Source organism: Hemiscyllium ocellatum, chromosome 16 (assembly GCF_020745735.1).
Source record: "Hemiscyllium ocellatum isolate sHemOce1 chromosome 16, sHemOce1.pat.X.cur, whole genome shotgun sequence".
Classification (NCBI taxonomy): domain Eukaryota; kingdom Metazoa; phylum Chordata; class Chondrichthyes; order Orectolobiformes; family Hemiscylliidae; genus Hemiscyllium; species Hemiscyllium ocellatum.
In genome coordinates, this window is record NC_083416.1 from 71,538,332 (window position 1) to 71,674,744 (window position 136,413).

The 136,413-nt window shown below is 41.9% G+C and overlaps 2 protein-coding genes across 3 annotated transcripts; both read right to left on the bottom strand.

The window, feature by feature from the left end:
• Positions 1–28,707: 28,707 nt before the first annotated feature.
• On the bottom strand, positions 28,708–96,152 carry LOC132823261 (uncharacterized). 2 transcript variants are annotated; one of them, XM_060836913.1, is made up of 17 exons: positions 96,051–96,152; positions 95,853–95,916; positions 93,810–93,917; positions 80,956–81,297; positions 75,795–76,070; positions 72,293–72,634; positions 71,945–72,214; positions 57,531–57,875; positions 54,663–54,935; positions 48,074–48,409; positions 47,726–47,995; positions 42,863–42,979; positions 39,396–39,494; positions 37,847–37,921; positions 35,071–35,127; positions 29,258–29,310; positions 28,708–29,122 (listed from the first exon to the last, which is right to left on the bottom strand). In XM_060836913.1, the coding sequence occupies exons 2-17, from the start codon at positions 95,860–95,862 to the stop codon at positions 29,051–29,053; spliced, it is 3,045 nt and encodes a 1,014-aa protein (XP_060692896.1). In that variant the 5' UTR covers positions 95,863–95,916; positions 96,051–96,152; the 3' UTR covers positions 28,708–29,050. The 2 variants fall into 2 exon arrangements, with proteins under 2 accessions (XP_060692896.1, XP_060692895.1); XM_060836912.1 differs by having other exon boundaries at positions 37,847–37,924.
• A 15,225-nt stretch (positions 96,153–111,377) lies between these two features.
• LOC132823262 (uncharacterized) lies at positions 111,378–124,636 on the bottom strand. The gene is made up of 6 exons (XM_060836914.1): positions 124,297–124,636; positions 121,470–121,742; positions 119,084–119,419; positions 118,736–119,005; positions 117,182–117,291; positions 111,378–114,983 (listed from the first exon to the last, which is right to left on the bottom strand). The coding sequence occupies exons 1-6, from the start codon at positions 124,427–124,429 to the stop codon at positions 114,897–114,899; spliced, it is 1,209 nt and encodes a 402-aa protein (XP_060692897.1). The 5' UTR covers positions 124,430–124,636; the 3' UTR covers positions 111,378–114,896.
• Positions 124,637–136,413: the final 11,777 nt, after the last annotated feature.

Sequence of the window (136,413 nt, forward strand, 5' to 3'; positions counted from 1 at the left end):
GAAGATTTTAAGTGTTCCTCTCAGGGGTGCCCATCCATGATGATTGTCCTTCAATTGGCTGAGCTAGTTCTCACTCAAAACCATTCCTCCTGGAACTAACTCTATTATCTCCAATTCAAAGATGAAGTTATGTGTACTCCCATGGATCCCAGTTCGGTCTGTCTCTTTGTGGGTTTTGTGGAATATTCCTTCTTCCAGTCCTACCCAGGTTCCCGTTCACTGCTCTTTCTCAGTACATCAATAACATCATCAATATTTTTCCCTGCTCTCATCAGGAATTGGAAACATTCATTAGTTTTGCTGTCAATTTCCACACTTCTCTCATCTCCACCCGGTTCATATCTGATTCATCCCTTCCTTGACTGCACTATTTCCATTTTTGGGTATAGGCTAATCACCTATATGTCCACAGGCTCATTGACTCTAATGGTTACCTTAAGTACACCTCCTCTATCCTGTAAAAGTCCAGTTTCATTGTCTCAGTTTTTCCATTTCCATCAAATCTCTTCTCAATTTGTAATCAAAATTTGACTGAGTGCATATTTTTAATAGGGGATGACTAATAAGTAGCAGCTTGTATTTATGCATCTTTAACATCCTAAGACATGCCAAGATACTTCACAGCAATGGTATCAAACAAAATCTGATGACAAGGTGCTAAAGGTGTGGTTTGAAGAATTGACTACAAGCTTAGTCAAAATGATAGGTTTTAGGAAATGTCATAAAAGAGGTAAAGAGTCAGAGAGGTTTAGGGAGGGCTTTTCAGAGCTTAGGGACTGGCTACTGAAGACCTATCTACCAAGTGATGAAAATCAAGGTGAGCAACAAGCCATTATTTGAAGACCACAGAACTTTCAAAGGAATGTACAGTTGGAAAGTGTTATAGGGACAGGGAAGGATGGACTCGTGGAGAAACTTGGACATCAAACAGAAAAGTTTACATTTGAGGCAGTGTCAAATGGAAAGTTAATCTTTATTTGAACAAGGATATGAGCAGCAGAGGTTTGGATGAGGTTAGGTTCAAGGAGGCTAACTGGGAGGAGTTTGGAATACTCAATCCTGGAGCTAATGGTAGCATGGATGATACTTGCAGCAACAAATGAGCAGCGGTATGTGCAGAGACAAATGATGTTTTAAAGGTCAAAACCAACAGTCTTGAGAATGGAGCAGATCTCAGGTCAGAAGCTCAGCAAATCAAGCAAGACTGAAAAATGTGATGCTGGAAAAGCACAGCAGGTCAGGCAGCATCAAAGGAGCAGGAGAATAGCCTGAAACGTCGATTCTCCTGCTCCTTTGATGCTGCCTGACCTGTTGCGCTTTTCCAGCAACACATTTTTCAGTTCTGATCTCCAGCATCTGCAGTCCTCACTTCCTCCTAAATCAAGCAAGATGTTAACATGGCAATTGACCAAGACCAGAAGGCATAGGAGCAGAAATTAGGCCATTCAGCCCATCAAACATGCTCCACCATTCAATCATGGCTGATAGGTTTTCAAACCCATCTTCCCAACTTCTCTCTGTAACCTTTGATCCCCTTAACAATCTAGCTCTGTTTTAAGTATACGCAATGACCTGGCCTCCATAGCCACAGATTCACCACTCTCTGGCTGAAGAAGTTTATCCTTACCTCTGTTCAAAAAGTTGTGATCTTTACTCTAAGGTTGTGCCCTCGTGTCCTCATCTCTCCTGCCAATGGAAACACCTTCCCAATGTTCACTCTGTCCAGACTGTTCAGTATTCTGTAAGTTTCAATTAGATCCCCCCTTGTCCTTCTCAATTCCGTCAAGCACAGTCCCAGAGTTCTCAAGCATTCCTCAAAAGTTAAGACTTTAATTTTGGGATCATTCTTGTGAATCCCCTCTGGACCCGCTCCAGGGCCAGTACATTCATACTGAGAAATGGGGCCAAAATTGCCTACAATACTCTAGATGTACTGTGACCAGAGCCTTATGAAGCCTCAAAAGTACATCCCAGCTTTTATATTCAAGTCCTCTCGAGATGAATGACAACATTGCATTTGCCTTCCTAACTTTGACTCAACCTACAAGATTACCTTAAGAGAAACCTGGACTAGGACTCCCAAGCACCTTTGCATTTCTAATTTCTGAATTTTCTCCCCATTTAGAAAATATTCCATGCATCTATTCTTCCTACCAATGTGCATGACCTCACACTTTTCCACGTTGTATTTTATCTGCCACTATTTTTGCCCACTCTTCTAACCTGTCTGAATCTTTCTGCAGCCTCCCTGCTGCCTCAATACTACTTACCCCTCCATCTATCTTTGTATTAGCTGCATCCAGATCATTAATGTATAAAGTGAAATGTTGTGGCCCCAGCACTGAGCCTAATGAAACACCACTAATTCAGCCTTAATCAATGACTAAGAATGGGATGGGCTTGATGACAAGGTGCTAAAGGTGTGGTTTGAAGAATTGACTACAAGCTTAGTCAAAATGATAGGTTTTAGGAAATGTCATAAAAGAGGTAAAGAGTCAGAGAGGTTTAGGGAGGGCTTTTCAGAGCTTAGGGACTGGCTACTGAAGACCTATCTGCCAAGTGATGAAAATCAAGGTGAGCAACAAGCCATTATTTGAAGACCACAGAACTTTCAAAGGAATGTACAGTTGGAAAGTGTTATAGGGACAGGGAAGGATGGACTCATGGAGAAACTTGGACATCAAACAGAAAAGTTTACATTTGAGGCAGTGTCAGATGGAAAGTTAATCTTTTTTTGAACAAGGATATGAGCAGCAGAGGTTTGGATGAGGTTAGGATCGAGGAGGCTAACTGGGAGGAGTTTGGAATACTCAATCCTGGAGCTAATGGTAGCATGGATGATACTTGCAGCAACAAATGAGCTGCGGTATGTGCAGAGACAAATGATGTTTTAAAGGTCAAAACAGACAGTCTTGAGAATGGAGCAGATCTCAGGTCAGAAGCTCAGCAAATCAAGCAAGACTGAAAAATGTGATGCTGGAAAAGCACAGCAGGTCAGGCAGCATCAAAGGAGCAGGAGAATAGCCTAAAACGTCGATTCTCCTGCTCCTTTGATGCTGCCTGACGTGTTGCGCTTTTCCAGCAACACATTTTTCAGCTCTGATCTCCAGCATCTGCAGTCCTCACTTCCTCCTAAATCAAGAAAGATGTTAACATGGCAATTGACTAAGACCAGAAGGCATAGGAGCAGAAATTAGGCCATTCAGCCCATCAAACATGCTCCACCATTCAATCATGGCTGATAGGTTTTCAAACCCATCTTCCCAACTTCTCTCTGTAACCTTTGATCCCCTTAACAATCTAGCTCTGTTTTAAGTATACACAATGACCTGGCCTCCATAGCCACAGATTCACCACTCTCTGGCTGAAGAAGTTTATCCTTACCTCTGTTCAAAAAGTTGTGATCTTTACTCTAAGGTTGTGCCCTCGTGTCCTCATCTCTCCTGCCAATGGAAACACCTTCCCAATGTTCACTCTGTCCAGACTGTTCAGTATTCTGTAAGTTTCAATTAGATCCCCCCTTGTCCTTCTCAATTCCGTCAAGCACAGTCCCAGAGTTCTCAAGCATTCCTCATATGTTAAGACTTTAATTTTGGGATCATTCTTGTGAATCCCCTCCGGACCCGCTCCAGGGCCAGTACATTCATACTGAGAAATGGGGCCAAAATTGCCTACAATACTCTAGATGTACTGTGACCAGAGCCTTATGAAGCCTCAAAAGTACATCCCAGCTTTTATAATCAAGTCCTCTCGAGATGAATGACAACATTGCATTTGCCTTCCTAACTTTGACTCAACCTACAAGATTACCTTAAGAGAAACCTGGACTAGGACTCCCAAGCACCTTTGCATTTCTAATTTCTGAATTTTCTCCCCATTTAGAAAATATTCCATGCATCTATTCTTCCTACCAATGTGCATGACCTCACACTTTTCCACGTTGTATTTTATCTGCCACTTTTTTTGCCCACTCTCCTAACCTGTCTGAATCTTTCTGCAGCCTCCCTGCTGTCTCAATACTACTTACCCCTCCATCTATCTTTGTATTAGCTGCATCCAGATCATTAATGTATAAAGTGAAATGTTGTGACCCCAGCACTGAGCCTAATGAAACACCGCTAATTCAGCCTTAATCAATGACTAAGAATGGGATGGGCTTCTCACAGAGACTAAAATCAATTTTCAATATTGAGTGGGAGGAAATTTCTGCTTCTCCTGTTCTGGATGTATTTCGAATAACTTGTCAAATCAATATATCTAGGTGTGACCACAAGTTCCATGTGACACCTCCCTTCTTCACATGTTCATCACCCAATGGCAAAATAAAGCGACTTTTCCCCTTTCACTCCTGCAACATCTTAGCTCAACTTTTTCACATGGCAGGGGCCAAATTCCAGTTTTCTCTCATTCTCTGAGGGGGAGGAGTAAATTTCAGAAACTTAAGGTTTGCCACAAGAGTGAGTTGTGAATTTCAGAAAAACATCCAAAGCAATAAAGAGACCATTTAAATAAGTAACTGATAAAAATGACTATTGCAAATAGCCAAGAACAGCAGAGCTAACTAATAAAACTTTCTTTGCTCCTTTTCAGTTCAGAAGCAAAGCTGAACAGAGAGACAGTCGAGGCCCCATGACCTGATCAAAGCAGATAGTGTGGATCAGACTGAAGTCAAAAAGTGTGACGCTGGAAAAGCACAGCTGACCAGGCAGCATTCAAGGAATAGGAGAATCGACGTTTTGGGCATAAGCCCTGCTGTGCTTTTCCAGTGCCACACTTTTCGACTCTGATCTCCAGCATCTGCAGTCCTCACTTTCTCCTTGTTTAGGCTGAAGCTAAGGAATTTGATTTAACTAGAACTGACCTTGGTTGACCTCTGGAAAGGATCAATCTGAGTTGGCCTGAAAAAAAGTTATATAAAAATAGTTGCCTTTTAGCGTGGCTTTTCCTCTTTCAGCCTGTGGTTAGATTTTCCCAGTGGGGGAAGATGACAAGGAAGAGAAGTATGTGTTGGTGGTCTGTATCGCTCAGTTCCGCACACTCATCTCCCTCAATCACTCAGTCATTTCCCTTTACCAACCCCATCAATCCCAATCTCTGACATAGGCCCACTTATATATCACTTCCTCTCATTTGTCCCTAAGGTCTCAACACCATAAGATCTCCCTCAGTCTCCAGTCTCTGATGGCCTGATGGTTGATTCTTCCCCCAGATGGTATTAATGTCCCATCCCAGAGACTCACCATCATGAGTCACATGTCATATTGCACTTCTCCAAGCACCGACTCTCTCACTCCCACATTTGCTGCTATTATGGCCTTCTTCCATACTGCAATAATTCTGTGATTCACTAATTTTCACTAAAAGACTCACACATTCAATTTGAAGTTTCCGTGTTTTTCTCATTTGAATGATAGGAACATAAGAACAGATCCTGTTTCTTTTATTCAACCCCTTTGTACCTGTTCCACCATTCAATGAAATTATGGCTGATATGTGACCTAACTCCCTTTACCAGCCTTTGGCACATAAACCTTAAAAGTTCTGCATATCAAAATTTTATCTCAAAGTTAAAACTAACAGCTGCTCCTGCATCCACTGCCATTTGTGGAACATTTGCCAGTTTTTGATCATCCCAAGAATGAAACACTGCTCCCACAACCATGTCAGTTATTAAGGATCAACATAAATAATTTTCAGCTGGATCAAATGTAGAGAAAGGACTGATTATTAGTTGTCATTAGAACAGGAGTAAGATATTCAGTCAGATGAATCTGTTATTAGATTACTTACTTACAGTGTGGAAACAGGCCCTTTGGCCCAACAAGTCCACACCGATCCTCCAAACAGCAACCCACCCAGACCCATTCCCCTACATTTACCCCTTCACCTAACACCACGGGCAATTTAGCATGGCCAGTTCACCTAACCTGCACATTTTTTTGAACTGTGGGGGGAAACCGGAGCATCCGGAGGAAACCACACAGACACGGGGAGAATGTGCAAACTCCACACAGACAGTTGCGCTGGGAGGCAGCAGTGCTAACCACTGTGCCACCGTGTCACCTAGCACAGTTATACCATGCATTCACATCAAAGCTGGTTGGTATCCTAACTCCATCCGACTCACTCAAACCTTGCCTAACAAAAATCGTGCGATCTTAATTTTGAAGTTTTCAACCATTGATAATTGCTTGTCAGAAACGATCCAGATTTCTGCATTTCGAAATGTGACCTAATGTTACCTCTGATTAGCCTAACTCAATTCTTCACATTAGACTTTCCAGTTCAGACCTCATCCAGTCAATTCATCTGGAGTTTGTGAAGAAACTTCATTTCATCAGCATTTGTCACCTCTTTCCTGTTGCATTTCTTCATTACGCTGAGCTATCAGTGTCTTGGGCAATCAATGTTACCATGGTACTAATTCCCTTTTACTTCCACATACATCAACTTGTCAAACTCGTTTTGAAAGTCTAGAACGACAATATCAATGGCAACACCTCACCCTTTTGGTTTTGCACTGATGAACACAAACAAAGTTTTCCTGTCAGACTTCTCTTTAATAAGTTCATGTTGATTGTCAGTTATTACCACAGAATTTCCGAAGTGAAAATCTGTTTGCTGTGTGCCATGTTGATTCAGATTTTAATGAAGGAAAAGGCTGTTTTTATTGCTTCCTGTTCAGCTATTTAGGCTGAGAGTTGCCGCATAAAATCCCAAATGTCATTTGTCCACTCATAGAGATTTCCTAACGACATTTAGCCCTGGAGCTTGACTTTCAACATCACATCTCTCCACCTCCGTATCAATCCAACTCCTGGCAAAATCCTGTTTCTTTTCCTCTATAACCTCCAACTTGATTAATCCAACATTTTGTCTGCCCATACTCTGCCCTCCACCTCGCCTCAGCCTTCAAAACACTTCTGCCTCTGTCGTAAACTGCATCAAACTTCACGTATCCTTCGCTGCTGGGCTTGTTGTCTGATGTTGGCTCCCTGTCCCCTAACTAATACAAACTTAAAATTGTACTAGATTACAAGTTAGGAGCAGGAGAAAGTGAGGACTGCAGACGCTAGACATCAGAGTCAAGAGTATGGTGCTGGAAAAGCACAGCAGGTCAGGCAGCATCCGAAGAGCAGGAGAATCAATGTTTAGGCACAAGCCCTTCATCAAGTTAGGAGCAGGCCATTCAGCCTATCGGCCTGCTCCTGATCAGCTGATCTCATTGTAATCTCCATTCCACATTCCCATGCACCTCCTGAAAACCTTTTACTGTTGTCATGACCAAGAATCAATCCACATTTGCCTCAGAAAGGCACTGTTCCCACTACCTTTTGGGGATGAGGGTTCTGAAGACCCACGATGCTTTGAGAGAGACAGTCTCTGGGTGGAACATTACAGGGCTCTGAGAAATATGGGCAATGGCGAGATGTGCAGCAGAGTTGGATAAGATTTTTGGTGAGGACCACCTTGATGTTGAGATCACTTTTGCGGCATATTTTACGCTTCTCTCAATTGACAGCTAAGATTCTCACTAGACAGCAGTGAGTTCCCAATTGGTGCTCATTATTGCAATGTTAAATAGCCCAACTCACTACATCAGCATTCTGGATATAATCTTATCAAACAAACTGGACATCAGGAAAAGCCAGTATGGGAACTACAAGCGCAGCTTGCACTAAATGATCTCCATGTTTGACACTGGGTACCAGTATTTCAGAGTTGATAAAATATGGCGCTGAAAAAAGCAGAGCAGGTCAGGCAGCATCAGAGAGTTGACGTTTCAGACTTAGCCCTTATGAAGGGTTAAGCTTGAAACATCAAATTTCTTGCTCCTCAGATGCTGCCTGACCTGCTCTGCTTTTTCCAGTGCCACACTTTATTGACTGACTTAGAGTCATAGAGTCATAGAGCTGTACAGAATGGAAACAGACCCTTTGGTCCAACCCGTCCATGCCGATCAGATATCCCAACCCAATCTAGTCCCACCTGCCAGTGCCCGGCCCATATCCCTCCAAACCCTTCCTATTCATATACCCATCCAAATGCCTCCTAAATGTTGCAATTGTACCAGCCTCCACCACATCCTCTGGCAACTCATTTTATCCACTTACCACACTCTGCGTGAAAAAGTTGCCCCTTAGGTCTCTTTTATACCTTTCCCCTCTCACCCTAAACCTATGCTCTCTAGTTTTGGACTCCCCGATCCCTGGGAAAAGACTTTGTTTATTTATCCTATTCATGCCCCTCATAATCTTGTAAACCTCTATAAGGTCACCCCTCCAGCATCTGCAGTTTTCACTATCTACCAGTATCTCAGGACATTGTCCATAGGAACCAGTCACATGCACCCTATGGCCACAGACATTAGCACCGATATGTGCCAGCTTCATAGCACATCTTTGATCCACTTACAGGAACCGTCTGCACTTCAGTGCTGCACCTCGGACTGCATCAACACCCATCATTATGATGCTGCAGCAACGACATGTGAGTGCTTAAGGACATGTTCCCGGCTCAGGGACTGGACCAGGCTGAATCACCATGCTTTTCTCTCACTCTCGTAATACTCACTCACTCTGATCCGACTTGTTTTGCATTGGCCTTTTTGCACCTTGCAATATCAGGCTCATATTTCTCCTGTCTTGCCTCACTATTTAGCACAAAAGGAAGGAAGCTTGTCATGGTTGTCAGTGGGCATCATTCAAGTTGAAGGAATAGCATTCACTCTGGCATTCCCAGTGGCTGGGACGTGTGAGAAGGTGTCCTATTCCAGTGATTAGAATGTACAATGGGGTCAGAGTTTGAGATGGGTGAGAAGAAGTCGGGAAAACGTTGCAGGCAGTCGTGAACATAAACCTTCTGTAGCTAAGATAGAGTTAGTCTGATCTATCAGAGAGATGTTGATGAACATTTCCCTGACTGAATGGAGAAGTGGACTGACCGGCTGCGACAATGCTGGCCATTCCTCAATATGGCTCAGACTACATTACCAAGAGACAACCTTGGACCCGGTTGGCATGGTCTGATCCGTGAAATCCATTCCCGATCCTGGAGGAAGAGGAAGTCTCTGCAGCACCCAATCCAGCAACAGCTCCAAGTTCTTGCCCACAAACTTGGACACAGCAATTGGCTCCATCACCCAACCATCTGTCACATGCAGGTCAAAGGTCAGGGCAGCTCTGGGCTTAAGCGCTTGTCAAGAGGCACAGAAGTTATTTAAAGATGGTGCCTGCGCCAAGGATGCAGGTAAATTCTGGAATATCCAGAGAGTGCTGAGTTGCTCCTGGAATGGTACACTGTAAGATAGGGTGGAAATCAGATGATACTAGATGTAGGGATGGGAATGGCAATTAATGTCGCAAATTTGGAGAGATTCAATGTGAAATCTTGTTTGGCCTCACTGTAAGATGAGGCGGAAATGGGTACTGCAGATGCTGGAGATTAAAATCAAGATGAGAGTGATGCTGGAAAAGCACAGCAGGTCAGGCAGCATCCGGGGAGCAGGAAAATTGACATTTCAGTCAAAAGCCCTTCATCAGGAATTCCTGACGAAGGACTTTTGCCTGAAACGTCAATTTTCCTGTTCCTTGGATGCTGCCTGACCTGCTGTGCCTTTCCAGCACCACTCTAATCTTGGCTCACTGTGAGATGACTCCACCAAATTTGACATGACTTGGATTTGGACACAAAAAAACACAAGTTTCAGTTCTCTGTCGTAAATGGGGGAACACTTACCTTCTAAGTGGTGACCAATATCAATGTTCTTCCATGGACTTGTCTGTTCCTATCTTTGCCAGATCCTCCTGTGCAAAATCTCTCTAAGCAGTCTTCTTTCAACTGGAGAGTATAATCTTAATAACCCGAATTTGTGCTGAAATGACTGTGTGACTATGAAGCTTTGACTGTAGCATCAATCTTCCCAATTTCCCAACGTCCTTTGCAGCTATCTCGACCCAAATCTCTGGAACTTCTCTCTATAAGCCTCCACCTTTGCTATTCTCGCTTTAACATTCTGCTCAATATATACCTCTGTCTACACGTTTTGTCACAATTCTAACATGTAAACTATCTTCAGTGGCAATGGTTGTTTGTAAGACACTTTGAGACATTTGTCCATTGATACCAAATAAAAATAGGTTTTTGTTATCTTTGTGAAGGAAGTTGAAGTTCTGGGAGTATGTTGTCAATTATTGTATTTTAACAAAAATGCATGTTTCCCGTCTAACTTTCCCATGTAGTCTTGGAATATGGGACCTTAAAATAATGGTCTCACTATGAGCTGCTGCAACCCCCATGACTTATAAGAGGGCTGGAGGATTAGATTAATGAGTGAAAGCTTGTTTTCGCTTCAGCATCAGAGACTGAGAGGTGACTTGGTAGAAGTATATACATTTATGTGGAGATTGAATAGATTGGATAGTTGGTGACTTTTTCCCAGGGTGAAAATGTCAAATACAAGGGGACATGGGGAAGAGTTTAAAGGATTTGTGTGAGGAAAGTTTTTCATATAGAGGGTGATGGGAGCTGGAACTGCTGCCCGAAGCAAAATATAATAGCAGCTTTTAAAGGCATTACGGAAGAACATGCAGGGAATAGAGGGATGTAGACTCTATGCCGGCAGATGGGATGCAGTGAGAATTACATTGTGGTCAGCCAAGTGGCATGTGTCTGTGCTGTACTGTTCTATGTTCAATAAATTTTAAGATTAAATATAAAGAAGTGACTCCTTTGGATTTGAATCTCTGTAATAGATGGTATTAGAAAAGGGGCTATGACTTAATTTTGCTGTGTGTTTAATATTCTTTCAAATAATATTCTGCATTCAGCTATGATTTGGAGATGCCATTGTTGAACTGGGTATAGAAAGTTAAAAATCACAAAACACCAGGGTATAGACCAACAAGTTTCATTGGAAGCACTAGCTTTTGGAGCACTGCTCCTTCATCAGGTGGTTGTGGAGGACACAATTGTAAGACACAGATTTTATAGCAAAAGTTTACAGTGTGATGTAACTGAAATTATATATTGAAAAATACCCTTGATTGTTAAGTCTCTCATCTCTTAGAATGACCATGTTAGTTTCATTTCTTTCATATGGAAATTGCAAAACTTTTTTAGAAAGTTACATTCTCAGTAACAATTGGTGTCAGCCCAGATAATGTGTTGAAGGTGTTAGCCCCTATGTGCTGCTGTCTGTGCCATAATGTTTAGAATGATTCTAATTTTAAAAAAATGAATTAACAGAATCTTACTTGGATCCATGCAGTTTTTGAGCCAAGTACAATGTAACTCTGCAAGTACAAATTCACCCCAGAAATGCATATGCATATGTGCACATGTGGGTTTGTGTATGTGGGGGGGGGGGGGTTTGTGAGTGTCTGTGAGAGAGCGTGTATATGTGTGTGCCTGTGTGAGTGTAAAGGGGTTTAAGTCTGTGAGAGGTTGCATGTGTGAGTGTGGGAGTTGATGTGTCAGTAAGTGTGTGCATGTGTGTAGGAGTGTCTGTGTGTGCGTATAGTGCAATGGGATCACCTGTAGTGTGGCATGATCCCAAGGTCCCGGTTGACGCCATCCCTATGGGAACCGAACTTAGCTATCAGTCTCTGTTCGGCCACTTTTCGCTGCGGCTTTCAGTTGTTGTCCATTTTTGTCTTTACACTGCACTGGGTGACAGAACAAAGTTGATACAGATCAGGAGAAATAATGAACGCGATGTTAACCTATTTGCAGGAGCTGTGAGAGGAGTGAGTTGGATAAAAATGACATTTTCTGATTAGATTGCCTTTGTTTCCAATAAAGAACTCCTACTAGCCTTTAATAGAATTACAATAACAAGAGAGACCTGAAGGAGGTTTACACACGAGGAGATCACAGGTTTTTAGATTACTTACAGTGTGGAAACAGGCCCTTCGGCCCAACAAGTCCACACCGACCCACCGAAGCGCAACCCACCCATACCCCTACATTTACCCCTTACCTAACACTATGGGCAATTTAGCATGGCCAATTCACCTGACCCGCACATCTTTGGACTGTGGGAGGAAACCGGAGCACCCAGAGGAAACCCACACAGACACGGGGAGAACGTGCAAACTCCACACAGTCAGTCGCCTGAGTTGGGAATTGAACCTGGGTCTCAGGCGCTGTGAGGCAGCAGTGCTAACCACTGTGCCACCGTGCCGTCCACAGTAGACTAGGTTCTGACTGTTCTCCGTTTCATATATTCAGCAGAATGGGGTACACTAGATTGAGATCCCCGTCCTTAATTTTATCCCACCTGGTGTTTTTCTGTTGTTAATACACACTGTCAGGGAATTGGTGCTGCTGGGACTGCTGCCCATTCATATTGCCGCAATGCAGAATGACCTGCTAGGCCATAGCAAAGATCAGCTAAGAGTCAATCACGTTGATTTCTGAAACCTAACAAAGCCACAGTATGTACCATAAGCTTTTTATAATTCAAATATTAAACCAAAAGCAAGTTTCATTTCTGGATTTCACATTCAGTTGAGGTGAACATCTATGAGGATATTTTTCAGAAGCAGACACTATCCTGAGCACAAATGAGGTATAATATTAATATTTTTCACAGCTACAATTTGCATCAGAAACATCAAAATACATAGTGGCTTGCAACAAAAATATCTGTGGTGTGATCTTGAAAACACAAAACATGTCAGTTTGAGTCAGCCACAGGTTCTGTCTCAAAATTGGTTTGCCTTGTGGTTAACCATGAGCTGCAAGTTTTGTTTGACAGTTTCTACAGAGCCAGAGTAAAGGAGCACTGACCAAAAGCTCCTTAGGCTGTTAATTAAGTATGTTGACTTGATACAGGGAATGATCTTACTGAGCTGAAAATGTGTTGCTGGAAAAGCGCAGCAGTTCAGGCAGCATTCAAGGAGCAGGAGAATCGACGTTTCAGGTTCCTGAAGAAGGGCTCATGCCCGAAACGTCGATTCTCCTGCTCCTTGGATGCTGCCTGACCTGCTGCGCTTTTCCAGCAACACATTTTCAGCTCTGATCTCCAGCATCTGCAGTCCTCACTTTCTCCTAAATGATCTTACTGATCTTAGTGATATTTAGTGGCCTAAGTATCTAACGAAATCAGCCCGCAGGCCTTACCTCAATATTCAAGGTGAGTTGCTTAGACAAAGCACCTACTATATCTGAGGCAGCCTTTCTTGTAAAACTCAGACATGAGTTAAATCCTCATTGTTTTGCAAATGCAAGTGCTATGCAAATAATGCCTATTTTAAGTCACTGTATCAAATGCCTACATGATGGCGCAATGTCATCTTTCAGACAATCTTGGAACACACGCCTAAACTTCTGTTTCTTTCTCATTTTGAAACTACCTCATCTTAGTCTGTATGATTTGCATAACGTATCACACTTCAAGCAGAAATGAAGCTAACCACTTGCACCAAGGGCGAAAGTATGGTTTTGATGGGTTGTACAAAGACACCATACAAATTGGAGCAAAACCTTTCCACAATCACTACCCATTGTGTGTAGGACTGTTGGTTGGTTGCCCAGCATTTTCAGACTGTAGTGTCCGTCTATCCCCTTCAAGTCTGAGTTTGACTGTAAGATGTCTGAATCTGTGTTACATTCTGAGAAGCAGTGGTGTGGTGGTAATGTTTTTGAACTAGCAATCCTGAAACTCAGGTTAATGTTCTGTGGACGTGGATTTGCAACCCATCATGGCCAATGGTGACATTGAAATTCATTTTAAGAAGTGTAAACACTATGGATTGCCTTTAAAGCACCTATGGTTCACCGATGCTCTCTAGGAAAATAAATTGCCAATTTTTACCTGGTCTGGCCTATATGTGACTCCAGATCTATATATGTGATTTCCTTTTAATTACTCTCTGGGCAATTAGGGATGGACAATAAATGTTATCCCAGTTAGCAATTCCCATGACAATAACAGCAATTTATATTTGTTCTGGTTTTAATATGGGAAAAGATGTCAAAGCACTCTGCAGGGATATAATGCAAAAATTTGAAGTTGAGCCAAACAACAAGATATTGGAAAAGAAGTAGGCACTGAGATGTTAAGTACGAGGATGTAAATGTCTGAGTATCTGGAGGCTAGAAGAAATTGCAGTAAAAGGGAAGTGAGGGGCGAAACGCCATGGAAAGATTACAAAAGAAGAAATATAAAATATTTAGACCGAGTTTATAGGCCAGCAAGGTCAGGGAAACGTAACGTCATTAAAGAAATAGACAGCTGAGTCTTGGATGACTTCAAGGTTGTAGAGAGTAGAATGTGAGTGACCAGCCAGGATTATGCTGGAATAGTTGAGCCCACAAATAACAGCAGTACAAATGAAAACTTAAACTGGAGTGAGGTTACCCAGCTGGAAATAGCCATTTTCTGTGATGTCATACACAAGTGTAAGCTTGGAAGCTAATTTTAATATTGAACGTGAAAGCAAAATTATGAAGATACAGGCTCATTTGCAGACTCCTGCCAGAAAGCATGAAAGAATTGATAGCAAGAAAAGGGAGGCTTGGGGTCAGAATCAAAAAAATATGCCTCATTCTTCCTAATAGTTAATTGGAGAAAATTCCTTAAAGTTGGATGTTGGGTAAACAGTCTGATTATTTCAGAACAGTGGAAGATTAAAATGAGCTGGTGATGAGGGTAGAATTTTTTATTATCAGTCTCGAAGGGGCACAGTGGCTTGCACTGCTGCCTCACATTGCCAGGGACCTGGGTTACCTTGGGTGACTGTCTGTGTGGAGTTTGCACATTCTCCCAGTGTATGCATGGGTTTCCTCCGGGTGCTCCCACAATCCAAAGATGTGCAGTTTAGGTGAATTGGCTGTGCTAAATTGTCCATAGTGTTCAGGGATGTGTGGTTTAGGTTCATTAGCTGGGGTAAATGTTAGTAGAAGGTAGGGGAATTGGTGTGAGTGGGCTACTCTTTGAAGGGTCAGTTTGGATTTTTGGACAGAAGGGCCTGTTTCCACACTGTAGGGATTCTATGAAGTGAAAACTATGCTTTCAGATGATAGTCACTGAGATGTGCAATGGAGACCGGAAACAGAAGATTCATGGAACAAAACCATAGAATCGTTACAACACAGCAGAAGATCATTTGACACGTATCGCAGCTGGCCTTCCTAAAAACTAATTCATGCACAACTGATCTCCAGGAGAGGGTGAGGGAGTGATCTTGAAGGACAATAAGGACAATGAAGATAACAGTGAGGGAGCAGAAAAAGAAAAAGTTGCAAGTGATTCTTTTGTTATGATTTGGTACATAAGAATAGAATGCAGTCCCAGTGGAGAGACACTAGAAGAGGATAGTGTGGTCAAAGGCTGCATACAGGTCAGGAAGACTGAGGAGGAATGGTTTATTTCTATCACGATCACAAATGGGTGTCCTTTAGATAAGAGATGTTTCAATGCTGTGGAACAGGTGGATACCTAACTGGCAAGGGTCATCTTATTTGGCGTTCTACAAACCTAAGCTTCAGATCCACTTAGCCTGGTGTTGCTATGACTTAACTCCTTTTGCACATATTCCACAACTATAAGGCTTTAAGACATAGGACAGGAGTAGCCATTTGGACCATCAAAGCTGCTTGGTCAAAGCTGACTTGATAATCCTGAGAATAAAATAAAGAACAAGAGATGCTGGAGACCTGAAACAAAAATAGAAATTGCTAGAGAAACTCAGAATGTCTGGCAGCCTTCATGGGGAGAAAATGTTAACACTCTTTCTCCCAACAAATGCTGCCAGACCTGCTAAGTTTTTCTGATAATCCTTATCTCTACTTTCGTGTCTTTGCCCCATCATCCTTCATTCCCTTACTGAATAAAACTCTATTTCAGTGGGTACTATACTTAATGACATAGCCTTGACAACCTTCTTCTGTAAAACTTCTTCAGGTTCACTACTATCTGACAGAAGAAATTCCTCCTCACCTCTGTCCTAATTGGGTGGCCTTTTATTCTGAGAATTTATCCTTTGGTCACGGACTCTACCACAAAGGGAAATAATTTCTCTGCCTCGACCCTGTGAAGCTTCTTAAGAAACTTACATGTTTCAATAAGATCATCACTCATTCTTCTCAACTCACGTGAGAATAAGTCCAATCTACTCAACCTAGCCTCATAACACAGTCTGTGCAAAACAGGAACTGGAAATTCCTCTGGACTGCCTCCAATACCAGTTCATTTTTCTTTATAAAAGGGAACTAAAACTGTTCACAATATTCTTGGTGCAGTCTGACTACAGCCTTGTTTAGCTTTTGCAACACTTCACTATTTTTGCATTCCATTCCCTTCAAAATAAAGACCAAATTTCCATTTGCCTTCTCTATTACAGGTTGAATGTGTATGTTAGTTTTTACTGATTTATGCATGAGAACTCCTATCCCTTCAGTACTGTAGCTTTCTGCAGTCTTTCTCCATTTAAACAATATTCAGCTCCTTTGTTCTTCCTTAGCTTCACATTCTCTAACACAATATTCTATCTGCCACGTTTTGCACTCTTGTTTAACCTGCTTGCTTCCCTCTGCAGACTCTTTGGGCCATCTTCACCACTTGCCTTCCCATCTATTTTTGCGTCATCTGCAAACTGTAGTACATGCATTATCCTCATCGATGTTATTAATATACATTGTAAATGATGTAGCCCCGGCACTCCACTAGTTACATGTTGTCATCGAGAAAATGCCACCCTTATCCAAACTTGCCATCTTCTATTAATTAGCCAGCGTTTATCCATGCTAATACAGCATCTCCAACACCTCTTATTTTATTATGTATACTCATGTATAACCTCTTATCAAACATTTTCTGGAATTCCAAATATATTACATTAACTCCTTCCACCATTTATCCATGCTGTTCATCCTCAAAGAATCCTAGGTATGATTTTCTCATGCTGACTTTGCTTGATTATATCATCATTTCTAAATGTTTTGCTACTACATCCTTTATAACATTTACCCAATAGTAAATGATAAGCTATCTGGTCTATAGTTACTTGTTTATTGTCACGTTCCCTTAACAATAAAGGTTTACATTGGAACTTTTCCAATTGAGTGGTTGTTTTCCATAATCTAAGGATCATCAGAAGATTATGGTCAGTGTATCCACTATCTTTTTTCCTTTAGTCACCAAGGAAGCATCCTATCAGATCCCAGTGGCTTATTAAGCCTATTAGAGTCCCAAGTACATTTTATCTAAAAACACTTATTGTATTTATTTTTTCTCCTCATTTTTCCCCTTCATTAGTTAGTATTTTTATAATGTTATCAGTATCTTTTGCTTTGAAGATTGATATTAAGTATTTGTTCAACACCTCTGCTATTTCCTGGCTCGCCATTATTATTCTATCTTCGCCCTATACTGTCCTAGCCTTACACTCTAAGGAACTTTATTCACATTGGCCCCTCTCTTAATAAAAATATTCTTGGTGCCTGTCTTGATACTTCTTGTAAATTTGTCCTTAAAGTATAATTCCTCCCTCCGTAACTATTTTTTGTCACTTTTTTGTCGGGTTTTCAGAATTTCACAATCTTCTGGCTTAGCACTAATATTTGTCACAGGATATGTTTATTTTCTTTAAATTTAATGTTATCCTTTACTTGCCCAGTCAGTTGACTTATCCCCTTCTGAGTATTATTCTTCCTTACTGGGATTTATCTTTGTTTGAACCAGGAACTTTTTTAAAAAATTGCCTGTTATTGTTGTTCATCTGTATTTGCTGCTATACTCTTTTCCCAGTCCACTCCAGCAAACTCTGACCTTATTTAGGCTCAGCGCATCTGCTCTGAGCCAAGATTTCCCCTCTCAAAATGAATTCTGCATTCTACTATGCGATGGTCGCTATTTCCTTAGAGTTGCTTTAACTCTGCGATCTTTTTTATTGAATGCCTACAGTGTGGAGCAGGCCAAATGGCCCATTGAGTCAACACTGACCTTCCAAAAAGCATCCCACATAGACCCACCCATCCCTGGCACACCCACCTAGGCTGCACATCCCTGGACACTATGTGTTATTTAGCATGGCCAATCCAACTAACCTGTACATCTTTGGACGGTGGGAGGAAAGAGCAGAAAAATGTGTTGCTGGAAAAGCGCAGCAGGTCAGGCAGCATCCAAGGAGCAGGAGAATCGATGTTTCGGGCATAAGCCCTTCTTCAGGAATGGGAGGAAACCAGAGCACCCAATAGAAACCCCACACTCACAAGGAAAATTGCAACTCTACATACTCAGTTACCTGAGGGTGGAATTGAACCCTGGCACTGTGAGGCAGCAATGCTAACTACTAAGCCACCCTATTATTTTTAAATCTGTCTCATACATATCACCAGATCCCTGACTGGATCTAAATCAAACTGCCCCAGATATGCTCTATGAACTCTTTTTCATGGCTACCTCTGCCAATCATGATTAATGTATTTCCTTTTACATATGCCTTCATTATCTCCTGATTTATTTTCTGAACTGCCATATTGTGCAGACATGGGGTCTAGCAGGGAAGTATATATAGCGAATTAAGTTACCTTAGAGTGAAGAAATATTGTTAATTCCAGATCAGAAGTGTTTGGATAAAACCATGAATAGGTTACTTAAAGCTGAGTACCTTCAAGCAGATGTATAAAAGCTACAGGAAGAAGTTATCTGAAGTTCCATTCTAAAAGTTGAAACTACAAGTGAACTAAACATGTAATCTATAAGTGGGTTTCGTGTTGTTGAACAGACAGATCTACGGGTGCAGGTATATAATTCCTTGAAAATGGCAGCATAGGTAGAGAGGGTGGTAAAGAAGGTGTTTGACATGCTTGCCTTCATTGTTCAAAGTATTTAGTTCAGGAGTTGGGATGCCATGTCACAGCCGCTTAAGACATTGGTAAGGCCACATTTGGACTACTGTGTACATTTCTGGTCATTCTGCTATAGGAAATATGTTATTAAACAGGAACGGAGGCAAAAAAGATTTACAAGGATGTTATCAAGACTAGAGAGTTGGATTTATAAGGAAAGGTTGGATAGACTGGAATGTCTTTCTCTGCAGCACAGCAGGTTAGGGGATTCCATTATAGAGGGTCATAAAATCATGAAGGGCAGAGATAAGGTGAATAGCCAAGGTTCTGTTTCCCAGGGCAGAAGAGTCCAAAGCTAGAAGGCATAGGTTTAAGATGAGAAGGGGAAGATTTAAAAGGGACCTGGGGGCAACTTTTTCACACAGAGGGTGGTGCATGTATGGAACAAGCAGCCAGAGGAAGTAGTAGAAGCAGGTATGATTACAACATTTAAAAAAGACTTGGACAGGTACTTGAACATGAAAGGCTTAGAGGGATATAGGCCAAATGCAGGCAAATGAGACTTCTTCAGTTTAGGATAACTGATCAGCATGGATGAGTTTGACCTAAAGGTCTGTTTCCGTGCTATATGACTCTATGACTCTTAAAATATTAAATTACTCAGCTAAAGTCACCCAATCCTCTGAGCGAATAAAATTCTCCTCATCTCTGTCCTGAAAGGATGACCTTTAATTTGAGATCACAGCCTCCTAATTCTGGATTCCAAAATAAGAGAAAACATATTTGCCTTATTTATCTTTTCAAGACTATTTAGCATCTTATATGCTTCAATTAAATCATGCTCATATTTCTAACCACCAGTATAAACAAGCCCAGTCAGTCAAACATATCCCCTTAAGGTCTCCACATTTCCCTAGCATCAAAGATACCAGATTTTAACTGATTTGATTCACTCTATATGATATGAAGAACTGCAAAAATGACAGACCCTGACATCACATTGGCAATAGCACTGAAGAGGTGTGAACCAGAACTTGCCATGCCCCTAACCAAGCTGTTCCAAAACAGCATCAATACTGGCACTTACGTGGCATCAATCAATCCTCAATATTGTCAAGCATCTTGAATGCAAGTTGACTTGCGCGTTGCAGGTGGGGACAGGCTTTGGAGAATTAGGATGTGACCTGCTGCAGGATTCCTTACCTCTGCCTTTGTGGGACAGTATATATGTGGCTAGTCCAGTTCAGTTCCCGGTCAATGATAAACCTGAAGATGTTGATTGTCGGTCTTCAACAATGATAATGCTGCTGAATGTCATGGGGAGATAGTTAGACTGTTCCTTTACTGTCAGTCATGGAACTCTGGTAAATCTGGTCCAATTTATCCTTGCTCTATCAATACATTCACATTCATCAGCAAAGTGATCAAAGGGTCATCAGCTGTCAGATCAAGCTAAATAACATACTACCATCATTTGGGAATTTGGGTTTTAAAGTTGAGGTAAATTAGTTTAGCTTCAGAGAACATCTCTGAGACACCTGGACTAGCCAACCCCACCTTCCCATGGCTGAACACTTCAACTCCACCTCCCACTCTATCAAGGATGTGCAGGTCTTGGGCCTCCTCCATTGCCAAACCATTATCATCTGACGCCTAGAGGAAGAACGCCTTATAGTCTGCCTTGGAACCCTGCAACCACACAGGATAAATATGGATTTCAACAGTTTCCTCATTCCCCCTCCCCCCATATTATCCAGTCCTAAGCTTCCAACTCAGAATTGCCCTCCTGACCCGTCCATCACCATTCCCACCTATCCACTCCACCACTCCCCCCCCGACCAATTACCTTCTCCCTCAAATTCATCTACCTTTCTCCCAACCCCACCCTCCCCACCCATTTATGTCTCAGACCCTGGTCCACAAACCTCATTCCTGACAAAGAGCTTATGCCTGAAACATTGATTCTCCTGTTCCTTGGATGCTGCCTGACCTGCTGTGCTTTTCCAGCACCACACTCTCGACTCTGATCTCCAGCATCTGCAGTTCTCACTCTCTGCTAGTAAATTGGTGTGGCTTTGTGAAGCTTTTTATGATGCTGGAAAGTTATTTGGAACAGTAAGTTAAAAAAAGTAAAATATCCATCACTTCCAAAAAAAAAATGTAACTTTGGTTAAGTGGCTATTTGGGGAGTTCATTGATAATTTTTTTCAAAATTGAGGTAATACAGCCAGAAAAATGTGGTCAGAAGCCAAAATCAAATTTCAGTTCAAATCAGCAGAAGCCGAGTTTGGTTTGTGGCAGTACAGGCTTTGAGAATAGGAAATTAGTCTCTAGGCCATCTCACTGGAAGAGTCAGAAATTTTGCAGCTAAGCTTGGAGTGATGCTTCAGTTTGGATAGGATCCATATAATGGATATTTCTGAGGAAAAGGTTGAATCTTTGTTTTTGCTAATTGTGTTAAGAACTTTCAAAACTGTCATGTACATAAAACTTTATTTTGTGTAATTATCTTGTATTACTTTGTTAACAGAACATTGGTCTGCCTGGTATAAACTGTTCAGTAACTAACTATCGAGGTAACTAAACTGCAACAAAAAAAAATCCAGTATGACCATAAAGCAGCATTTAGTCAGTATGATATGCTTTGATGCTCAGTTTTGGTTTTGGCAGGTTCTCAACCACAATGCCATGTTTGGTCTAAACATGCAACAATAGTTGAATTCCAGTAAGTCTCACATTTTGTACACATTGAAGAAAAAGTTCCACCTTCCACATTGCAAGTGACAATCAAATATTCAACAGAGACTTGATAAGTTGTGACATGAACTGAGTGACACAACAAATATTTTCACTGCACAACAGTCAAGAGCAGGTAATGGCCAATCTGCGTCATAGCACTGAGGCTTATTACCACAGTGAAGCTTCATAGAATTGTAGAATCCTGACAGTATGGAAGCAGTCTATTTGGCCCATCAAGTCCTCTGAAGAGCATGCCACCCACACCCACTCTATCCCTGTCACCCTGCATTTCCCATGGCTAGCCCATTTAGACTGCACATCCCTGGACACTACAGAGCAGGTTAACATGGCCAATCCATCTAGCCTGCCCATCTCTGGACTGTGGTAGGAAACCAGAATACCTAGAGGAAACCCACACAGACATGGGGAGAACGTGCAAACTCCAAACAGACTGATGCCCAATGGTGGAATCAAACCTGTTCCTGGCAACCATTGAACCACCAGGTTTAGTGACAGCGTTCACGGAATGTGCCACTTTATGAACCACCATACAATCTGTGGAGTTAATTCCTCTGTTTAAGATTATTGCTTAAATTGTCAAAATGAATTTTCTTGTTGCAGAACCATTGCAAGAGAAGTGCTGAAGAAAATCTTTCCCCTACTTTGTTTTAATGTGACAGAATGTGGAAGTGCCAGTGTTGGACTCGGGTGGACAAAGTCAAAACTCACATGACACCTGGTTGTGATCTGACAGGTTTATTTGAACACACAAGCCTTTGGAGCAAAGCTCTGAAAGCTGGTGTTTTTAAATAAACCTGTTGGACTGTAACCCAGTGTCATGTGATTTTTGACTTAAGGTGATATGTTTAATGAGTCATGAAGTCTGCACTGGGTGATTCAAGATTCACATTTGATCCTGGCAATTTTTCAATAATCATGCAAAATTATTTACAGGAAATCACTCAATTGAAATTTGAATGTTGTCCCATTCATTCTGGAGCCTGACTTGCAGCTTCTGAACTCCAGCTACTCTGCCTTATCTGTGATGTTGACACTTAATGCAATTCAAATACTTTAAGTTGTCCTATGCTGACATTTGTTGTGAAATGCAGTGGAAGAGCAATGGACAATTGGTCCACAATTTTTCATTTTATTAAACTGTTCCATTGTTGTAATTTAGAATTCAATAGAACCCTGACAGCGTGGAAACAGGCCATTTGGTCCAAAAAGTCAACACTGACCCTCTGAAGAGTATCCCACCCAAACCCATCCTACATTTTCACCGAACTAACACATCCCTGAACACTGTGGGCAACTTAGCATGCCCAATTCACCTAACCTGCACATCTTTGGTTTGTGGGAGGAAACAGGAGCACCCGGAAGAAACCCTTGCAGACCCAGGGAGAATGTGCAACCCCCACACAGACAGTCGCCCGAGGCTGGAATTGAACCAGGGCCCCTGGTGCTGTGAGGTAGCAGCGCTAACCACTGACCCACCATGCAATGCAAACTCCTGCAAACTGTGAAAAGGAGCCTAGATGTGGAAATAATCCCTGTCACTACCACTGCAGATATTTTCGAATCAGCCTGTTCAGAGATTTTATTACATACACTGGAGTAGGAGGAACTTGAACCTCAGCCTCCTAGCTCAGAGGTAGGGTCACTACCATTGTGCCGCAACAGCCTCAAAAGTGATTCAACTGTATATTATAATAAACAGTGGTAATTTTTTTCTTCATTCATGGAATGTGTATGTCACTGGCTGGGCCAGTATTTATTGCCCATCCCAGTTGCCCTTGAGAAGATGGTGCCGAGCTGTCTTTTTGAATCGCTGCTGTCCACCTGCACTTGATAGATACAACAATAGTCAAAGTGAAAATGCTAAGAAATTTAGCATTAAAACACATGACAGTATGCTGAAGAGAAAACAGCAACTGGTTTCAGAGATTCAGTCTATTTTCCGATAGAAAACATTTACGCATAATAAAACATGCTTATAATAAAAACACAGAGAATAATATTAGAGAAAAACCTGAAATAAAACAATATAATATTTCCTCAGTATGGTTAGTACTTCAGAACTGATAAACAAGTGAAATTAAACAACTTGCAAAGTTATTGCCTCATTCCAACAAAGTCCTTCAAAATGAATTAAGGTTCTTCAGTTAAAAAACATTCCGCCACTTCCTGTGATGATTGCAGCTAAAGTCTGTTTCACAATGTTTCAAACTGTGCAGTTAGTTGGTCAGAAAAACATGTGATGAACCTTGTGTAATTCATGTCACATCCAGCATCCATTTGGAAAATCCCCACTTAAAAATAAAATAATTAAAGTAAAAAGCAGATAACAATTGCTATTAGTTATTATTGGAATACAGTTGGAGAATACATCATCATAATTTTCACTTACCCACACACAGTAAAATCTTCTAGATCAGGCTCTCGATGTGACATTGGATATACTGGAGGTTGCCACCTCTATTTCGGCAAGTGTTAAGTCTTCTTTCACGATCTCACTGTTTTTGGCTCATTACATATACAAGTGAATTGTTGCAGGGTTGAACAGTAGGACAATCCTTTGGGATTGGTTGTCAGGAGGTACACTTTCCTTCTGGGACCGTCTAGCATCAAAGGACAGGGTCTAGATTATAGTGGTGCTGGAAATGTACAGCAGGTCAGGCAGCATCCGAGGAGCAGGAAAATCGATGTTTCAGGCAAAAGCCCTTAATCAGAAATAAAGGCAGGGTGCCTGCAGAGTGGAGAGATAAATGAGAGGGGGTTGGGGGTGGGGAGAAAGTAGCATAGAGTACAATAGGTGAATGGGAGGGTGGGGATGAAGGTGATAGGTCAGAGAGGAGGGAGGAGTGGATAGGTGGAAAGGAAGATAGGCAGGCCATGAGCTGGAAGGCTGGAGCTGAGGTGAGGTTGGGGAAGGGGAAATGAGGAGCGAGTCTGTTTCACGACATGGTTGAAAAGCTTCAGGGCAGAGGAGGTGACCTGGAGGTTGTAGTGAGAGAGAGAGAGAGACTCACTGAGATTCTTGTAGAGAGAGGAGGAAAACCTCTTCAAGGCAGGCATCCTTGCAAGAGGATTCACAGTAGGGTTAAAATCAAGGTCTGGGTAAAAACAAGGACTGCAGATGTTGGAAACCAGAGTCCAGATTAAAGTGGTACTGGAAAAGCATAGCAGGTCAGACAGCATCCGAGACGCAGGAAAATTGACATTTCGGTCAAATGCCCTTAATCAGGAATAGAGGCAGCGTGCCTGCAGAGTGGAGAGATAAATGAGAGGGTGGTGGGGGTGGGGAGAAATTAGCATAGAGTACAATAGGTGAATGAGGGTGGGGATGGAGGTGATAGGTAAGAGAGGAGGATGGGGGAAGTTATCAAAGAGTACAATGGGTGAATGGGGGTGGGGATGATTTCCCCATCCCCCACCTCACCCCAGCTCCAGCCATCTAGCTCGGCACCACCCTCATGACCTGTCCTACCTGCCTATCTTCCTTTCCCCCTATCCACTCCACCCTTCTCTCTGACCTATCACCTTCAACCCCACCCCCATTCACCTATTGTACTCTATGCTACTTTCTCCCACCCCCACCCACCTCTCATTTATCTCTCCACTCTGCAGGCACCCTGCCTCTATACCTGATGAAGGGCTTTTGCCCGAAATGTCGATTTTCCTGCTTCTCGGATGCTGCATGACCTGCTGTGCTTTTCCAACACCATTCTAATCTAGACTCTGATTTCCAGCATCAAAGGACAGGGTACCATCTTTAAATGCTACACTTTTTACTCACTGCAAGCCTGCAACATCAGGTGGTTTATGCTGGTTTAATTATCCTTCCTCTCCTGGAAATACTTCAGACTCAGAGAGAAACAGGCTCGAAGCTTCATCACTAACTCGCTGGATGTTCTAGTCCAGGCTCCCATCAGAACCAGGTGGCCTGGATTGAAGTGCAGCATAGGTCAGTGCCAGTGGCCTGTTCAAAACATCCAATGTAGGAAGAATCTCCTCTAGTCCACAGGGGAAGTGGTACCATCTCCTCTTTGTTAGATGACACTTATAGAGGCATCATTCAGTCTAACTGCATCATCACTTCGCATTTACATATGGACGTTGTTGGAAAGGTGACAGAAAATGGCTGATGTGTGTGCACATCCAAGTGTCTGGTACATTAGAAAACATACCATTGACAAGAAATGTAGGTGAGTGCAGCATCACAGTGAATGATCAACTTATTCCCAGCAGATCTGCTTCTCAAAGACAGTCTGTGGGTACGGTCTACTGGTAAGAACGCCAGACAGTCAGCGACGCCCACATCCCACAAATGAATAAATAAAAACAACGAGTTCTCCCCCTCCTCTCTCTTCTAGCACTTTGTCCTAATCAGTGTGACCTCTCTTCATTCTCCTGGACATAGACAATTCCAAGACAAAGCTATACAAGGCCATTCATATTTAGAAACAATTGGTTTGTCTAAAGTGGCATTAAATTATCAAAATTTTTAAACACTAGACATGTCTAGAACTTATAGATTGTGGATACAATTAACATAACATGCAAGTAATTAATCAGGTAATCAGTACAGAGGTACCCCAGGCATCTCTCCATCTAACAAAGAGAGACAAGTAATTATTTAGCTTGAAGGGCACCATTCTATTTCAAGCATGGAGCGAGGTGAGGAGACAGTGTTCCATGAACTAATACAGCTGGTACAGCAATTTAATCCATGCTTTTGGTGCTATTCTACATAACATTGTGCCCACCTAATTGACTGAGCTAACTTACCCCACAACATGTATAGCAAAACACACAATGGTCATAGAATTGCAGCAACAGGAAAATAAATAATGCAATATATAGATATAATTAGTTGATCTCTGCTTACAGCACAATAGGGATATGAGTGGTGACCGTTGTGGTGTCAGTAAGGTGTGAGGAGTGGGGATGGCATCCTTCCTACTATTGATTGCATGTTCAGCTTTGGGAGGCTGTGCTGTATGTGAACATGACAGTGCTGGTTTCAAGTTAATTTCATCTGTTGATTGGCACCATGATTAACATATTTCATATTTGCTACCCGCAGACATGAGGTGTGAGTGCACTAATACTTTGGTAAACCTTGTGCCAGAAGTGTGCTATGAATTTCATTTTCATAGTTTAAGAAGTGTCGTGCTGTCCAAAGAAAAATGAATGCTACAAACCTCGATTTTCCTGAGGTATTGTGCTGATTCCAATAGGTCAGAGACTGGCTTCTAAAGACAGATATCGTACCACCTCATACTCTTTGGGCTAAGAATGGGAAATCTGTCATACTAAGAGTGACGATATAAAAATGTAAAGTGTAACTGCTGTGCTTTAAAAACTCAATTTGAAATTAACAAAACCTTGAAGTGATGTTGGAGTTCTTTATCTTGCATGTATTCATTGAGAAGCTGGTTCAAATGTAGGAATAGTAATTGACTAAGGACTGCCAATCAAGTTCATGCATTATAGTTCATTTTCTCCTCATACATTTTATTTTGTGACTCTTCCAATTACTAATAGTTTGAGAGATATTTTGCTCAATTAAGGATCATTACTTTGTCATGGAATTCAGTAGCCTGCTGATCTTTGGTGGCCAGGTCTACAGTTGCCAATATCCTAGACTCTGGAATTCCCTCCTTAAATGTTTCCATCATTCTGTTTCTATTTCTGTTTCTCAATTTGAAATGTCCCTGTATGCCCATTTCTTTGATCAACCTTTCGTTCACTGCTCTAATATCTTGTTTTGTAACAAGATATCTTTTTATTTTGGTAAAAAGGTTTGCTTCTTCGTCTTTCTTTATATCACGCCATGAAACATTTGCAATCTTTATATTTCAAAGGCTCAACAATAATTTTAAAACAGAAGTGTTTCATAACTGGGAGCTGATGGAGGTCAGTGAATATAGGTGAACAGAATTTATTGCACGCTAGTTCATAAGCCGCAGAGATTTCAATGTCCTCAAATTTACAGAGAGGAGAGCTTGAGGGGAGCTAGCCAGGAGTGTTTTGGATTAATCCAGGATAGAGCTGGAGATGACAGAAGTCCCAAAAGGAAACTGTTACATTGACAAAGCCACCACCAGCTCAGCTAATAACAAGCAAAAATGCAACTGTTGTGTTACAGGATTTTTGCTGTTCACTCTAAGGAATTTTGCTTTTCGTACAAAATAGGACATCTTACTGTAAATGTGATTTGTAAAGAATTGACATTAGTGCTTTTGAACAGCACAATGTGATTTATTCTCTATTTTGGATATTTCACTCTTTAAATTGGATGGGACATCAGCTAATCATTTCCATGTTCTGTCTCATATTGCATGAAACTCCAAACAGGGGAAAAACATCTCCTAATTCTCCTATTCCCACCTGAGATATTTCTGTGGGAAATGAAATAGTAGGGGATAGATAAATCTGTGCTACTCCTTAATGTTATGTTGGAGTTTGATAATCTACAATTGACTCATATGGACCTGGAGAATTGTCTAATGGTAGAGTTATGTTAACTCCAGTGTGGCAGGAGGCAACAGCACCATTACTTGTGGTTGAAAGCTTCAATGATCCTTCAAACAACAACATGGGGACGCATCCTTTGGAAGGCATTTAAGTGATGACAAATTTGTCAGAATACCTGAGAAAAGCTTGCCGTGTGTAAAAATACATACATGACAATCTGGATGTAGGTTTGCTAGCTGAGCTGGAAGGTTCATTTTCAGACATTTCGCCACCATACTAGGCAACATCTTCAGTGACCCTCCAGACAAAGAATGGCTTTGTCTAGAGGCTCACTGAAGATGTTACTGAGTATGGTGACAAAACTTCTGAAAATGAACTTTGTAACTCACTGAGCAAACCTACATCCAGAACCTCAACCTGAGCTACAAATCTTCTCAAAACTCGTTAACATTACAAACACGTGATTTGTGAAACTTTCTTAGCCTACAACAGGTGAATAATCTGTTTAGTATTGGTGGCTATTAAAGGATGAATATTCAATCGTGATCCATCTAGATAAAGATTAATTGTTATATTGCATCATTGAGTCACCACGTTTTTTTCTATAATTCTGAAGCATTACTTGAGTTCACAGAAAAACCATGTATTTTTAAAATATATTTTTATTTATTTTTGTAACAAAGCTTTTTCCTGCCTGGCATTTGCTTGAGTTGTTGAAAGGAGAAAGTGAGGTCTGCAGATGCTGGAGATCAGAGCTGAAAATATGTTGCTGGAAAAGCGCAGCAGGTCAGGCAGCATCCAAGGAACAGGAGAAGGAGTGTTGAAATCAAAGTGAAATTATATAATTGTAAATGACTTCTATTGCAAGCAATTTTACTGTTTAAAATCTGTGATGTAATGATTATGTAAAGTCAGAGTGTATACACAAAAAAGAAAGCTTCAATCACTGAGAAGTAAGAAAATCAGTTCCTGAAAAGAAATGTTCCATTTTCCATATCTAAGTCCATGCATCTCCTGTGACTTCTAAAGTTTAATGATCTTGCACTTTTGCTATTTGTGCATAGATAATAATGGAATCACCTTCATTTGAAGCACTCAATTCCTGAAAGAAAGAAAAATTGGCTATTTGTTATAATGGATTATTCATTGAATCTCTTTACATCAGACAGGAATTTTACAAACAATAAATGCTAAAATTTTGGAATATATTTTGACACCCAGGAATCTTTGTACTTACAACTTCTGAAGATTGTTTGCCACTCCATGTTCTCTCTGTTCCCTGTTTGCTCCCTGGAATAATTAAAAACATTACAAGAATAGTATCGGCAGATTGGGATGAAAAAAATGACAACATGAAATCTAAACGTCTTCAACTTATTACTTCTTACTCATGTTGCCAATAGATCAAAATGCCATTAATCAACAGTGACCTCAGGGGTTTGATCTGTATGACTCACATCCATACTAAGAATGACATTTGGAAAATGCACCACGAGGATATCAAAAAAAAATCGTTCCTTCCATCATTGTAAAAGATTGCATGACTCTTTACTGGTTCACTCAGCTGCTGACGGAACTGCATGTTTTTTTAATGAATTGTTAGAGAAAGTGAGGAAGTCATATTTCTATTGAAACATAAGGCCAACATACAAGGATGCTTGTTAATGAGTTATAGAGTCATAACGCACAGAAACAGGGTCCTCGGTTCAACTTGTCCATGCAGACCAGGTTTGCCAAACTAAACTAGTTCCAAACAAACAACAGAAATTCCTGGAAAAGCTCAGTGAGCCTGGCTCTGCCTGTGGACAGAAATCAGAGTCAATGTTTGGGTCAAATGACCCTTCCTCCATCTAGTCCCTTTTGCCTCTATTTGGCCCATGTCCCTCTAAACCTTTCCTGGTCATGCACGTGTTCAAATGTCTTTTAAATGTTGTAACTGTACTTGCATCTATCACTTCCTCTGACAGTTAATTCAACACACAAACCACTCTCTGTGTGCGAAAATGTTGGGCCTCAGGTCCCTTTTACATCTTTCCTCTCTCACCTTAAAAATATACCTCCTAGTTCTGACCCAAGGGAGAAAATCTTTGCTATTCATTTTATTTTGGTCTCTCAGTATTTTATAAACCTCGATAAGCTCACCTCTCAACCTCCTACACCCCAGTGAAAAGAGTCCCAGCCGATCTACTCTCTCTCTGTAACTCAAACCATCCAATCCCAGCAACATCCCAGTAAATCTTTTCTGAACTCTCTCCAATTTAATAATATCCTTCCTATAACAGGGTGACCAGAACTACAGTGTATATACAGCACTCCAAAAGAGTGACATGACATCCCAATTCCTATACTCAATGAAAGCAAGCATGTTTTTTTTCTTCACCATGTAAAAACTTGCAAATACTATGTATCTAGACCCCTAGGTCTCTGTTTGACAACATTACTCAGGGTTCTACCATTATCTGTGTAAGTCTTGCCCTAGGTCACTTTAGCAAAATGCAATATCTCACATTTATCCAAATTAAGCTACAACTGCCACACTGGAGCCCATTGGTCCAGTTGACCAAGATCCCTTTGTAATCTGAGATAACCTTTCTCACCGCCGACCAAGCCACTAATTTTGTTTTCATTCACAAACCTACTGAACGTGACTCCTAAGTTCTCATGCAAATTGTTTATATCAATGACAAACAACAGTAGAAACAGCACTGATCTCTAATAGCAGAACACTGCTGGTCACAGGCCTTAAGTCTGAAAAACAGTCCTCCACTATCACCCTCTGTTTCTCACCATCACGTCAATTGTGTATCTAATTGACAAGCTCTCTCTGAACCCTATGTAATCTAACTTTACTTAGCAGTTTGCCACGTGGAACCTTATTAAAGGCTTTCCTACAGTCCATGTAGAAAATATCATTGCATTACCCTTATTCTTTTTAATTATGTCTTCAACTATCCCTAATCAGTCCTTGTCTCTCCAAAAGCATGTGAATTCTATGTTTCAGAATCCCCTCCAACAACTTACCCACTACTGGTATCAGACTCATAGGTCTGTAGTTCCCAGGTTTCTTCTTAAAGCCTTTCTTAAATGATGACACAGCATTAGCCTTCCTCCAGTCCTCTTGCACCTCACCCATGGCTGTAGATGACACAAATATCTCTGGTGGGGCCCCACAGTTCCTTTCCTAACTTCTGACACTGTCCCAGGGTACATTAGATTACTTACAGTGTGGAAAGAGGCCCTTCGGTCCAACAAGTCCACACTGACCCGCCGAAGCGCCACCCACCCATACCCCTACATTTGCCCCTTACCTAACACTATGGGCAATTCACCTGACCTGCACATCTTTGGACTGTGGGAGGAAACCGGAGCACCCAGAGGAAACCCACGCAGACACAGGGAGAACGTGCAAACTCCACACAGTCAGTCACCTGAGGCGGGAATTGAACCCGGGTCTCTGGCACTGTGAGGCAGCAATCCTAACCACTGAGCCACCGTGCCAGGTTACATTAGATCAGGTTCTGGAGATATATCCATCTTTACAATATTTAAGACCTCCAGCACCCCTCTCTGTAATGTGGACTGTTTGTGACTTCAATACTTATTTCCCCGAGTTCCCTAGCCTCCATTTCTTTCTCCACAGTAAAAATTGAGGCAAAGTATTTACTTAGTAGCTTTCCCATATCTTGTGGTTCCACACATAGACAGCCTTGTTGATCTTTAAGGAGCCCTTTTCTCTTCCTAGTTGCTCTTTTGCTCTTTTTCAACTTGTAAAGTCTCTTTGGATTATCCTTAACCTGAGCTGCCAAGACCAAATCAGGTCCCGTTTTTGCCCGCCTAATTTCCATCTAAAGAATGACCCAACATCACCTTTACTCTTGAAGATATTCCCTTGATCTCTGTTGTTTCTATCTAACACATGCCTCCTTCTTATTCTTCTTCGAACAGAGCGTCAATATCTTTATTCATCTATTGTTCTGTACCATTACCCAGAGATATTTGTGTCATCTACAGCCACGGAGGATGGCTAATGCTAAGAGAAGCATGGGAACTATTGACTTATGAACAAGCCAATAAGACCATAAGACATAGGAGCCAAAATTAGGCCATTCAGCCCATTGAGTCTGCTCTGCCATCCTTTAAGACTGATAAATTTCTCAACCCCATTCTCCCATTTTTCTCCCCATAACCCTTGATCCCCTTGATACTCAAGAACTTCTCTATCTTAGTCTTAAATGTACGCAATGACCTAGCCTCCACAGCCTTCTATGGCAATGAATTCCATAGATTCACCACTTTCTGGCTGAAGAAGTTTTCCCTTATCTCCATTCTAAAATGACTTCCCTTTACTCCAAGGCTTGGGTCCTAGTCTCTCCTACCAATGGAAATATCTTCCCAACATCTACTCTGTCCAGGCCATTCAGTATTCTCTATGTTTCAATTAGATCCCCCCTCATCCTTCTAAACTCCATCGAGTATAAACCCAAAAACTCCTCAAACATTCTTCATATGTTAAGCTATTCATTCCTGGGACCATTCTTGTGAACCTCCTCTGAATATTCTCCAGGACAGTATAGCCTTTCTGTGATATGAGACCTAAAACTGCACACAGTACTCCAAACGTGGTCTGACCAGTGCTTTATAGAGGTTCAGAAGCACATCAGTGGTGAGTAAGTTATTGGAGGGGATTCTGAGAGATAGGATTTACATGTCTCTGGAGAAGCAAAAACTGATTAGGGATAGTGAGGTTCCAATCAGAGCCTTTATCCATTGTTCCCTACTCTTACCCACTTTACTCTTCACTGTAACAAGAACATAATGTCTCTGAACTCTTGTTATCTCATGTTTGAAGGCTTTCCACTTGCCAGTCATCCCTTTATCTGCAAACCAACTCCCCCATTCAATGTTTGAAAGGTTCTGTCTCATACCGTCAAAATTTGCCTTATGCTAATTAAGAACTTTAACTTTTATACAAAGCTGAACCTCTTTAATACTATTTTAAAACTAACAGAATTATGATCACTCGTACTAAAGTATTCCCTCACAAATGCTTCAGTCATTTGTCCTGCCTTATTTCCCAAGAGAAGATCAACGTTTCCTCCTTGTCTAGAAACTGCACCTACATATTGAAAAAGAAAATTTTCTCAAAAACACTTAACAAATTCCTCACCATCCAACCTCTTTACACAATGGCAGTCCCAGTATATATTTGGAAAGCTAAAATTCCATATTATTCTTAGATGTATCTGAGACATCTCTAAGTATTTGCTCCTTAAATTACAGAAATTTCTTGGTCGAATTTTATCCAGTTGAAAAGGTATAACCAATATTATTAATTAAATGTACAATGATGCTTATATTTATCATGATTTACCATCATTTATGGAAGAATGACCAAACACAAACCTAGGATACTTTATGTGGTTATTCTCAGGAAATGACTGACTTTCATTGGTCCCATATTTAGTGGTCATCTCCATGGGCACTGAGAAGATCACTATATACTGGAGCAAGAATATGCTTCGGAGAGTATCAAAAGGTAACACATGGTTTGTTAACACATGATTGAAGCCACAAAGTAACATCAATAGACAATAGACAACAGACAATAGGTGCAGGAGTAGGCCATTCTGCCCTTAGAGCCTGCACCACCATTCATTATGATCATGGCTGATCATCCTCAATCAGTATCCTGTTCCTGCCTTATCTCCATAACCCTTGATTCCACTCTCTTTGAGAGCTCTATCCAACTCCTTCTTAAAAGAATCCAGAGACTGGGCCTCCACTGCCTTCTGGGGCAGAGCATTCCACACAGCCACCACTCTCTGGGTACAGGAGTTTCTCCTCATCTCTGTCCTAAATGGCCTACCACTTATTTTTAAGCTGTGTCCTCTGGTTCGGGACTCATCCATTAGCGGAAACATGTTTCCTGCCTCCAGAGTCTCCAATCTTTTAATAATCTTATACATCTCAATCAGATCCCCTCTCAGTCTTCTAAACTCAAGAGTATACAAGCCCAGTCGCTCCAATCTTTCAGTGTAAGGTAGTCCCACCATTCCAGGAATTGACCTTATGAACCTACGCTGCACTCCCTCAATAGCCAGAATATCTTTCCTCAAATTTGGAGACCAGATCTGCACACATCATTCTCTAATAGTTAATTAAAAAAATACTATTAGCAGCAGGTTCTCTGGCATTCATGTAAACATTGTGCAGTTCAACTTCTCTCTACAGCACAATTAGATTAAAGGCTATATGGAAAAGTGGCTCCCTCTGACCTGATAGACCCAGGTTCAAGTTCCAGACTGTGTAATAACATCACTGAACAGATTGATAAGAAAATATCTGACATGATAAAACTGGAACTCATAACCTTCAGGTTGACAGCCCAGTATCATTGTCATCTGTGTCTGGTTGTTGAGGTGCTTTGTTATGTGCTGTTTCCAGTTCTGCAGTATTCATGTAATTCCTGTTATGATCAGACCTACACTGCAATTCTTTCTACAATTCAATACTAATGGGGGACTGTGCTCAGAGGCCACTGGATGCCTGCTCAAATGGACCAAAGGTTGGTGTCCAAAAGGAAGAAATCGCATTTATATTGTGCATTTTACAACCCTAGAACATTTCAATGTGATAATGATCATTGTTATCTACTTCTAATATTGCTGGAAGGATATGCATTACCTAAGAATATAGCGAGAACCCTCTGTATTCATCAAATTGGGGGTTGGCATGTACACTCAAGAGCTACAGCACTTTGGGATAGTGTCTCCACTGAAAGACAGCAACATGTCTCAATACTGAATTGCTGCGCTCACACTTCTAGTGCGATATTTCAGCGCCAGAGAGAAGAAGTTCCCCAGTAAGTCTCACTCTGACACACATCCAGTATCCTGAAGTGTGAGAACCTGACCAGATTTACTCTGGGATTGCTTGATGCAAACAGCAGGTGATGACAGGTTAACATTGTTTAATATGGTTTACTCTCCAATGTCAATGTTCCTCACCTTAAAGAAGGTAAAAATGAAAACAAAAAATAAGTTTTATTACCTGGTGCAGTTTTTTGAAAATTGATCGAACCATAATGAATATCTTCTTTTTCTATGCCTGCACAGTATAAAAAAGAAATTAAGAATTTTCACCTCTATTTGCTGAATCTGAACATGCTATAGATTTAGTTTAAAGTCACCACAATATTGTAAAATTTTATATTGAATGTGCGAATGAATTCATTTCATTTATAATTGGAGATCTAAAATCCAAACAATCTACGTAGTAAGAGAAGTGAGGTGGTGAAGGTAGGTTAAGAAATTGTAATTGGGGGATGGGAGAGAAGCAGTTTAGGGAACTAATTTGTCATTTCCAAATATACATTAATTTTTGACTCAAACTCACCATAGATACCCATGGTACAATAAAAAGAATTGAAGATGGCAGTAAATGAAAGACTTATGATTTTGTCAAAATCAAAGGTGGACACCAAAGCACTACCCACTCCCACTGTGTTATTTTATGAGCCACACCTCCCAAATACGCTGGTCCAGGACAGTAAAATTCAGCTCAGTGAAGCTCAATGCAATGCTAACATGGTTCATGAGGTCTTACAGAAAGGAAGCATCATCCTTTTCTAAGTGGGGAGAATTGAAATGGTGTGCCATGCTGAGCTAAAAAATGATATTGTCAAAACAGACCATTAAGGGTTAATTATGAAGTATCAATTGAGTATAACAATGAACAATTGAAATAAAGTGGAAGCATATATGAAAATCAGGCCTTATGCAAAAAATATCCTGTTTTGATTGCAGGCAAATACCTGACATTGAGTGTCGGTGGGAATCATCCACTTGTGCATACCATATGAAGCCACCTGGAGATGTATTCAACTCATTTCATGCACAATGGAATGTCTGCAGAAATGCTGGAAGTACTCTGAAACAGTGATAGACTCCATAGCAGAATAGCATTAATATCAGGGATCTTGTCCCTCTTGGGGAGGGGTCTCTCACCATGAGACTGCTGGTTTATGTGAGCGTGAGTTTTCTTGTTGGACTGGGGTTCAAGATTTGGTGATATGGAAACTGAGGTAGATCTCCAAATGCCAGCTGTCACTGAGGAGTCCCCAATGGCAGTGGGCAGTGAGGCTCATGTGTTGATTATGTCTGAATTAGTTCAAGCTAATAGACTGACTCATTAGTTTGCATTTATCTAAATTTTGTTAAGTTGCTTTGTATGAAAGTGCACATGTCTTCTTATATTCACTTTGATCAGATCCTAAAGAACTATTAAGTATTTGAAGCCTAATCATACAAGGTTACACTGAACTCCATACTTGAGGAACTTTTGCATAATCCTGTCTGTATATAAAAACACTGAGGAGAGTGAAATGAGATTTACAAGGATGACATTAGAAATAAGAGGTCATCGCTTTCCCCTAAAACAGGAATGTTGGCTGGAGAGATTAGATTACTTACAGTGCGGAAACAGGCCCTTCAGCCCAACAAGTCCACACCGAGCCTCCGAAGAACAATCCACCCAGACCCATTCCACTACATTTACCCCTTCACCTAATGCTACAGGCAATTTAGCATGGCCAATTCACCTAACCTTCACATTTTTGTGACTGTGGGAGGAAACTGGAGCACCCGGAGGAAACCCATGCAGACACTGGGAGAACGTGCAAACTCCCCAGAGAGTTGCCTGAGGTGGGAATTGAACCTGGTTCTCTAGCACTATAAGGCAGCAGTGCTAACCACTGTGCCACCATACCAAGTGGAGGCACATAAGGCATGTCTTTAAAATTATGAAAGGTTTTGAAAGGTTAGACATATGAAGGGTGCTAGTACAGTTTTAAAAGTCAAGAGGATATGAATTTGGGTGTATGTTTGTTAGATCGCTGACAAGTGTCATTGGGTTCATAACATCATCCAGTTGAATTTCTGGGCTTCACCCAGATGGATTAACTCACTTACCTTAACCCTGTCCCAAATAATATGTAATGTTTTAGAAATATAACACTGCACATAATTGACACTGACATTCATTTGCAAATTATTTGTCCTTTCTTCAGGGAAACTTTCCATCCCTGGAGAGTGTTGAGAGAGATGAAGAGGGAATTGTAATGAGGTTCTCACCCTTCTTTGGAAATGTTGAGCAAGTCATTAAAATCTATAGGTAATTTAAAAAAAATCCAGAGGATGTAGGCATTACTGACTAAGCCAGCATTTCTTAATTGCCCAGAGGGAAATTTAGAGTCAATCCCAATACTGGGAATCCTAAAGGTCATTAGTGATTCAGTGGCCCCAGTGGTGCCATTGTCTTTGTTAGACTCACTTTTAAATAAATTCAAGCATTACCATTTACTATGGTGGGAATTGAACTCATGCCCTCAGAACATTAACCTGGAGTTACAGGATTCAGTGGCACTGTGACAGTACCACGACACCACTTTGCCCCATGGTACTCATTAACTGCTTCTTTAATCAACCATATATCAATATACTGGTTGGTCCAAAAGGTATCTTCATTGAACTACTATTCTACATAATCTTTAACAGACCTTCTAAGGCAAACAAATGATACACACAATGATCAATATTAGCGAATCTAAGTTTGTGTAATTGGTTTGAAGATGCTTACATTGCAACAGTTTTACAAAGTCATATATTGCTAAATAGTGTGAAAATATCTCGGTCTTTATCATTGCAAGTCTGAACTATGTCCTGCCCAAAGTACTAACCAGAAACAGACTTAATACAAAAAAATCTGATGTTTTCTTTTTAATAATGCTGAAACAAATAGAGCCACATATTATGATTCAATTACTTACTGTCGATTTTTGCCTTTTCACCAATAGTTGCATAGTCAGAAAAGTTACTTGTTCCAAGTCCTGATAACTCGGTACCTGCTGAAAAATAAGCTTTGTCTAAATACATCTTCAGTTTGATTGAATTTTTTAAAGTGGTTGTATTCAGGTATTTTTACGATATTGAGATATATTTGAATCATCCAGCAAATGGAATCAGAGTGTCAGGGAAAAAAAGTCTAAACAGTACCCTTATGTTGTTCTGAATCATTCACAATCACTTGTCTTGAGTGGTTTTGAGAATGTGAGAGCATGTGTGCCAAATGTTGTGTGGGCCTTTAGAGGTTGTTAGCTTATGCCTCAGGAAGTGAAAAAACACATAGAGGCAAGGCAGTGTCAGCGCATCAAAAACGGCTATTAACCAAACCAAAAAAGTGCCAAAAGAGAGTCAGTGAACTTGAAACTGTTTCTCTCTTAACAGATGGGGTGGCACAGTGGCTCAGTGGTTAGCACTGCTGCCTCACAGCAGCAGGGTCTCAGGTTTGATTCCAGCCTCGGGCAACTGTCTGCGTGGGTTTCCTCCGGGTGTTCCGGTTTCCTCCCCAAATCCAAAGATGTGCAGGTCAGGTGAATTGGCCATGCTAAATCGCCCATAGTGTTAGGTACATCGTTCAGAGGGAATGGGTCTGGGTGGGTTACTCTTCAGAGCTGAAAAAGGGTCAGTGTGGACTTGTTGGGCTGAAGGGCCTGTTTCCACACTGTAGAGAATCTCAGATACTGCCAAACCTTTTGAGCTTCTCAAACATTTTCACTTTTTTTATTTAAGATTTCTGGCATCCATGTATTTTGTGTTATCAATAGGCCATTACTTAGGGTCTGCAGCAAAATATGAATGGGATTTAACCGAGGGTAGACTATCATCGGGCAATGTTTATAGTTTGAACTTCATTGTAGAATCTGGGTAATACTAAAAGTAGCTGATTAGGCAATTCAGTAGACAGTTTGAAGTATCATTGGACTTGAAACATTAACTCTGTTTCTCTCTCCATAGATACTGTCAGATCTACTGAGTGTCTCCAACACTTTCTGTTTTTACTTCCGTCTGCGTCTTAGTTTGACAAGGACTAACATCCTCATGGGGGAGATTTGCTAATGCTGTTGGAGAAAGTTTAAATTAGATTGACAGAAAACCCTCTCCCAAAACACAATCTCAAAAATAAACAAATTACTCCCAAAGGTTCCCACCAGCAGTTATCTTATTCCTAGATGTTGTTGAGGTAAGCTGTTAATCAGAATCCTGGAGTGGGTTAAATTCCATAGGAGCCTACAACCATGGCTTTAGAGAGTACCCAATTATGAAGATTATAAAGACACAACAACAAATATGAGAAGTTATTTGGACAGTTAATTAAAAAAAAACTGTGTTCCAGAGGATGTTTGGATGTGACCCAATGAATGGAGAACATTTCTGTGCTTGAATTTATCTTTAATTCCAACTAAAACCTACAGTACAGAAGAAGCATCGCTGTGATGATTCATCACAGTACTAGAATTCCTATTGTTTAAATGTTACCTTGCATTTGCTGAGCATCATTAATATTTGAATAAATTTGAGATGAATCTTCTACATTTTTCTCTTGTTGCAAGGGTTTCGATCTTTGACTTTCTGACCCTGTTCATAAAAAGAGTTCACGTCTTAAAATACATTTAGCTTTCTTCCTGAATGTTCATTATAATATATAAAGAAATGAGTTAATGTCAGCATAGTGCTAACAATCGTACTGTGTGCAAGACACATTATAGCAAATTGCAATGATTTCATTGACAGCAACTTATCAAACATGGAATCTCTACCACCTTGATAAACAAGAGCTGCGGACACACTTAACTCTCCATTAGAGTGTCCTTTCTTAAATGTGGGGATTGAAAACTGCACACAGTTTTCCAGGTGGGTTCTCACAAAAACCTATAAATTTTTAGCTAGACTTTTTTATTTCTTCCCTCCAATTCCCTTGGAATAAAGACCAACAGGTTCTCATCTTTCTCATTATTTGCTGGACTTGCAATGCTTTACAAAGTGTGTTAATAAGATTGTGTACAAATCAGATTCCAGCATTTTCCCAATGACTGATGTTAGGCTCAATGCCTTGTACTTCACTGATTTCTCACTTTGTCTTTTCGTGAGAAGACAGGGAATGTTTTCTATCCCCGAATCTAGCTGTCAGTTTGGGAATCTAAGCCCATATGGTACCAAAACCACATGGACTGAAGTGGTTGACAATGACAGCTCACCACCATCACTTCAATTGCACTAGAATGTCAGAGATGCCCTTGTCCCAAGAATTAATAACAGGCCTGCTTATATAACCCTACAACAGAAAACAATGTAATGTGTATCAATATCAATACTTTAAAGGAATATTATAAATCAAAGTGTGACTCTTGCGCCACAGTGGGAGGTATTGACCAGCTGTAATGTAGGCAGTAAGGGTCTCATCCATTAATTGGATAGTTGAGGTGAGCCCAATTGGGCCTGTTAACTATATAACTGGTGAGCTGTTCACTTTCCATGGAATCAAGGAGCTCAGGGATAGAAATCCCATTTCTGAATGAATGCTGCCAGGCAATCAGTTGTTAGCAGCCATGGATAGCTTGACAATGCTACTTAGATAGGGTCACTAATGCACCGAACTGCCAACTGCCTGAGGGAGAGAGATGATAAATGAGGTACAGAGGGATGACTTACCACAAGTTGGGCTTAAGAGGGGAGATGGTTTGTCAGTAGGGCCTGCACATGAATGAACACTGGGTCTTATGATCAAATATTTAATACATTTGCAACAAAAGATCTTGCACTCTCTGAAGGGATTTTTTTGACTTTCCTCTATGGTCAGTCTCTCATTGGAAAGCCATTACTGGTAAGGTGAGGCCCATTAAAAGGCTTCAGTAGGCAGTGGAGTGAAGGCCAGATGTAACCAGAGTAGAAACTCCATGGAACATCAAGAAACAGTTGGAGGCACGGGATACCACAGAGGCAATTGGACATAACAACAGTCCAGTAATATTGGGGGCAGCACAGTGGTTCAGTGGTTAGCACTGTTGCCTTACAACACCAGGGATCCAGGTTTGATTCCCACCTGGGCGACTGTGTGGAGCTTGCACATTCTCCCCGTGTTTGCGTGGGTTTCCTCTGGGTACTCCGGGTTTCCTCCCACAGTACAAAGATGTGTAGGTTAGGTGAATTGACCATACTAAATTACCCATAGTGTTAGGTACATTAGTTATGGGTAAATGTAGGAGAATGGTGCTGGATGGATTACTCTTCAGAGGGTTGGTGTGGACTTATTGGGCCAAATGGCCTGTTTCCACACTGAAGGTAACCTAATCTCATGCTAAAGACTTATGCTCCAGAACCTACTGTTCCTCTTGCCAAGCTCTTCCAATACTGTTACAACACTAGTGTCTACCCAATAATGAAGATAATTGCCCAGGTATTCCCTACACAAAATGCAGAACAAATCCAACCCAATTAATGACTACCCCTCTACTCTCAATCATCAGTAAAGTGGTGGAAAGTGTCATCAACAGTGCTATCAAGCAGCACCTGCTCAGTGACACTCAATTTGGGTTCTGCCAGGTACACTCAGCTCCTGACCTCATTACAATGTTGGTTCAAACATGGACAGATGAGCTGAATTCCAGGGATGAGTGATAGCCCTTGACATCAAGGCTGCATTGGACAGAATATGACCTCAAGGACCCTGAGCAAAACTATAACCAGTGCACATTGGATGCAAACTCTTCACTGGTTGGTATCATACCTGACACACAGGAAGTTGATGGTGGCTGTTGAAGGACAGTCATTCTCAGTGCTGGGACATCTCTTCTGGAGTTCCTCAAGAGTACTGTCCTGAACCCATCCATTTTCAGCTACTTCATCAATGACATTTCCTCCATCAAAAGGTCAGAAATGGGGATATTCACTGAGTGCACAATGTTCGGCACCATTCATGACTCCTCATGCACTGAAGCAGTCCGTGTTCAAATGCAACAACCTGAACAATATCCACTTGAATTGACAAGTGGCAAGTAATGTTTGTACCACACAAAGGTAAGGCAATGACCATCACCAAGGACCATCACAATCTAACCATCACCTCTTGACATTCAATGGTGCTACTATCACTGAATTTCCAACTATCAACAGCCGGGGGGTGGGGGTAGGGTTAACCATTGATCAGAAAAATAACTGGTTGACTACGTAAAGACAGCGGCTGCAAGAATATGCTCGAGGCTAGGAATATGATGATGACACACGTCCTGACTCATCATCTACAAGGCACAAATTAGGAGTGTGATGGAATACTCACCAATTGCCTGGATAGATGCACCTCTGACAACATTCAAGAAGATTGACACCATCCAGTACAAAGCAGTCTGTTTAATTTGCACCACATCCACAAACATTCACTCCTTCCAGCACTGAAGCTCAAAAGCAGCAGTGTGTACCATGTACAAGATGCACTGCAGAAATTTACCTAAGGACCTCAGACAGTACCTTTCAAACCCAAGACCAATTCTGTCTAGAAGCACAAGATAGCACATACATGAGAACACCACCAGCCAGAAGTTTCTCTTCAAGCTACTCTCTATCCTGTCTTGAAAACATGTTGCTGCTCTTCCAATGTTGCTTGGTAAAAATCCTGGAATTCCCTCATTGTGAATCATCCCATAATTGGGAATGTACAGAGGCCTGAATTAGAGTGACACAGATATCTTGAAGGAATGTGCAATTTGAGGAGATTAAGGAGACAAGGAGGGCAGGACCACAATATGATTTAACAATACAAATAGGATATTAAAATCAAAGTGCTAGTTGACTTGGAGATAACACTGAGTCAGGGTTGACTGTGGAATGCTACAAATAAACCCAAATGATTAAATCTTAGAAACAAGATGTAACAGTCAATCTTGAGGTTTGGAAATATGTCTAACATTCTGGTCAGAGTACAAGACCAGAAATTGTTTGCGGGAATTTACCTTGCTTCCGTGTTCCCATGCACTTTCTCAGGCTCAGCACCACTATCAGGAGAATGATGAGAAGAAGAGCCAGACTCCCAAATATAATGACATTGGTGTGGCGAAAAGCAGAAGGTTCTGTCAGAAGGAGAAGAACAGACTTCACAGGTTACTGTTTAAACAAGAAGAAACCAAAGTAAACTACCCAAATGACAAAGTAGATGAAAATTCTGTCTGATATAATCATTCAGCCATACAGACTGACTTCACATAGCAAGGTTGGAATATTGCAGCTTAACTGTTTACAACCCCTCCAGTTAGAGACAGGAAAAGAATGAAATCATTGAAATCTGATGATCCTTCTTCAAAGGAGATGTAGGTAGATGACCAATAAACAAAGGATTTGTTATAAGCTAGGGGAAGCACTACAGCTGTAAGTGAATAACTCTCATTGTCTGGTCTTATCTTTGAATTATGACAATTTGAATGAGAACCGAACTCAGTGGACTACATCTTTACTTGTTAATAGTGGAAAATGAATTGAAATAAAAATAGATAAAGATGTAAAAGTTCACTATCACTCAGTTACACCATCACAAGCCTGACATGAGAGAAAACAAAAGAGAAAGAACAAACATGAAATTGGACAAGTCAGATAATTGTACCTGACCATAACACTGACTGGAACCAATAATCCCTGAGAATATTGCCTCAGTATTAGCTCCATGATGCTATTCGAGTAGAAAGACATTGTTTGCGTTTATGACTATGATATACCTCACAACAAATATTGTCAGAAAAATGGATCATAACCCCAGGTTACCAATGGACATATGAAAATTTAATTTCAAATGCTTTTTTAAAGGAGGATACCTTTGTAATCTCCCCATGCACCAGTGCTATGCACCTGCTGGCTACGTGAGAAACCAACTGGGCAAGCTTAAATCATTGCTGCCACAAGATGAATGTGTGTCTCAAAAACAAGAGGCCAGCACTGCTCATAAATACCAATATTCTGACTGTGACAAGCGATTCTATTTTTATCAATTGGACAAGTTCTAATTCAGCTTTATTAAAGCATCTGAAGCATTATTCCCTTCTAATAACAGTAAAATCAATGTTATTCAGATCCCAAGGATTCAGAATTCCTCTTTTTGAATCAGTTGCCAGATGTAGGGAATTCCGGATGCTTGCAGTCTGGATTATCAGCGACTTTACAGTCAACAGGGTCTATTGATATAATTTCGGCGACTATAAGGAATGCCCGAATGGGAGGCATGGAATGTCATACCTGAGGGTGCCATCAGGACTTTGCTCATTCATGGGATGTGGACAATGCTGGCTTGGCCAGCATTCATTGCCCATCCCTAAATATTCAAAGGGCAGTTAAGAGTTAACAACATCACATGGGTCTGGAGTCACATGTGGACCAAACCCGGTAAGGGCGACTGATTTCCTTCCTTACAGGATATGTGTGAACCAGACAGATTTTTATAAACCTTTCACAGAAGAAAACTATCTGCTGATAATTATATACTCTTCCAGAAATGCACAAAAGAAAGTGATTGAAACCAAACTGGTCTGTGTGTGTTACTGAGCTGGTGTGCTCGTGTGGAATTATGTGCTAGAAGCTCACAACTTAAGGACAACCATTAGACACACCTCTGAATGGCGGAAGTCAAGCAAAATCACACAACACCAGGTTATAGACCAACAAGTTTAATTGGAAGCACTAGCTTTTGGAGTGCTGCTCCTTCATCAGGTGGTTCCAATTAAACCTGTCGGGCTATAAATTGGTGTAGTGTGATTTTTAACTTTGTACACCCCAGTCCAACACCAGCATCTCCAAATCATCAAAAAGTAATTTGGATAAGATCCTGTCAGTTAACTGCACATTCAAGAAACATGAAATCAACTGCTTTAGCACAACATGACTCTTACCGACAGAATCCAAGGGCTGCAATGTTTCACCATCTACTGTTCATGGAACCAAGACACCAATTCATATATCCATTAAACTGTTAATCCTTCATTCACATTTTTAATCTGTGTGTGTGCATGATATTTTATGTCTCTTCTCATATTTGATGACAAATAAACTCATTTTTTATTCAACTCAAGAAAGAAATATTAATTTGGCTCCTTTTAAAACTGAAATACATTTGGAAAAAGGTATGTAACAGGGAGAGGTTGATTTTTACATAAATATTATTCTGATTAACTGAGAAAGGGGCTGAATACAAAGGGGAGCCAGGTTCCTCTTCCTCACCTTGGAGCACAACTATTTGAGAAATATCCCATCTGAAATCTTAACACATCATGGACTTCACAGGATCTAGACATAACTATATTCGTTCATCTTTCAGAAAGGAATGGCACAAGGGCAGATGAACATTACCCTGGGAAGGTGAAGGGGTACAGCAGGAATAATTCAATCCATGCACTATCACCACATTGTAACAAGTTGAAGGGGACTTTCAGTTGATACCTACAGGGATATACCCAACTGTCTTCATATGCAAAAGGTAGGTCAGCAAAAGAGAAAGGGGTAGATTTAGGCATTTAAAAGGTACAAAAAGTAACCCTCTTGTTCAAAATTACTTGTTAAAAATAAATCTGTGCTCAACCTATGAGGAATACTCTGCTAAAGGATTTTGTGACTAAAGATATATATGATGTTGTTCAGGAATCAAGAGCTCACAGAAATCACGGATGACTATGTTTAAACAGAGGCTGGCCTCCTATGCTCATTACTATTCAGGTCAGCAGAAAATGGTATATATATATATCTGTTCTGAGATGGGTCACAGGACCTTGAACTCAGCTTTCTCTGCACGCATGCTGCTCGACCTGCTGAATTTTTCCAGCACTCTCTGCTTTAGCACAAATATTTTATTCATTCGTGGGATGTGGGCATCACTATCAATGCCAGCACTTGTTGCTTTTTCACTTGAAATGAGAGTTTTGTTCTTGGCCATATCGGAGGGCAGCTAAAGGTTAATAAGTGTATGGAGTTTCATAAAGGACATTAATGAAGCAGATAGGAATTTTATACAATCAGTGATATTTTCATGGTTATCATTATGGAAATGAGTTTAACATTCCAGACTTCTTGACTAAAATTAATTTTTTGCATTGCTCCAGTGGATTTTGAAATAAAAACACAGAGTATTGACTAGGCCTCTAAGTTCACAGTCCACTGACATAACTGCTATACTATATACCACACAGTGAAAAGATATGTCAGAGAGTAGGGAATCCTGTGCAGTCAGACTCCAACCTCCACTGCTGGCTGCAATTTGAAGGCAAACCTACTCCAGAATAGGGAACTTCAAAGTACAGCTTGCAGGGATAAAAATAAAAGTTATATTTGTAAATCAAACAGAAAGCAAGTTATTTTTGCTCACTTCCTTTCTCTGCAGTCTGAGATTGCATAGATCCTGAAATGTGGGCCAAATGTTTTTAGTCTTTCTCATTCTGACATTGAAAAGCTTATTGAAAAATTGCCCCCACTCAGCCAGTTGCCCCATAGCTATTGGATGCTTTTTAAGTTATCAATTGGCTATTGGTACCAGTGTGGGGTGGGTATCTCAACATCCAGTGTTATGATTGCCTGGCAGCTCGATGATTCCAACAGTATCTTTTGAAGTGCTGGCCAATGTTGGGACAGAATCCTTATCCAAAGAAGAAGAAGGGATGAGACCAGGAGACGAGTAAGTTGGTAGGGTATGTGGTCAGGAGTTTTGGTCAGTGGAAAAGGCAACTGTGGAATTTCATGACTTTATCTGAAGTCCTGCCTCCCTGCCAATACCCAGCCCATAAGGTAGGGTGGATCAGCACAGAGAATACTGGTGAAACTCAGCGGGTTTGGCAGCATCTAGAGAGAAAGAAGCAGAGTAAACATTTCCAGTCCAGTTTCACTCTTCTCCAGATGTCCAGTTTTCATAGTATTTTGCTTTTCTTCAAATAGGATGGACAGCTAACATATATCCTTACTTATCCAATTAGTCCTCATGCCGTCATTCCTCCACCAATCATTCACCTGTCAATTATCTAATCATTCAATTTCAACCATTTTCAATCATTTTTCAACCATTTAATTGCTACCAACAGTGAATCGTTTCTCAAGCAATCATTATATACCAAACACTTACCAAACAACCAATCCCTGCTAACTGCCTCCAGTTCTAGAAGTGATATTGGAGAGTTATGAATAAGGTATAATGAGCGGTAGAGATAGAATAATGTTGTTGTTTTTATCACTATCCAACAGAGCATAATGGATGCAAGGAAGTCGGCTGAGTTCCAAACTATTGCAAGAAATATCTATTAAAATGGACAGTGGCAACTTAACATTTAGTAGTCACCGTACAGAAATGTGATAGGCTACAAATATTCATCTTCAGCTTTGCTCTATAACTTAGCATGATATTCCTTTGCAGAGCTAAGCAATTTATCTCAGTATTGTGAAATGTAAAAGAACATGTGAAGTAAGATATTATCATTGGGGTGGCTTGGTGGCTCAGTGGTGAGCACTGCTGCCTCATAGCACAAGGGACCTGGGTTTGAATCCTGCCTTGGGTGACTGTCTGTGTGGAGTTTGCACATTCTCTCCATGTCTGCGCGGGCTTCCTCTGGGTGCTCTGGTTTCCTCTCACAATCCAAAGTTGTGCTGGCCAGGTGAATTGACCATGCTAAGTTGCCGATAGTGCTAGGTGCATTAGTCAGGGGTAAACATAGGGTTGGGGAATTGGTCTTTGTTGGTTACTCTTCAGAGCTCAGTGTGGACCTCTTGGGCTGAAGGGCCTGTTTCCATACTGTAGGAAATCTAATCTTGAATGAAGAACCCAAACCGTTCTTAAAAATAAAATCTGAGACACTTACTGTTAAACTCCAGATAATAAGGAATTAAAACCTTGGGTATGCTTTGATGAAACAAAGTACATGTCCAATTCCTTCTGTCTCTGTCAAATTCCTGAATAATCAGCTGTAAATTATCCTCTTCCTGCTTCTGTTCCTTGAATGTTTTTGCTGCAACAATTTTACCACCGCTATCAATCCAAGCAAGTCTCATGGATTCAGTGACATCAGAGACAGAGCAGGTCAGGGTAACAGAGCCTCCCTCAGTCTCTGCATCAGAGGGTTCCGCTGTAACTGTGTAAGCAAGAAAATCGCTTAGATTTTAAACAATGACTCGATCAATGAAAGCATCATCAACATTTTGTCCCCTACCTTTAACTGTGATCAGGTTAATGGTTAAATGATTATTTGATCCCTGAAAACATCTGTAAACTCCTGCATCTTCAAACAGGACAGGCACAATCCGCACACTGAAAAACCTGTCAGTGAAACTGCTCACTGAAGGGACCAATCGACTCCCAAAGTAGGTCCTGTTTATGTTGACAGGCTTTGATTTGTAAGTGAAAGCAATTTCTTGATCTTCATCCTTTAAAGGTGAAGACCAGGTCCATTTAGTTTTTATTATCGTAGAATCGACTTCACAAATCAGCTCGAGTTCACTGCGATCTGTGACTGACCGATAAAGTGTGTATTTTTTATCACGTAAATCTGCAACAGAGAGAAACAGAAGACAACGTGTTAGATTGTTACAGTCACTGATAAACACAGGGGTGGAAATTCAATGAGGCCGAGTACCATACTGTTTCCTTGTGTCATCTGGGAGAACATTACTGGGCTAGTGAGATTGATTAGGATCTGAGTACACTGGCTATTCACCCAGGCTATTTTTGAATTAAGTGATGTGTTGTTGTACAAGGTCTATCTTCCCTCAACACAGTCTCCCTGTCCAAGTGATATCATTTCCACAAGGTCTGGAGGCAACATTTAATTGGTAAAATAAAAGCAAAATGTTGCTGATGCTGGAGATCTGAAGTAAAAATAGAAAGTGCTGGAGTAACTCTGGCAACATTTTTGAAGAGAAAAATGGCATTCACAAACCCAAGTCCAATATGTTTTGTCTTTGGATCTGAATTAGTTGAACTGCTTCAGCAATGAAACATCAAGAAATGTCTCATAATCATTCTCTTTGGATGCTTATTATCTCAATAGGATGTTAGTTCATGGTCTACATAGACAGGTCCATTAAAGTTTGCTCCATCAAAGAGTGAGGTCAAGTTTGAATTATCCTCAGACCTTTAGCCAGTAGAAGAACAAAGAGGAGTTAATTTGTTTAAGACAAGTAGTTGATCAGCTGGTCCTAATCACACATAGATACCAAATGATAGGCATTGACACTGATGCAGGAAATATTAGACAGTTTAACATTTGGTTTGAGGCTGGGAAACTCAAATCAACCCCTGCAACCACCAACACCACAGTCTCCAAACCATGAACACTAAACTATTTACTTAACGTAACCTGGCTACATCCTTACCCACATCCTGCTAGCCCTTGATCAGATCACATGCTCTAATATTGTGATAATATCATGAAGGGATAAAGAAAATTAAAGTATGTCATGAAGGCATTTCCCAGAAAATTATATTGACATTTTGTGTTTCTTGAAGGTATACTGACATACTGACTGTCAGGCGAGGAATGCTGCAGTGACTTACTCAACACCTGATTCCCCAAAGCCTGTCCACCATCTACCAGGCACAAGTTAAGAGTATGATGGAACACTCCCCACTTGTGTGGATGGGTAGGGCTCCATCAACACTCAAGAATCACTCGATAGGAGTGAGAGAGACAGGGTAGTTGTCATGGGGGACTTCAACTATTCAAATATTGACTGGGATCACTACAGTATGAGGTAAAAGCAATGACTGCAGATGCTGGAAACCGGATTCTGCATTAGTGGGGCTGGAAAAACACAGCAATACAGGCAGCATCTGAGGAGCATTAAAGTCGACGTTTCGGGCAAAGTCCTTCATAGGAATACAGGCAGAGAGCCTGAAGGGTGGAGAAGTAAGCTAGAGGAGGGTGGGGGTGGGGAGAAAGTAGCATAGAGTACAATAGGTGAGTGAGGGAGGGGATGAAGGTGATAGGTCAGGGGGGGGGAGAGTGGAGTGGATAGGTCGAAAAGAAGATAGGCAGGTAGGACAAGTCATGGGGACAGTGCTGAGCTTGAAGTTTCCAACTGGGGTGAGGTGGGGGAAGGGGAAATGAGGAAACTATTGAAGTCCACATTGATGCCTTGGGGTTGAAGCGTTCCGAGGCAGAAGATGAGGCGTTCTTCCTCCAGGAGTCTGGTGGTGAGGAAGCGGTGGAGGAGGCCCAGGACCTCCATGTCCTTGGCCGAGGGGGAGGAGGAGTTGAAATGTTGGGCCACAGAGTGGTGTGTTTGATTGGTGTGGGTTTCCCGGAGATGTTCCCTAAAGCGCTCTGCTAGGAGGTGTCCAGTCTCGCCGATGTAGAGAAGACCGCATCAGGAGGAACGGATACAATAAATGATATTAGTGGATGTGCAGGTAAAACGTTGATGGATGTGGAAGGCTCCTTTAGGGCCTTGGATGGAGGTGAGGGAGAAAGTGTGGGCGCAGGTTTTGCAATTCCTGCAATGGCAGGGGAAGGTGCCAGGATGGGAGGGTGGGTTGTAGGGGGGCATGGACCTGACCTGACATGGAGGGAACGGTCTTTGCAGAAGGTGGAAAGGTGTGGGGAGGGAAATATATCCCAGGTGGCGGAGTCTGTTTGGGAGGTGGCAGAAATGTCGGCGGATGATTTGGTTTATGTGAAGGTTGGTAGGGTGGAAGGTGAGCACCAGGGGCATTCTGTCCTTGTTACAGATTGGAGGGGTGGGATCTGAGGGAGGAGGTGCAGGATGTGAACGAGGTGCATTGGAGGGCATCTTTAACCATGTGGGAAGGGAAATTGCGGTCTCTAAAGAAGGAGGCCATCTGGTGTGTTCTGTGGTGGAACTGGTCCTCCTGGGAACAGATACGGCGGAGGCGGAGGAATTGGGAATACAGGTTGGCATTTTTGCAGGAGGTAGGGTGGGAAGAGGTGTAATCCAGGTAGCTGTGGGAGTCGGTGGATTTGTAAAAAATGTCGGTGTCAAGTCGGTCGTCATTAATGGAGACGGAGAGGTCCAGGAAGGGGAGGGAGGTGTCAGAGGTGGTCCAGGTAAATTTAAGGTCAGGGTGGAATGTACTATAGATGGGTCAGTTTTTGTCCAGTGTGTGCAGGAGGGCTTCCTTACACAGTATGTAGACAGGCCAACAAGGGGCGAAGCCACATTAGATTCAGTACTGGGTAACGAGCCTGGCCAGGTGTTAGATTTGGAAGTAGGTGAGCACTTTGGAGACAGCGATCACAATTCTGTCAGGTTTAGTTTAGTGGTGTACTCCACCGAGCAAGAGTTACAGCTGGGGGAAGGGAAATTACGATGCAATTAAGAAAGATTTAGGAAGCATAGAATGGGGAAGGAAACTGCAGGGGATGAGCACATTAAAATTGTGGAGCTTATTCAAGAAAAAGCTCCTGCGTAATCGAGATAAGTATGTACCTGACAGGCAGGGAGGAAGATATAGAATGCGTAAGCCGTGGTTTACTAAGGAAGTGGAATCCCTGGTCAAGAAGGCTTATGTTAGGACAAAATGTAAAAACTCAGTTAGGGCGCTTGAGGGTCACAAGGAAGTCAGGAAAGACCTAAAAGAGAGCTCAGAAGAGCCAGGAGGGGACATGTGAAGTTGTCGGCGGATAGGATCAGGGTTAACCATAAGGCTTTCTGTAGGAATGTCAGGAATAGAAGAATGACCAGAGTTAAATTAGGGCCAATCAAGGATAATAGTGGGAAGTTGTGTGTGGAGTCAGAGGAGATAGGGGAAGCACTAAATAAATATTTTTCGACAGTGTTCACTATAGAAAATGAAAATGTTGGCGAGGAAGATACAGAGATACTTGCATTTAGACTAGAAGAGATTAAGGTTCACAAGGAAGAGGTATTAGAAATACTGCTGAGTATGAAAATCGACAAGTCCCCTGGGCTGGATGCGATCTATCCTAGGATCCTCTGGGAAGGAAGGGAAGAGATTGCTGAGCCTTTGGCCTTCAAATCATCATTGTCTACAGGAATAGTGCCTGAGGACTGGAGGATAGCAAATGTGGTTCCCTCGTTCAAAAGGGGTAGTAGAGGCAACCCTGGTAATTACAGACCAGTGAATCCCACTTCAGTTGTTGGTAAAGTGTTCGAAAAGGTTATAAGAGACAGGATTTATAACCATCTAGAAAAGAATAATCTGATCAGGGACAGTCAGCACGGCTTTCTGAAGGTTCTGAAGGAACAAATCTTATTGAGTTTTTTGACAAAGTGACCAAACAGGTAGATGAGAATACACCAGTTGATGTGGTGTGTATGGATTTTAGCAAATCGTTCGATAAGGTTCCCCACATGTAGGCTATTATACAAAATGTGGAGCAATGGGATTGTGGGAGATATAGCAGTTTGGATCAGTAATTGGCATGCTGAAAGAAAACAGAGGGTTATAGTTGATGGAACATGTTCATCTTGGTGTCCAGTTACTAGCGGTGTACCCGCAAGGGTCGGTGTTGGGTCCACTGCTGTTTGTCATTTTTATAAATGACCTGGATGAGGGCTTAGAAGGGTGGGTTAGTAAATTTGCAGGTGACACTAATGTCGGTGGAGTTGTGGATAGTGACGAAGGATGTAGAAGGTTGCAGAGACACAGATAGGATGCAGAGCTGGGCTGAGAGATGGCAAATGGAGTTTAATGTGGACAAGTGTGAGGTGATACACTTTGGCCGGAGTAATCGGAATGCAAAGAACTAGGCTAATGGTAGGATTCTTGGGAGTGCAGATGAGCAGAAAGATCTCGGTGTCCATGTAGACAGATCCCTGAAAGTTGCCACCCAGATTGACAGGGTTGTTAAGAAGGCATACAGTGTTTTGGCCTTTATTAATAGAGGGATTGAGTTTCTGAACCAGAAGGTTATGCTGCAGCTGTACAAGGCTCTGGTACGGCCACACTTGGAGTATTGTGTACAGTTCTGGTCACTGCATTGTAAGAAGGATGTGGAAGTTTTGGAAAGGGTGCGCAGGAGATTTACTAGGATGTTGCCTGGTATGGAAAAAATGTCTTACGAGGAAAGGCTGAGGGCCTTGAGTCTGTTCTTGTTTGAGAGAAGGTTGAGAGGTGACTTAATCGAGACATACAAGATAATCAGAGGGTTAGATAGGGTGGACAGGGAGAGCCTTTTTCCAAGCATGGAGATGGCAAACACGAGGGAACACAACTTTAAAGTGAGGAGAGATAGGTATAAGACAGATATCAGAGAGCAGTAAGGGTATGGAATGCTTTGCCTGTATCGTCAGTAGATTTGCCAAATTTAAGTGCATTAAAGTCATCATTGGACAGGCAAATGGACGCACATGGAATCGTGTAGGTGGGATGGGCTTCAGATTAGTATGACAGGGCGGTGCAACATCGAAGGCCGAAGGACCTGTACTGCGCTGTAATGTTCTATGTACTTCTACATCCATTCCTTCAACTGCCAATACTCCGTAGCAGCAGTATATATTATCTACGAGATGATTGCAGAAATTCACCAAAGACCTTAAAGAGCACCTTCCAAACCTTTTAAGACTTCCTTCTAGAAGGACAAGGATAGCTGATAGGCGGGAACACCACCAGCTGCAATGTCACCTGAAGAAATGGACCGTTAAACACTGATCAATGTGGCAAGTTGCTTGGTATCCCACATGCCACACTAAGAGCACCATTTTATAACACAGCTGAATTCATTCTCAGGAAGGGTTTACACTTGGTCAGGGTCCAATTAATCTGGGATCATTGTTACAACTACTAACAAACCTGCAGAGGCGTCCTGAAAACCTATAACCATTATGTCTATAGTCTTCATAACTCTCACATTCCTGCCTCACTGTCAGGGATAAATGCTTTTCAAAGCTGGCTGCTCAGAGATAATGTTGATACATTTCTGGGACCAAGTGTACATACAAGGTAACACACCCATCCACCAGAGTCATTGCACCACAGACAATAGGCCTTCTCAGTTTTGAATGCTTGGTTAAATCTCGAGGGGTCTTTCAGAGCAGGTGGAATCTACCAATGTAACCAATACCACACTGGTTCCAACATACATGTGTCTGGCTGTCTCCATGGACAGTTGTGGGTGCTATGGATAAGCAGGATAAATCAAAGAGGTGTTCATGTGGATCAGGGTGATGCCTGTCTGATTGAGTTGGGAGTATGGGCCAACTGATAGTCAAGTCTTCTGATGGGGCATCATTGGATCTTCAGGAGAGTCAACTGCAGCAGGATGCTCAGTGACTGACAGAAATACACTCCCTCACTTTTATCATTAATGATCAACATTAGCAGCAAGGTGACAGGGGAATAAGAGATAAGAGAAAAATAACCAATTTAAATCACAAGGGGTCTTCTCCTTACATCCCTTGGCTATGCCTTCCTTCACTCAGGTACAGTAAATGAACGTCTCTGAGTGTAAGACACACTGAGAACTTTTCGAAGTCACTGGTTCCATTGAAAGAATGTCCCAGAAAAGACCTAAATCTTGTTCAGTGTCAGCGCCTTCAATCAGTTTGTACTTTCAATTGCATTGGCTTTAATTTTATTTGATTGATGGTTTTATTCTTGTTTTATGAACTGATATAAATTGAAATGATTCTAGCAAATTCGCCTGGATAGGTGGCATGAGTTCATAAATTCACCATTTTATTCTATCAATAATCAGAACAGAGTCAAAGATCATATTCTGCATTAGAATCTGACAGTGTTAAAGTGCTCACTCTATTTTGTGGGGAATGGTTTTATCTCAGTGACAATTGACCATCTACTTATGGTAGTTCTGGACTTACTCTGATTCACATCAATGTTTGTTTTTCCAGTGAGAATGATGGAGTTATTTTCCTGTACTTCCCATGTATATAAATTCTGATTTTCGGTTCCAGCATGTCTAATGATGAGATAGACTGTGTTATTCAGTTGGATCTCATCAGTGTTGATCCTCCTGTTTTCCTGAGAAGAGTTTCTCTGTTTCCACTGAAGATTGACAGTGTCTGAGAGTCTGGAGATGGTGCAGCTGAGGGTGATGTCACTTCCCATTACAGGCCACTGTGAATCAATCTCAACTGTAAAACAGAGACATGAAGTTTATACATCTCAGAAATTTGTATTTGTCTCCACATAGAGTCAGATGCTGATAATCATGTTTCATGCTGATCATTCACATTTCCCAATTGTTGTTCACAGTTGATTTCCCTTCACATCCCCCTATTCCTTTTCTACCTGCAGTTTCTTGGCAATATTACCCAAAGACATGGCTTGAAATTAGTTGAGATTCTAAAAGTTTTGCATGTTCTCTATAGTGCTTGTTAGAAACTCAAGATGGCTTTTCTGGGGAAGGTTATTGAGCCACTTGCCAAACAGGCATTAGTGAGGCCATTGTACTGTCTTCAGCTGAAATCAAGACATTGGAGATGGAAGTCCTGCCCAGCAAGAGTGTGTGCTTTTCTCGGATTGGGGTAGCAGTGCTAATGGTTCAGAGTGGTCAGAGGCAAGGGTGTAAGGGGTTTCTTACAGCAAACACCCTCTTGTCTGATATCTATTCCCTTGATCATTGGTACTGGCTGCCATTGATCAATGTAGTGAAACCCAGCCCCAAGGTGACTTCCTGCCCAATGATTGACAACCTTCATGAACACTGCTTGGTGACAGGCCCTTCTGCTTCTGAGTTAAGCCCAGCAGTGTGGAATGAGACCCTTGAATTATCTTGAAGTATTCACTTAAAGGCTGTGTCGGTTGTAATGGGGTCAGCCTGGTGTATGTCACGAACATGAGACCGCGAATTGTCACCATTAATCTGGTCCAATCAGGGAGCCCTCACTGATAGATGACAACAGGAATGTCAGACATCATAGAATCATAGAATTCCTACAATGTGGAAACAGGCCATTTGGCCCAACAAGTCCACATTGACCCTCCGAAGAGTAACTCACCCAGACCCCTTCCCCTAACCTATTACTCTACATTTCCCCTTACGAATGCACCTAACCTATACATCCCTGAACACAACAGGCAATTTCTTCACTTTGACACCTGGCTCTAGGGGAGATGGATCAGAGTCAAGGACTCTTCACATGGAAATAAAAGGTGACATTCTGATAGGACACCAGCCTCTGTGGAATATTTTGAGGCAGCTTGACAAAAAGATCAACCATGGGTCTACCCCACCAGAATGTGATTATGGTGAACGTGAGAATGCAGCAATGTTTGAGTGAGTCACATTGCACCCTATTCAGTGCCTTTCTGTCCCAACGCTCAGTCCTTCCAAGTGTGGAACATTCTATCCATTGGGTCAGCTTCCACATCTCTATTCATGACACTCTGATCAGTATGTCAACCTTCATTCATATTTGCTTCTGTGTTGTCACAATGTTGATATTATCTCTACTCTTTGATCAGATGCAATTTGTTCCAGTTACATAATCAAAAGGCCAAAGTCATCATCATCATCTGCGTTCACATTGAACACTGTACTGATACCTGCAGCTCTGTCTCTCTCCGTGGCAACTTTCTCTTCAATTATATGAAAATGGAGAAAAGATTGAGAACAAAAGCTTATGATAAGAATCAGAATTAATTATCCTCAATCCATCCACTTAATTTAATGACCAGACCATGTTTACTATCTTCTCTTTTTTTAAATGAGTTAGTTATTCTAGTTTTGGTGGTTAAATATTGAGAAGTATAGATTAGATTCCCTAATGTATGGAAATAGACCATTTCTCCCATCAGGTCCACACCAACTCTCTGAACAGTAACCCACCCAGACCCATTCCTCTACCCTATAGTGACCCCTAACTAAGGCACCTAATATTATGGGCAAATTAGCATGATTACCACATCTTTGGATAGTGGAAGGAAACCCAGGCAGACATGGGAAAAATGTACAAACTCCATCGAGACAGTGACCTCAGGCGGGAATCAAACTCAGGTCCCTGGAACTATGAGGCAGTAGTGCTAAACACCGAGCCACTGTGCCACCCGGTATGAAACTGTTTCATTTTTGATTGCTGTACCAAACTCCATTCCCTAACTGCTGACACCATCTCACTCTCCTTGGAATCTTTGAGATTAACTTGGACAGTTTGTAAATTTAGAGTGTGTTTGCCCTGTGATTATAGAGGAAAAGGCTAAGATTGAATATGGGAACAATAAACTACATCATGAGTGATTTAAAAAATCACATGTTGATGAGCTGACTCTGGAGAGCGAGGCAACAATTGAGATCTTGCCCTAACTCTATGCAGCGGAGAGAATGTAAATAACCTGTTATCTTAAATGGGTTGGATTCCAACAAACACTTTTTTGAAAACAGTGGATGCAAAGTCTATGCAGTTGAGCAATATTAGTTTAAGAGATCATTTTATGACTGTGGAGTAAAGAGCACAAAAAGAGATGGAAGAGTGCTAAGTCTAAGTCTATAAGCGATATAGCACATGAATACATTCTTCCCGTTCAAAGACCTTAAACTCCAGCAACTTCACTTTAATAAGATAATTGACCCAGTCTCATCTAAGATTCCCACCACTACAATCGTGAGATTGAGTTTCCAATTCCTATTTGTACTATGACTCAATAGGAATGGATTCCAACAATCTATGAATTTCCATGGATTGACAGAAAATCATTTTATTCAACCCTCTCCACTCCTTCTTACTTACCTTTGATCACAAATAGCTCAATCTGTTTCAGGATCTTCTTAATGGGCTCTGTTTGAGTCCAGCTAAACAATCCACCAAGTTCAAAGCTAGGATTTCTGATTAACAGATTGAGGGTACCATAGTGCTCATACATTCTTCGAGAAATGTCTGGTGTATCATTGTAATCATCACTCCATTTTACAGCCCAATGCTGACCTTCTCTGTGAAAAGTTCCCAATTGTTTTATAGTTTGTTGTCCTGAATGTGGTCTCCATTCCCAGATAATGGAGCTATTTCCAGGATGGTCTGGTCCTTTCAATAAAAAGTACCCTTCCTGATGGAGAAAAAATGCTTCATTGAGGTTTCCTGTAAGGAAAGATGAAAATTGATAAAATGAGCTAATACATTTCAATGTCTATTTGTGTAATTATGAAGCCTACAGAAATTTTTTTTCAGTAAGTTCTTAATTATGATTCAGATATGACACAGCACGAACACACCAGAGTAAGAGACTTTGTAGTTCACAGAACAAAGGTCTTTGTGTTCAAGCTGTATTTAATTTTGTTTTGTGTGATATGGATGTCACAGGAAAGAACAGCACTTGTTGTTTATCTCTAATTGCCCTTGAGCCAAACAGGTTTTTTCTGTCATCTCATAGATATCCCATGAGAGATGGAATGGTTGGAGATCTAATCTTGGGGAATAAAGACGGTCAAGTGATTGAAGCATCAGTGAGCAAGCATTTTGTGGATGGTGACCGTAACTCTGTAAGTTTTAAGGTCATGTTGTGTAGCAAGTGGAACCAAGTGGACTTATTTGACTACGAGGTACTTGAATGGGGTAGTTAAACTGGGCCAATCATCATTTCCTGATGAAGGTTTCTGGCCCGAAATGTTGAATTTCCTGTTCCTTGGATGCTGCCTAACCTGCTGTGCTTTAACCAGCAACACATTTTCAGCTCTGATCTCCAGCATCTGCAGACCTCACTTTTTACCCAATCAGGAAAGGTTTGGCTGACCAATAGAACCAGAGGAACCCCAGGCAGGTACCAGGGCAGGCTGCCCTCGAGGTAGCTGAAAGGTGCTGAGGGCGGTTAGTGAAGCCGGAAGGTGGGTAGGCCATCCTGACCGCTGTCACCCCGGGCAAGTACCGGGGCGGGCTGTCCTAGAGGTAGTCGAAAGCTGTGTCAGGGTGGACCGAGAACTGGAAGGGGCATGGGGTAGACCGAGAGCCGGAAGGTGCGTAGTGGTGGGCTGCCTTAGAGTGGTCGGAAGGTGGGTGGGGTGGGGGCTTGCTGGGTCTGTATTGTCTACACTTTTTATGTAACAGGATTGTCTTATGCATTGTCTTTGGGCGGCACGGTGGCACAGTGGTTAGCACTGCTGCCTCACAGCACCTGTAGACCCGGGTTCAATTCCCAACTCAGGCGACTGACTGTGTGGAGTTTGCACGTTCTCCCCGTGTCTGCGTGGGTTTCCTCCGGGTGCTCCGGTTTCCTCCCACAGTCACAAAGTTGTGCGGGTCAGGTGAATTGGCCAAGCTAAAATTGCCCGTAGTGTTAGGTAAGGGGTAAATGTAGGGGTATGGGTGGGTTGCGCTTCGGCGGGTCGGTGTGGACTTGTTGGGCCGAAGGGCCTGTTTCCACACTGTAAGTCTAATCTAATCTAATAAATGTCATTGTTGCTGTCTTTTCATATGTGAAACTGGGATTTGAAGTTGTCCTCATCTCTCTGTAAACTTGTTGAACAGTAGGGTTTGGGGCCTGGCTTTGCTGTTCCTCTCCCTTGTAAAATTGCTGTTGCATACAGCTGTAAATGTTAACTGTTTTTCTGTCAACTCTTTTCTAATTGTTTAATAAAATTTTAAAAAATAGAACCGGGTATCCCCAGGCAGGTACCGGGGCGGGCTGTCCGAGAGGTGGTCGAAAGCTGTGTCAGTGTGGACCGAGAACTGGGAGGGACATTAGGTGGATCGAGAGCCAGAAGATGCGTAGGAGTGGGCTGCCTTCGAGTGGCCGGAAGGTGGGAGGGGCGGAGCTAGCTGGGTCTGTTTTGTATGCATTTTTTTTGTGTAATTCGATTGTCTTTTTATGTACAAATGTCATTGTTGCTGTCTTGTCATGCTTGAAACTGGGATATGGGGCTTGTCCTCATCTCCCTCTAAACTAGTTGAACGGTCGAGTTTGGGGCCTAGCTTTGCTGCTCCTCTCCCTTGTAAAATTGCTGCTGTATAGAGCTGTAAATGTTAACTGTTTTTTTTCTAAACTGTTTTGCAACGTTTAATAAAGTAATAAAAAAAATAGAACCGGGGAACCCCAGGCAGGTACCGGGCGGCTGTCCTGGGGGCGGCCAAAAGGTGCAAACTATGGGCACTGGACCCAAAGTGTACTCCCCACTGTCACCTCTGTCACCTGTCCTGCCCTATTTCCCAAGAGTTGTGCAGGGGTTTTAAAAATATATGTAATGAGGACCTGGTTGGCCATAGTCAATGTACAAAAAAAAGCCAGGAGATTAGAATCTCCTCAGTTCAGGGGGGAAAAATAATCAGGAAATTTTCACTGTGTCTTGCAACTACACACAAACAAGATGGATGCTGGGGAAATAAGCACTACCGCTGTATGGCAGAAATGTATTGTATTAAGATTAAAGAAAAAAATGGAGATTAGAATCTCTTTTATGCATCTGCACTTCTTTCGTTTTTTTTATTTTGCAATTAAAATTAATGTTTTGTTAAATGGTCACCCATTTCCCATAGAGGTTGATTCTGGTGCAGCTGTATCTGTGTTTGCAGAATCTGTATTTAATAACATTTGTTCGGGACTCCAACTTTTAAGCTTGCGGGAAGCCTCACCCAGACTGAGAACATACCCTGAATATGCAACAGTTTCCCAGGGTATGATGTCAGTTCCAGTCTCCTGTGAGAAGCAAGTGGTGCAGTTACCCCTGATGGTAGTAAAAAGGTTGGGGCTGAGCTTATTGGGGTGGGATTGTTTGAGAAAGATTCACTTTGATTGGCTCAATACTTTTCAATCGGAAAATGGCTACCTCAAGTGAAGTCCAAGTAAAATACCCAGGAATTTTTCAAGAAGTGGTTAGAATTATCAGAGGCCAAGCTACTTTACCTGTTGACTAGGATGCAATTCCAAGATTTTGCAAGGCCTGCTCAGTGCCTTGTGCCTTGCGGGCAAAAGTAGAGGTAGAAATCAGGAGGCTGGAGAGTGAAAGAATCACCAAACCAGTGCAGTTTGCAGAATAAGCATTGTCAGTCACACTGACTGTGAAGCCTAATGACTCGGTTTTCTGTTGTGGGGGATTTTATGCAAATAGTAAACAGCTTTTTGCAGCTGGGTAAATATGTGGTCCCTCACATAGAGGACTTACGTGCAAATTTGATGGGGATGGGGGCTATCGTTTACGAAACTGGACTTGAGCCACATCAATCTGAAATTGCCACTGGATGAGAAGTCCCAGGAGTGAGGTATGCTAAAATTAATACCCACAAGGGTTTATATCAATATGCAAGCCTGCCATTTGAGGTGTCATCAGCCCATGCCCTTTTCCAATGCACCATGGAGAACATTTTACAAGGGTTGCCCCAGGTTGCTATTTATCTGAATGATGTATTAATAACAGGGAAGAACCAACAAAGAGCACTTGGAGAACGTGGACATATTCCTTAAACATTTCTCCCAGGTGGCGTATACCTTGGATGAGAAAAAATGTATGTTCCAGGCACCCCAAGTGTCCTGCCTGATGTACAGAGTCGATAAAAGCAAGGGAAGTGAAAAAGCAGTTATCATCACCTCGGGTGTTGGCAAACCATGAACTGAAGCGACTGGTGGTGCTGACGTGTGATGCCTTCCTGAGGGATATCAGGATAGCGTTGGCTCACCAGTGGCCAAACAGTGAGGAATGCCCAATAGCATGTGCTTCCTTGAGTTTGGCTCATAATGAATACAAGTATGCCCAGAGAGAGGAGGAAACTTTTGCTAAAGCCTTCGCTGTGAAGAGGGTTCACCAGTACCTTTATGGACAGGAAATTGTCATAGTAAGAGATCACAAACTTGTGCTAGAACTACTGAAGGACATGCTGCCAATAGCTTCCGGTAGAGTTCAGCATTGGGCCTTTATAGATAACAGACAATAAACAATAGGTGCAGGAGTAGGCCATTCTGCCCTTCGAGCCTGCACCACCATTCATTATGATCATGGCTGATCGTCCTCAATCAGTATCGCGTTCCTGCCTTATCTCCATAATCCTTGATTCCACTATCTTTGAGAGCTCTATCCAACTCTTTCGTTAACGAATCCAGAGACTGGGCCTCCACTGCCTTCTGGGGCAGAGCATTCCACACAGCCACCACTCTCTGTGTGAAGAAGTTTCTCCTCATCTCTGTCCTAAATGGTCTACCCCGTATTTCTAAGCTGTGTCCTCTGTTTCAGCACTCACCCATCAGCGGAAACATGTTTCCTGCCTCCAGAGTGTCCAATCCTTCAATCATCTTATATGTCTCAATCAGATCCCCTTTCACTCTTCTAAACTCAAGAGTATACAAGCCCAGTCGCTCCACTCTTTCAGTGTAAGGTAATCCCGCCATTCCAGGAATTGACCTCGTGAACCTACGCTGCACTCCTTCAATAGCCAGGATGTCCTTCCTCAGATTTGGAGACCAGAACTGCACACAGTACTCCAGGTGTGGTCTCACCAGGGCCCTGTACAGCTGCAGAAGAACCTCTTTGCTTCTATACTCAATCCCTCTTGCTTTGAAGGCCAGCATGCTATTAGCCTTCTTCACTACCTGCTCTACCTGCATGCTTACCTTCATTGACTGATGTACAAGAACACCCAGATCTCTCTGTACTGCCCCTTTACGTAAATTGATTCCATTTAGGTACTAATCTGCCTTCCTGATCTTGCCACCAAAGTGGATAACCATACATTTATCCACATTAAACAGCATCTGTCATGCATCTGACCACTCACCTAACTTGTCCAGGTCACCCTATAACCTCCTAACATCCCCATCACATTTCACCCTGCCACCCAGCTTAGTATCATCAGCAAATTTGCTAACGTTATTGCTAATACCATCTTCTATATCACTAACACATATTGTAAAAAGCTGCGGTCCCTGTACTGATCCCTGCAGTAACCCACTGGTCACTGCCTGCCATTCCGAAATAGAGCCGTTTATCACTATTCTTTGTTTCCTATCAGCCAACCAACTTTCAGTCCAAGTTAGTACTTTGCCCCCAGTACCATGCGCCTGATTTTGCTCACTAACCTCTTACGTGGGACTTTATCAAAAGCTTTCTGAAAGTCCAGGTACACTACATCTACTGGAACTCCCTTGTCCAACTTCAGAGTTACATCCTCAAAAAATTCCAGAAGATTAGTCAAGCATGTTTTCCCCTTCATAAATCCATGCTGACTCTGACCTATCCTGTTACTACTATCCAGATGTGTCGTAATTTCATCCTTTACAATAGACTCCAGCATCATTCCCACCACTGAGGTCAGACTAACTGGTCTATAATTTCTTGTTTTCTCTCTCCCACCTTTCTTAAAAAGTGGTATAACACGAGCCACCATCCAATCTGCAGGAACTGATCCCGAATCTATCGAACTCTGGAAAATAATCACCAACGCATCCATAATTCCTCGAGCTATCTTCTTCAGTACTCTGGGATGTAGACCATCAAGCCCCGGGGACTTATCAAACGTCAGACCTAACAGTCTCTCCAACACCAATTCCTGACAAATATAAATTCCCTTAAGTTTAGGTCCTTCAGCCACTGTTATCTCAGGGAGATTGCTTGTGTCTTCCCCAGTGAACACAGATCTGAAGTACCAATTCAATTCTTCTGCCATTTCTTTGTTCCCCGTAATATATTCCCCTGTTTCTGTCTTCAAGGGCCCAATTTTAGTCTTAACCATTTTTTTGTCTTTCACATACCTAAAAAAGTTTTTACTATCCTCCTTTATATTATTGGCCAGTTTACCTTCGTACCTCATTTTTTCTCCACTTATTTCCTTCTTAGTAATTCGCTGTTGTTAAAAGCTTCCTCATCCTGCTTTTTCCCACTTATTTTTCCTATGTTATACTTTTTCTCTTTCAACTTTATATGTTTCTTAACATCCCTCATCAGCCACGGCCACCCATACCTCCTTATAGGATCTTTCTTCCTTTTTGGAATGAACTGATCCTGCAACTTCTGCATTATAAACAGAAATATCTGCCATTGTTCCTCCACTGTCATCCCTGCTAAGGTATTGCACCATTGAACTTTGGCCAGCTCCGCCCTCATAGCTCCATAGTTCCCTTTATTTAACAGAAATATTGTCACTTCCAATTGTACCCTCTCCCTCTCAAATTGCAGATTGAAGCTTACTTATGGTCACTACTTCCCAATGGCTCCTTCACTTGAGGTCCCTGACCAATTCTGGTTCGTTGCACAATACCAGTTCCAGATTTGCCTTCTCCCTGGTCGGCTGCAGCACCGGCTGTTCTAAGATTCCATCTCTGAGGTACTCCACAAAGTCTCTTTCTTGAGGTCCAATACCATCCTGATTCTCCCAGTCTACCTGCATGTTGAAATCCCCCATAACAACTGTAGTAACATCTTTGCAACAGGCCAATTGCAGCTCCTGGTTTAGCTTACATCCGACATCCAGACTACTGTTCAGGGGCCTGTCGATAACTCCCAAGAGGGTCTTTTTACCCTTAGTATTTCTCAGCTCTCTCCACACTGACTCTGCATCCCCTGATTCTAGGTTTCCCTGCGCAAGGGACTGAATATCATCCGAACCAACATGGCCACCTCACCCCCTCTGCCCGTCAGTCTGTCCTTACAATAGCACGTGTAGCCTTGAGTATTCATTTCCCAGGGCCTGTCCACTTGAAGCCACGTCTCAGTTATCCCCACAATATCAAATCTGCCAATTTCCAAAAGAGCCTCAAGCTCATGCATCTTATTTCTAATGCTTTGTGCATTCATGTATTGTATTTTTGATTTGTTACTACCCTCACCCTTCTCATCAACTCCTATTCCACTCAACCTTACAGCATGATCCCTTTGAGTTTTCTGCCTCATTGATGCAGTTGTCTTTCTTGACTTCCCTTGTTCTAACTTTCCCTTCAATTTCCTTCTTAAACATCCAGTTTGTCCCATCCCCCCGCAACTTAGTTTAAACGTAGCTGTGTTGCAGTAGCAAGCCTGCCTGCCAGAACGCTGGTCCCTAACCTATTAAGGTGCAAACCGTCCCTCTTGTAGAATTTATGCTTACCACAAAACATACCCCAGTGATGCAAGACTTTAAATCCTTGCTTCCTGCACCAGTTCCCCAGCCACACATTCAAGTCCATTATCTCCCTGTTTCTGGCTTCACCAGCCCGAGGAACTGGAAGCAAACTGGAGCTAACCACCCTGGACATCCTGCTTTTCAGCCTTCTTCCTAGTTCTCTGAAGTCCCTCTGTAGTATGTTCCTCCTCTTCTTCTCGACATCATTTGTGTCGAAATGTACCACATCTCTGGCTCTTCACCTTCGTCCTTGAGGATTTCCTGCACCCTGTCTGTGATGTCTTTAACCTTGGCACCAGGAAGGCAACGCACCATCCTTAACTCCCATCTGCTGCCACAAAACCCCCGGTCAGTTCCTCTCACTATGGAGTCCCCTATTACCACAACTCTGTGCGATGTCTGACTCTTCCGCTCTGCCTCTGCGCCAACATTTGATTGACAGACCTGGCCGCACTCTCGGACTGGCAGTGTCATCTGTCTCTCCTGTTTCCAAAGGATTCAACTTGTTCCTGACAGGTACTTCCCCTGGGGTGTCTTGCACCTGTCTCTTCTCTGCCTTCCTCATCATCTACTCTCTTCTGCTCTCTTCTGGTACGACTGGTGTAATAACCTCACTGAAGGTCTTGTCCAGAAAGATCTCGTTCTCTCGGATGAGCCTAAGGTCCTCGAGTTCTTTCATCAGTGCTGCAATATGCTCTGTCAGTAGCTGAACTTGTACACACTTTCCACACTTATACGAGCCAGACACACCAGAGTCGTTGACCTCCCACATCAAGCACGTAGCGCACTGAACCAGCTTGGCAGTCATGTCTTCACCCTCTTCAACTGTGATGTAATCACTTCACTCAACCTCCTTGTCAAAGACTCCTGAGCTAAAGCCTCACTCTTCAATCCACAGGAACTTCCTTGGACCCTCTTTTTGGGGCAAGTCTGTGGACTTTTAATTTAGGATAGAGGAGGCCCTACATTGTAGGACCTGGAGTCTAGAACACACCCACTCAAATAACAATCACTTACCTTCCCGACCAACTTTGCGCTCCGACTTCACTTTCGACCTTATTCTCAGCATGTATTAATACACATTAGAACACTGTCCAGGAAGCCAATTAGCTACTGAGGATGGCTTGAGGCCGCCTCACACTGACAGATACTCCACCTGTTGCGCCTCCTCTGAAAGAGTCCATTTTGGTTTTAAATTTTCTGGACATGCTTCCAGTCACTGTGGACACCATCTGACTGAGGACATAAAAAGACCCTGTCTTAGCAAAACTGAAACAGCTGGTGGTAATGGGGGAAGAGAAATGCCATCTCAACCAGGTTTGAAATGTTTCAGGACCTAGTGAGACCAGATCACTGTCGAGGATGGCACATTACTGTGGGGAGTAAGAGTGATAGTGTCCTAAATAAAGTTCACTGCCACATACTGTCCAAACTCCACTAGGGTGATCCACGGATTTCCAAGATGAAGTTGCTGGCAAGAAACTATGTCTGGTGGCCAGGTTTGGATGCTGACTTAGTTGCTGTGGTGGGGCAGTGCCAAAATGCAAACATGAACAAAAATTGCAAGTAGCAGCACCTTCACAATCGTGAGAATGGCCAGGTAAACCCTGGACTCAGTTTCATGTTGACGACGATGGCCCTTTCATGGGCTCAATGTTCCTTGTCATTGTGGATACCCTTCAAAGCAGTTGGATGTGCACAATGCTCGTTCAACAAACTCAGGGATGACTGAGGAGCTGTGGCATTTTTCGTGATACTCGGAATTCTGGAGCAAGGAGACATCATTCAGCAACAGGTAGTTCCAATATTTCCGATAGTCTGATGGGATTTGGCACATAAGGAGAGCTCCACACCATCCATCATTCAATGTCCCAGCAGAAACAGCAGTCCAAATATTGAAGCCAGTATTGAAGAAGCAGCCTACAGTGTCAATTGGTACCAAACCGTCCTGATTCCTGTTCAATTATAGGACTATCCTCATGCAACAACAAGGATAGCTCCAGCAGAGTTGCTGATGGGGAGGAGATTATGCAACAAGTTAAATGTGATATTTCCAGACCTGGGCAGCAGCAAGAGGATGAAACAGCAATAGGAATGCTAATGCCAGCCAAATGCCTCCTCTACCCAAGAGAGACAATTTAACTCAGGGAAGGAAGTTTGGTGCTGGAATGATGGAAATGGCCCTGTATGGGCATGAGACGAGGTTGACACAAGCTCAGGTCCCATGCCTGACAAAGTTTGGGTAGGTTGATACAGTCTTGAACGAAGATGTGGATCACCTCAAAGCTGTTAGCTCACAAACAGGGCAGGAGCAAAACATATCTGTCCCCTCAAATCAGCCCAAAAGCAGGTTCTCCCCCTCTGTCGAGTGCTGATGAAATCTCAGAGACTGCAATGGAGGCAGCCTTAATACCATTTCAATTGGAACAAGAGGAAGAGACACTCCTGGGATGTTCCGGATGCAAAAGATGGTCTATGGTCTGATACACGCTACCTGTGTCTAGGTTTGAGGCAGAGGGACTGGACCTGGGGTGAAAGCATCGCAAGAAAATCTACAAGTCAAAGACTAGGCCAACATCTCTGGACTTGGGTTGGGGGGAGAAGCGCAACCTTATTCTCTATAAGGTTCTTGATTGGCCCAACCCCAGTCAGGAAAGCCTTGGCTGACCAATATAACCAGGAGATTAGAATCTCTTCAGTTGAGGACTGACTCCGAGCATGGCCAGTGTACTATGACTTGATGACAGGATACTAGCCTCTGTGCAGTTATTTCATTATGGAAAGGGAAAAGGAACATTCAGAAATTAAGCATCTAAATTGGGGGAAGGTCAATTTCAACATCATTAGACAGTATTTGGTGACATTTACTAGGAGCAACTATGAGCAGGTAATTACTTGGATTTCCTACACCAAATGAACAGCAGAGGATCATGAGGCAGTTCCCCACCACCTTCTCAATGGTGTTATAAAGCAGAGGTAAAACTGAGTAAAAAGTGAGGTCTGCAGATGCTGGAGATCAGAGCTGAAAATGTGTTGCTGGTTAAAGCACAGCAGGTCAGGCAGCATCCAAGGAACAGGAAATTCGACATTTCAGGCAAAAGCCTGATGAAGAGCTTTTGCCCGAAACATTGAATTTCCTGTTCCTTGGATACTGCCTGACCTGCTGCGCTTTAACCAGCAACACATTTTCAGAAGTAAAACTGAGACTGAAACACCCAAAGAGGAGCACCTTTGCCCTATAATCTGTAAAAGGTGTGTGAAAAATGGTGTAACCTGCTCTACAGTAACTTCTAGAGGTTAAAGAAAATAAATTGCTGACACTCACTTTAAAATAAACAAGTAAACTTTATTTATCTAACTCTAACAGTGAACAGATTATCTATACTATGAACAAATCAAATAAATCCCTTCTAACGAATAACTATTTCTGAACAAAGCAAGATTCTAATGGTATGCTGTTCTAATAAATAAAACTCCCACCTATATATAGAAAAACACTAGATTTAGTCTCTCAAAATTACAGCCATGTTATAAATCTTCCAGGAAGTTCAGTGCCTTCTCTGTCGATTCTTCTGTCAGGAATATTAACCAGTTGTGTGCTTGATACCGTTGTTATTTGGCTAAAGTCACTGAGGAACCTTTGACAGCTGACGGTTCTCTCTCTCTCTCTCTCTCTCTCTCGAACGTTGGTGAATGGCAGCTAACTCTGGGGGTGGGGTGGGGGCAGGGGGTGTGGGGGGGCTGGGTGGGAGCGGTGGGTGGAGGTTTGGAGTGGTGGTCTTTGCCCCTGCCCTATGCTTTTTATTCCTTGATGACATATCAATATTCCTTGCAATAGGATTGCTAATATTGTTGTGAAAATCTGGGTGTACTGTACCTTTAAGAGAGTTAAAAGCTAACAGCACCAAGTGTTCTGAATAAGGTAAAAATGTAACACTTGGTTGAAAGTCAGGGTAGCTGGTTGCCTGGAAATGACAAAACAGATTCAAATTAGGCCAATCAGTTTAAATTCTGCTCCCCAAATTACCAAATTCCAATTAAGTTTGAATTATGAATATTGACTATCGTAAATGACAATGACACAATACAATGCTTTGTGGGGGGTATCAGTCCGGGGAAAATTAAATAGTTGAGAGGAGATCTGCCAAGTCAATGACATCTGCAGACTGCCTGGAGAATAGCTCTCTGAATCAATCAGTGACCTGTGAAACAGAAAACTCTCAGAAGACGAACAGAAAACCAAGGAAGAGAAGATTCAACATCTGACTGTTTTTAAAAACTTGAATGTTTGGTAAATCTTAATTGGGCGGTTTTATCGGACTAATATTATAAAAGGGGAAGGTCAAATATAGGTTAGAGGAAGGAGTTTAAATACCTGTTAGTTAATTATTTTCTGCTATAAATACAGTTGTTCTTTATTTGTGCTTTAAATGGTTCTTGGACTCTCAAATTTTCACAGATTGCTGTGGGAGATAAATATTTTCTGTGTTGCTGTTTTAAATTAAGCAGTATATTCTCAAAACCATCAGACTTAAAATTAACAGGCTTTTAGTATCTAAGTATCTGGTTCATACTGACTGACAAATTCAAAAGCCTGTTGCTTGATAAAAACTGCTGCTTGACCTGCTCACTGTACGGCCTTTTGATACAAATGTTTCAATTCAGGTGCTCTTTATGTACTTGCAAACTCTCAAGTTGCTGCTCACAGGCGTCCATTTTAAATCTCGAAGCACAGATAAAGCACATGATCTTTTAAAAGGAGCACGCAAAGCCTTAACCCCTAGTACTTTGCAAACACAAATTCCTAACTTCTGACCTCCTAATCCACAAATACTCCACCCAATTTCACAACAAGGGCAATGAGAGATTGGCATTAAATGCGGGCACATTCCAGCTCATTGACACCAGGCCACGCTCCACAAGCTACAAACTGGACAGTTCTGGTTTCAAATGGATTGAATGGGATCCAGAAGCTCCCACATGCTGCAGCTGTGACACATGTCCTGAAGTATATTTTTTCTCAGTTAATATATCTTTCTTAACTAAATTGTAGTTCCTCCCTTCCCATAACTGCTGCACTCATCAAACTTCCAGCTCAAAGTTTTCCTACTCAAGCAGCACTCAGACAAATATATTTTTAATATCAAAAACAAAAATGATGTAGTTAGAGATTGATAGAGGCAGGTGATCAGAGATGGCCTTTCCTGATTGATTTCATGGGAATAGGGATGTTTTATGAAATGACATTAAGACATAGTTGGGAAATATGAACTGGAGAATTTAAATGAGAGGGGTGAAGATAAAGTGCAAAATGGATGAAATGATCCCAGAACATGCTGAGTTCTGACAGATGTTGAAGTTCCCCAAGGATAAGAAATCATTTGGTGCAAAGTTGAGTGAGGAAAGCAGTAAATACATTGCAGTGAGAACAATTTGATTAGTGTGCAGTAGAGAATGAGGATGACGGGGGAGAGGGGAGGGGGATGGAACAAAGTGGGATATGCAACTGAGAAAATGTATATGAGGAGAAAGGAGACAGATCAAGTCACAAAATCGTGTTGGAATCTGCAACTCAATGGACTAAATGGCCATATTTGGGGCCATAAATGATTCAGAATCAGGGAATCATAAAGTGTAGAAGAGGACCTTTGGTCCATTGGGTCTGCACCAACAGAAACTAACTCTAAACTACACTAGTTCCACTGTCCACACTTGGTCCAGAGCCTTGAATGTTGTGACATTTTTGAAATGTCTCCATAACATAAAAATCAGAAAGGTTTTGGAAAGGACTCTCTAGCCAAATGGAAATAAAATATATTGTCTACTCTTAGCCGGGTTCCCGTGAAGACCATGTTGTTGATCCAATTATCTACAATAAGCACAGCGATGAAAGGCTTATTTCCACAAGTGCACGGACACTGTTGAGGGAGATCTGTTTCATGGTGGTGGGAGCTGAGACACTTGGAGATTATATATGATCAACAGTGGACCAGTGAGTGGAACATATAGAGCACGAGATGTATTAGGCAGGATATTCAAAGGGAGAGCAGGATGGGACTTCTTGTGTTTTTCTTCATAATGAGGCAATGTGAATGTATCAAGGAAACCGCCAGATAATGCCAAGGATGCAGAGAAGGAAATCTAACCCTAACCCTAACCCTAACCTACCAGATCATAAACTCAGGGTAATGGTAGGAAAGCAAAAGGGTCAAAGGGTATGAAGGGTTGGGGGGCGAATTGGGAAAATACAGCACATAAAGTTTGAGAATTGAAATAAGGCAAGGCAATAGGAGAGAGTTGTCTAAAAGAGGTAAAGACTTTGAAATTTTTTGGAAAAAGAGAAAACATGATGCTTGAAAAGAATGCATTTTTTTTAGCTTCATCTGTTAAACAGTTTTTTACAGAAAAGATGGTATCTATTCTGTGAGGTCTCATTCTGTTTGTGTGAGCAGGACAGAGAAAAGGTCAAATTGGTCTTTCTCGCACTCCATATGGTTCATGAAATATTTAAGAAAATTTCAACACATTGACAACAAAACAAATGATAATGATCATTCTATGGTCAGACTGAGTCACTGCAACTTCTTCTGCTCAAACACTGGCCTAGTCTTCAGATATCCTTTCCACAGCCTTTGTTATGATGCTTAATAACTATTGAAAAAATTCCTGGATTATTTTGTCCAAAATCAGAGCCATCTCTGTCTGTTTTACAATATCTCTGCTTTGTTACACATGGTTTTGTGACACAGTGAATTGAAGAGTAGGTTAAGCTCTCAAGGTTTACAACGGTAAGCTGTTTCAAACGTTAGCTTCATGAACAAATTTACCATCTCATGTAGATTATCAGCTTTCACTCCAAATTTTGATGGAACAGAAACTACAAACATTTAACACTCTCTGTCAAATGTTCATCCACTTTCCAAATGCACATTGTTGTAATAAATGACTAATTAACCAATTTGTCTTCCAGACAGTGAGGTGTTATCTCAGGGAAAGTTTCTGACAAACTGCACCATTGTAGAGGCTTATACACAAGATATAAAGGATGGGTTACTACTGCCATTAAGAGCAATAAATGGGAACAATATTTCCTTTGGATTCTATTTGTTAAGAACAAGCCCTGAGTCACTTACCATGGAGTTCCATATAGTACGGGACTGAAACCTGAGGCATGTTTTGATGAAACAAAACACATGTCCACTTCCCACTGCCTCTGTCACCTTTCCCAACAATCAGTCTCAATGATTTATCTTCTTTATTCCTCACAGTAAATGCCTTTTCTTCAACAATATTACCATTGCTATTGACCCAAACAAGTCTCATTGATTCAGTGACATCAGAGACAGAGCAGATCAGGGTAACGGAGTCTCCCACAGTTTCGACATCAGAAGGCTCTACTGTGACTGTGTAAACAAGAAAATAGTTTAGCGTTTAAACAATTGCTTGATCATTGAAAACATCATCAACATTCTGTTCCCTACCTTTAACTGTGATTAATGTAATGGTCACTATTGTATTTGATTGCATTGAACATGTGTAAACTCCTGCATCTTCAAACAGGACTGGGACAATCCTCACATTGAAATTCTTGCCATCAAACCTTGTCGTTGTGGGGACTAGTCGATTCCCAAAGTGAATTCTGTTTATATTGAGGGATTGAGATCTTGAAGCAAATGTTATGATTTTCTCCTCATGTTGAGCATCTGACCTCCAGCTCCAAACAGCAGTATCATAATAATAATAAGAAGAAGAATAACAAATCAGGTTGAGTTCACTGCGATCTGTGCCTGAGCGATAAAGAGTGTAGCTCTGTTGATGTAAATCTATGAGAGAGACAGAGAATCACATGCTGGAACTTTATGCTTGAGCAAGGACAGGGAAAAGGCAAAATAGCAAAAGACTATTGTTGCATTAAATTATTTTCATGTTGATCTTTAAAACATTGCGTTATCAGTTTTTCAAAACAATGAACTATTTAAACTTTAGTTGAGATCAATATGTAGAAAGGTAGACTTTGTCGAAAATCATGAATTTTTTTTTCATTTTAATATGTTTCCTTTTGATGATATAAAGATTTAAGAAGCATCCTGATGGATAAGTTAATAGGAAAAGAACAGAAGGATTCAGACTGAGTGGAGGCAAAAGGTTTTTAACTTAAAAAGATAGTTGTCAGTGTAGTCTTGGTACATTAAAGGGCCTGTCCCTGTGCTGTATGGTTCTTTGTTCTTTGTTCTGAGACATCCAATTCCCAATATTCTGACACTGAGCAACAACATGTAATCCTGCTGCAAGTGATCGCTTCAATTTAACTGCAATTTGAGGTTATTGAAAAGGGCAATGGGATATTCTAGTCTCAGAAATGGTGAGAGGAATATGAGACAGGGTGCACTTAATTGAGCAGTAGGTAAAATGACCAGATTTTCGGCATTGAGATAAACTCCAGTGATGAAGTTCTCGCTCCACGGGTGGTGGGTTGACCATCTCATCTGTAGGTATCGAGGTGTTTATTCGCATTTGATTCAAAGCACAACCACACATTGCAGCCTGGAGCCCGTCCTATAACATTACCCTCCATTGGATACACACCAACCTTCCCCTCAATTGCTTGATGCTTCTAACCATGCCCTCCCGCTGCTGGACACTCTAAACCCTACTCTCCTCTGCCTGCTACCACAAACCTGCTCTCCCCAGCCTACACACCCAATCCTCTCCTCTGATTGTTGTGTTCAACTTTTCCCATCCTCTGACAGTTTCCCACATCCTAGATCTAGCAGACAAAATCCCCTTCCAGCCTCAACGAAAGGCTAAACCCCTATTCTGCCTCAAGTTAGATCTTGGAAAACTCAACCCTCCACACATTCCATCTCTCACCCCCTCAGCCTGCAACCCCAGGATCTCAGCTGTCAGCTCTTGGCCTCACAGAAAACGCTCCTTTGGCATTTTCCTCACTGCCTGTACTGAATGTCCTCACTGCTCACCATGCCTCAAATCACAGACTGTTTCTCACTTACATTGGCTGCTGATAGACTCACTACTAAACTGATCAGTAAAGAAGGGGAAAAAACAACTCAGGTGTGATTGTAGAAGCAGCAGTTTACCATTTCTCTCCATTCCATGTACAGGAGGTGGGGGTGGGGAACCTTTCTCTGATTGTTGAAAAATCTTTTAAGGTACTCCCTCTTGGGCAATTTGAAGCCTCTACGTACTTTGACTTTGACAAGGGACTGTCCTCCAGCCCGTCCATTGGTTCATGGTTTGCCGACAGTCTAGGTTTGGGAAGGTTATGTCCAGGGCAATGTCTAGTCTGAAACCAACTCATGTCAGGTGGTGTAGGATAACATGGAGGAAATAGTTACTGGGAGAGTGTTGTAGGCTGGGATTTGCAAGTTGTAGTTTGGAACCATGTGGGCTTTTGAGATCAGGGAGCAGTTTGCCTTGATCAGGGGAAGATTCAGGCTCAGCATGGGGTTTTTGACACATTGACAGAGAGGGGTCTGGCCAGTTTGTGGACATCAGCTGTGACAAAGATGGGTTCCAGAATAAAGGGGTGAAGAATGAAGGATTACAGCAACATAGTGAGGAAGGAAGTGAATTGAGGAAATCGGGCGGTTGGAAGCAGGAGGTACTCAATTAGCCCAAAGAACTACCTCAATCTCTCCATGTGATCTTCTAATGAACTTCACAATTCTCTATCAAGTTGAAAAGAGCTACATCCAAAGTAGGAGGGTATTTTGTTTTGGAGGGACAGAATTACAATGTGCATTTTTCTGCCAATGGAAGGGGTCCCCAACAGTCAGGAGCCCAATACCTGTACAGCCATGTGCAGCTATCCTCAGTTGTTACATTGCCAGTGCAACAACAGCCTTTAATCCATCATACTCCCACAAGATCAGATGGACTCATGCCTTCAAAATACAGTGTGTCCTGATTGCAAGCTCATGCTGTCACAGATACAGAGGACTCAATGCAGTAATGGAGGCAAATATATCAAGTAACTGCTCCCTTCTTATAAAACAATTGTCACAAAGAGTGCATTCTGGCTGGATAGCTGAAGGAGAAGGAGCGATAAGAGACGAGGGTTAAGAGGGAAAGATGTGGGCAGGTGATAGCTGAGTGGTAATATCAATAGACTATCAGTATTGACACTAAAATAATGAACCAGATTCAATTCCCATCATGGCAAATGGTGAAATTTGAATTCAAATAAAATCAGGAATTACAAATGCAATGATGACCATGAGACCAATGATGTGTACTTGGAGTAGGGAAGGTGGACAGAGGGATGTGGCAGAAGCTGTGGGTGGGGTTTTGGATGAAAAAGAGGATAAATGCTCAATGTAGTATTTTGGAGTAGACAGTAAGCATTTATAATGGAGGCTGGTTAGCTCAGCTGGCTGACCAGCTGATATACATTGCACAGGGATGCAAACAGAGAAGGTGCAGTTCCTGCATTTGCTGAGGTTGCCAAAAGTCTCCATCTTCTCAATTCAACCCCACATTTTAAGCATGGTGACCCTCAGGTTAAACAGTTGCCAGTCATCCCTGTCTAACGAGTAAGTAGGATTATGCTACTTCACCTTCACCTGCATTTGGGTGAAATAAAGAAGAAATAGAGATGACTGAATATGCCGGCATTTGACCAGCTGCAGACAAATAATGATGGGAACAAGGTACTTGTTTATGCTTCCTATTCCCTATCACCTTATCCACACTGAAATTGTGAAAAAAAGTGAGCTAGTTCAGAAACCAAAACATTTGATTTTCACTAATTAAATCTATAATATAAAGTATAAATAGCAAATGTGTTTCAAAGAAAGACAGAAATACAATATGATGAATCAGTGAGACATGTAGTTGGGTGTTTGCTGCAAGTTTGGGTTCTTGGAGTTCTCAGTTGAAGGTACAGCTTCACGTGTTCACATTACATGTAACGGTTTTATAACAGTGATCCTTTAATATTCACAATGAGGAAACAGCACTTACATTCATCAACATAAAAGTCTTGATTCACTTCGAGAACCATGAATCCATTTTCCTGTACTTCACACACATACAGCTTCTCATCCTCCACGGTAACATGTTTGACCATCAGATAGACTGTGTTATTCACTCGTATCTGATCGGTTTTCCCATCTCTCTGCTGAGATAAATCTCTCCGTTTCCATTGGAGACAGACTGTATCTGAGAGTTTGGAGATGGTACAGCTGAGGGTAACATCGCTGCCCACCCTGGGGTAAGGGTACTTGGCATTTGATTCAACTATGGAAAACACATCAGGAATGATTAGTGTAATCAGTGCCAGATACAATCCAATGACGAGCACCTCACTGACTTGTTAATGTGCCCTTCCTGAGCATTTGATTCTTTCCATGCAAACAAGTAAAAACAAATTACATACAGACCATCTTATCAGGGTAATAAGAAAAACAACCTGAGTCCTGCTCCAACAGTGAGACAGAGAGCAGAGGTAATATACTTTAGCCATGAACTCATTGGAGGATATTGGGTCAGGGTAAGTTTCCTTTGGATGGCAGTTGGGGATATCGAGACTACCATTGATAGTGAAGGATGAGGTTGTGATTGAAAGGTAACATCACATCATCAGACATTGAGAAGGCTCCCATTCTATTCTGTGCTGAACACACAAGTTTCCACAGCTGCTGGGTACCTGCACAATAATCCACATCATGGTCATCACAGCCCCACTGGCAACTTCAATCAGTGGCCTCAAAAGATGTTCCTGAGTTTAGTTCCAAGTATTTGCCTCCAGGACGAATGGCCCTTCAGGAAATGCTTGTTCTAATACTGCTCTCTCTCACATGCAGTTCCACTTGACAAATGGCCAGTAATGATCAGATCTTCAAAATGTTCTTTGTAAACAGTAGCATCCATTAGCTCCCAACTTCCAAACACCCTCTACCTCAACCCTGTGAGCCGTGTGAAACTCTGGGACAGGGCTCTGATCACTGACCCTGGTGTGTGAAGTCTGACCTGGATAAGGCAGTGTTAGATCATTGATCTGAGAGAGAAGGTCCAATTCACTTCAATGTAACAACAACTAAAGTAAGGACATACTGAATGTATTATTCTCATCTGGAGGACAAGTATGGAGCCATGCACAGAATTGAATATTATTTCAGCTTGGGGTAGATCACAAAGTTATGTAGATGTCAGCTCATTACATATGTGAGGAGTTTGCAAATCTTGTGAGAGGGTGTTTGCACACTTGATGTCCCTCCCACTGCAGGATCAGTGCATCACTGTTAAACTGGGTTTGGAGAGACTCTCATTCCCTGAAAGGTAGGGATTAGGGAGGATCTCGGAGTGGATCACGCTAATAAAGTACTGACCCAATCAGGCTATCTCCCCCGGGACAGTCAGACATTCACCCTTGACCAGTGAGTGCAAATGTGTTAGGGTAAGAGGGCGTGAATGAAACTTGTGAAGGGGATTCCACTGAATGTGCAATGGGGTCAGGGAGCAACAGTGAGAGCGACAGAGTATGGGCCGTGGTTGGAGGTGGAGGCTGGAGCAGAGTTTAAGTATGAGGAGCAGAGAGAAGATGGTGGGACTTACCTTGGCTGAGCAGAGAGGGGTAATTGACCTTCTTGTGGCACTGCTGGCTATTCTTGACTGTGGATACAGCACGGTTCTGGGTAGCAACCTCAACCATACTGCCAGGCTCTGATACCATGACCTCCTCAGCAGGTTCGCCAGGAAAAGGACATGTCTCCTCTGGACATCCCCATCTCCTGGATCTCCATATCCCCATCAGAGAACCGTGGCACCATTTCCCCCTTCACTAGCAGCTTTGGAATGACTTTCCATCAATGGGCAGGGCAGATTCGGAATGCCAAAACCTGTCTGGGTGCACAGTGGCATTTCAAATGTGGCATAGTGGCAATGTATGCAGGCATGTGGCAGATATCTAGTGAGTGGTGATATCTTTCAGAAAGGGCAGCTGATAGGTGTGGATTAGAATCAGGAGGGAGGGGTGTCTCGTAGTGCAGGTGAGGTACTTACTTTGATGAGTTGAGTAAGATACAGCAAAAAATTACACACAACCTGAAAGTGAAAAAACCTCCACACAAATCGATAAATCTGCCACTGAGCCAAACAAAAATAAGATTCAGCCCCAGGCCCTTTTGGGTATTTAAAGGAACCTACACAGTGACATCTTTTGGATTGGTTTCATGTGACAGTTTCTCACTGAACTGTCAGAACAGACTTTTGTTGATTTTCAGACCTTCCAAAAACCTGTTAGTGAGCGAGTCCATTCTTTTGCTCTCCCTCTGAGAGCGAAAACAAACATCATTCAAGTACTCAGAGAGGCAGAAAGACTTGTTAAAATGTGAAGCTGGATAAGGCACAGCAGGTAAAGCAGCATTTGAGGAGCAGGAGAGGCAATGATTCAGTTCAGGACCCTACATCAGGACCTGAAACATTGTCTCTCCTGCTCCTCCAATGCTGCTTGACTTGCTGTGTTTTTTCCAGCTCCACACTTTATCGACTCTGACTATCCAGCATCTGTAGTCCTCACTATCTCCAAGAAAGAGCTGGGAATGCAAGCCAAGACTTGATTCCAACTGAATGGCTGCTGAATTAAACATCACCAACGTTCACTACAGCAGGATACCATCCCAAAAAAACAAACTAGAATGTGAGTAGATCATCTCATATTCGCTTTGTAGTTTTGGCATTGATCCACAAAGTTTGTGTCTTTTTAACTGATGAATATCATCCATGATATTCTTTTACAATCTTTCTCTTGTCTATTCTGTGAACCCAATTTGTCTGGATTTAAATTGGGCAGATTTTTCATTTGCATCTTTGTAATTATCAATCTCTTCTTGCCATTGTAAGTTTGTTAAAGTAAATCAGATGTTGCTTCCTTGTTCATTCAGGAAACCTGGTGTGAATTTCTCTTATTTTAGATAAGACTAAAGGAGATGGCCTTGTGGGATTATTGCTAGATTATTAATCCAGTGACCCAGGTAATGTCCTGGGGATCCAGGTTTGAATCCTACCATGGCAGATAGTGAAATTTGAATTCAATAACATCTGGAATTAAGATTAGATTACTTACAGTGTGAAAACAGGCCCTTCAGCCCTACAAGTCCACACCAACCCACCGAAGTACAACCCACCCATACCCCTACATTTACCCCACGGGCAATTTAGTGTGGCCAATTCACCTGACCTGCACATCTTTGGACTGTGGGAGGAAACCCACGCAGACACGGGGAGAATGTGCAAACACCACACAGTCTGTCGCCTGAGTCGGGAATTGAACCCGGGCCTCAGGTGCTGTGAGGCAGCAATGATAACCACTGTGCCACCATAGGCCCACATGATGATTGCGAAAATGTTATTGATTCCAGGGAAACCCATCTTGTTCACTCATGCCCTTTTTGGAAGCAATCCTGACATTCTTATCTGGTCTTGAGTATTTAAAATTTGAACTTAGGCTGTTGTCAGAAGCAACAAATATATGGAGGTTTTAATTAACCACAGAATGTTTTTTCAATTTAAAATAACACAACAATATGACTTAAAGTTATAATTTGACAGTGTGAACCTGTACTGCTGCTTTGTTGAATTAGTTGAAATAGAAGATAAAGCAAACAATGGAGTTTTCATAAAATGAATTCTGACACAATAATTGACCATTCGAACTAACCTTGAACTGCTACCATGACATGACGATTTATGTGAAACAAGAACCTTTTTCCAGGAAATATCATTGGATTAGTCTGTTGCCAATCATGTCACCATAATACGGTTGATTGGACTTTTCTTGTAATTAAGACCCCTTTCCCAGGGAATATCATTAGATTATTCTGCTCTCAATCATGTCACCTTATTATACTTGATTGTCTTTTCTTGTAATTAAGACTGTACTGTCTCTCAAAAAAATAAAATGTTTATTGTTCAATTGTAATTGTGCAATTTTGCCACTGAACACAGAAGCTTCAGCCTTCGTGTGCTGAACAGCATTGTGTCAGGATGCCTTACTTTATTAAACTAATGACGTTGCTTCATTATGACTGCATTCAGTTGATTCCTTTGACCAGTCTTGAACCAAGAGGCCCCTTCAAGGGGTCCATATCTTCAGTCTGACCTATGTGTGACTCCAGACCTAAAGCAATATGGTTGACTTCTAACAGCCCTCTAGGTAATTAGGGTTGAACAACAAATGCCAGTGACACACATTCCATGAATGAACAAAAGTAGGGAAATGGTCACAGACCAATGGGAAACATCTTTATGATTAATTTGGTCATCTTTCACAATTGTGATGATCATAATATTGACTTCCAACTTGACTTCCAGTGCACTCTTCCCATCAGCTTGTGGCACTGTAACTGTAGCTGCCTTCTTAAAAATTGAATCTTTAAAAGAAGAGACTTAGGTCAATCACATCATGAAATAGAAGGTGGCCAGTAAGATGACCCACCAGCCAAACCTAAGATCTATCAGTGCTGAGCCATACCACCGAGATCACATTGACTGCAATTGTTTAAGAAGGCAGTTCACTACCACCTTCCCAAGAGCAACTAGGGTTGGGCAAGAAATATTAACCCATCTCCTACACTTACATTAAACATTTAGTCGTTGATGGGAACAGGAGGACAAAATAGATTTCAGGATTACAGCAGGACTGAAAGCAAACATGACAGCTGGAGCAAGACAGGGAATAGGGTGGAACGGGAGCAATGACAGAGTTCCCGATTTTTCAATGATTTCAACACTGTTAGGGGAAATGGCAATAAAGGAATGCCACATCATCTTGTGGATGTGCAAATCACAGAACAGAAACCTATACAACAGTGCCACAGTGAAAATTACCAGAAGTAACTGGTTAGTGTTTTAAAAAAAATCAATACATGCTACAGAGACTGTGACCCATGTACAAACTCACTGTTATATAGATTGATCCAGTTGTTCTAATGTTGAAATTGTCAAGATAGTTTTGCTCATTTTGACGATTTCAAAAGGAACAATGAAGAGAATATATCCCCCTGTGTTTCAGTGAGAAATGCTCTTTGTGCACTGCATGACTAAAACTTATGCAATCCCATCTGAACATATCCAATTGTTTACAATCAGTTTATTGAATCTTTCCAAATGATATTTCACTCACCTTTGATCCCAAAAATGTTGTACCTTTTCAGGATGACTTCATTCGGCCGTGTCTGAAACAGGGTGTACAATCCCGCAAAGTCGAATTTGGGCTCTCTAAGACTCAGATCAAGGGAATGATGATCACAGGACAGTGACCTGTGCCAGTTATTGTTTCTATAGTATTCACTCCGTTTTGCACACCATGACCTCGTCCTTGTTTTCTGAAAATTAACCAGCTGCTGTTTTTCTTGCCCTGAGTGTGGTTCCCATTCCCAGACAAAAGTACCCTCTCCAGGATTGTCTGGCCCTTTTAATGAAATATCACCATGTCCATCTTCAAAATACTTATAAATCAAATTTCCTGTTAGAAAGAGGAATCATAATAGCATTTTAAACCATGGTAGTATTTTAATATCAAATCATAATGCTTTCATCTAATTTATGTCACTATTAATATCATTAATTTAGTTGACTGGAGATAAATTTGTACCAGATGCATCTACAACAGGTTTCCAATCTGTTTTCCCTGGAATAGTGTTTCTGAGTTGGGAGGAGCACAGGCATTTCCTGGGTGCACTCTCCCCCAGTCGAGAATGCAACAGAGACAAATCCACTCTGAAAACTCACCCCCAGTGAATCATCTTCAGAAGCAAGTCCTTTTTTGTGAAAGTTGACAATCCATTTCAATGCATTCAGAAGCTTCCTGTTTGCCATGGGTGACCCCAGGCACACCTTAAGTCTGAAGTTTACTATGATCATTTACCGGACACATTCAAATCATCATCTACAAATATTTGAAGGAGAACTGCAAAATAAAGGTCTGGATGGAATGGGGAGATACTGCCAGGGGAAGAGTGATTGCATTGGAGCTGGGACTTTGATAAACACAGGGAAAAAAATGGCCTCCTCTCCCTCAAGCTCATCAAGAATGGGAGCCTGGGATCAAAGGCTCTGATGATGAGAGGTTGAGGCATGGGGCAAGGTCTGGGTCTGGATGATAATGATCTCAGATATTCTCTATTATTTAGTTCCCTGCACACTCAGAATGTTTTCTAAAGCAGTCAGGTGATTTATTTTTTTTCTAAAATAATAATCAAGGTCAGAGAATCCTTAAGGATCAATGACCTAAATCCATTTTTCTTCAGAGTAAAGGGATAATACTGTTGGGTTTATTATAGATAGTATCGGACACGAAAGACCATTTGCTTTGATTTCTGTTCATAGAACATATGACATAGAACAATACAATGCAGAATAGGTCCTTCGGCCCTCGATGTTGCACCCACCTATGAACTGTTCTCAGATCGTCCCCCTACACTATCCCAAAATCATCCATGTACTTATCTAAGGATTGTTTAAGTCTCCCTAATGTGGCTGAGATGACTACCTTAACAGGTAGGGCATTCCAAACTCTTACCACTCTCTGCGTAAACAACTTGCATCAGACATCTACCATAAATCTATCACCCATCAATTTGTAGTTATGACCTCTCGTACAAACTGACATCATCCTCCTAGGAAAAAGTCTTTCACTGTCTACCCTATACAATCCTCTGATCATCTTGTATGTCTCTATCAAATCCCCTCTTAGCCTTCTTCTTTCCAATGAGAACAGACCCAAATCTCTCAGCCTTTCCTCAAAAAGACAATCCCTCCAGACCAGGCAACATCCTGGTAAATCTCCTCTGCACCGTTTCCAATGCTTCTACATCTTTTCTGGAATGGAACGATCAGAACTATTCACAATATTCCAAATGTGGCTGCACCAGTGTTTTGCATAGTTGCAGCATGATATTGCGGCTCCAGAACTCAATCCCTCTACCAATGAAACCGAATACACCGTATGCCTTCTTCACAGTACTATCCACCTGGGTGGCAACTTTCAGGGATCTATGCACATGGACTCTAAGATCTCTCTGCACATCCACCTACCAAGAATCTTTCCATTGACCAAGTATTCTGCCTTCCTATTATTCTTCCCAAAGTGCATCACCTCACATTTAGCTACATTGAACTCCATTTGCCACCTCTCAGCCCAATTCTGCAGTTTATCCGAGTCCACCTGCATCTTGTAACATTCTTCCAAATTGTCCACTACTCCACCAACTTTCGTGTTGTCTGCAAATTTACTAATCCATCCACCTATGCCTGCGTCTAAGTCATTTATAAAGATGACAAAACAGCAGTGGTCCCAAAACACATCCTTGTGGCACACCACTAGTAACTGGACTCCAGACTGAATATATTCTGTCCAACAGTTTCTTATCCAAACTGCTACATCACCCTCAATTCCATGCGTCTGCATTTTCTCCATCAGCCTACCATGTGGAACCTTATTAAAGGGTTTACTGAAGTCTAACTATACCACATCAACTGCCCTACTCTCATCTACATGCTTGGTCACCTTCTCAAAATATTCAATGAGGTTTGTGAGACATGATCTGCCCTTGGCGAAACCATGTTGACTATCTGAAATCAAATTGTAGCTTGCTAGATGATTATAAATCTTATCTCTCATAATCCTTTCCAAAACCTTTCCTACAACAGAAGTAAGGCTCACTGGGTCATTACCTGGGTCATCTCTACTGCCCTTCTTGAACAAGGGCACATTTGCAATCTTCCAGTCCTCTGGTACTAAACCTGTACACAACGACGACATAAATATCAAAGCCAAACTCTCTGCTATCTCCTCCCTAGCTTCCCAGAGGATCCTCGGATAAATCCCATCCAGCCCAGGGGACTTGTCTACTTCCACTCCTTCTAGAATTGGTAACACCCTTGGAAAAAATGTCAAAACAACAGCAGTTTAAAAGGGAGAAGAGCAGACAAAGGAAGCACATGGTGAGGACAGTGCAGGGGAGGGAGAGAGAGAGAGAGAGAGGAAGAACCTGTACAGTTCCCACCTTTGCTGTTTGAATTCGTGTCTCGCTGGACATCAGAGTGCAACTGGGAAAATTAAAACAGTGAAATTCACAACTAATCTTGGAGGAACTGTTGGGCGAAGTTCACAGCACAGAATCAGTTAAGTACATTGTTGTTTTAAGTGTGCCCAAGATAAAGGCTGCAGTAGTGAGTATAGTGGATTCTTTCTTGATTATATGTTTTTGCAGATAAGTCTATTGATTAAACTTAAAATATAAGCCATAGCTATTAATTTAACCTGGGGCAGTGTTTGTAGAGGAATAAGACGGTGTTATTTTCTGGGTCTGTAGATTGTGAAGGAGCAAAAATGGCCTTTGCAGTGATATATACTTCTTGTCAGATGTTGGAGTTTAAAGAGAGTTTAAGGGTTATTGTGGATTATATCTGCCATAAATGCTGTTGGATGCGAATCTTATCAGATCGAGTGGATCGATTGGAGAGACAGAAGCGATGAGGAATTTGCAACAGCAACAGTATGTGATGGATGGCAGTTATAGGAAGGGGGGAAACCCTTCCTATAGATGGGTTAACTCCAGGAATGGTAAGAGAGGTAGGCTGCTAGTGCAGGAGCCTTTTGTGAATATACCCATTTCAAACAGGTATGCTGTTTTGGAAAATGAAGGGGGTGATGGATTCTCAGGGGATCGTAGCATGAACAGCCAAGTTTCTGGTATTGAGACTGGCTGTAATGCAATGAGGGGTACATCATCTTCCAAGAGATCAATTGTGTTCGGGGATTCTGTAGTCAGAGGTACAGACAGACGTTTCTGTGGCCAGCAGAGAAAAAGCAGAATGGTGTGTTGTTTCCCTGGTGCCCGGATCAAGGATGTCTCAGAGAGGGTGCAGAATGTTCTCACAGGGAAGAGGGGCTAGCAGGAGGTCATTGTCCACATTGGAAACAACAACAATGGAAGGGAAAAGGGTGAGATTCTGAAAGGAGATTACAGAGAGTTAGGCAGAAATTTAAAAAGGAGGTACTCAAGGGTAGTAATATCTGGATTACTCCCTGTGCTACAAGCTTGTGAAGGCAGGAATAGGAGGATAGAGCAGGTGAATGCATGGCTGAGGAGCTGGTATATAGGAAAAGGATTCACGTTTTTGGATCATTGGAATCTCTTTTGGGGTAGAAGTGACCTGTACAAGAAGGACAGATTGCACCTCAATGGGAAGTGGACTAATAGACTGGCATGGAAATTTGCTAGAACTGCTTGGGAGGATTTAAACTCATAAGGTGAGGGGGGCGGGGGGAGTGGGAGATGTACAGCTGAGAACAGAAGTGAGTCAAAGAGTCAGGGCAGGCAGGGACAAGGTAGGACTAATAAATTAAACTGCATTTATTTCAATGCAATGGGCCTAACAGGGAAGGCAGGTGAACTCAGGGCAGGGTTAGGAACATGGGACTGGGATATCATAGCAATTACGGAAGCAAGGCTCAGGGATGGGCAAGACTGGCAGCTTAATGTTCCAGGATACAAATGCAAGAGAGGAGGGGGAGTGGCATTTTTGATGAGGGATAGCATTACAGCTGTGCTGAGGGAGGATATTCCTGGAAAGACATCCAGGGAAGTTATTTGGGTGGAACTGAGAAATAAGAAAGGGATGATCACCTTATTGGGATTGTAATATAGACCACCGAATAATCAGAGGGAAATTGAGAAACAAACTTGTAAGGAGAACTCAGCTATCTGTAAAAATAATAGAGTAGTTATGGTAGGGGATTTTAACTTTCCAAACTTTCCAAATCCGACTGGGACTGCCATAGTGTTAAAGGTTTAGATGGAGAGGAATTTCTTAAGTGTGTACAAGACAATTTTCTGATTCAGTATGTGGATGTATCTACTAGAGAAGGTGCAAAGCTTGACCTACTCTTGGGAAATAAGGCAGGGCAAGTGACTGAGGTGTCAGTGGGGGAGCACTTGGGGCCAGAGACCATAATTCTATTCGTGTTAAAATAGTGGAAAAGGATAGACAATATCTAAAAGTTGAAGTTCTAACTTGGAGAAAGGCCAATTTTGACGGTATTAGGCAAGAACTTTCGAAAGATGATTGGAGGCAGATGTTCGCAGGTAAAGGGACGGCTGGAAAATGGGAAGCCTTCAGAAATGAGATAACAAGAATCCAGAGAAAGTATATTCCTGTCAGGGTGAAAGGGAAGGCTGGTAGGTATAGGGAATGCTGGATGACTAAAGAAATTGAGGGTTTGGTTAAGAAAAAGAAGGAAGCATATGTCAGGTATAGACAGGTATAGATCGAGTGAATGCTTAGAAGAGTATAAAGAAAGTAGGAGTATACTTAAGAGGGAAATCAGGAGAACAAAACGGGGACATGAGATAGTTTTGGCAAATAGAATTAAGGAGAATCCAAAGGGTTTTTACAAATATATTAAGGACAAAAAGGTAACTAGGAAGAGAATGGGACCCCTCAAAGATCAGCAAGGCGGCCTTTGTGTGGAGCCACAGAAAATGGGGGAGATACTAAATGAATATTTTGCATCAGTATTTACTGTGGAAAAGGATATGGAAGATATAGTCTGTTGGGAAATAGATGGTGACATCTTGCAAAATGTCCAGATTACAGAGGAGGAAGTGCTGGATGTCTTGACATGGACAAAAGTGGATAAATCCTCAAGACCTGATCAGGCGTACCCGAGAACTATGTGGGAAGCTAGAGAAGTGATTGCTGGGTCTCCTGCTGCGATATTTGTATAATCAATAGTCACAGGTGAGGTGCCAGAAGACAGGAGGTTGGCAAACGTGGTGCCACTGTTTAAGAAGGGTGGTAAAGATAAGCCAGGGAACTATAGACCAGTGAGCCTGATGTCAGTGGTGGGCAAGTTGTTGGAGGGAATCCTGAGCGACAGGATGTGCATGTATTTAGAAAGGCAAGTAATGATTCGGGATAGTCAATATGGCTTTGTGTGTGGGAAATCATGTCTCACCAACTTGATTGAGCTTTTTTTGAAGAAGTAACAAAGAAGATTGATGAGGGCAGAGCAGTAGATGTGATCTATATGAACTTCAGTAAGGCGTTTGACAAGTTTCCCCAGGGAGACTAATTAGCAAGGTTAGATCTCATGGCTAACAGGGAGAACCAGCTATTTGGATACAGAACTGGCTCAAAGGTAGAAGACAGAGGGAGGTGGTGGAGGGTTGTTTTTCAGACTGCAGGAATGTGAGCAGTGGAGTGCCACAAGGATTGGTGCTGGGTCCTCTACTTTTTGTCATTTAAATAAATGATTTGAATGTGAGCATTAGAGGTACAGTTAGTAAGTTTGCAGATTACACCAAAATTGGAGGCGCAATGGACAGTGAAGAGGGCTACCTCAGATTACAACAGAATCTGGACCAGATGGGCCAATGGGCTGAGAAGTGGCAGATGGAGTTTAATTCAGATAAATGCGAGGAGTTGCATTTTGGGAAAGCAAATGTTAGCTGGACTTATACATTTAATGGTAAGGTCCGAGGAAGTGTTGCTAAACAAAGAGACCTTGGAGTGCAGGTTCATAGCTCCTTGAAAGTAGAGTCGCAGGTAGATAGGATAATGAAAAAGGCATTTGGTATGCTTTCCTTTATTGGTCAGAGTATTGAGTACAGGAGTTGGGAGGTCATGTTGCGGCTGTACAGGACATTGGTTAGGCCACTGTTGGAATATTGCGTGCAATTCTGATCTCCTTCCTATCGGAAAGATGTTGTGAAACGTGAAAGGGTTCAAAAAAGATTTACAAGGATGTTGCCAGGATTGGAGGATCTGAGCTACAGGGAGAGGCTGAACAGGCTGGGGCTGTTTTCCCCAGGAGCGTCAGAGGCTGAGGGGTGATCTTATAGAAGTTTACATAATTATGAGGCGCATGGATAGGAAAAATAGACAAAGTCTTTTCCCTGGGACTGGGGAGTCCAGAACTGGAGGGCATAGGTTTAGGGTGAGAGGAAAAGATATAAAAGAGACCTAAGAGGCAAATTTTTCTCGCAGAGTGTAGTACGTGTATGGAATGAGCTGCCAGAGAATGTAGTGGAGGCTGGTACAATTGTAACATCTAAGAGGCATTTGGATGGGTATATGAAAAGGAAGGGTTTGGAGGGATATGGGTCGGATGCAGGCAGGTGGGACTAGATTGGGTTGGGATATCTGGTTGGCATGGACGGGTTGGACTGAAGGGTCTGTTTCCAGGTTGTACATCTCTATGACTCCATCTATGACCTATGCATAACTAACCTCGATCCTTTCTCGTCTAATATCTCATACCTCATTCTTTTCCTCTACAATACCCTCCTTTTCCTCAGTGAACACTGATGAGAAATGTGTATTTAGCACATCTCCGATCTCTACAGGGTCCACACTCAACTTCCCATTTCTGTCTTTGACTGGCCCTATTCTTAACTCTCTCTTTAAATCCTTCCTAGCTGATCTGTAACTCTCCATCGCCTCATCTGTACCAGCTTGCCTCATCAACACATAAGCCTCTTTCTTCTTCTGAACAAGAGATGCAATTTCTGTAGTAAACCATGGTTCCCTTACCTCCCTGCCTGACAGGGACATATCTATCAAGGACAGGCAATATCTGTTCCTTAAACGAGCTCCACATTTCAATTGTCTGCATCCCCTGCATTTTGCTACCCCATTCTATGCATCCTAATTCTTGCCTAATCGCATCACAATTGCCCTTGCCCCATCAATAACCCTTGACCTGTGGTGTGTACATATCCCTTTCCATCACTAAACAAAATATAATTGAATTATCGTCATTCCCTCCAAAGTGCTCACTTACAACTAAATCAAACACCTGGCCTGGTTCATTACCAAGCACCAGATCCAGTGTGGCCTCCCCTCTTATTGGCCTTTCGACAAGAGGGGAGAACAATTTAGATTGAACAAGACTTATCTGACAAAAGTTAAGTTCAGGAAAAAACAGGATTGAGTTGAGAAACAACTCAGAAGGATATCAAACCAATTTAGGAAACCATTCACTTCAATTATTTAGTTGAAAAAAATTACACACTAGATCGTAGTTCAACAGGTTTATTCGGAAGCACTGGCTTTTGGCGCGCTGCTCCTTCATCATGTAGCTGTGGAGCAAGACCTTAAGACACAGAATTTATAGCAAAAGATTTCAGTGTCTTGTAACTGAAATTATATAGTGAACAAACCTAAATGGCTGTTAACTCTTTCATCTTTTGGAATGGGCTGCAGGTTTCAGCTCATTAACATGTAAATCCCAGAATTTATTTTAAGTCACATTTTCGAGATAACTGAATGTTTTCTAAAAAAAGTCACATCTAAACTCAGACAATGCATTAAAGTCTGAAGTTAGAGTCTGTCTGTATCCCAATCTTGAATCAGTCTGGTTTTTTTTCCAAAGTGGAAATGGATTGATTGCCTTTGGAAATAGAACCAATCTGATTCAAGATTGGGATACAGACAGACACTAACCTGACACCTTTATTACGTTGTCTGAGCTGAGATGTCACTGTTTTTTATAAAACCTCAAGTTATCTCAAGAACATGACTAAAAAAATCTTCTGGGATTTGCACATTAATGAATCAAAACCTGCAACCCATTCGAAAAGATGAAAGACTTAAAACAACAATCTAGGTTTGTTCAGTATATCATCTGAGTTGCATGACACTGTAATATTTTGCTATAAATTCTGTGTCTTAGGATCTTTCGCCAAAGTGACGGAATGAAGGAGCAGCGTTCCAAAGGCTCATGCTTCCAAATGCAGGTAAACCTGTTGGACCAAAATCTGGTGTTGTGTGATTTTTAACTCTGCCCACCCCCAGTCCAACACCTACTCGTCCAAAACCGAGAGATCGGGTCCTGAAGGTAGTCAAACTGAAAAGTATTAGGCTTTCAGATTTGTAGAAAGTTCATGTCAGCAGATTTGTAACCAGCTCAATAAATTGTCTCCACAGTCTACAGCAAAGATAAGTCAAAATTGAAAGAGTTAATCTGATGAACTTGAGTCTCCAGCAAACTGTCTTAGAAAACAGAGTGAAACTATTTTTGCTTTGCGTTTGAGAATCTATTTAAATTTAGAGTAGATTAGATTACTTAAAGTGTGGAAACAGGCCATTTGGCCGAACAAGTCCACACCAGCCCGATGAAGCGCAACCCACCCATACCCCTACATTTACCCCTTACCTAACACTACGAGCAATTTAGCATGGCCAATTCACCTGACCCACACATCTTTGGACTATGGGAGAAAACCGGAGCACCCAGAGGAAACCCACGCAGACATGGGGAGAACGTGCAAACTCCACACAGTTAGTCGCCTGAGTCGGGAATTGAACCCGGGTCTCAGGCGCTGTGAGGCAGCAGTGCTAACCACTGTGCCACCATGCCGCCCACTCTCCACAATTCAATATCTCACATTTTAATTTATTTGTAATTGTGTTCTGTCGCTAATGAAAATTTGCAGACCTGTGTGAATGATGAAGCAGTATATTAACTAAACAAATGCATGATCTATCAAATCAGGATTCATTCAGGAATTTGATTTGTCCAAAGAAACCATTTATTGGCATTGTAACAACATAAATTATTCCCCATTTCTTGGAGTTTTCTTCAATTTATTAACATTGACACGTTGTACATTTTTACATCTGAACTTGCAAACCTTTATGTGCAATGGTTAAATATCAAATGTCATGTGGTATTAGGGCACTTCACATTTAATTTCTTTGTGGACTTGACTTTGAAGGATGTGTTCTCGATTGTATTTTCAGAAGGTCAATAAAACGTGTCAAAGTTTTAATGAATTGTATCGGCAGGGAGTGCATATGTATTCCTTTGTACAGAGAGCAGCTTGAGTATGAGCTAATGTCTAGAATAGTAACTGGTAGGGTTGACCATAGTTTATCCATGGACAGAGTTGATTAACTCCAAGGGAATGATTTGGCAGGAGTAAATTGTAGCTTCTCCAAATAGTCACAGAAAGGTCAAGTGAGACAAGGAAAGAGCAGTTACACGGGAAGGCCCCAGGAATGCTTACTTTACGTGTAAAGACATGAGCAATGGCTAACCAAAGACCAACATTGGTGGAAAAAATAGCACACAGTGATATTTGATTCAAAAATGAGAAATAACTGGGAAAAATGAGCAGATCTGGGAAAGTCAGTGAGGGGAAAGTAGGGTTCATGTTTTGAATCTGATGACTCTTCAGAAACAAGAAGTAGGGTTAAAATAAAGAGTGGATTCAGAAAGACAGGAGGTGAGGAAGCTTCTTGAGGGGTGTGAGTATCTCTGAGTTGTTCCAGTTTACATTCCCTAATGCCTGAAAAGGACAGGAAATATTTCTTGATAGAACACTGTGCGAACTGGAGAATGATGTGGAACTCGGAGGCAGGTCAGCCCTGAAGCAGCATGAGGCAGTACTGTTGGAGAGAGAGTTCAGGAGTGTGCATATCGCAGCACTTGGCACTGAGTGTGGATCTCAGGATGTGATGAAAGCATATGTCTGAAGTCCAGATGGACAATATGTCCCAATTTGTTTTCATCAATCTTCTTTGTCACATCTTCAAAAACCTCAGTCATTTTAGTCAGACACGATTTCCCATGCACAAAGCCACGATGACTATTCCTAATCAGTCCAGACATTCCGACTATATGTAAATCCAGTCCCTCAGAATTCCCTCCAACAACATATGCACCATGACATAAGGCTTACCGTTCTGAAGTTCCTTGGTTTCCATTATCACATTTTTAAAATAATGGCCAATCTCACGTTCACCAACCTCCAGTTTTCTGGCAGCTCATCCATGGCTGTCGATAATACATATAACTCAGCAAGTGGCCCAGCGATCTCCTTCCTCACTTCCCACAAAGTTTGAGGAAATACCTGATCAGATCCTGGGGATCCACTTATCGTTATGCATACTAAAACCTCCAGCACCTCCTCTTCTGTAATATGAACTCTTTTCAAGATATCACAATTTATTTCTGCAAGTTCCCTAGCTTCCATGTCTTTCTCTACAGTAAATACTGATGCAATGAATTTATTTAGTACCTTCCTGATCTCCTGTGATTCCATACGTAAACGGTAATGTTGATCATTGTGGGACCCTAATCTCCCCCAGTTCTCTTTTGCCCTTAATGTTGTGACAGAATCTCTTTGATTTCTCTTTAACGCTATTTGTCAAAAATAATCTCATGTCTTTTTTTGCCCTCCTGATTTCCCTCTTAAGTATATTCCCGCTCTGTTTATACTCCTCTGTGCACTCACTCAATCCCAGTTGTTTATACTTGGTATTTTCCTCCTTTTTCTTGACCAAAGCCTCAATTTCTCTCGTCATCCAACATTCCCTAAACTGAACAGCCTGCCCTTCACACTAACAGGAACATCACTGAACTCTTATTGGATCATTTTTAAAGCCTCCCACTTCCCAACCATCCTTTTACCTGCAAATAGCCCAACCCACATCAATATTTAAAAGTTCCTGTCTGGTAACATCAAAATTGGCTTTTCTCCAATTTAGAATTTTAACTTTTTGATCAGTTCAGAATGTTTCAGAAAATTCAGAATAATGGTAATGTTATGATAAAGAAAAATTATAAGTGGAGGACACATCATTTGTGCTTCATTAAATATGTTAGGGAAAATATTTAACTGAAGGAATGTACATGAATCTATATAAAACTCTGTTATCTCACTTTTTAGGTTAGAATCAATCTAAACATCAGGACATAGACAGAGAACAAAGGGAGCTAAGACCTTCAACATGTTGTCTAACTATCAACGTTGTAAACAGCTAACCTGAGAATGCAACTTTTAAAAAAATGGTTTTGTGATTTACACATAAAGAAGTGAAACTATCACTGCATTCTAACAATCCAGTTTTCAACGTATAATTTCAGTTACATCACACTGCAAATTTTTGCTATAAATTCTGTGTTACGATCGAGCCCTCCACAATCACCTGATGAAGGAGCGTCGCTCTGAAAGCTAGTGTGCTTCCAATTAAACCTGTTGGACTATAACCTGGTGTTGTGTGATTTTTAACTTTGTATACCCCAGTCCAACACCGGCATCTCCAAATCATCAATATACACAGCAGTCTGATGTCAGAAAACAAGCCAGTGTTCCCCTGTGAAGTGAATCAATTCCCAGCTTACCACAACATCATCAGCAATTTGGTTGTCTCTGAGTTCTAAACTTGGCAAAGCCGACTGAAGGACCCACAATATGATATTGACTTGCTGGATGCAAACATTTACAAAACAGTTTTGCTATATTGGATTTTATTTTCAGTATTTTATAATCAGTAATTCATTTCTTCCACATTCCAACCTTGCTTGGTTAAAGGGTGTGTGTTGTGTGTGTCACAAAACATTCCCCTGGATTTTGAATACACCAATAAACCACACTTTGATTAGACTTACAGTGTGGAAACAGGCCCTCCGGCCCAACAAGTCCACACCGACCCGCCGAAGCGCAACCCACCCATACCCCTACATTTACCCCTTACCTAACACTACGGGCAATTTAGCATGGCCAATTCACCTGAGCCGCACATCTTTGGACGGTGGGAGGAAACCGGAGCACCCGGAGGAAACCCATGCAAACTCCACACAGTCAGTCGCCTGAGTCGGGAATTGAACCCGGGTCTACAGGCGCTGTGAGGCAGCAGTGCTAACCACTGTGCCACCGTGCCGCCCACCAAACACTCAACAATCTGCTGAAAGCTATTTTAATTAAGCTTTCAAAATTAGGTTTTGAGACACCTGTTTCCTTCTTGCAAAATGGAAAGGAAATAAGGAAAGTCAACATCAAAAACAATCGTGTTATGGACGGGAGAGCGGGACAGAAATAATAATTTAATCTAGTTCTCTTTCTTGTCTGTCACAAATTACAGGGACCTGCCAAGTGATCTTCCAAACCTGGATTGAAGGATTGGGTTTTTACTTTCCTCCAGATCAGTAAACGTGTAAATTAATGAAAACATACCACTTACTTTCTGTGAACACAGGTGACAGGAGAAGAACAAAGACACTGAGTCTCAAACCAGTCAGCATCGTGCTGTGGAAGAAATTTAGACTCACTTCAGATCCATTTCCTTCCCCTGGAAGAAATACACATGTAGGTACTGAGTTCAACACAGATCAGAACACCTCTGATATGAAACTGACATATATTCCTTCAACTTGTTTAATCCTTCAGAGAGTGAAGGGCACCAAACTGTGGAGAAACAGCTTGCTGAATGATCACAGAATTATCAGCGTGCAGATGCAGGCCATTCGGTCCCTCGTGTCTGCACTGGCTCCTCAAACAAGCATCCTTTTCTCAGCTCATCATTTTAATTTAGAAATATAAATTGTGCAATCAACTTCATTACCCATGGACTCTGCCTTTTCCTGAAAAATTAAAAATTTGTTCATCCTAGTGATGTGTGTAATCTGTCTCTTATCACCAGCCTCACAAACTTTCCAACTCAAAGTAAACAAATTGAATTGGCAAGAATAGAGAAATATCACAACTGACCATGAAAAGAATCACCAAAAAGTGAAGTTGGAAAAGATCACTCCACAAAATATTTGATTCACCCATTGATTCATTTACTTGTCAGAGATGAACAGCTGCTGCTACTATGGGATTGATGTGTGACTTGGGTGAAGCTCATGTGGGGCAGACATTCAGCGTGAGAAGCACTTGTGTCAGGTCATTGAACTTTTTCCTGATTCTACCCAGACTCCCTGCACCTGACAGCCTGCTGCCAGCTCTCACTGTACATTTGGATGAGCTTTCTGACAATTCCTGGCAAGATGATTCCTCACTGCTTTTACAACTCCTGCATCCAGAGCTGCATCCAATAAAGTGACAGTCTTCCCACTGGCTTTGTTGTTGCACGACAGTGGTTTCCCTGTGATCAAACAGTCTCTATCATCCAAGTGGAAGACAGGGTGTTGTGGTAATATCGCTGGGCTCCTAAACAAAAGACCCAGATTAATGCTTTGGGGGGAAGCTTCTATTTTGAACATCTTGTCTGAATGTTATGTGTAACTATTGACTTTTGTCGTGAAATTACACATATTACATATCACACAAAATATAGAGCACAAGCTAAACTATTTAATTTGCGACATCTTTTTAACATTGCCCCAAATCACCATCAGTTTCTCAATGGTCCCTGGCTTCAATTATGGGACTAACATGATGCAGGAGATGGTTATCACAATATCACAGTCTTGGTTAAAAGCAGTTACATCCTTTCGTAGTCTTCACACGCCAAAAATAGTGTTTCATCTAAAACTGCAACAGCAAATATTCATCTATTGCTCCATGTTAATTGGGTGACCAAACCGAGCAGTAGTAAAACATGCTGATCAATTTACTGTTTCCCAAACTTCTGAGGATCCAAATGACTATACAGTCCTTCTGATTATATGTGTTCAAAAATAAAACTTGAACAGTGGTGGTTCTGATATGTTGCTCCAGCTCAGAAGAGATTTTGAAAGTGTAGAAATACCAGACTATCTCACACACTGTGCTGGAATCAATGATCTTTGATAACTCAGTGTGACAACATCAAGCTGCTAAGTGCGATTGCTGTTATTTCCAAGCCAACAGAGAAGGAAACAAATTTCACACAAATACTAAAGACAACTACAATCTGAACTTTTCACTGTTTCATGTACGTTGGAGGAGTTGAGGAAAATAATGAAAGTTTGCCAAGCTCACAGAAAAGATTATCTGTTGTCCATTTTAATTCTGTCTTCTCATACATAGTATTTTGTGATTTTAATCTCTTAATTCATTCCAAGATGCTCATTGAAAAGAACCAGACATCATGGGTTAGTCACACAACTGACTGGACAAGAGGTAGATGTATGAAGGTGAACTAAAGTCAGCGATAGAGCCAGAATGCCACTTGGCAACACAAAGATGCCAAAACCAATTAAAAACCAAAAAAAATTTACATCAACCCAGCAATAAGCATAAATGAGTAAAGTCTGTAAAACTGCAGAAGGCAAACATTTGTTTGTCAGAGATGTCCTACCTTGTGTCATTTGAAGATGGTGGAATGATAAGCACGAGATGCCCTTGTTCAGTCTAACCAGAAACTGTATTGTAAAAATTGACTTGGAAGAGTAAATGTTCAGGAAGTACAAGATCTTTGACCAATTTTATCAGTTACTCAAATCACATTTAAGTTATTTCTTTGTAAAGAATTATGATTTCAGTCAGATTTCCTTACCTTATGGGGTCAACAATTCTATTGAAAAACATCTGGAGACCAAGCAGTAAAGCTCCCAGCACAGAAACACCAACGAACAGAGGCTCTTCGTACTGACACAATTGTTGACGTTTCTCTTGTGAAACCACAGCAAAGGCTAGTTTCCTCTTCCTTTGCAGCTCAGTGTTCTGTCATTACTGAGCTGGCTAATTCTAGCTGAAATACAAAAAAAGGCTCAAAATAGAGAACATACGGTAGTTCAAAATGGGAAGTTAACAAAGTCCAAAGCATTTCATATAGAATAAAGCAGGATTTACTTTTGAGATCTGTTATTTTCTATAAAGTGGAACATTTCTAAGGCACAATTCACAGAAACTTCAGTCTTTTGACAGGATGATTGACAAAGCACAAATGAATATTTGGACATTCCCGCTTCTCTGTAAAATAAGGATACAGTTGGACTCCTGTTCGCCTCGGTCCCACTAATGTTGGCATTATCCCAAATCCCAGGGATAGCATCATTAGCAGGTTTGGACGCTTCAACCACTGCTGCAATGTTAAACTGTGATGTCCCTGATCCACTTCAGGAGCAAGGCTTAGGAGCTGATAGATCCTGAGAATAGAAGTTGGGAGAGAGGAAATCAGGGATAATATAACCAGATTTTGAAGTACATAAATCTGAAAGGCATACATTTACAAAACAATCCTCTGAGCAAAAGTTTGGTTTTAATGTTAAACTGTGATGCTCCTTATCAATTTTTATTGGTTTGAATTCCATGAGAATGTATTATTCCTCACAAGGACTTCTGGAGAAGCTGATTGGTTGGTTTCCAGGCGTCTCCATAAATGATATTCAAAAGAATATCGATTTTTCTGAGCAATTTCCAGTAATTGGAAACAATGTAACAACTGACCAACTCAATTTGATAGACAATGTGAAGTGATGTTCACAATGAATCCAGCCTTTTGGATGTTGCCATTGTCATCTTAGAGCTGAGAGTCAATGATGACATTATGCTGGTGTCACTGAGTTAGTATTCCTGACATGCAGGCTAATGGTTTGTGTTCACATGAGTTCAAATCCCACACCAGCTGTTCATGGAATTACCATTAAGATAATGAAGTGGTAAAACTAAATCAAGTCTCAATAATGATGACTATGGGTGGAATTTTCCAGGCCTGGAGCTTTTCAAAGACCAGGGTGGGGGAACCTAATTGGATGGAATGCAACATTTCAGTTTACAAAAAAGCTTTGACAATCTAAGTGCTTAGAATTTTTCAAAGATGTCAGGTTTCCCATCAATAATCAGCAGGAACCAGATTTTTATTCATTAATATGTTGTGAATATTCATTAACTCCTTCGGTCATTGGAATTATATTTGTGGGTGTCATTTTGTTCTCTTAAAATTGTCAAAAATGTGCTCACAAATAAGCAAGGGCTCCACCTGGCAGGGTATACTGCTTCATTCCAGCTGCCTAGGATAAAGCATTGATCCATTACATGTCTCCTTAAAATCTTGCAGCAAGCTTTTGGGAAGACAGATGGTATGTTGGCCTTTGGTGCAAGAGGATTTGAGTACAGGAGCAGGGATATCTAATTGCAGCTGTTCCCACTTCTTTAAGTGCAGGTTGGATCTCCTTATCTAATAAAGGATATACTGCCATCGAGGATTGCAGTAAAGGTTCACCAGACTTTTTCTAGGACAGCAGGTTTGTCATTTGAAGAGAGGTTGTTACAACTGAGCTTGTATTCACTGGAGTGGAATAAGAAAGAATCCCATTGAAACATATTAACCTCTGAAAAGGCTGAGCAGATTGGGCGCTGGGATAATGTTTTCCCTGTTATCAAGGATTTAGAATGAGGAATCACAGGCTCAAAATCCTGGGCAGGCCAATTCTGATTCAGATGAGGAGATATCCCTTCACAATGAAACCACAGCAAACATTATCACGTAAGGCAATGGAAGCCAAGTCACTGAAAATTGCTTTGATATACATTGCATGATTGATATAATTTCTAATGTTGTTTATAAAGAGGAAAACCAGGCTTCCCAGCCTTATCAAATAATCTGCTGGGCAGGAGTTCACAAACTGTGTTCCAACTACAGATTCTGCTTGACTAGGGAGAGTCATCTTGATTCCTGATGAAGGACTTTTGCCAAAATGTCAATTCTCCGGCTCCTCGGATGCTGCCTGACTGGCTGTGCTTTTCCAGCACCACACTCTCGACTCCAATCTCCAGCATCTGCAGTCCTCTCGTTTGCCTAGGGAGAGCCATTGCCTCTCTCTGCCACTTCCTGCAGGGAGATCTGAAGCCAGTCAGATTGAGGATGAAATGCACATAGTTCATAGTTCCACTAAATTTCCTCACACTGGCTCCTTTCAAATCCCAAATGGGGTCACATATGGCACCTCACAATCAGCAGACGGACGGTGTATTTCTGAGGTCACTGCCAGCAAAGCAGTTCAGTGTGTCCAGTCCACCATGGACCCAACACAGCCAGCACGATGAAGCATTTAATTTGCAACCATCAGGAGGCTGTTTTGGATCTGAAACGTCATTGGCTGCACATGTGTGACACGCAGATGTCCATGGCATTGCCCAGCCCATGCCTTCAATGTCAAGTCTTTCTGTGACCACAGTCTACAATTCCCACAGGTGTGAGACCACGATCCATCAAGCCGTTACAACACTTGGTTCGCTCAGTTGGCTGGACAGCTGGTTTACTATGCAGGGAGAAGCCAACAGCATGGGTTCAATTGAGGTACCAGCCAAGGTTACCATGAAGGTTACCTGCCTTCTCAAGCTCACCTCTTGCCTAATGGTATGGTGACCCTCAGGTCAATCACACCACCAGATGTCTCCCTCTAATAAGAGAGCAGTCCTCTGGGATTACGGCAATATTAGCTTTACATTACTTTTCCAAATTCCACAATGTTCATTACCCTTTGCCTGCTATGCCCATCCTCCCTGCTCCCCTTCCCCAACGTCATCTCGAGAATTGGCTCCAGGGTAGCAAGATGTACCCATGTGTTCTGACAACCTTGCTGGATGATTTGAGGGCTATTTTGCTTCTTCCCCGTTGTGGCGTTGCAGTTTTCATGTGGTCCAAGTACTTATTCAGGGTCACCTTTTCTGCAAGGACTTTGTGCGTCAAAGGACCTGACCTTGTGTCAGCCATGCCTCTTACACATGCAGGTCCTTTCCCGTGCTTTCAACACAAAACTTTGTCAACCCTTCTAGCTGCATGAGGAGTGGTTGAATATCAAACAGGAACCTGGATAGTTTGATCTTGAGTGAAGTTGTAGAATGATTCTTTAAGCCTGTCTTCAAAGTTTGGGCTCCACTTTCTATCTGACCATTGGATGGTGGATGATATAGAGTTGTTCTAACATGCCAAATGCCAATTGACTTTAGGACAAGAAGGCGGTGCTGAGTCCGAGGGTTGGGACTGAGATAAGATGGGGGGAGGGGAAATGAGGAAGCTAGAGAAATCTGCATTCATCCCTTGTGGTTGGAGGGTTCCGAGGTGGAAGATGAGGCACTCTTCCTCCAGGCGTTGTGTTGCCATGGTCTGGCGACGGAGGAGGCCAAGGACCTGCATGTCCTTGGCGGAGTGGGAGGGGGAGTTAAAGTGTTCCGCCACTGGGTGGTTGGTTTGGTTGGTTGATGCGGGTGTCCCAGAGGAACATGAATGCTGATTTCTCCAGCTTCCTCATTTCCCTTCCCCTCCTCCTTCCCCCCCACCGCCCAACACCCCCTTCCACTTCTCAGTCCCAACCCTCGGTCTCAGTACCTCCTTTTTGACCGACAATCTTCTTCCCGACCACTCCGTCCCCACCTCCTTTCCAGCCTATCACCCTCACCTTAACCTCCTTCCACCTATCGCATTCCCAACGCCCCTCTCCCAAGTCCCTCCTCCGTATCTTTTATCTTAACTAGCTTGGCACACCTTGCGCATTCCTGAAGAAGGGCTTATGCCCGAAATGTCGATTCTCCTGCTCCGTGGATGCTGCCTGACATGCTGTGCTTTTCCAGCAACACATTTTTCAACACTACAGGTGACCCCCACTGCACGACACACACACTCTCACACATTCACACACATACACACACACACAGACACTCACACACACACACACACACACACTCACAGATATTCACACACACTCCTACATCCTCACACAAACACACACATAGTCACACAGATGCTCACATACATACACACACACTCACACACATACACACACACTCCTACATCCTCACACACTCACACAGACCCACTGTCGTACACAAGGTCTCTACCATACGTACATACATTCATCCGCAGCACTCACTCACGCACTCACCCTCTCATCAGCTTATATCACATTACACTCACACACATTCTTGACCAAGATTACAAACACGCATATACACACTCTTTCACACCCACACACATGCACACTCACATGCATATACTCACTCTGTCTCTCCTGCATGTGCACACATATGAGTTTATCGGTTGAGTTTGTATTTACAGAATTAGATTTTATTTTGTTCAAAGAAGATAGGCAGGTAGGACAAGTCATGTGTTCGGTGCTGAGCTGGAAGGCTGGAGCTGGGGTGAGGTGGGGAAAGGGGAAATGAGGAAACTGGTGAAATCCACATTGATGCCACGGGGTTGAAGTGTTCCGAGACGGAAGATGAGGCGTTCTTCCTCCAGGCGTTGGGAAGTGAGGGAGCGGCAGTGAAGGAGACCCAGGACCTGCATGTCCTCTGCAGAGTGGGAGGGAGAGTTGAAATGTTGGGCCACAGGGTGGTGGGGTTGATTGGAGCGGGTGTCCCGGAGATGTTCCCTAAAGCGCACATACCCCCAACAACCCACCCTCCCTTCCTGGCACCCTCCCCTACCACTGCAGAAATTGCAAAACCTGTGCTCACACCTCCTCACTCACTTCTATCCAAGGCCCCAAAGAAGCCTTCCACATACATCAAAGATTTATCTGCACATCCACCAATATAATTTACTGCATCCATTGCTCCCGATGCAGTCTCCTCTACATTGGGGAGACTGGACGCCTCCAAGCAGAGTGCTTCAGGGAACATCTCCAGGACACCCGCACTAATCAACCACACCGCCCTGTGGCCCAACATTTCAACTCCCCCTCCCACTTAGCCGAGGATATGCAGGTCCTGGGCCTCCTCCACCACCACACCCTCACCACCCAACACCTGGAGGAAGAACGCCTCATCTTCCACCTCAGAACACTTCAACCCCAGGGCATCACTGTGGACTTCAATCGTTTCCACATTTCCCCGAAGCGTCGATTTTACTGCTCCTTGGATGCTGCCTGAATCGCTGCGCTTTTCCAGCACCACTAATCCAGAATCTGGTTTCCAGCATCTGCAGTCATTGTTTTTACCTGACCTGTACTACCTGCTTATCTTCCTTCCATCTATCCTCTCCACCCTTCTCTCTGATCTATCACCATCATCCCACCCCCATTCACCCATTGTACTCTTTGCCACTTTCCCCCATCCTCCTCTCTGACCTATCACCTTTATCCCCACCCCCTTCACCTACTGTACTCTATGCCACTTCCTCCCGATTCTCACCCCCCTCTCATTTACCTCTCCACTCTGTAAGCATCCTGACTCTATTGCCCGAAATGTCAATTTTCCTGCTCCTCGGATGCTGCCTGACCTGCTGTGCTTTTCCAGCACCACTCTAATCCAGAAACTGAGACTGTCAATCTTGACAAAGTCATTGACATTTGTCTTGTGAAAGTACAGGCTAGGTGGGTTTCCTGTTCCTTTGCAGACCAGGTTCTGGCATCACTGAGTAAAATATACTTGGGCTGGGACAGAGAATTGGCTCAAAGTAGAAAACACATCGCAGTTTGTAGTGGGATTTCATATTTTGTGATGGGGACCATAGTGCTCACTTGATGGGTTGCAATATTATACATCAACGCAAAGTGACCGATAGCAGAGTTCATGGTTGATCAGAGAAATGCAGATATTTACAATGAAAAGCATGTTAACCTATGAATTGACTGGGTTGATGTTTTAGAATTCCAGATCCTCTGCACCTTAAGAGAAAAAAACATTTTTCCTGGTCCCTGTCCCACTGGTGCTGAAGTAATCCCAAGTCTCAAGGACTAGATTTTTGGAAGCTTTGAATATTTGAATCACCCACTGTAATGTTCAACTCCTTTGCTCCTGATCCACTGCAGGAACAAGGCTCAGGAGATAATCGGTCCAGATAAGGAAGGTTGAGAGAGAACAAATCAAGAACAGTGTCGCCAGATTCTGAAGGACTTAACCTTCAAATGCACGATTTGAGAAAATAATCTCCTCAGCAAAAGTTTTTCTTGAATCCCAAGAGTGTTTACTTTAAATGTTCACAGATAGACCATAAAACCATAAGATGTAGGAGCAGAATTAGGTCACTTAGCTCATCAAGACTGCTCTGCCATTCAGTCATGTTTTTCAATCCAACTTTGTTGAGATCCTGAAGCTTATGGATCCACCATGTAGCTCAGCTCAGGTGGTCAAGCCGATGATGTTCTGCCAATGGCTGGATGACAACCATAGAAACAGTTTATAGTCAGGAGTTACTTAAGGCTAAAAGTCTGTTGACTAATGTTGGACAGACAGCTCACTTGGTAGTACTGCAGATCCTGAAGTGTGTTTGGACAGTGGCTCACAGTGAACTGGTGTCAGACAGCAATGAGGAATCCTGGAGTGACCACGTGTCATGAAACAGAGGATACATCCGGTGTGGGGATAGCCGAGGGATAACGTACGTAGAGGTTGTGGCAGAGGCCGCACTCGCTGCCAACCACATGATCCCTGGAGACCTCTCCAGACTATATCTTTATTCAGGTATTCAGCCACAAAGCTTTGATCCTATGGGAAGTATCAGTATGGAGAAGAGTCTCAGAAAGTCATCTTGAAGAAATGCTGGATACTATCACAATATTGACCAATTACCCAGATAGGTGATACACAAACTGAATACAATCAATGCATAGATGTTGAACATGGTATAACTAAACCTGCTGATCACATGCTGAGGGAACAGTTACTGTCCACCAGCTCTCATTCCATGAGCAGTAATGGAGAGTAAAGCTGTTGTTCCGACGTTATGGTCCAGGTCAGACCCCCTCAAAACATTTCAAGAAGGTAGCCCAACTTTTCTAGTTGTTTTGAGCAGGTGTAGAGTGGATATTCCAGGAATGATGCAGTTGGTCAAAATCCTTGGGTTTTAAACAAAGCGGAATTTATTTAGATTACCAAATGAAACACAAAACAACAGAATACAGAATGACTTAACCTACCCAAAATCCCAACAGATTATCGCAACTTAATAATGTTGTTCCAAATACTTGCAACTATCCAATAACCACCAGCTTCATAAAAAGGATAGGATCAAACACAGGGTCTTACAGGAGAGATGGCAGAGAGATTCAGCAGGGAACACCTTCTCCCATGGAGCTGTTTCTTTGACCAGCAGCTTCCAAAAACTGACTGCTTGTTCTGAACAGGCAGGCTGCTAAAACCAAAACAAACCAACCCAGAGGAAAGTGGAACTGGGAGAACGGGCCACTTGCCTTTCATTGGAAAAGTGTTTTTTTTTAAACATAAAAGCCGGAGATCCAAGATGGTGGCAGTCTGAGTGGTTTGCTGGGCTGGGCTCGCTGCCAGACCCCTGGACAGGATGGACTTTACCCCCCCCCCCCACCACCATCCTACCTTTTCAACCACCCCAAGGACAAGGGTACTTGTTTCAGTTAAATGTAGTTTTTTCTTAGCTGTAGTTGCTTTCAGAGGAATAGTTTCTAGATTTCATAGAGTTAGTATCTTTGTACTCATCATACCTCAGATGAGTTCCTTCCTCCTGGGAAATCACAGGCTGTCCTGGATGACCATGGCTAGTGATTTTGTTCAGGTGGTGCACCTGGAATATAAAAGGGAGTCATAGTTAGTGGACATGGTCATTCTCCTGTTAAAAGTAAGAAGGCCTTGTCGAGCCTCAGGAAGGAATGGGTGGATTTTTCCCGGCTGCAAGAGACGCACCTAACTGACAAGGAACATCTGAAACTGCAGCAGAGGGTTTATGATAGGATGTTGTTTTCATCCTTCAGTCCTAAAAGTAGAGGGGTAGCTGTACTGATAAAAAGGAATCTCCCCTTCCAGGAAATGGAGCAGATTAAGGGTCTTCAGGGAAGGTTTATTATTTTGAAAGTCTTCCAGGAAATGGAGCAGATTAAGGGTCTTCAGGGAAGGTTTATTATTTTGAAAGCTCTAATATATGGAGAAGAATACGGTATTTTGAATGCATATTGTCCCCCGGCATACCCTCTTAAATTTCTAATTGATGCAATGACTAAAATACCGAACCTGAGGGTTTGCGGTATGATTATTGGAGATGATTTTAATTGCTTTATAGATCCAGAGATTGACAGGGTTCAAAAGGGCCTGGCAGGTACGCCCACACAGTCTAAACAGTTGGTGGACATATGTGATGAGTTGGGATGAGTGGGTGTGTGGGGATACCTCCACCCTCATGTTCTGTTCCAACCCACATAAATGTCATGTGCAAATTGATATACTTTTTATCCAGCTGATGGTCTGGACAGAATACTTGCATGTAAAATAGGAAAGATAGCTGTTTTGGATCATGCGCCAATATATTTAGATCTTAAAGCTAAGGGTAGTGGAGCAAATGCACATCACTGGCACATGGATTCATTCTTGTAACCAGATAGTAAATCCATTGAATATATTACAAGAGAATTTAGGACCTTTTGGGATATTGATTCAGATTCAATACTTTGGGAGACCACTAAGGCATATTTACGAGGTCTGATTATTTTATTATTGACGACTAAAGAAAGGCAGAGGAAGGAGCAGCAGGAGATGCTGGAGGCCTGGCTGAAGGTAGCTGAGAAAACATATTATAATCAGCCATCATTGGTTAAACTTCAGCAAGTCACAGCTCTCCGGGCTGCCCTCGACTCAATACACACACAAGTGGCTAAAAAAGAGGTCTCCTTTGCCAAGCAAAGACTGTTTGGATTCGGAGATAAGCCTGGTAATTTAATTAGGTGGAAAAAAGTGTCCCAATCTATTATCTGTAAGGGAGAAGGCTGGTAATACTGCCCATGAATTGAAAAAGATCAATGCTAGGTTTAGGGAATATTTGGAAGAGCTATATCGGTTGGAGGGGAGCGAACATTGTACAATGGGAATGCAGTCCTTCTTTGAAAATATGGACCACCCCAATGTGAGTAAGGAGCAGCCTTCCCTTTTGAATGTGGGTCTAACAGTTCAGGAAGTGCAAAAAGCGATAAGACATCTCCAAAATGGCAAAGCACCAGGGCCAGATGGATTCCCAACTGAATTCTATAAGGAACTCATAAACATATTAGTGGAACCACTTCTGGGGATGTACAAATATTCTTATGCACAGGGTTGCCTGCCGTCCACTCTGAGGAAAGCTAATATCGCCCTTATTTTAAAGAAAGGGAAGGACCCTGAAAGACATACTTCATATAGACCACTCTCACTACTGAATGTAGATTTCGAAATTTTATCGAAGGTTTTGGCTGGGAGGTTGGAGAAGGTTTTGCCCCATATTATAAAAGAAAGCCAAGCAGGTGTTGTTAAGGGCTGCAGTTCCTTTAACAATATTAGGAGAGTACTGAATACAATACAGGTATGTCAGTAAAGTTTGATTCCAGGGTTGATGGTATCCTCAGATGCAGAAAAAGCCTTTGATTGGATAGAATGACCGTATCACACGTTTTAGTTTGGGGGGACCCTTTGCCAGATGGATAGCAGTACTGTATAAGGAAACAAAGGTGGGCAATTATTACAAATGGTGTTAAGTCAAATGATTTTAATATTAGAAGAGATAGTCGACAGGGATGTCCTTTGTCACCGCTGCTATTTACCTTGGCGATTGAACCGTTAGCCAAAACTTTCAGAAGGAACTCTGAAATAATAGCATGAAAGGTGGGAATGTGGGGAACATAAGATTATGCTAATGAAGTTGTTTTATTGTTGGCTGATCTAGAGAAGTCTGTTCCCTGAATGATCCAAAGAATTAATTCCTATTGTAATTTCTCAGGTTATAGGATCAATTTCACAAAATTGGAAGCTATGCTGGTGGGGGGCTTAGTTGAGACACCTAACGTGAAGGATAAAAAGCAATTCCCATTAGATGGTCACCAAAGGTTTTCCTATATTTGGGAAATTTTATTACCCCTCCCTTCCACCAGCTGTATAAACAAACCTTGGACAATTATTAAAGAGAATAAAACAAGATTTGCAGTGGTGGGAGGGATTACCACTTTTATGGCTGGGCCAAATAGCCCTGATTAAGGTGAATGTCCTTCCCCAACTGCTATGTCCCATGAGAATGCTCCCATTGTTGTCATCTAGACAAGTATGACGGAGGATTAATGGTTGGCTAGAGTCCTTTATTTGGTGCCATAGGCGAGGCCTAATTAAATTCACCAGATTACAGTTCTTGCAGGCTGTGGGAGGGATGGATCTTCTGGGCATTAAGAACTACCAAATAAGTGCTCTGTTAAGATGTGTTGGTGACTGGGTACAGGGGAATTCGGAATCGATATGGCTTGATATTGAAGCCTCACAGTCAAAATGTCCTCTAATTAATTTATTATTTATGGACAAGATGAAATCCGTGACCCAGCAACTCAATAGTCCAATTATCTAGAATACAGTGAAAGGATAATGATGCAAGACGAGGGCAATTGATTTAAGACTTCGCCATTTACCCCATTGGTAGGTGCCCAAGGATTTAAACCTGGGGAAATGGACACCATCTATAAGACATGGGAGAACATTTGAATTCAATGTTTGGGAGATTTATTCGAGGGAGAGGTCCTGATGTCATTTAGTCAGTTAAGTCAGAAATATTGATTATCCAATCAGGACCTTTTCTGATACTCCACATGAGGGGCTACATACAGAGGAAGACCACACTCCTGACCCAATGTTATAAATCAGATGTGGAGAAAAGAGTACTCCGGTGTATAGGTACTCTTTCACTCAGTACTTTCTATCATTTCCAGAAAGGGCATGCTCTGGGGGATATGGAAGAACTCTGTAAGATGTGGAACTAAGAGTTAGGAGAGGACATTTCACCAGAGATATGGGAAGGTATCTGGGAGAATATCAGGAAAATTTCAGCATGTAACAGAGCACAAGCTATGCAATTGAAGTTCTTACTCAGGGCTCATATGGCACCACAGAGGCTAACTAAGTTTTAGCGTAGAGTGTCACCAGAATGTCCCAAGTGTAAAATTACATTGTTTATGATCATACTGCAAGATCGAAAGATATTGGAGAGCTATTTTAAGGAAGTTAAAGGGCATTCTGGGGATTGAAATTAACATGGTTTCAGTAATTCTTCTTTGGGGGCTACCAAATTTACCCTCGATGGGGGAACATTGGAAGAGACTGTGTAATAGCTGAAAATGTATTACTAGAAAAGCGCAGCAGGTCAGGCAGCATCCAAGGAACAGGAAATTTGACGTTTCGGGTATAAGCCCTTCATCCCTTCGAAACGTCGAATTTTCTGTTCCTTGGATGCTGCCCGACCTGCTGCGCTTTTCCAGCAACACATTTTCAGCTCTGATCTCCAGCATCTGCAGACCACACTTTCTCCTCAGAGACTGTGTAATATCCTTGCCCGTTGCGCAAGGAAGAACATTCTACTAAATAGGATGTCAGAAAACCCACCAGGTCTTCTGGAGTAGTGTGAGCTGGTGATGGAGCATTTCCCCCAAGATTACCTCACAAATTACCTCTTAGGCGGCACGGTGGCACAGTGGTTAGCACTGTTGCCTCACAGCGCCAGGGACCTGGGTTCAATTCCCGCCTCAGGCGACTGACTGTGTGGAGTTTGCACATTCTCCCCGTGTCTGCGTGGGTTTCCTCCGGGTGCTCCGGTTTCCTCCCACAGTCCAAAGATGTGCGGGTCAGGTGAATTGGCCATGCTAAATTGCCCGTAGTGTTAGGTAAGGGGTATATGTAGGGGTATGGGTGGGTTGCGCTTCGGCGGGTCGGTGTGGACTTGTTGGGCCGAAGGGCCTGTTTCCACACTGTAAGTAATCTAATCTAAATATGGTGTACCACAAAACGGAACAGTTTTATAAGACGTGGTGGTCCTTTTTAAATTATATTGAAACTGATTTGTCAGCAATATTGGTCAGGGCTGTGGTATAGCCATGGGAATCTTTATGGGCGCTTGTGGGGCCCTGGGAAGAGGAGACTGGAAGGAAAAGAATACTGATACAGTAGGGGGTACTCCCAGGAATGGGAACCTCAGCGGATGTATGATGAGTAAGATAGGATAAAGCAGTAAGATATTATTTAATTTAAGTAACTTGAATGTAGTTTAAGCTAGTATTTATTCAGTATATTTGTAGTTTGGTTTTAGTTAAGCAGATCAATTTGTTTCGGTAGAATAGTGGGTTGTTTATTAACAATGGTACTGTGTTATGGCATTGTTCTTTATACTGTTTTTTTCTGTTTTGATGGGTTTTTTTCTTTATATATAAATGTTTTGTAAAATATTTTAACATGTTTTTCAATAAAAATATTGATTAAAAAAACTGAAACGCATATTGCCTGAGGCAGTATCTGTTAGGTATAATCAAATTGGCCCTCAAACCCATCCCAACTAGATACCCCAGAGCCTGTGTCTTTACGACCACTCTGAAAAAAACCCCAAGGACAACATAACCTTGTTAAAGGAGCAGCAGCATCTGAGACACAAATCCTTGTGGATATTCAACCGCTGCATAAGAATACTATGTAAACAAGTGAGGACACACTGCAGCAAACCCAGAACTCCAGAAGGAACAACAGGAAACCTATTCAATGGATTTAAATGAAATGGCTAGCCCAATCGCACTATTCCACGATACTTATGCAACAAACCTAAAGAAGAAAATGACCAGACATGATACTGACCATACATCCCTAGGAATCTTGGTGGCCTTCAAACCAGTGATCACCATCCACCAGCCCCTCATAAAGACTCAACACCCATATCCAACAGGGTGATCTTTATCTACAAAAGGTAGAAGACAGAGGGTTGTGGTGGAGGGTTGTTTTTCAGACTGGAGGCCTGTGACCAGTGGAGTGCCACAAGGATCGATGCTGGGTCCTCTATTATTTGTCACTTACATAAATAATTTGGATGTGAGTATAAGAGGTACAATTAGTAAGTTTGCAGATGACACCAAAAGTGGAGGTGTAGTGGACAGCGAAGAAGGTTACCTCAGATTACAACAGGATCTGGACCAGATGGGCCAATGGGCTGAGAAGTGGTAGATGGAGTTTAATTCAGATAAATGCGAGGTGCTGCATTTTGAGAAAGCAAATCTTAGCAGGACTTATACACTTCATGGTCAGGTCCTAGGGAGAGTTGTTGAACAAAGAGACCTTGGAGTGCAGGTTCATAGCTCCTTGAAAGTGGAGTCACAGGTAGATAGGATAGTGAAGAAGGCATTTGGTATGCTTTCCTTTATTGGTCAGAATATTGAGTGCAGGATTTGGGAGGTCATGTTGCAACTGTACAGGACATCAGTTAGGCCACTGTTGGAATATTGTATGCAATTCTGTTCTCCTTCCTATGGGAAAGATGTTGTGAAACTTGAAAGGGTTCAGAAAAGATTTGCAAGGATGTTGCCACGGTTGGAGAATTTGAGCTAAAGGGAGAGGCTGAACAGGCTAGGACTGTTTTCCCTGGAGTGTTGGAGGCTGAGGGGTGACCTTATAGAGGTTTACAAGGTTATGAGAGGCATGGATAGGATAAATAGACAAAGCCTTTTCCCTGGGATCGGGAGCCCAGAACTAGAGGGCATAGGTTTAGGGTGAGACGGGAAAGATATAAAAACGACCAAAGGGGCAACTTTTTCATGCAGAGGGTGGTACATGTACGGAATGAGCTGCCAGAGGATGTGGTGGAGGCTGGTACAATTGCAACATTTAAGAGGCATTTATGAATAATGTAGGGATACGGGTCGGGTGCTGGCTGGTGGGACTAGATTGGGTTTGGATATCTGGTTGGCGTGGACAGGTTGGACTGAAGGGTCTGTTTCCATGCTGTACATCTCTTTGACTCTCTGACTCTAAGATACCCTGCAAGGACTGTGAGAAACACGACATCGGACAAACAGGAAGCAAACTGTCCATATGAGTGCATGAACATCCGCTCACCATTGTCAGACATTACCTGCACTCTCTCATTTCCAACCATACAGACAACTACGGACACAATTTCAACTGGGACAATGTAACCATCCCAGTACAAGCTAAGCAGGAACACGTGAGAGAATTTTTGACACTCTGTCCTGAACTCAACCAATTAACATATTGAACTGGAACTCATATACAAACCACTCAGATACAGAATTGCAAGGACCAAAAACCAGGGACATAAAAATGCAGGATGTGACAGGCCAGCAACACCGTGTCGAAGGTGCACGGATATTGTCACCGAGCAAGGCAACAAAATCTCTGCAGAAAACCACATCAGCTTGGCGAACGAGTCGCCGACTTCATCCACAACCTGAGCTACAAATCTATACAAAAACTTTTTAAAGATCTCTCAATGTCCTTCTTCAAAGGAAACAGCCAGCGTCATTGTTTTCCCCACCAACCACAACATCCAACTAATTCATTTATGAGCACCAACACTACTGCAGCTCCCCACTGCCACCAGTCTGCAGCATCAAGAATGACAGCACATGTGGAAAACAGAGCGCCTCAAATCCATCTCAAATTAGTGACTGCATTTAGAGAATTGTATTTGCATGATTCATGATATCCAAATGCACCAAAATGATTGGAGAAACATTGTTTTCTTTTGAGAGTTGTCACTGTTGGAATATGGAACACAAACCAGGCTATTCACATCAAGCAATGTCCCACCAATAACAATGTCTAAAAAATTAGTCCAATAATTTTTATTAAAATTGGTTGAAGGATAAATTCTCAGCAGCACATTGAAAGAGCTCCCACAATCCTCTTTGAAACAGCAAAAATAGAAAGCTGAGAGGCTAGATGTAGCGGGCCATGTTTGAATTTGTAAGCGAAAGACAATATCATTGCCTGTGCAGTACTCCTCCAGTATGGCACAGAACTATCAACTGTCACTTAAAAGCAAAATACTGCGGAAGGTGAAGTTCCGACACAAAGAAAATGCTGGAGAACCTCAGTTGGTCTGGTGGCATTTGTGGAGAGAGAAGCAATCTATGTTTCATGTCCATTGTGACTCTTCTTCAGAACTACTGTCAACCGATGATGTTGTGATCAAGCCTCTGAACCATGACGCAACCCCACAAATGACGACTAATAGAGAGGTGTACTCTTATTTTACGTTGTATTTATTCAGGATTAAACACACTTACAATGTTGTAATCGTTTCTTTGTTCTATTGACTCATTCCATCGCTGGTTATTAGATATAAATGTTAACGCTCTAGAAGTTTACATATATCGGATATTAGGAAGTGTTCATTGATGTTGGAAGGTACACAGCATTTGTTCACAAGAATGTTACCTGGACGTCAGGGGTGTTATTCTGAGTAGGATGATGTAAATTAGGACTGTAATCTCTGGAATTTTGGAAGTTACGGTGTGTACTCATCAAAGTCTTTACTGATATTATCAGGAAAAGACAGGGTGGATAAATATAAACTATTTCAATTTTGTTGGGGATATGAGAAATAACAGGCATTGTCTGAAAATTAGGGCCAGAATGTTTCAGAAAAGGTTTAGAAAGCTCTTCTGTGTGCAAAATGTGGAGATGCTTCTAGTTCTCTTGATAAACGACAACTGAAGATCAATTGTTAATTTCAAATTTGAGATAGCTAAATTTTTATTATGCAAAAAGGTACGTTGGAATCTGGGCCAGAGGTAGTAGATGGAGTTAGGCCACAGATTTACCATGATCTCATTGTAAGGTAGAACAAGCTGGAGGGGATGAATGGCCTACTCCTGTTCCTACATTCCTGTGTTAACAAGTTTGTTAAATTCTTCAGGTTTTCCTCCAATATTGAATTCAAAAATTCAATTTCACACTGTCCATATATAGCCTTAGGTTATAGTCCAACAGGTTTATTTGGAAACACTAGCTTTTGGAGCGCTGCTGAGCAGTGCTCCGAAAGCTAGGTGCTTCCAATTAAACCTGGTGTTTTGTGATTTTTAACTTTGTACACCCCAGTCCATAAATTTTAAATTTCAAACAATAAATGTACACCTGATAACTCTTTTTGTATCTACTTTGGAATTCTCATTCATGACTAAATCTTTGCTCTTATAAAATAAGACACTGCATTGGTGAGCAATCACAAATCAGATCACGCATTATGCTAATGGTTGTTCCATTGGACTGCATTACAGTCTCCATCTCAGAGTAGGAATCAATCACTGATACAATATAGATAGACTGCAGATAAATGCACAAACGCATGTACACAGGATCAGAATATAAACACATATGATAAATACATACACAATGTATCAGCACAGACATGATTGAAGCGTAGAAGGTTGAGAAAGGACCTTATAGCAGTTTATAAAATCATGAGGGGTATGGATATCATTAATGGTACCTGCCTTTCCCGAGGATGGGGGATTTAAAGACTCGTGACACGATATAGCACACCAGTGATAATTGCATACATATCTGTACACAGACCAAACAAATAAGCATGAAATTTAAGTATCAAAGTTTTAAAAAATATTCTCTATTAAAAATTATAAACTAGATCGAAGTAATTTACTTATTGTCCTTGTTGAGAATGCTCCTTACAAGCAGGTTAGACATGTTCTAACAGCGTGGGAACAAAGAGGAAGGTCAAGGACAGAGGGCTCTGTGATCCAATGACAACAGGAAATACTCACACCTTCCATTCTGAAACAATGGAGTCAGAGAGATCAAAAGGCCCTTCAGTCCTTCGAGTCTGCACCAATTAAAAACAACCACCTGACTACTCTAATCCCATTTTCCAGCACTTGGCCCATAGCCTTGTATGTCTTGGCATTGCAGGTGCACATATAAATGCTTCTTAAATGCACTGAGGATTTTTTTTGCCTCTACCAGCCTTACAGGCAGTTCCAGATCCTCACCTTCCTCTACATGAAAACATTTTTCCTCACATCTCCTTTAAACCTCCAGCCCCTTGCTTATAATCTATGCACCCTGGGTATTGGCCCTTCCATCAAGGAGAAACATTTCTTCCTGTCTATGACTCTCATAATTTTAAACATCTCTATCATGTCCCCTCTCAGTGTCCTCTGCTCTCAGGAAAACAACACCATTGTGTTCTGAGGAAGATCACTCAACCCAAAGCATTAACTTTAATTTGTCTCTACAGATGTTGCCAGACCTGCTGAGATTTTCCAGCAATCTCTGTTTTTGTTTCAGATTTACAGCATCTGTGGCCCTTTTGGTTCCAATTCTGTCTAATCTCTCTTTCCATCCTGGGAAATTTCCTTTGCACCCTGTTCAGTCCCATTACATACCTTTGACAATGTGGTTTCCAGAACCATATACAATACTCTAGCTGCAGCATAACCAATCGTTTAGACAGTTCTAACAGAACTTTCAGCCCTTAAACTCAGCAAATACAACAAAGAATGCAATGAGATTTCTTCATAAGTTTATCTATCTGTCCTCATAACTTAAGGATCTGTTTTACAGGCACACCTAAGTTCTGTCCCATCCTTGGAGCTTTGGAGGGTCCAGCAGTCATCTGGTATTCCCCTAAGGTGCTTGTCCTCACCTTTTCATCACCATCACGCAGAACAATCTGCAAACAATCCATTCTGAGAGTGTCAATGATTGTGAAGGATATCTCAGTAAATCCGCCCCAAACCTGTTGCCATTATAACTTTAATTTGCAAAATTATTTTCCGTCTTTTCATTATGGTGATTTTTTAATGATTATTTTATTGATTTTTTTAGTCACAATTGGTCATATCCCAAACAATTCCAACAGGGGGAGCATGGAGACAATGTTCCCCTGTGATTCCACAGTTGCTTTATATTATTGTTTCCAGGAGATGCACAGGAGACATGGTGTCTTCATTTGAGTTGATCATTGGGCATTAAAATTCTGTTGTAAATTCTCAAAGTGGATGTTAAAACGGATCAATTCTATTCAACTCAGCTGCAGAGAGAATCTGGCTGACATCCCTCTCAGTTACAAATCCATACTGCCAGCTTTTTAACTTTACACATGGCAGTAGTGTTAAATCACCGCGTTATGATCCCAGCTGATGTTATTACTGGAGAATTCAGTTCCCTGCCTGGAATCGTATTTATTTTAACAAGGTTGAAACATAAGTACGGAATCAGGCAGATTTCTGGTTAACCAGGAAACAAGTTAATGAACAAAAGAAATGAAGATGGAACAGAATGAACCAATCAACACACAGCAATCAATGATATTGAAACAGATATAAATCACAAATCCTACATCACACCCATCCATCCCTCGAGGTATAAAACGGTCACTGCAGGATGTGACCCAACCAGCCAAGAGCAGAGATCAGGAATTCAGACCAACATCCACCATAATTACCATTCAATGCAATATGACACAGCCACCTTGAAAGTTAGCACTTGGAAAGTAACATTATACGGAGATTGGAACAATAGATGTACACAAGTCACAATATAAATGAATCCACCGACATGAAAGTAGCATCAAAGATATAACCCGAAAAAAACTAACATGAAAGATTGCAAAGTTCGATTAATTTTGTTTTATAGGAGTGAAGATCTCATTGAGCACAGGTACATCTGTGTCTCATCATTCATTCTGCGATCACAAATCAGGGCTAGAGTTCAGGATCTGTAATCCAACAGCTTCTGTATTTCTTGTTGCCTTCTCCAGAATCCTGCTGCTTGATTTCTAACAAGAGGCAAAGAATTACTTCAAATTTAATCCTTCAAGGGTAAACATTCAGAAGGAAGTGATGGACAAAGGAAATTTTACGAATGGACAAGGAAACAGAGTTTGACTCATGTACCGCTGACTCATGGTGGATAAGATCATTTCAACAGTTGAAACTGATTTTTTTTCCTATTTCTGGGGAGTTAGCTTTGTAAGGATTAGAGAGAAAACTTTGAACCTTCTCACTGGGTTTGCTCACAAATAGCAATGTTAAGTTACAAGACGTGCCTTTTCTAAAATCGAAAGCAAGGACATAGAGCCAACAAAATGACTGCAAATGTAAACTCCGTGACTGTTGTTCCGGATCAAATCAGACCCCACCCCCTCAAAATATTTGGAAGGTAACCTAGACCCTGATTTTGTCTAATTTTAACATCTAATGTAACTTACTGTGTGCCAGATGCTGTTCCAGATGCAATTTGATTGGTCAAACTACTCGATGTTACGCAAAACAGAATTTATCGAAACACTATTGTTAAAATACACAGATGAAAGAAGAACTTGGAATAACTTAACTATACTGGAAAACTTAACAGAATAATAGATGCTGTAAACATTAGTAATTAATGCTTCCAGTATAGTAATGTCCAACAAATCCACCCCTTGGCAAAACGTCTAATTCAGAAAATCTGATTTGTCTCACAGCAGAGAGAAACCCCAGCTCCTAGCTGTAACCGAAAGAGAGTAAAGACAGCTTCTAATTCTCCAAAACCCCAGCAACTTTGGTTTCTGAGAAAAGATTTACAAACCAAACCATAATTCCCTGAGATTGTCTCAGTCTGAAGGCGAGATGCTAAAACAAAATGACAGCGGTTTAGGAGAAACCTATTTTCCCCATTTCACTAATACACAGGAACAGGGTTTAGAAGTGAGATTCAACTCTACTCTGTTTGTGTTAGTGACCTGACATCCTCACCTGTACACCAATGTGCTTTGAAGGTGACAATTCTGAGGCAGGCGATTAAGCCCGACCCCCTACACTGTACTGGAGAAAGAGAGAGTAAAGAATCTCTCTCTGAGGTCTGACAGGTAGCCACTGACAAAAAGAACCAGGACAAAGGACTTTCAATCAACCTTCAAAGCCAAGAATCTCAAAATCAACTGTTCATTGTTAAAATATAAATTCATCCAATTAAGGAGAGAAGTTTCCACATGGGAGGGAATTCTTTGTAAGATGAGATTGTGGTGATTAATTGAGGGAGTGGGTGAATAACGAAGTGGAGCCAGTTCTTCCTGTTCACCCAGGAGCTCATCAATTTGGGCTAGCCCATCTCGCAAGGTACTAACTTGGTGAACCTTGGTTGGGTCTTGTCAGAATCGGATCGGCCAGCGAGCAGTGAAACCCAGCTGATAGGCTTCAGCAAATAGAAGGAACTAACCTGGCAGAAATTATAAACTGCAGTTCTTGGCATCATTGGAAGATACTTGCACAATTTTAATTTCACCCAAGTGTTCATGGCCTTGAAAAACCCCTTCCTCAAATACAAGTCAAATAGGTTTCTCTCAAACAGTCTTTTTCTTGGAGCTGACTGAGATTTGAACATCAGTGAAGCAGCGAAACCAAACCTGCCCCAGAGGTTGTGGTTTACTTTGTGACAAGTGGATTTCCGAATCCCAACTCAACTGAAGCCTTCTCGAGACATCAGATCGCTAACATCAAGAATTACAGCAACAAGAATCAGAGCAAACAGTAAATATTCAGGAGGTATCTTCAGTTCATTATAATTTTACAGCTCTTGGTTTAATTATTCAAATATTGTTTTTTGACATTTTTCAATAACATAATTTACAAGAGGAGTATTTGTAAGAATCAATGAAAACTGTTCAAAGAACAGCATCCTTGTTTGTGCATGTCCACTCATTGATAAACAGGGAAGGAACTATTTGCTTTTCCTGATTTCTTCCTTGGGGATAATGGGAATAAAAAGGGTTTCTGACAGGAAAGTCCGGAAAAAAAATCAAGGCTTATAATTTCATCCAATTTTGATAAATTGATCTGTTGCACTCTACTCATTATGATTCTTTTAAATGGGTTTAATGAACAATTTATTAATCACAAACAACAATTCAGTTTGGACCACTAATATCTGTCCAAAGGCACCAGTTTCCTCAGCGACAATTGACAGTTAAATCAGGATTTTTAAAAAAATTCTTACTCTGTTTATCTTCTTCATGTGGAAGATAAGGCCAACCACAAAGACCAGTTTAGTAATCAAGTGAACAGAAACTGCGATGGTCCAAATGACTGGAACTGGCCTCATGCTCACTGTGAACAAGAAAGTGGTTGATAACAGTTAAAGTCTCCATCTCATTCAAAGTTGAAAATTAAATTAAATTAATTCAATGAAATTAATCAGCTTTGTGTGAATGAAAAAAGGAGTGTGGAAAGTAATTGAATCATTTGTTTACTTTTACTGACTCGATGTAAAAGTGTTATGTTTGCCACAGTGGATGAAACCAAACTCACCACTGAGATTGCCCAGGTGGTGAGCTCTCGATCTCAGCTGTATTGTGCCATCAAGGCGTGAAACAGCCACAGCTCTGAAATTGGAAACTATTTTCAAACCAGAAGTATACTCAGAAATGCAATGTTGGTGATATTATTCATATCCAGCCTTGCAACTATGGATGGTTCAGAATGTTTCATGACAAGAATAACATTTTTCTCAGGCACGTTACATTTAAAATTGTAGTGCAATATCTCAATCCACTCCTGTAACACGCGATCAGGTAATGAATAAAGTAATTGCACAATTTACTCAGACAGACAGAGTCCTGATACACTTCTGCTGAATTGAGTCAGGTCCCATCGCCTGGACATGGTCAAGATTTTAATCGATGAAATGAAACATTCGATATGATCTGTCATGAAATCTGGAGATCAATCACCATCATATTACTGTCCACGTCAAAGTAGATTTCTTCTCTGATGCCTAGTTTACAATTTCTTTTTGGTCATTGTTTATAATAATCTGTAATCCTGCTGATCGGGAAGTGAGTGGTTGACTCTGAACCATCCCCAACATCATCAGTCAAATTTACATCACTGATCAATTCAAACGTTAATGTGAATTTTTTTTCCCTTCCAAAGATGAGAAGCTGTTCAAAACAAACTGCTCTGTGACCTCTTCTGCTCCCGAGATAAAAAGTGGCTGATTACCACTCACAGAAGAATGTTATCCCTTGTGGATGGCATACCACACTGTAGACAGGTCTATGTTTCACCCTTCCAGGAATGTACAGAAAGCCACATCGAGAAACCAAATGCAACCCCTGGTCTGTGTGTATTAGTGGGCTGGTGTGCTCGTGTGGAATTATGTGCTGTTAATCTCACAGTTTGAGAACAACCATTATATACCACTCTGCTGCAGGTAAACAATGTCAGAAGTGTTGGAGAGTTATGGAATTGATATGATTGAGGGGTGGAGACAGAATAACATCATATTTTTCAATCATTATACATAGAATCTAATGGAATGCAATGAAGTCTGCATAATTCCAGTCCACTACAAGCAAGGTGTATTAAAGTTGATAGTGGGGATTCAACCTTATATAAACGTAATTGGCACAAATACACATTTTCAGTTGCTTGCAGAGCTAAATTGTGAACCCTCAGTAATGTGAAACATAAAAGAGGATGAAAAGGAAGTCATTTTCATTTTAAAAGAAATAACTAAAAATGCATTTCAAATAAAATCTGAGACACTTACTGTAAAGCTTCAGATCATAAGGAATTAAAACCTTGGGTACGTTTTCATGAAACAAAATACATGCCCAGTAGCTGCTGTCTCTATCAAATTCCTGAGTAATCAGCTGTAAATTATCCCCTTCCTGCTTCTGTTCCTTGAATGTTTTTGCTGCAACAATTTTACCACCGCTATCAATCCAAGCAAGTCTCATGGATTCAGTGACATCAGAGACAGAACAGGTCAGGGTAACAGAGCCTCCCTCAGTCTCTGCATCAGAGAGTTCCGCTGTGACTGTGTAAACAAGAAAATCATTTAGATTTTAAACAATGACTCGATCAATGAAAGCATCATCAACATTTTATCCCCTACCTTTAACTGTGATCAGGTTAATGGTCAAATGATTATTTGATCCCTGAAAACATCTGTAAACTCCTGCATCTTCAAACAGGACAGGCACAATCCGCACACTGAAAAACCTGTCAGTGAAACTGCTCACTGGAGGGACCAATCGACTCCCAAAGTAGGTCCTGTTTATGTTGACAGGCTTTGATTTGTAAGTGAAAGCAATTTCTTGATCTTCATCCTTTAAAGGTGAAGACCAGGTCCATTTAGTTTTTATTATCGTAGAATCGACTTCACAAATCAGCTCGACTTCACTGCGATCTGTGACTGACCGATAAAGTGTGTATTTTTTATCACGTAAATCTGCAACAAAGAGAAACCGAAGATTGTTACAGTCACTGATAAACACAGGGGTGGAAATTCAATGAGGCCAAGTATCATCTTCTTCCCTTTTGTCATCTGGGAGAACATTACTGGGCTAGTGAGATTGATTAGGATCTGAGTACACTGGCTATTCACCCAGGCTATTTTTGAATTAAGTAAGGGGTTGTGGTACAAAGTCAATCTTCCCTCAAGATAATCTCCTTGTCCAAGTGATATCATTTCCACAAGGCCTGGAGGCAATATTTAATTGGTTAAATAAAATCAAAATGTTGCAGATGCTGGAGATTTGAAATAAAAATAGAAAGGGCTGGAGTAACTCTGGCAACATCTTTGAAGAAAAAAATGGCATTTACAAACCCAAGTCCAATATGTCTTTTCTTTGGATCTGAATTAGTTGAACTACTTCAGCAATGAAACATCAAGAAATGTCTCATAATCATTCTCTTGGATGCTTATTATCTCAATGGGATGTTATTTCATGGTCCAATGGAAATAGAAACACAGACAGGTCCATCAAAGTTTGCTACATCAAAGAGTGAGGGCAAACTTGGATGAGCCTCAGACCTTTAGACAGTAGAAGAGCAAAGAGAAGTTAATTTGTTTAAGGCAAGCAGTTGATCAGCTGGTCCTAATCACACATAGATACCAAATGATAGGCATTGACACTGATGCAGGAAATATTAGACAGTTTAACATTTGGTTTGAGGCTGGGAAACTCAAATCACCCCCTGCAACCAAAGACCTTAAAGAGCACCTTCCAAATCTTTTAAGACTTCCTTCAAGAAGGGCAAGGATAGCAGATATGTGGGAACACCACCAGCTGCAATGTCACATGAAGAAATGAACCATTAAACACTGTCCAATGTGACAAGTTGCTTGGTATTCCACACGCCACACGAAGAATACCATTTCATAATGCAGCTGAATTCATTCTCAGGAAAGGTTTACACTTGGTCAGGGTCCAATTCATCTGGGATCGTTGTTACGACTACTAATAAAGCTGCAGAGGCGTCCTGAAAATCTATATCCATTCTGTTTACAGTCTTCATAGCTCTCACATTCCTGCCTCACTGTCAGGGATAAATGCTTTTCAAGGATGGTTGCTCGGAGATAATGATGATATATTCCTGGGGCCAAATGTACATATAAGGTAACATGCCCTTCCACCAGAGACATTGCACCGCAGACAATAGGCGTTCCCAGTTTTGAATGCTTTGTTAAATCTGGAGGGGTCTGTCAGAACAGGTGGAGTCCTTCAATATAACTAGTACTACACTGGCTCCAACATAAATGCATTTGGCTGTCTCCATGTACAGTTGTGGGTGCTATGGATAAGCAGGATAAATCAGAAAGGTGTTCATGTCGATCAGAGTGATGCCTGTCGGATTGAGTTGGGAGTGTGGGCCAACTGATAGTCAGGTCTTCTCATGGGGCATCATTGGATCTTCAGGAGAGTCAAGTGCAGCAGGATGCTCAGTGACTGCCTGAAATACACTCCCTCACTTTTACCATTAATGACCAGCATTAGCAGCAAGGTGACAGAGGAATAAGAGACAAGGTTCACAAATAACCAATTTAAATCACAAGGGATCTTCTTCTTACATCCCTTGGCTATGCCTTCCTTCACTCAGGTACAGTAAATGATCGTCTCTGAGTGTAAGAACACTGAGAACTTTTCGAAGTCACTGGTTCCATTGAAAGAATGTCCCAGAAAAGACCCAAATCTTGTTCAGTGTCAGCACCTTCAATCAGTTTGTACTTTCAATTGCATTGGCCTTAATTTCATTTGATTTTTGGTTTTTGCTTTTGTTTTATGAACTGATATAAATTGAAATGATTCTAGCAAATTCTCCTGATAGGTGGCATGAATTCATAAATTCACCATTTTATGATATCAATAACCAGAACAGAGACAAAGATCATGTTCTGCATTAGAATCTGACAGTGTTAAAGTGCTCACTCTATTTTGTGGGGAATGGTTTTATATCAGTGACTATTGATCATCTACTTATGGTAGTTCTGGACTTACTGTGATTCACATCAATGTTTGTGCTTCCAGTGAGAATAATGGAGTTATTTTCCTGTACTTCCCATGTATATAAATTCTGATTTTCGGTTCCAGCATGTCTAATGATGAGATAGACTGTGTTATTCAGTTGGATCTCTTCAGTGTTGATCCTCCTGTTTTCCTGAGAAGAGTTTCTCTGTTTCCACTGAAGATTGACAGTGTCTGAGAGTCTGGAGATGGTGCAGCTGAGGGTGATGTCACTGCCCATTACAGGCCACTGTGAATCAATCTCAACTGTAAAACAGAGACATGAAGCTTATACATCTCAGAAAGCTCTTTCATGCTTATCATTCACATTTCCCAGTTTTGTTCACAGATGATTTCCCTTCGCATCTCCCTTTTCCTTTTCTACCTGCAGTTTCTTGGCAATATTACCCAAAAACATGGCTTGAAATTAGTTGAGATTCTGAAAGATTTGCATGTTCTCTATAGTGCTTGTTGGAAACTCAAGATGACTTTCTGGGGAAGGTTATTGAACCATTTGCCAAACAGGCATTAATGAGGCCATTGTCCCAACTTCACCTGAAATCAAGACATTGGAGATGGAAGTCCTGCTCAGCAAGAGTGTGTGCTTTTCTCGGATTAGGGTAGCAGTGCTAATGGTTCAGAGTGGTCAGAGGCAAGGGTGTAAGGGGTTTCTTCCAGCAAACACCCTCTTGTCTGATGTCTATTCCCTTGATCATTGGTACTGGCTGCCATTGATCAATGTAGTGAAACTCCAGCCCCAAGGTGACTTCCTGCCCAATGATTGACAACCTCCATGAACACTGCTTGGTGACAGGCCCTTCTGTTTCTGAGTTAAGCCCAGCAGTGTGGAATGAGACCCTTGAATTATCTTGAAGTATTCACTTAAAGGCTGTATCGATTGTAATGAGATCAGCCTGGTGTATGACACGAATATGAGACAGCTAATTGTCACCATTAATCTGGTCCAATCAGGGAGCCCTCACTGATAGATGACAAAGGAGTATCAGACATCATAGAATCATAGAATCCCGACAATGTGGAAACAGGCCATTCAGCCCAACAAGTCCACATTGACCGTCCGAAGAGTAACTCACCCAGGCCCCTTCCCCTAACCTATTACTCTACATTTCCCCTTACTAATGCACCTAACCTATACATCCCTGAACACTACAGACAATTTCTTCACTTTGACACCTGGCTCTAGGGGAGATGGATCAGAGTCAAGGACTCTTCACATGGAAATAAAAGGTGACATTCTGATAGAAGACCAGCCTCTGTGGAGTATTTTGAGGCAGCTTGACAAAAGGATCAACCATGGGTCCAACTGGCCAGAATGTGATTATGGTGAACGTGAGAATGCAGCAATGTTTGAGTGAGTCACATTGCACCCTATTCAGTGCCTTTCTGTCCCAACGCTCAGTCCTTCCAAGTGTGGAACATTCTATCCATTGGGTCAGCTTCTACATGTCTATTCATGACACTCTGATCAGTATGTCTACCTTCGCTCACATTTGCTTCTGTGTTGTCACAATGTTGATATTACCTCTACTCTTCGATCAGATGCAATTTGTTCCAGTTACATAATCAAAAGGCCAAAGTCATCATCATCATCGGCGTTCACATTGAACACCGTACTGATACCTGCAGCTCTGTCTCTCTCCGTGGCAACTTTCTCTTCAATTATATGAAAATGGAGAAAAGATTGAGAACAAAAGCTAATGATAAGAATCAGAATTAATTATCCTCAATCCATCCACTTAATTTAATGACCAGACTGTTTTTACTATCTTCTTTTTTTTAATTGAGTTAGTTATTCTAGTTTAGGTGGTTAAATATTGAGAAGTATAGATTAGATTCCCTAATGTATGGAAACAGACCATTTTTCCCAACAGGTCCACACCAACTCTCTGAACAGTTACCCACCCAGACCCATTCCTCTACCCTATAGTGACCCCTGACTAAGGCACCTAACATTATGGCCAATTTAGCATGATCACCACGTCTTTGGATTGTGGAAGGAAATCCAGGCAGACATGGGAAAAATGTACAAACTCCATCGAGACAGTGACCTCAGGCGGGAATCAAACTCAGGTCCCTGGCACTGTGAGGCTGTAGTGCTAAACACCGAGCCACTGTGCCACCCGGTATGAAACAGTTTCATTTTTGATCGCTGTACCAAACTCCATTCCCTAACTGCTGACACCATCTCACTCTCCTTGGAATCTTTGAGATTAACTTGGACAGCTTGTAAATTTAGAGTGTGCTTGCCCTGTGATTATAGAGGAAAAGGCTAAGATTGAATATGGGAACAATAAACTATATCATGAGTGATTTAAAAAATCACATGTTGATGAGCTGACTCTGGAGAGCAATGCAACAATTGAGATCTTGCCCTAACTCTATGCAGCGAAGAGAATGTAAATAACCTGTTATCTTAAATGGGTTGGATTCCAACAAACACTTTTTTGAAAACAGTGGATGCAAAGTCTATGCAGTTGAGCAATATTAGTTTAAGAGATCATTTTATGACTGTGGAGTAAAGAGCACAAAAAGAGATGGAAGAGTGCTAAGTCTAAGTCTATAAGCTATATAGCACATGAATACATTCTTCCCGTTCAAAGACCTTAAACTCCAGCAACTTCACTTTAATAAGATAATTGACCCAGTCTCATCTAAGGTTCCCACCACTACAATCGTGAGATTGAGTTTCCAATTCCTATTTGTACTATGACTCAATAGGAATGGATTCCAACAATCTATGAATTTCCATGGATTGACAGAAAATCATTTTATTCAACCCTTTCCACTCCTTCTTACTTACCTTTGATCACAAATAGCTCAATCTGTTTCAGGATCTTCTTAATGGGCTCTGTTTGAGTCCAGCTAAACAATCCACCAAGTTCAAAGCTAGGATTTCTGATTAACAGATTGAGGGTACCATAGTGCTCATACATTCTTCGAGAAATGTCTGGTGTATCATTGTAATCATCACTCCATTTTACAGCCCAATGCTGACCTTCTCTGTGAAAAGTTCCCAATTGTTTTATAGTTTGTTGTCCTGAATGTGGTCTCCATTCCCAGATAATGGAGCTATTTCCAGGATGGTCTGGTCCTTTCAATAAAAAGTACCCTTCCTGATGGAGAAAAAATGCTTCATTGAGGTTTCCTGTAAGGAAAGATGAAAATTGATAAAATGAGCTAATACATTTCAATGTCTATTTGTGTAATTATGAAGCCTACAGAAATTTTTTTTTCAGTAAGTTCTTAATTATGATTCAGATATGACACAGCACGAACACACCAGAGTAAGAGACTTTGTAGTTCACAGAACAAAGGTCTTTGTGTTCAAGCTGTATTTAATTTTGTTTTGTGTGATATGGATGTCACAGGAAAGAACAGCACTTGTTGTTTATCTCTAATTGCCCTTGAGCCAAACAGGTTTTTTTCTGTCATCTCATAGATATCCCATGAGAGATGGAATGGTTGGAGATCTAATCTTGGGGAATAAAGACGGTCAAGTGATTGAAGCATCAGTGAGCAAGCATTTTGTGGATGGTGACCGTAACTCTGTAAGTTTTAAGGTCATGTTGTGTAGCAAGTGGAACCAAGTGGACTTATTTGACTACGAGGTACTTGAATGGTGTAGTTAAACTGGGCCAATCATCATTTCCTGATGAAGGTTTCTGGCCCGAAACGTCGAATTTCCTGTTCCTTGGATGCTGCCTAACCTGCTGTGCTTTAACCAGCAACACATTTTCAGCTCTGATCTCCAGCATCTGCAGACCTCACTTTTTACCCAATCAGGAAAGGTTTGGCTGACCAATAGAACCAGAGGAACCCCAGGCAGGTACCAGGGCAGGCTGCCCTCGAGGTAGCTGAAAGGTGCTGAGGGCGGTTAGTGAAGCCGGAAGGTGGGTAGGCCATCCTGACCGCTGTCACCCCGGGCAAGTACCGGGGCGGGCTGTCCTAGAGGTAGTCGAAAGCTGTGTCAGGGTGGACCGAGAACTGGAAGGGGCATGGGGTAGACCGAGAGCCGGAAGGTGCGTAGTGGTGGGCTGCCTTAGAGTGGTCGGAAGGTGGGTGGGGTGGGGGCTTGCTGGGTCTGTATTGTCTACACTTTTTATGTAACAGGATTGTCTTATGCATAAATGTCATTGTTGCTGTCTTTTCATATGTGAAACTGGGATTTGAAGTTGTCCTCATCTCTCTGTAAACTTGTTGAACAGTAGGGTTTGGGGCCTGGCTTTGCTGTTCCTCTCCCTTGTAAAATTGCTGTTGCATACAGCTGTAAATGTTAACTGTTTTTCTGTCAACTCTTTTCTAATTGTTTAATAAAATTTTAAAAAATAGAACCGGGTATCCCCAGGCAGGTACCGGGGCGGGCTGTCCGAGAGGTGGTCGAAAGCTGTGTCAGTGTGGACCGAGAACTGGGAGGGACATTAGGTGGATCGAGAGCCAGAAGATGCGTAGGAGTGGGCTGCCTTCGAGTGGCCGGAAGGTGGGAGGGGCGGAGCTAGCTGGGTCTGTTTTGTATGCATTTTTTTTGTGTAATTCGATTGTCTTTTTATGTACAAATGTCATTGTTGCTGTCTTGTCATGCTTGAAACTGGGATATGGGGCTTGTCCTCATCTCCCTCTAAACTAGTTGAACGGTCGAGTTTGGGGCCTAGCTTTGCTGCTCCTCTCCCTTGTAAAATTGCTGCTGTATAGAGCTGTAAATGTTAACTGTTTTTTTTTCTAAACTGTTTTGCAACGTTTAATAAAGTAATAAAAAAATAGAACCGGGGAACCCCAGGCAGGTACCGGGCGGCTGTCCTGGGGGCGGCCAAAAGGTGCAAACTATGGGCACTGGACCCAAAGTGTACTCCCCACTGTCACCTCTGTCACCTGTCCTGCCCTATTTCCCAAGAGTTGTGCAGGGGTTTTAAAAATATATGTAATGAGGACCTGGTTGGCCATAGTCAATGTACAAAAAAAAGCCAGGCGATTAGAATCTCCTCAGTTCAGGGGGGAAAAATAACCAGGAAATTTTCACTGTGTCTTGCAACTACACACAAACAAGATGGATGCTGGGGAAATAAGCACTACCGCTGTATGGCAGAAATGTATTGTATTAAGATTAAAGAAAAAAATGGAGATTAGAATCTCTTTTATGCATCTGCACTTCTTTCGTTTTTTTTATTTTGCAATTAAAATTAATGTTTTGTTAAATGGTCACCCATTTCCCATAGAGGTTGATTCTGGTGCAGCTGTATCTGTGTTTGCAGAATCTGTATTTAATAACATTTGTTCGGGACTCCAACTTTTAAGCTTGCGGGAAGCCTCACCCAGACTGAGAACATACCCTGAATATGCAACAGTTTCCCAGGGTATGATGTCAGTTCCAGTCTCCTGTGAGAAGCAAGTGGTGCAGTTACCCCTGATGGTAGTAAAAAGGTTGGGGCTGAGCTTATTGGGGTGGGATTGTTTGAGAAAGATTCACTTTGATTGGCTCAATACTTTTCAATCGGAAAATGGCTACCTCAAGTGAAGTCCAAGTAAAATACCCAGGAATTTTTCAAGAAGTGGTTAGAATTATCAGAGGCCAAGCTACTTTACCTGTTGACTAGGATGCAATTCCAAGATTTTGCAAGGCCTGCTCAGTGCCTTGTGCCTTGCGGGCAAAAGTAGAGGTAGAAATCAGGAGGCTGGAGAGTGAAAGAATCACCAAACCAGTGCAGTTTGCAGAATAAGCATTGTCAGTCACACTGACTGTGAAGCCTAATGACTCGGTTTTCTGTTGTGGGGGATTTTATGCAAATAGTAAACAGCTTTTTGCAGCTGGGTAAATATGTGGTCCCTCACATAGAGGACTTACGTGCAAATTTGATGGGGATGGGGGCTATCGTTTACGAAACTGGACTTGAGCCACATCAATCTGAAATTGCCACTGGATGAGAAGTCCCAGGAGTGAGGTATGCTAAAATTAATACCCACAAGGGTTTATATCAATATGCAAGCCTGCCATTTGAGGTGTCATCAGCCCATGCCCTTTTCCAATGCACCATGGAGAACATTTTACAAGGGTTGCCCTAGGTTGCTATTTATCTGAATGATGTATTAATAACAGGGAAGAACCAACAAAGAGCACTTGGAGAACGTGGACATATTCCTTAAACATTTCTCCCAGGTGGCGTATACCTTGGATGAGAAAAAATGTATGTTCCAGGCACCCCAAGTGTCCTGCCTGATGTACAGAGTCGATAAAAGCAAGGGAAGTGAAAAAGCAGTTATCATCACCTCGGGTGTTGGCAAACCATGAACTGACGCGACTGGTGGTGCTGACGTGTGATGCCTTCCTGAGGGATATCAGGATAGCGTTGGCTCACCAGTGGCCAAACAGTGAGGAATGCCCAATAGCATGTGCTTCCTCGAGTTTGGCTCATAATGAATACAAGTATGCCCAGAGAGAGGAGGAAACTTTTGCTAAAGCCTTCGCTGTGAAGAGGGTTCACCAGTACCTTTATGGACAGGAAATTGTCATAGTAAGAGATCACAAACTTGTGCTAGAACTACTGAAGGACATGCTGCCAATAGCTTCCGGTAGAGTTCAGCATTGGGCCTTTATAGATAACAGACAATAAACAATAGGTGCAGGAGTAGGCCATTCTGCCCTTCGAGCCTGCACCACCATTCATTATGATCATGGCTGATCGTCCTCAATCAGTATCCCGTTCCTGCCTTATCTCCATAATCCTTGATTCCACTATCTTTGAGAGCTCTATCCAACTCTTTCGTTAACGAATCCAGAGACTGGGCCTCCACTGCCTTCTGGGGCAGAGCATTCCACACAGCCACCACTCTCTGTGTGAAGAAGTTTCTCCTCATCTCTGTCCTAAATGGTCTACCCCGTATTTCTAAGCTGTGTCCTCTGTTTCAGCACTCACCCATCAGCGGAAACATGTTTCCTGCCTCCAGAGTGTCCAATCCTTCAATCATCTTATATGTCTCAATCAGATCCCCTTTCACTCTTCTAAACTCAAGAGTATACAAACCCAGTCGCTCCACTCTTTCAGTGTAAGGTAATCCCGCCATTCCAGGAATTGACCTCGTGAACCTACGCTGCACTCCTTCAATAGCCAGGATGTCCTTCCTCAGATTTGGAGACCAGAACTGCACACAGTACTCCAGGTGTGGTCTCACCAGGGCCCTGTACAGCTGCAGAAGAACCTCTTTGCTTCTATACTCAATCCCTCTTGCTTTGAAGGCCAGCATGCTATTAGCCTTCTTCACTACCTGCTCTACCTGCATGCTTACCTTCATTGACTGATGTACAAGAACACCCAGATCTCTCTGTACTGCCCCTTTACGTAAATTGATTCCATTTAGGTACTAATCTGCCTTCCTGATCTTGCCACCAAAGTGGATAACCATACATTTATCCACATTAAACAGCATCTGTCATGCATCTGACCACTCACCTAACTTGTCCAGGTCACCCTATAATCTCCTAACATCCCCATCACATTTCACCCTGCCACCCAGCTTAGTATCATCAGCAAATTTGCTAACGTTATTGCTAATACCATCTTCTATATCATTAACACATATTGTAAAAAGCTGCGGTCCCAGTACTGATCCCTGCAGTAACCCACTGGTCACTGCCTGCCATTCCGAAATAGAGCAGTTTATCACTATTCTTTGTTTCCTATCAGCCAATCAACTTTCAGTCCAAGTTAGTACTTTGCCCCCAATACCATGCGCCTGATTTTGCTCACTAACCTCTTACGTGGGACTTTATCAAAAGCTTTCTGAAAGTCCAGGTACACTACATCTACTGGAACTCCCTTGTCCAACTTCAGAGTTACATCCTCAAAAATTCCAGAAGATTAGTCAAGCATGTTTTCCCCTTCATAAATCCATGCTGACTCTGACCTATCCTGTTACTACTATCCAGATGTGTCGTAATTTCATCCTTTACAATAGACTCCAGCATCATTCCCACCACTGAGGTCAGACTAACTGGTCTATAATTTCTTGTTTTCTCTCTCCCACCTTTCTTAAAAAGTGGTATAACACGAGCCACCATCCAATCTGCAGGAACTGATCCCGAATCTATCGAACTCTGGAAAATAATCACCAACGCATCCATAATTCCTCGAGCTATCTTCTTCAGTACTCTGGGATGTAGACCATCAAGCCCCGGGGACTTATCAAACGTCAGACCTAACAGTCTCTCCAACACCAATTCCTGACAAATATAAATTCCCTTAAGTTTAGGTCCTTCAGCCACTGTTATCTCAGGGAGATTGCTTGTGTCTTCCCCAGTGAACACAGATCTGAAGTACCAATTCAATTCTTCTGCCATTTCTTTGTTCCCCGTAATATATTCCCCTGTTTCTGTCTTCAAGGGCCCAATTTTAGTCTTAACCATTTTTTTGTCTTTCACATACCTAAAAAAGTTTTTACAATCCTCCTTTATATTATTGGCCAGTTTACCTTCGTACCTCATTTTTTCTCCACTTATTTCCTTCTTAGTAATTCGCTGTTGTTAAAAGCTTCCTCATCCTGCTTTTTCCCACTTATCTTTCCTATGTTATACTTTTTCTCTTTCAACTTTATATGTTTCTTAACATCCCTCATCAGCCACGGCCACCCATACCTCCTTATAGGATCTTTCTTCCTTTTTGGAATGAACTGATCCTGCAACTTCTGCATTATAAACAGAAATATCTGCCATTGTTCCTCCACTGTCATCCCTGCTAAGGTATTGCACCATTGAACTTTGGCCAGCTCCGCCCTCATAGCTCCATAGTTCCCTTTATTTAACAGAAATATTGTCACTTCCAATTGTACCCTCTCCCTCTCAAATTGCAGTTTGAAGCTTACTTATGGTCACTACTTCCCAATGACTCCTTCACTTGAGGTCCCTGACCAATTCTGGTTCGTTGCACAATACCAGTTCCAGATTTGCCTTCTCCCTGGTCGGCTGCAGCACCGGCTGTTCTAAGATTCCATCTCTGAGGTACTCCACAAAGTCTCCTTCTTGAGGTCCAATACCATCCTGATTCTCCCAGTCTACCTGCATGTTGAAATCCCCCATAACAACTGTAGTAACATCTTTGCGACAGGCCAATTGCAGCTCCTGGTTTAGCTTACATCCGACATCCAGACTACTGTTCAGGGGCCTGTCGATAACTCCCAAGAGGGTCTTTTTACCCTTAGTATTTCTCAGCTCTATCCACACTGACTCTGCATCCTCTGATTCTAGGTTTCCCTGCGCAAGGGACTGAATATCATCCTAACCAACATGGCCACCTCACCCCCTCTGCCCGTCAGTCTGTCCTTACAATAGCACGTGTAGCCTTGAGTATTCATTTCCCAGGGCCTGTCCACTTGAAGCCACGTCTCAGTTATCCCCACAATATCAAATCTGCCAATTTCCAAAAGAGCCTCAAGCTCATGCATCTTATTTCTAATGCTTTGTGCATTCATGTATTGTATTTTTGATTTGTTACTACCCTCACCCTTCTCATCAACTCCTATTCCACTCAACCTTACAGCATGATCCCTTTGAATTTTCTGCCTCATTGATGCAGTTGTCTTTCTTGACTTCCCTTGTTCTAACTTTCCCTTCAATTTCCTTCTTAAACATCCAGTTTGTCCCCTCCCCCGGCAACTTAGTTTAAACGTAGCTGTGTTGCAGTAGCAAGCCTGCCTGCCAGAACGCTGGTCCCTAACCTATTAAGGTGCAAACCGTCCCTCTTGTAGAATTTATGCTTACCACAAAACATACCCCAGTGATGCAAGACTTTAAATCCTTGCTTCCTGCACCAGTTCCCCAGCCACACGTTCAAGTCCATTATCTCCCTGTTTCTGGCTTCACCAGCCCGAGGAACTGGAAGCAAACTGGAGATAACCACCCTGGACATCCTGCTTTTCAGCCTTCTTCCTAGTTCTCTGAAGTCCCGCTGTAGTATGTTCCTCCTCTTCTTCCCAACATCATTTGTGTCGACATGTGCCACATCTCTGGCTCTTCACCTTCGTCCTTGAGGATTTCCTGCACCCTGTCTGTGATGTCTTTAACCGTGGCACCAGGAGGGCAACGCACCATCCTTAACTCCCATCTGCTGCCACAAAACCCCCAGTCAGTTCCTCTCACTATGGAGTCCCCTATTACCACGGCTCTGTGCGATGTCTGACTCTTCCGCTCTGCCTCTGCGCTAACTTTTGATTGACAGACCTGGCCACCTCTCGGACTGGCAGTGTCATCTGTCTCTCCTGTTTCCAAAAGATTCAACTTGTTCCTGACAGGTACTTCCCCTGGGGTGTCTTGCACCTGTCTCTTCTCTGTCTTCCTCATCATCTACTCTCTTCTGCTCTCTTCTGGCATGACTGGTGTAATAACCTCGCTGAAGGTCTTGTCCAGAAAGATCTCGTTCTCTCGGATGAGCCTAAGGTCCTCGAGTTCTTTCATCAGTGCTGCAATATGCCCTGTCAGTAGCTGAACACACTTTCCACACTTATTTGAGCCAGACACACCAGAGTCGTTGACCTCCCACATCAAGTACGTAGCGCACTGAACCAGCTTGGCAGTCATGTCTTCAACCTCTTCAACTGTGGCGTAATCACTTCACTCAACCTCCTTGTCAAAGACTCCTGAGCTAAAGCCTCACTCTTCAATCCACAGGAACTTCCTTGGACTCTCTTTTTGGGGCAAGTCTGTGGACTTTTAATTTAGGTTAGAGGAGGCCCTACATTGTAGGACCTGGAGTCTAGAACACACCCACTCAAACAACAATCACTTACCTTCCCGACCAACTTTGCTCTACGACTTCACTTTCGACCTTATTCTCAGCATGTATAAATACACGTTAGAACACTGTCCAGGAAGCCAGTTAGCTACAGAGGATGGCTTGAGGCTGCCTCACACTGACAGATACTCCACCTGTTGTGCCTCCTCTGAAAGAGTCCATTTTGGTTTTAAATTTTCTGGACATGTTTCCAGTCACTGTGGACACTATCTGACTGAGGACATAAAAAGACCCTGTCTTAGCAAAACTGAAACAGCTGGTGGTAATGGGGGAAGAGAAATGCCATCTCAACCAGGTTTGAAATGTTTCAGGACCTAGTGAGACCAGATCACTGTCGAGGATGGCACATTACTGTGGGGAGCAAGAGTGAGAGTGTCCTAAATAAAGTTCGCTGCCACATACTGTCCAAACTCCACTAGGGTGATCCACGGATTTCCAAGACGAAGTTGCTGGCAAGAAAATATGTCTGGTGGCCAGGTTTGGATGCTGACTTAGTTGCTGAGGTGGGGCAGTGCCAAAATGCAAACATGAACAACAATTGCAAGTAGCAGCACCTTCACAATCGTGAGAACGGCCAGGTAAACCCTGGACTCAGTTTCATGTTGACGACGATGGTCCTTTCATGGGCTCAATGTTCCTTGACATTGTGGATACCCTTCAAAGCAGTTGGATGTGCATAATGTTCATTCAACAAACTCAGGGATGACTGAGGAGCTGTGGCATTTTTCGTGATACTCCGGAATTCCGGAGCAAGGCGACATCATTCAGCAACAGGTAGATCCAATATTTCCTATAGTCTGATGGGATTTGGCACATAAGGAGAGCTCCACACCATCCATCATTCAATGGCCCAGCAGAAACAGCAGTCCAAACATTGAAGCCAGTATTGAAGAAGCAGCCTACAGTGTCAATTGGTACCAAACCGTCCTGATTCCTGTTCAATTATAGGACTACCCTCATGCAACAACAAGGATAGCTCCAGCAGAGTTGCTGATGGGGAGGAGATTATGCAACAAGTTAAATGTGATATTTCCAGACCTGGGCAGCAGCAAGAGGATGAAACAGCAATAGGAATGCTAATGCCAGCCAAATGCCTCCTCTACCCAAGAGAGACAATTTAACTCAGGGAAGGAAGTTTGGTGCTGGAATGATGGAAATGGCCCTGTATGGGCATGAGACGAGGTTGACACAAGCTCAGGTCCCATGCCTGACAAAGTTTGGGTAGGTTGATACAGTCTTGAACGAAGATGTGGATCACCTCAAAGCTGTTAGCTCACAAACAGGGCAGGAGCAAAACATATCTGCCCCCTCAAATCAGCCCAAAAGCAGGTTATCCCCCTCTGTCTAGTGCTGATGAAATCTCAGAGACTGCAATGGATGCAGCCTTAATACCATTTCAGTTGGAACAAGAGGAAGAGACACTCCTGGGATGTTCCGGATGCAAAAGATGGTCTATGGCCTGATACACGCTACCTGTGTCTAGGTTTGAGGCAGAGGGACTGGACCTGGGGTGAAAGCATCGCAAGAAAATCTACAAGTCAAAGACCAGGCCAACATCTCTGGACTTGGGTTGGGGGGAGAAGCGCAACCTTATTCTCTATAAGGTTCTTGATTGGCCCAACCTCAGTCAGGAAAGCCTTGGCTGACCAATATAACCAGGATATTAGAATCTCTTCAGTTGAGGACTGACTCCGAGCATGGCCAGTGTACTATGACTTGATGACAGGATACTAGCCTCTGTGCAGTTATTTCATTATGGAAAGGGAAAAGGATCATTCAGAAATTAAGCATCTAAATTGGGGAAAGGTCAATTTCAACATCATTAGACAGTATTTGGTGACATTTACTAGGAGCAACTATGAGCAGGTAATTACTTGGATTTCCTACACCAAATGAACAGCAGAGGATCATGAGGCAGTTCCCCACCACCTTCTCAAGGGTGTTATAAAGCAGAGGTAAAACTGAGTAAAAAGTGAGGTCTGCAGATGCTGGAGATCGGAGCTGAAAATGTGTTGCTGGTTAAAGCGCAGCAGGTCAGGCAGCATCCAAGGAACAGGAAATTCGACATTTCGGGCAAAAGCCTGATGGAGGGCTTTTGCCTGAAACGTCGAATTTCCTGTTCCTTGGATGCTGCCTGACCTGCTGCGCTTTAACCAGCAACACATTTTCAGAAGTAAAACTGAGACTGAAACACCCAAAGAGGAGCACCTTTGCCCTATAATCTGTAAAAGGTGTGTGAAAAATGGTGTAACCTGCTCTACAGTAACTTCTAGAGGTTAAATAAAATAAATTGCTGATACTCACTTTAAAATAAACAAGTAAACTTTATTTATCTAACTCTAACAGTGAACAGATTATCTATACTATGAACAAATCAAATAAATCCCTTCTAACGAATAACTATTTCTGAACAAAGCAAGATTCTAATGGTATGCTGTTCTAATAAATAAAACTCCCACCTATATATAGAAAAACACTAGATTTAGTCTCTCAAAATTACAGCCATGTTATAAATCTTCCAGGAAGTTCAGTGCCTTCTCTGTCGATTCTTCTGTCAGGAATATTAACCAGTTGTGTGCTTGATACCGTTGTTATTTGGCTAAAGTCACTGAGGAACCTTTGACAGCTGACGGTTCTCTCTCTCTCTCTCTCTCTCTCTCGAACGTTGGTGAATGGCAGCTAACTCTGGGGGTGGGGTGGGGGCAGGGGGTGTGGGGGGGCTGGGTGGGAGCGGTGGGTGGAGGTTTGGAGTGGTGGTCTTTGCCCCTGCCCTATGCTTTTTATTCCTTGATGACATATCAGTATTCCTTGCAATAGGATTGCTAATATTGTTGTGAAAATCTGGGTGTACTGTACCTTTAAGAGAGTAAAAGCTAACAGCACCAAGTGTTCTGAATAAGGTAAAAATGTAACACTTGGTTGAAAGTTAGGGTAGCTGGTTGCCTGGAAATGACAAAACAGATTCAAATTAGGCCAATCAGTTTAAATTGTGCTCCCCAAATTACCAAATTCCAATTAAGTTTGAATTATGAATATTGACTATCGTAAATGACAATGACACAATACAATGCTTTGTGGGGGGTATCAGTCCGGGGAAAATTAAATAGTTGAGAGGAGATCTGCCAAGCCAATGACATCTGCAGACTGCCTGGAGAATAGCTCTCTTAAAGGTACCTTCATCAATCAGTGACCTGTGAAACAGAAAACTCTCAGAAGACGAACAGAAAACCAAGGAAGAGAAGATTCAACATCTGACTGTTTTTAAAAACTTGAATGTTTGGTAAATCTTAATTGGGCGGTTTTATCGGACTAATATTATAAAAGGGGAAGGTCAAATATAGGTTAGAGGAAGGAGTTTAAATACCTGTTAGTTAATTATTTTCTGCTATAAATACAGTTGTTCTTTATTTGTGCTTTAAATGTTTCTTGGACTCTCAAATTTTCACAGATTGCTGTGGAGATAAATATTTTCTGTGTTGCTGTTTTAAATTAAGCAGTATATTCTCAAAACCATCAGACTTAAAATTAACAGGCTTTTAGTATCTAAGTATCTGGTTCATACTGACTGACAAATTCAAAAGCCTGTTGCTTGATAAAAACTGCTGCTTGACCTGCTCACTGTACGGCCTTTTGATACAAATGTTTCAATTCAGGTGCTCTTTATGTACTTGCAAACTCTCAAGTTGCTGCTCACAGGCATCCATTTTAAATCTCGAAGCACAGATAAAGCACATGATCTTTTAAAAGGAGCACGCAAAGCCTTAACCCCTAGTACTTTGCAAACACAAAATTCCTAACTTCTGACCTCCTAATCCACAAATACTCCACCCAATTTCACAACAAGGGCAATGAGAGATTGGCATTAAATGCGGGCACATTCCAGCTCATTGACACCAGGCCACGCTCCACAAGCTACAAACTGGACAGTTCTGGTTTCAAATGGATTGAATGGGATCCAGAAGCTCCCACATGCTGCAGCTGTGACACATGTCCTGAAGTATATTTTTTCTCAGTTAATATATCTTTCTTAACTAAATTGTAGTTCCTCCCTTCCCATAACTGCTGCACTCATCAAACTTCCAGCTCAAAGTTTTCCTACTCAAGCAGCACTCAGACAAATATATTTTTAATATCAAAAACAAAAA

Coding starts and splice junctions, on each gene's coding strand:
- LOC132823261 (XM_060836912.1), bottom strand. Junction 42,980..47,725: donor TTATTATCTGGAGTTTAACA/GTAAGTGTCTCA, acceptor TCCTTCTGACAG/AACCTTCTGCTTTTCGCCAC. Junction 29,123..29,257: donor GCAAACAATCTTCAGAAGTT/GTAAGTACAAAG, acceptor TCTTTCTTTCAG/GAATTGAGTGCTTCAAATGA.
- LOC132823262 (XM_060836914.1), bottom strand. CDS start 124,429: ATGTATGAGCACTATGGTACCCTCAATCTGTTAATCAGAAATCCTAGC. Junction 121,743..124,296: donor TGAGCTATTTGTGATCAAAG/GTAAGTAAGAAG, acceptor TCTGTTTTACAG/TTGAGATTGATTCACAGTGG. Junction 119,420..121,469: donor AAACATTGATGTGAATCACA/GTAAGTCCAGAA, acceptor TCTTTGTTGCAG/ATTTACGTGATAAAAAATAC.